At 43.0% G+C, this 144,179-nt stretch overlaps 1 protein-coding gene and 2 pseudogenes across 3 annotated transcripts; 2 read left to right on the forward strand and 1 right to left on the reverse strand.

The window, feature by feature from the left end:
* Positions 1–2,085: 2,085 nt before the first annotated feature.
* On the reverse strand, positions 2,086–110,920 carry VOPP1 (VOPP1 WW domain binding protein). 3 transcript variants are annotated; one of them, XM_078059946.1, is made up of 6 exons: positions 110,696–110,751; positions 74,382–74,621; positions 64,187–64,245; positions 34,949–35,026; positions 30,038–30,174; positions 2,086–4,685 (listed from the first exon to the last, which is right to left on the reverse strand). In XM_078059946.1, exons 2-6 carry the CDS (start codon positions 74,541–74,543, stop codon positions 4,495–4,497), a joined length of 627 nt encoding a protein of 208 aa, XP_077916072.1. In that variant the 5' UTR covers positions 74,544–74,621; positions 110,696–110,751; the 3' UTR covers positions 2,086–4,494. The 3 variants fall into 3 exon arrangements, with proteins under 3 accessions (XP_077916072.1, XP_077916073.1, XP_077916074.1); XM_078059948.1 differs by lacking the exon at positions 2,086–4,685 and adding an exon at positions 7,347–8,293 and having other exon boundaries at positions 110,696–110,758; XM_078059947.1 differs by lacking the exon at positions 74,382–74,621 and having other exon boundaries at positions 110,696–110,920.
* On the forward strand, positions 63,248–63,398 carry LOC118525376 (U4 spliceosomal RNA; annotated as a pseudogene).
* A 130-nt stretch (positions 110,921–111,050) lies between the features above and the next one.
* On the forward strand, positions 111,051–113,099 carry LOC118527858 (dynactin subunit 6 pseudogene; annotated as a pseudogene).
* The last annotated feature ends 31,080 nt before the right edge of the window (positions 113,100–144,179 follow it).

Consider the following 144,179-nt stretch of genomic DNA (forward strand, 5'->3'; position numbering starts at 1 on the left):
CCACTTATTATCTACCTTTATGTGATCAGGGTCTGAAAGATGGGAACTACACGGAGGATGTATTCAAGGATCTTCTTCCCTACACCCCGGGTCTCATCTGCAGACAGATGGGCAAAGGATTAGGTGAGAGTTCATTTTCTCTCCCACTGTGCTTCAATTTCTCTTGCTCAAGAAACTGTGGAATGAGGGAGAACAGAGGATTTTAACTATTTGTTGACTCTCCACAATGTGCCGGGTACAAGCCTGGTGTAAAGTTGAGGAAACAGACTTGAGATCATTCGAGTGATTGAAACTTAAGTCATTTGTCTGAAGACACACGGCTAACAAAGAGTAGACTCAGGACTGGAGCAAGGCTGTCCATCTTCAGAGCCCAGAGTCTCGCCATGATACCACAATGGGTAGTTATGCCCCTGTGGCTTGTCCTCACGTCTACTTTGGGCTGTCATCTTTGGCATTCAGAGTGTTAGCAGTTGAGAACTCAAACTATTAGGGATCATTTCGGCTGAGAGATGGTTGGCCAGTTGGGTGGAAAGGCTGGTGTAGTGCAAGTCAGGAGAAAGCTCGGCTGAGCTTCTTTCCTCTGGTGCCAGAGAAAACCTCCACATCTGTGGTGCTGGTGACTGGGTCATGATTTCTCACAGGTCCTTGGGTTTCCACTTTGCAGGGCTCTCTCTACAATGCTGCATCCAGGGGCTGTGGGAAAGGGACAGCAGCCCAGCTCATGAATGTTTTAATTGACTGACACATTAGAAAATACTTGTTTTAATCGACTGATACATTAGAAGATGCTTAACTCACTTTTTAAAAATTAAATAATGATACCACTTAGCCCACCCCCCGACACCTTACAGTGCAGAGCGTCCCCTCTGTGAGAAAGCAGGCTGCGGGGCTGTTAGTTCCCGCAGTTGGCTGTCCCCCTTACCTGGGGGCCAGGGGCAGAGAACACGGCACACCCACAGGTCAACGTTACCCTGGCATAGGCCCCTTGCCCATGGCTGCCCTCTGCACCTGCTGGCCTCCCTGTGGAGTTTTTGTAAAGCTCTCACCTCCCCGGCCACCTTCTCTGAACATTGCCGCTTCAGTCTTCTCTATCAATCAACCCTACCTGCCATCTTCTATTTCAGAATTACTCAGAATTTCTCTCCTTGTACCTTTTTTTTGCCTTGAGAGCCATTATAGATTTCTTAAAGTTCAGTGAAATTTGGGAGGAACAGATAAAAGTGAGCACTCAGTCACTGTTTGCCATCTCAAGTCATGACCTTTGACTTGTAAGTCAGGCTGCTTCCAATTTGCTGGGGCAAGTCGATAACCTGGTGGGGTGTCCTGTAAATTAGGTAAGGTGTGTAAATTAGCCCTGCCTTCACCAGAGGGAGCTGCTTAACCTCCTCTGGCTTATTTCCTGTCCTGTTTTAAAATCAAATGCTTCTTTATAAATACTATCTCACTTAGGGATTCATCTAAAATGCAGCCTACAGCAGCTTTCTCCTTCAATAGATCTGTGAGAGAAATATGGTTTCTGACCCAGTAGAGCTGTATTTTTTCTTTCTTTCTCTCCTCTCCTTTCCCCTCCCCTCCCCACTCCCTTCCCCTCCTTCCTTTCTTTCTTTTTATTAAGTAGGCTCTACGCCCAGCGTGGAGCCCAACACAGGGCTTGGACTCACGACCCTAAGATCAAGACCTGAGCCGGGATCAAGAGTCGGATGGACGCTTAACTGACTGAGCCACCCAGGCACCTGAAGAGCTGCATTTTTAAAACCAAGGCTCACCTACCTATGGAAAGCAGATCCAGGCCCCCTGGATAACTAATGTCAGTGTTACCTGTGAGTTTATCTAAATAATGTTTCTTTCTACTTGCCTCAGATTATTTTTTCCTTAGCCAGATTTTTAAAATGTGTTGAGGCACCAAACGTTCCTTACATTCTTTGACGGCCTCTAATTTCTGGAGCTCCTGAGGCTGAGTGCACCACACAGCCTCCCCCGTGTCACCCCCACCTGGCCGAACCCATGACCCACTGTGTGCCCTTCCTCCTTAAAACCCTTATCTCTACCCTCTTCCCCACTTCCCAACAAAACAATCGGAGCATGTGCCCAAATTTATTTTTTATTTTGCACACATAGGAAATGGGACCCTATGAAAAGAGAACAAAAAAAGAGGAATGAGCCAAATGTTGCAGAGAAAAAACATGCACAGCTCTGCTCCCAGTTTACTCCTAACCACTGACTCTGTAAGACTTCCAACACACCAGGAGCTGGACTCACTCCAGGAGGGGGACACAGGCCAGTCAGCACAGACGGAATGAGAACGGTCAGGAAATGTCACAAGTGGGATTTCTACACACAGTATCCGCGCTCACTGTAGAAGCGTTCTCACCCAGGTTCAAGGGAAACCAAAATTTATCTTCACAAACATGGAATACGAAATTGTTGAGCACTACCTAAATCGTTCAGTCTCTGAGATCATTTGCTATCAAAAAGATAAATAAAATTTAGTCACGGATATCTGGGTGCTTTTTCAACTGCACCCTGATCCAATTCCAGGGGCAGCTCTTACTGTGCTTCGTTATTAAAAAAAAAAAAAAAAAGTGAAGGGAGAAATTTCAGTCAAAAATGCAGAACGAATGACCTGGAAGAAGAGGAACCTTCTGGACCCATGTAGTTGTCCTTGGCTGTAAACAGCCAATGTTGTGCTTTGTTGTCTCGTTTGGATCAAGGACCAGAGTGCGGGGAGTTACTGCCGTCAGGGGCAGGAGCTGGAGGTCACACGAGGGTAGCTGAAGACTCCAGCCGCACCAGCTGCGTTTGAAAACTGTGTTTCCGAGGGTTTGTGTTTGGCTCCCAGCATTTCCTGTGGAATTCCCTGGGAGGCCTGCAGATTCTCCATCTTTGCAGGAAGGTAAGTCTGAGCAGGTGCTGCAGTCCTGTCCTGATTTCTCACCCTTACCCTACACAGACGTCCCGGAAGCAAAGGGACACCCAGACTCCTGGTCTCGGGGAATGAAAACTCCAGCGAGACGTTCTGATGCTCAGGTTCAATGAGTAACAATTTCTCAAGAGGCTCCAATTAGCTTTTACAGAAATAAGCCCCCCCCCCACCCTATCCCACTACTACACACACAGGGATCTACCCATCTCGGCTACGCTGCTTTGTCTTCCTATACACAACCGGTCAGATCTCAATCTGGGTTCAAATGCACCACCAGCGTTATTTGCTGCAGAGGAACAGACCTTCCTTATAACCCCGTGACTACTTGTTAGATCCCAGGGTGACACATGTTTCTTAGCCAGGGTTTGCATTTCTAACCACATCTTTGATTCTAATTTTGATTACGTTGTCAGTGAATCCTATTCAGTACTTTTTGAAGAGATCTTCCTGCAGTCCTGGGATTTTGCATTCCTTTTTTTCAGCAAGCTTTTCCTCTTCAGAGCCCGACACACACACACACACACACACACACACACACCTGCTGAGATCAAACCACTGGCCTGGCCTGCTGGCCCTCAAAACCGCTGGCCGGACCCTGCCGGCACACCTCTCCCCAAGGGGCTGATGTGACTTCCCAGCCAGATGTGCCTCTCCGCTTTGAAAGTGTCCATCACCACCACCACCGGGGCTGCCATCGGGACGGGCATGGAGATCTCTGATCAGGCACCAAGGCCAGACAGCCGCTGATGTTCAGAGAAGACACTCTTGAGTCTGACTTTCAAGGACAGGACTCTACATGAGCTTCCACAAACTCACTAAAAAGTGGGGGAAACATTTTATTTTTGCCAAGTCAGACCAAGAGTTCATAAAATGCAGTGTCCCAGTGTGATGCAGGAAATCAATTTCCCATAAATTTAAGTAACTTTCCTTAGTGATTTTCAGGTAACTGTAGACATCCAACCTGACCTACCCTGGATCCTCATCTCCTCGATGATGTACACAGTCCTCTCCCAGCCCTGGCTTTGAAGAAGGGATGCCGCTCTCATCTCTAGGAAGCGAACGGACATAGAAAGTGCTATGAGGCTTCTCCCACACCAGAGTCTAACAGCTTCTTGAAGAGGAAGACTGACAGGATGAGGGGCTCCAAGAGTGGACCCCGCGGGCCCTCATTTCTGTGAGCTGACTGCTGTGTGCTTGGGAGGAAGCTGCCTAGGCCAGAACAAACCCCTCCTTGTGCTCCCCCTGCACACATGGGCCCCGCCGTGGCTCCTTCTCCTTAGTCTCTCTCCCGAGGATCTCAGGTGTCAACCCTTGGGGACTGTCCACACGCTGCCAGAGCTCAGATTACGTCAGAAACAGAAGCAACAGAGGAGACACAGGATAAATTCAAATACTGGTCCTCCACAGAAAACTTGAAAGGGAGCTGTGCTTGCTTTGAAGATATCAAGGAGGAACTTGCCCTTCGTGGCTCAGAAGACAATTCCTGGAAGCGACCATCGATGGGGACAGAGAGGTGGGGTGAAAGCGCCCCTCCCTGTTCCCCTGTGAGGTCGCACAGGCCGTGCCCCCTGCTACTTGGCCTTCACCACCTGTTCATATGGGGGCGGGGGTGTATTGCAGTAAGAGGGGGGCGGAGGGTAGGCTGTGCTTCCCTGGGGTGAGCTGGGTTGGACCTGGAAAGCCATCGCCATGGGATTTCCGGCAGGATTCATCCCCGGTCCTCCAGGGTCGGTGTAATATGGCAGTCCCGGCTGCTGGGCTCCTGAAAAGACAGATGAGCAGATGTGAACACAGCAGAAAAAAGGCACTGCCCATCACCCCCGGTCGTCCCCTCAGCTGACATGGACCGAGGGCCAAATGCCCAGACACGGTGGGGCACCCGGGACATGGGAACGAGCCAGAGCCACACGTGAGTCCCCAGCCTCATGCAGCCCGTGCTCTGGGGTGCGGACGGCTGAAAGGGCACCCACAAACTCCCCTGGGTGGCTAAGCGACAGGACGGACATTAACAGGATCGGGTGCAGTAGGCGGTGGGGCTCCCATGTCGCTAACCCAAAGCCTGAATGATAAACCAAGGAGGCTCTGCAAAGAGCTGGGGAAGTGCGTGCTGAAAAAATTACCAACAGAGAAGGCCGTGTCCACTTTCAAGTGAAGAAAACCAGGGCCACGGTAAGGTAAGCCAATTTGAAGCTCCCTACTGATTTCCTGACTCTTGCCAGAATTATCATTGGCAGCTCCACAAGCCCTTTGAGAACACAGTTTGCTGAAGTCCATTCCTGAAGTCTGGCCTCCATTTCCATCCGCTGGGTTAACATTTTATCAGGGTGGCGGATACCGGTCATCCAGGTGAGCCCAAGTTCACAGACAGGGAGACCATGGGAGCAAATGCCAGAGGATGGGTTGATGCACCTATGGAATCTCTACTTGTCTTTGGCACTGCTGGAGGAGATCTTTTCTCCCTGCTTCAGGCCAGCGTGCAGGACGTGGGAGGGGGCACCCAGAAGACAAAGAAGGTGACAAGCTGGCCACCCCTTCCCACCATCGAGTTGTAACTCTCATTTTAATGGGCAGGAATATTTGAGCTGCTATTTTCGAGTCTATGTTTTAGATTTGCTTACTCTGATCATGTGGATAAGGCTAGAGAGTACTGAATATATACATAAATAATCGACAAAAACAAAACTGTGAGCTTTGGGTGTGTCTCGGGCTAAGTTAATTTTGTTGGTAGACTCAGGTCTATTGGAGTTAGGCCTCATTTAACCCAGAAAGCTACTCGGAGTGTCAGAGAAATCATCCCTGTATTGGTTAGGGCTTTTTTTTTTTTTTTTTTCCTTTTTTCAAATGTCTCTTGCCACAGTTTAACTGAATAAAGGTCAGTTTACTAAGAAAGATGCCCATCAACCTGCGTAAGATGTTGCAGACCTGGCCTGTGTCAGATCTTGGAAATCTACATGTGAAAGGAGAGAATGTAAGACAGAAACCGAAGGCCAGAAATGCATTCCAGGGTGTCAGGAGGAGAGCAATCAGTCACAAATGCCACCTTTATCAATCCCTGCCTCATCTCACACCTGTATGGCCCGGCAGGCAGCACCTGCTCCTATCTGTGCATCTTTCCACTGCCTTGGGATGCATTTGCTTACAAGCCCAGGACCAGCCACGACCATGAGTTTCCCAAGGGCAGAGATTACAATTTATTTATCTCTGGATCCCTGTATATTTTATATAAACAAAAAGTTACTTAAAGATTAAAAAAAAACAAACAGGCAATTGTAATAGTTTGGAAAAGACTGACTATGAGAGGAATCCCTGACTATGAGAGAAGGAGAGAATGAGAGGTATTCAGGGGGAATAACCCAAAGGCCTTGGGGACCAATTCAATGTGAAATGCTTGAGGACAGAGAAGAGGTCTGACTTGAAGAGACCCTGGTTTCTGGTCTTGAGAAAAGGGCCCAACAAGAAAGAGAGGGAATATAAGGAAAGAGGGGGTATGGGGAAAGAGAGAGGGTTGCAGGGGAAGAGTGGGGTGCAAGGGAAAGAGGGGATGCAGGGAAAGAGGGGGTACAGGGGAAAGAGGGGGTGCAGGGGAAAGAGAGGGTACAGGGGAAAGAGGGGGTGCAGGGGAAAGAGGGGGTGCAGGGGAAGAGGGATGCAGGGGAAAGAGGGGGTGCAGGGTAAGTGCAGGGCCAATGAAAGCTCCATGGTGGGCCTGCTGGAGCTGAGGCAGCCTCAGGACTCTCCTATAAAAGTGGGGACAAAAACATGGGTGTGGTTAAAACCAGGCAGGAAGTGTGCAGGGAATGAGAAAAGTCGGCTGAGGAGAGAACTGTAGGAAAGACCAACATTCAAGACAGGAAAAAAACACCAAGCGTGTAAGGTTGTAGAGAAGAATGCAAAGGAGACTGGAGAGAAATACTGAAACACAGTGAAGTAGGGGTTGTGTTATGGCAGCAAAGGGAAAGGAGAATTTTTAAGGAAGAAGTGATTGGTCCTCTACAATGCCAAACAGAGGACAAGATAAGAAGAGCAGATTTTCAACGGATATGGTTTTTCATATCATCAGTAGTTTCAGTACAGTGGTAAGCACCAACAGCAGTGCCCAAAATTCTATACAGGGGAAGGAAAGAGAAGACCAGATGAGGGGACAGGTGATAGCTAAAAGGGATGCAGGAAGAAAGATGTGGTTTTAAGGATGGGAAATGCTCGACATTGTGTATAGGGTGTAGGAACACATATTAAGGAAAGAGAAAGGATTTCTAGGGAAGAATATCAGCTCAGTGAGGGCAGGGACCTCATAAGTCTGCTTCAACGTTTGCATCCCGCTGCCCAGCCAAGAGCCTGGTGCACCAGAGGACACCAATTCGTTCTGCTGAATGCACGGAGTCAGCAGCCAGGAGGAGGAGCACGGGGAACCCACAGTTGTGTGGGAAGGAGGACCAGGGCACTCATAGCAGACAGCCTCTATATGGAGTGAACTGGGGTGGGAGGTTATGTGAGCAGATTCCAAAATGCTCACAGAAGAGATGGCCGTAGATGGTAGCAAAACAGTGACAACGAGTGACAGAGCCCACTGGTATGGGATTCACTATGATGGGGATTTATGAACAACAGTGGAAGCCAGACACCAAAGGGATGCCAGCACCATTTCCTTCCCCTTTGGGGGGTAGAACATGGGAGAAGAGAGCTAGCCCTTCAGGACTGAAGGGTCGTGGCAGATGGTCCAGTTAGAGAAAGAAAACATACAGAGGATTCTGTGAAGAAGCTGGAGTTACAGGAAGACTGTTTCTACACTAGACAAAGAGGAAAGGATCTGGAGAAATGAGTAAAACAACGGCAGCCACACAACTCTCTCTTCTGTTTCCTCAAGTATTAAGTAAGTGTCTGTAATGCCAATCTGCAGGACACGGGTATACACACGTATTTTATGGGTGTGGTATGGGGACAGTAAGGGGATGGGAATGCGATTAGACAGAATTGTATACATATCCTTTTTTTTTTTTAAAGATTTATTTGAGAGAGAGCAAGCACGAGCGGGAGGGGCAGAGGGAGAGAGAGAGAGAGAATCTCAAGCAGACTCTGCACTGAGTGCAGAACCCAACACTGGGCTCGATCGTGTGACCCTGAGATCACGACCTGAGCCGAAACCAAGAGTCGGACACTTAACCGGCTGCGCCACCCAGGCGCCCCTCGAATTGTATACATATTCTTGAAGACGCTGAGGCTCAGGAAGATGAAGTAACTTGTCAAGGGCACACAGCTGGTATTTGGAAGCACCAGGATTGGAACACAGGAGTGGAGTGGAGAGCCCAGGCTCTTTCCAGTATGACAGGTGTTTCTCACAATAGGGCGATGAGCTTGGAGAAGAAGTTCAGGCTAGAAAGGGATGGGAAAACCAGAGAAGAGTGGTGACACAATGGGCCTACATTCTGAGCTCCAACCAAAAATGAAGGGCTTGGCTAAGAACTGTCATAACACAGACTTCCCACCTTGGCTGCCTCTTATCCCTAGCACATGATCTTATCTCCAGAGAACTGAAGTCATTTCATTCTTTGATTCTGTCATCTCTTTTCTCATTGAGAGTCTTAGCATGACTTGAGAAGGAACTCTAGATTCCGCAAAGGTGAGTAAGAATATCTTCAAGATTCTCTGTCAGCTGATAACAGCTACTCCTAAGTAGAACTATTCCACCTATGCTGAAGGATGGTCTGGCGGCCAAGCTTTCTTAACAATGACCCTGCCACCACTCAACTACGCTGACTGGCCAGTAACCTGTGAATGGATGAGCTGGGGCCAGTCTTTTCTTGAGATGCAGAAGAATCCGGCTGGTAGCAGAGAATGGAGTGGAAATGCAGGGAGAGGTGGAGACAACCTGAAGAAGACTGTGGCCCAAGAGAGATGGAAAGGTTACCAGCCCCGTGATGTCCCAATTCCCAAGAGCTTCCATGTGTCTTTATAATTAGCCCCCACTTGGAGTTAGCTCTAATGAGTTTCAGTGTTCTTTTCACTCTACTGACTGCCTGTGTTCTCAGGTAAATCAGACCCCATATCCTGCCTTCGACATCCATCTCCTCTAGCTGCTTGACATCCATCTCCTCCTAGGCTGCTCCTCAAGGTGTAGGCAGGTCTCTTAAACACACTGCAGCAGACACACAGCTCACCCTTTTCCCCCATGACTCAGACTTCCTCTATTTATTCCCACTCTTGGTTGGGGTCACTCATTTCACCAGTTCACTCATGGGACTATAAGCTAAGTTCCCTTATGAGGGATAACACACTGTCCATAATCAGGTTCTTAGCTGCTTCAGTCTTGTTTCTTATTGCCCTGCCTTATTCTTTGCCTCCCAACAAGAACCTAGTTGTTTGTATCCTGCTCACCTCTCCCCTGACCCTCACCAGAGAGCGTTTCCTATGTGTTCCACATGTAGACCACTCCTCCATCTCCCTACACCACCTCCTCCTGGCTCCTTGTCTGGCTAATTCCCATTTATCTTTCAAGTTTCAGATCAGAATCACCAAGTCCAGGAAGCTACATCTCACTGCCTACCACTCCCTTCCTCGCTGGATTAGGTACCCTGTCTTCCTGGCATCCAGAACAGTATAATTTTCTGAGCTTTCTGCACACGAAGACAGGATCATTCATCTTGGAACCCTCAGAGTCCAGAACAGCACGTGGTATGTGATATTCCATAAATACATGAGATGAATGACTGAAGAGGGATGAGTGGTGATGTTGCTTTGGATTCTCCCTCTGCTATACTGTGCTGGGCACACTTGGCAGTTTCCCGAGGCACACCGATTTCTGACACGACAGGAAGAACAGGCTGCCCCAGCCCAGCAAGCTTGCACCAACCCTGCCTGTCCCTCCTGAGGACAGAGGCATTCAAAGATGACCTCAACTCCCTATCACAGATGACAGCAGGGTGGGCTGTGGTCTTTGCACCAGAGACGTGCCTCGGGCTGTGTCTATAACATCCGTGCATCACGGCCACTCACACTGGAGAATAATGAGACGCACTGGCAAATGTGTCCAATTTAACTGGCATTTTTATGTTAACAGTCACAACTCATGGATATTGCTGGGAATTAGAAGGATAGGACTGAAATATTGAAGATGGAGAGGCACTTGGAATATTAAAGAAACAGAACAGATGGGAGGTGGATAAATTACGTAGTTGCCAGAATATGAGCCCTTAGGTGAAAACACTTGGCAAACACAGGGATGGAACATGCTGGAAAGACTGTGGTGTAGGTGGAAGGTCAGCAGAAACAGAGGATGGACCCTCACAGAGCACCTGGCCAGGTGGAGGCACCAGCTCACACAGAGACATTTGCTAGATCTCTGCTCATTTGGCTAAAAGACTAAGTCTTGACAAGACACTGACCTGGTTGACCAGTCGGCCTCCCATAGAGAAGAGAAACTGAGGAGGTGGACTCAGTTCTGACTCGTTTAGGGAAGTGGCAGACAGAACACTACTTCCCCTGTGTGAAAACCACAGGGAGAAGGCCAGGCAAGAACAGGTCTGTGTCCACAGGCTTGAGAGAGAGAATTTCAAAAATGTTCCCCAAAATGTATACACGATTCTAGGGCACATAACTCTGGAATCCAAAGCATATTAAAATCGAAATCTCAACTCCATAATCACAAATAAGCATGATGATAACACTTTCAAAGGTTGCAAACCAAGCCAGTGTGACTGATCCTAAAGAACAAAATTGAAAAGTGAACCTATCACCAGAATGGAACCAGGTAAAATAAAATCCAATGGAGCTAAGGGTTGACACAAAACTGAACAAAAAAGAACCTTTTCAAAAATGTATGCATGGAGGATAAAGAAGATTCAGAAAGGAAACAAATGGCCAAGAGAAAAACATTCAATCTGATTCTCTTGTTAAAAAGAATGGTTTGAAATGGAAACGGAGATTAAAATGAGGGAAAATAAAACTCTAAGATAAGTAAGAACAGGCCGGGTTTGGGGAGAGCAATCAGATGGCCTGACTCTTGACAAAGTACCACTGTGTAGAAAGTGAGGAAGAAAACCAGCATTTAAGCCCTGCATTAATACTATGAGATGCACATCATTTATTCCCGTTTTGTAGATGCAAAAGCTGAAGGCCAAAAATTGTACATAATTTGCCCAGGAGGATCTTCTTCTACTGGACAATATTTGGATCTGTAAGACACAAGGAGTCCACCCTGCAGCAAGCAGGGTGAAGTAGCTAAGAGTGAGCTGGGGTGGGCAGCGTACACAGATGGAAGGAAGGAGCTTGAGTCCCGGTACGCTGCGAAGTAAGCCACAGAGTTAAACCAGGAGCCTCCCTCTTTGTGACTTTTTATCACAAGAGATAACTCTTAAAAACTGGGGTGTCAGTTGCTGCCAAAAATGCCAGAACAAATTCTTGCAGAGAACATTTTCATGATTGACAGACAAGTCTCCCCGCCCTTCATTACTTGCCCCTTTCTTTCTTCTGAACTGTATTTTTTCATTTTGCTAAATTGTCTCAGCTACTAAAAATATTTTTCAGTTCATTCTCTAGGATTTTTTTAGGTATGTAATGATATATTGTTTACAATTAGAAATAGTTTTATTTCTCCTTCCTAATGGTAAAATGTTATCTTTCATGTTAATACTTTAGCCAGAAGTTCTAGAACAATGTTAAATATTGATGATAGTAAATATTCTAATTTTTTAATGGGGATACTTTTACTGTTGCACTAAAGATGATGTTGGCAGCAGGCCCAGAGTATAAATTTACTTCATCCTTACTGAACATCAAAAGGCACAGCTGGTCATATTGGGGGTATATCACTGAGGACTTGATCCTTGCCTTCCAGGACCCGCAAGGAACATACACTCTAAGTCTTTATTATATTAAGAAAAAGCCTTACAATACCAGTTACATTACTAGTTTACAGTACACTAATGGCTTTGAAAGGGTTGTGATAAGGGATTTATACTGAATTTTATCAAATTTTATCAACAGCTTTTTCAGCATCTACTGAGATACTCATTTTTTGTTTTGTTTTGCATTTTTTATTGTGGTGAAATATACATAACCTAAAATTTGCCACCTCGACCATTTTTAAGTTTACAATACAGTGGTATTAAATATACTCACACTGTTGTGCAATCATCACCACGATAGGTCCCCATAACTCTTTTCATCTTGTAAAAGTGAAACTCTATATCCATTAAACAATGACTCCCCATCATCCCCTTCCCTAGCCCTGGGCAACCACCAGTGTACTTTCTGTCTTTATGCTTCTGACTACTCTAAGTGCCTCATATAAGTGGAATCATACAATATTTGTCTTTTTGTGGCTGACTTATTTCACTTAGGATAGTATCTTCAAAGTTCGCCCATGTTGTAGTACATCATAACTCCTTCCTTTCTAAATTAATATCCCATTGTGTATGTGTGTACATGCCACATTTTGTTTATCCATTCATCTGTCAGTGGACACTTGCGTTACTTCTATGTATCAGTAATTGTGAATAACGCTGCTACGAACTTGGGTACACAAATTTATCTTCGAAACTGCTTTCAATTCTTCCGGGTATATACCCAAGAAGTGAAATTGCTGGATCATGTATGATGGTAATTATATTTTTAACTTTCAGGAATCGACATCCTGTTCCCATAGTGGCTGTACTATTTCACATTCCCACCAACAGTGCAAAAGGGTTCCAACTTCTCCACGTTCTTTCCAACACTTGTTTTCTGCTTTTTGACTACCTATCTTAGTGGGTATGAGGTGGTTATCTTGTAGCCTTGATTTGCATTTCCCTAATGATTAGTGATCTTGAGCATGTATTCATGTGCTTGTTGGCCATTTGTGTATCTTCTTTGGAGAAATGTCTATTAAAGTCCATTGCCTATTTTTGAATAGGGTTATTTGATTTTTTTTTTTTTTGGCTGTTTTATGAGTTCTCTATATATTCTAGATATTAATTGCTTATTAAATATGATTTGCAAATGTTTTCTCCTATTGGGGGTATAGCCTTTTTACTCTATTGATAGTGTCTTTTGATACATAAAATACTGAAATTTTCATGAAGTCCAACTTGCGTTTTTTTTTTTTTTCTTTTATTACTCAGACCTTTGGTGTCATATCCAAGAAATCGCCAAATCCATTGTTGTGATACTTTTGCCTTTGTTTTCTTCTTCTTCTTCTTTTTTTAAAGATTTTATTTATTCATTTGAGAGAGAGGGACAGAGAGAACACACAAGCAGGGGGAGAGGCAGAGGGAGAGGGAGAAGCAGGCTCCCCACTGAGCCAGCTGGGAGCCCGATGTGGGGCTTGATCCCAGGACTCGGAGATCACGACCTGAGCTGAAGGCAGACGCCCAACCATCTGAGCCACCCAGGCTCCCCTGTCCTTGTTTTCTTCTAAGAGTTTTATTGTTTTAGGTCCTATATTTAGGTCCTTGATCCATTTACTTTTATTTAAAAATAAACTTATTTTTTAAGATTTTTTTTTTTTTAAGTAGGCTCCACACCTAGCATGGTGCCCAACATGGGGCTTGAACTCATGATCCTGAGATCAAGACCTAAGCTGAGATCAAAAGTTGGATGTCTAACTGACTGAGCCACCCAGGCACCCTTTAGAGATTTTATTTTCAAGTAATCTCTACATCCAATGTGGGGCTTGACCTTACAACCCCGAGATCAAGAGTCGCATGCCCTACCAACTGAGCCAGCCAGGCACCCCAAGTCCTTGATCCATTTTAAGTTAATTTTTGTACACAGTGTTAGGTAAGGGTCCAACTCCATTCTTTTGCATAGGGATTTCCAGTTTTCCCAGCGTAATTTGTTGACCAGACCATCCTTTGCCCATTGAATGGCCTTTGGCACTCCTGCTGAAAGTAATTTGATCAAATATGCATGGATTTATTATGGGGCTCTCTATTCTTTTCCATTGGTTTGCTTATCTGTCTTTATGCCAATACCACATTGTTTTGATTAAGGTAGCTATTTAGTAAGTTCTGAAATCAGGAAGTGTGACTCCTCCAATTTTCGTTTACTTTTTCAAGACTGTTGGCTAATCAACGTCTTTTGAGATTCCATATGAATTTTAGGATGGGTTTTTCTATTTCTGTAAAAAACATCATTGGGACTTTGATAGGGTTTGCCTAGACTCTGTAGAATGCTTTGGGTAGTACTGACATTTTAACAATATTAAGTCTTCCAATCCATGGACATGAGATCAGTTTCCATTTATGTCCTTTAAAATTTCTTGCAGCAATGTTTATAGTTTCCACTGTAAAAGTCTTTCACCTCCTTGGTTAAATCACTAATTATTTTATGTTGTACTGCTACTGTTAAGTGGAATCGTTTTTTAATTTCCTTGTCAGATTGTTCACTGCTCATGTATAGAAATTTAACTGATTTTTCTGTTGATTGTTTCCTGATACTTTGCTGAATTCATTTACTGTATCTTTTTTTGGTCAAATATTTAGAATTTTCTACATATAAGATCATATCATCTGTAGTTTCCTTCCTTCCTTTCTTCTTTTTCCTCTCCTCTCCTTCCCTTTCCTTTCTCCGCCCCTCCCCCCCCAATCTCTCTCTCTTTCTTTCATCTTTGTCTGGTTTTGGCATCAGGGTAATGCTGGCCCTGTAGAATATATTTGGAAATTTCCCTACCTCTCCCATTTTTTGGAATAGTTGAAAAATAGGTATTAACTCTTCTTTAAATGTTCGGTAGAATTCACCTATGAATCCATCTGGTCCTCAACTTTTGTTTGTTGGGAGTTTTTTGATTACCAACTCAAATTCATTACTAGTAATTGGTCTGTTCAGATTTTCTATTTCTTCATGATTTAGTTTTGAAAAATTATACGTTTCTAGGAATTTATTCATTTCTTCCAGGTTGTCCAATTTGTTGGCATGATTTTTGTAGTATTCCCTTATAATCTTTCATATTTCTATAATGTCAGGTTTTACTTCTCTTTTGTTTCTGATTTTATTTATTTGGGTCCTTTCTCTTTTTTTCTTGATAAATATGGCTAAGGGCTTACCAATTTTATATTTTCAAAGAACCAGCTCTTGGTTTCATTGATTTTTTTCTATTGTTTTGATGACGTAGTTACCTCCTATTCCTAGTTTGCTGAGTGTGTTTGTGTTTTATTATAAAAGGGTGCTGAATTTCATCAAATGCTTTTTCTGCATCATCTGAGATTATTATGTGTTTTTTTTCCTTCATTCTGTTGATGTGGTTTATTACACTGATTTTTATTTGTTGAACAGTCTTTGTATTCAGGAATAAATCCCATTTGGTCACTGTGTATAATCCTTTAAAAATACTCCTGAATTCTGTTTGCTAGTATTTTGTTGAGGAGTTTTTCATCAATGTTCACCGAGGACAATGGTCACCTATAATTGTCTTGTAGTGTCTTTGTCTGACTTTGGTGTAGGGTTATTAATGTTGGCCTCATAGAATGCGTTAGGAAGAGTTGCTTCCTCTCCAATTTTTGGGAAAGCATGAGAAATGAAATCACCAGGTTCAGGGCTTTATTTTGTTGGAAATTTTCTTTTTCTTTTTTTTTAAGATTTTATTTATTTCTTTGACAGAGAGAGAGAGATCACAAGTAGGCAGAGTGGCAGGCAGAGGGAGAAACAGGCTCCCTGCTGAGCAGGGAGCCCAATGCGGTACTCGATCCCAGAGCCCTGGGATCATGACCTGAGCTGAAGGCAGATGCTTAACCAACTGAGCCACCCAGGTATCCCTACAATAATACTTTCTTTAAAACATTTATTTATTTGAGAGAGAGAAAGAGAGAGTGCCCGTGTGCGAGCAGGAGGGGCAGAGGAAGAGGGGGAGAGAGAGAATCCTTAAGCAGACTCCCCACTGAGCACGGGAGCCCAACATGGGGCTGGACCTCAGGACCCTGAGATCATGACCTAAGCCGAGGTTGGATGCTTAACCGACTGAGCCACCCAGGTGCCCCTATAATAATACTTTTTATATTGCCAAGGCATCTACCTTTACTGAGATGTTTATTTCTCCATATGGCTTCGAGTTACTGTCTAGTGTCCTTCATCTCATCCTGCCAGACTCCCTTGAGCATTTCCAGCAGGGCAAGTCTACTGGTTGCAAAGTCCTTCAGCTTTTGTTTATCTGGGAATGTCTTAGTTTCTTCCTCACTTTTGAAGGAAAGTTTTGCCTAGAGTATTCTTGGTTGACAGATTTTTTTATTTTAGCACTCTGAATATGTCAGCCCACTGTCAGCCCACTTGGTTGACAGATTTTTTTATTTTAGCACTCTGAATATGTCAGCCCTCCATAGTTTCTGATGAGAAATCTGCTTATGTTCTCACTGAGGGATGATCCCTGTGGTTTTCAAGATTCTCTCTTGGTCTCTGGCTTTTGGGAAAGATTGACTATAATGTGTCTTGGTGTGGCTCTTTGCATTCCTCTTACTTGGAGTTTGTTGAGCTTCTTGGATGTTTATATTCATGTCTTTCATCAAATTTTGGAAGTTTTCAACCATTATTTCTTCAAATATTCTCTGTGCCTTCTGTCTTTCTGACACTTCCATGATGCAAATGTTGGTCTGCTTGATGCTGCCCTACAAGCCCCTTAGGCTCTATTCACTTTTCTTCAATCTTTTTTGTGTTCCTCAGACTTGATCAATTCTATTGTCTTGTCTTCAGTTTGCTGATTCTCTCTTCTGCTTGTTCAGATCTGCCTTTGAATCCATGTGGTGAATTTTCCATTTCACTTATTGTACCTTTTAGTTCCAGAATTTCTTGTTGGCATCTTTTTAGGTTATCTCTTTAATATTTCCACTTGTTAATACATCGCTTTCTTTACCTTCTCCACATATACCTGTAGTTCTCTGAGTATCTTTAAAACAAATGTTTTAAAGATTTGTTTAGCAGATGTGGCATTAGGTCTTTTTCATGAACAGTCTGTTGATTTAATTTTTTCTTTGAATGGGCCATACTTTCTTATTTCTTTGTATGATTTGTGATTTTTTTTGCTGAACACTGGACATTTGAATCTAATAATGTGGTAACTCTGAAAATCACATCCTCTTCTTTCCCCAGAGTCTGCTGTCTTTGTTACTATTTTTATTTTTTAAAATTAATTGTTGTAGGCTGTCTCTGTGCTGAGAATCAGCCTGAGATATAAACTTAACAGTCTTCTCCCTGGGATGTGCAGTCACGTTCTAATTTTTTGTATATGCAGTTGTTTTTGAACATCTTAGCCTTTAATGTCTGGCTCTAAAAGGAGAAAAAGTGAAAAATGGAGGGACAGGGAGAAGGGCACTGGCCATTTAAATTCCCTGGAGGTCACTTCAGCTGGAGGAGGAAGGGCTTGGAACAGTGTGGGGAGGTGCCTCTTAAACCAGTACTAGCAAATAGCTATCAGAGTGCAGAGCCCCCATGTCTGGAGGGCAGGGTCCTTTTGCCCACCCTGCTCCTGCATGCCATGCACAAGCTCCTCAAGGAGTATGTGCTCAGCTGCCTATCAAGTGGCCTGCATTGAGGATGGGTAGCTGCTAGAGTGCTAAGAGTTGAAATTGACCAAATTAACTGCAATTTAACCTCCTAGTCTTCCCCGAAAGTTACAAGCTTTCAACAGACTGAAAAATTCCAAGATAACAGTTAAAATCCATGTATAACTTTTGATTCTCTCACAACTTAACTAGTAATAGCCAACTGCGGACTGGAAACCTTATATGTATTACATATATATATATATATCTATATATATATAGCATTCTTACAATAAAGTAAGCTAGAGAAAATGTTATTAAGAATATTGTAAAGAAGAAAAAACACACTTACAGAACCGTATGGTATTAATTGAAAAAAAAAAAAAAACAACCCACACATAAATGGACCTGCACAGTTCAAACCTGTATTGTTCAAGGGTCTACCTGTGTAGTTACATCAGACAGTTTCTGCAATTTTTGTCTAGGTGAGGAGAGAAATTCCTGGTGCTTCCTAGTCCAACTTCTTCCCGGAATTCTCTGCCAATCATGCTTTTTGATCTAACTTACAATGTTAACAGCTTGCCTAATATTAGACTATCCTTGCTCTCTTAGGAAGATCAATGCTTGGTTATGGTGGTTTACTTCTTTGACACATTGTTTAATTCAGCTTTCTAGGACTTTTGTATTTATGCTCATTAAACACATTTCAGTATAAGTTAATTCTGTTGTTTCCAAGTTATACCTTCATAAAGCAAATTATGTAGATTTCTATATTTTTTTCCATAATTTTCTATACATTGTAGTAATACATACACTGTTAAAATGCACAGGTTCTTAAAAGTTTTAAAGATACCTTATGAATTTACAGCCATTTTAGAAGTTAATTCTTTGAAAAGTTCTTCAAACTCTTGCTAGGTCCACTGAAATTTTCAAGGTTCTGATGCATCTTTGGTAATGTACACTTTCCTATCTTACCAAGGCTTTCCATTTCATGAATACTTCCTTATAATCTTTAATCTTCTCTGTTTTAATTTATGATTTTATTTTTTCCCTGTTCTACGGATTAGATACATCAAGGGTAGGACTTGCAATGACATTTACTTTTATTGCTTTTGTACTGAGTACTAACTTATAAATTTGCAATCTATTCTTCTGCTTTGTGCAATTAATTTATATTTTTATTATTTGCTTCTTACTGCTTTCTGTGAGTTTATTAGTTTCTGAACCTCTTTTAAGGAGAGGTCAGTTCATTTGCTTCCATATTTTAAACTTTTAGCAAAGAATAAGGCTATGAATGTACCTCTAGAAGTCAACTTACATACACTGCATATATTTTTGTATTAACATTCATACTGATTCCTATATTCACGTGTGTATTCAACAAATATTGAATCCTTACCATGTGCCAGCACTGTTCCAGGCATTTAGGACACAGCAATGACAAAAACAAAATCTCAGTCTTTATGATGCTTGCAGCGAAGAGAGACAATAAGCAAGGTAATAATAAAAAATACAGTACATTGATATTAAGTGTTAAAAATGAAAATAAAGCAGGGATGTTGGAAAAAAGCAAAGAAGGGAGGAGGAAAGGGAATGCAATTTTCCACTGTGTAACCAGGGAGGGTCTCATGAGAAGGTGAAAGACCTAAAAGAAATGAAGAAATCCACCCTGAGTGTATGGGGGAAGGTAATGGAGAAGCATGCCGTGTGTATATGGCAGGGAGGGTTTAGATGGAGAAAGAGCCTTTCAGGCAAAAGGAATCACAGTGCAAAAGACACCAACATAGCAGCCTGGAAGGTCTGAGGAAGAGCAAGAGGCCAGTGTGCAGTGGGAGTGGAATGAGCTGGGAAGACAGCAGCAGGAGAGGCAAGTGGGAACAGAAGAGCAGTAGGAGGGGGAGAGACAGGGAGGGGCCTTGTTGGCCACCGTAAAGACTTCTGACTGTGAGCAGGGTGTGTGGTCTCTAGAGAGCTGTGAGCCTTCCACTTAGGAAGCGCTGACCTCTCTTTGACAGCGTCTGCTTTGTAGGAAATGGACCAAAGCAGGGGAAGTGGGAAGCAAGAAGACTAGTCAGGAGGCTCCGGTGAGGATCTGAATAAAAGGTGGCAGATGGGAGAAAATGTCAAGATGGCTTTGGGCCCAAGCAGCTGGAAGCACAGAGCTGCCATTCGCTGAGATGGGAAGACTGGGTGGGCAGGCTTGGGGTGAGGAGCGGTAAATACCAGGCCCTCACTCCTACCCTTCATTTGCTCAACAAATGATTTAGGGAGTATTCTTTTATTTCCAAGTAGGAGCAGGTTATTTATTTGCTCATTTGCAGATTTCTTAAAACTCCAAGTTTAGAACCACTACTAGTAGCAGTTACTGGCACTTACGGAGCGTTGCCTCAGGCCTGGAGCTGAGCGCCGTCTGTGGATCATCTCAGATGCAGTCACCCCTAGCAAGTCTCTTATGAGCTCAGCCTCACAGCTGAGGAGCTTGAAGCTTAGGGAAACCGAGTCACATTCCCAAGATGTGCTAGAGGGGCATGAAGTTAGAAATGAAACCGCGATCACCCTAGCCCAGACCCTGAGGTATATGATTTCTGCTTTTGTAAACTTATTTAGATTTTCTTGGTAGTGTACAACTCGAAAAATTCTTTTAAATGCGCCAGTAACTTTTATACTTTGATCAGATTCATAGTAATGCATGGGCACTCCTCCAGTTCACACCATTCTTTCCCCTCATTTCTAAGTTTTCGTGTTATACACCTGAATTTATTCAATACATAACTCAAGTTACATCGTCACAATACAAAATTATTTTTATCAGCGTTAAAAAGACTTCTTTTTTATATGTGTATATATTCAGAAAATCACGGGTTATTTCTTGAAGGATAAACAAAAGACTGGGAATACTGGTAAGCTGAAAAGAAAAAGAAAACCAAGGAAGAAATGACTTTGTATACTTCCTCTTGCATTTATTACCCATTACAAAAAAAAGGGGCCTTTTTCTACTGCTTCTTTGGGAGGAGGAGGAGGGGAGGGAGTTAAAAGGATTATCTGTATTAGTAGGTACCTAATACCTTCATGCTGACCTGCCAGGGTTTATAGAGATTATATATGGAGTTGAAATACAGCTGAGACACACATAAACACTGGGGCCCCAATGTCTCACGAGAAAAGGCAGCCGCAAGCTTTGTGAGCAAGGTAAGTAGGAAATAAAACCCTTCCACCAAAAGTTTTCACTTTTTCTTTCCTGGCAGTATAAATCCGGAGTTGAGCGAAGAAAAGTTTTGCTCACTACTGACAATTTTTTACAACAGAAGCCAAAATAATTGTTCTAAGAATACAGCGGTATTCCAAGGAGCAAATCCTAGAGCACAAGGCAGAAAAAGAGCAACAGTGATCACATCCCAACAGAGATAAGGACTAAATTCTACTCTAGTCCTGCGGATCTCAAAGGTTCTCACACAGGCTTTAATGCTTAGCTCGAATGAGATCAGTTATTACCCCCAATGCCCACCCCTCCCTTTTTCTTGTTGTTGTTTCTTATCAAACATCTAGGCTCCTCTGTGTGGGTACTATTCTATATCCCCTGGGGATCTTGTTAAGATGCAGATGTTGATAGAGCATCTCCGTGGTGGCACGAGAGTCTGCACTTCTAACAAGCTCCCAGGGATGCACTTATGTCTCCGGCTCAAACTTTGAGTAGCAAGAACTAGACACTTTACAAGTGTCTATTGATCTTCATAACATTATTCCCCCTCTTAGAAGAGAAATCTGAGTCCTAAAGAGATTAGGTCCCTCGGTTCACTGGAACTCTTCCGTAAGTCCTGTCAACTCTAGGCCCAGATGGACCCCACACCTGTTCTGTTGCCACCAACCTCCCTGCCACCACCCTGGCCCAGACCACCACTGCCTCCTCCTGAGATGGCGACAGACAGTCTGGTTCCTCTTCTTCCATCTGTGATTCTCACGGAAAGTTCTCCCATGTAGCTATCAAATCACCTTTGATCATTCTCCGCTAAACACCCCCTAATGCACTCCTATTACTTTTCTGTTACATTCGTCAGCTGTCTCTCTCTAAAGCAGTATGTAATTGGATTTTTAACACAACTTGATGATATTTTAACACATTTAGAGCCACTGGAATATATATTGTAGGTAGTCTTCCACTTTCATATTCTGCTTTTATGTCTCCTCAATGTTTCTCATCTAGTCTGTTTTCTTGCCTTAAAAAATGTTTACTACTATCTTTGATGCTGATTTAGAATGCAGACATGTTACTTTTTTTGGGGGGGAGAGGCAGTGGGAGAGGGAGAGAATCATAAGCAGGCTCCACTCCCAGGGCAGAGTCCAACATGGGGCTTGACCTCACGACCCTGAGATCACGACCTGAGCCAAAATCAAGAGTCGGACGCTTAATCGACTGAGCCACCCAGGTGCCCCAACATGTTACTTTTAATTCCAAGAGTAGGTACTATAAAGATGCATAATAAGGTGTCAAACTCAATACTGGGGTTCCTTTTGTGGAAAACTAGCATTACCAACTTCCTTCTACCCCTTTGCCAGTCTTTAACTGAACCTGGGGACAAACATGTTCTTTCCCCTTTCCACCCCATCATGTGCTTCTCCAGTTTGTAGAAGCCTCATGAACAAAAAAGTGCTGGGCAGAAGTGCCCAAAGATGGCAAAGGCAATGTTGGAGCTGGCTTTCTTTTACTGAGGCTTCTGGTGACAGACGGGAGGCCAATTTGAGGGTGTGGAGCAGAACCCGATGACCAGTAGGATACTGTGACTTTCTATGATTTTTCTCTCTTGTTTGCCTATGATAACTCAAAGGGAACTAATAAAATACCCCTGGTTGGCTATATACCCACTGCTAAGCTTGCTTTGTTTTCAGCAATAATAATTACCTTCATGGGTGTCAAATGAGTAGCCAGCCTAGCTTCCTACCGGACAGCTTTTCCTCCACAGAGATGCAAGGGTTAAAATATTTTTTCCTTCAAATCTTTATCTAAATTCTATTTAGTTAACATATAGTGTAATATTGGTTTCAGGAGATTTTAGTGATTCATCACTTACATATAACACTCAGTGCTCATCATAACCAGTGCCCCCCTTAAAGCCCATCACCCATCTAGCCCATCCCCCCACCCACCTCCCTCCGTCAACCCTCAGTTTGTTCTCTGCCATTAAGAGTCTCTTATGGTTTGCTTCTCTCTCTCTCTTTTTTCTTTGCATGTATTCATTTGTTTTGTTTCTTAAATTCCACATATGAGTGAAATCATATGGTATCCATCTTTCTCTGACCTATTTCGCTTAGCATAATACACTGTAGCTTCATTCGCTTAGCATAATACACTGTAGCTTCATTCACATTGCATATGGCAAGACTGTATTCTTCTGATGGCTGAGTAATATTCCACTATGTATATATACCACATCTTCTTCATCCATTCATCAGTCGATGGACATCTGGGCTCTTTCCGTAGTTTGGCTATTGTTGATAATACTGCTATAAACATCAGGGTACACGTGCCCCTTCGAGTCTGTATTTTTGTATCCTTTGGGTAAATACCTAGTAGTGCAAATGTTGGGTCATGGGGTAGTTCTATTTTTAACTTTTCGAGGAACCTCCATACTGTTTTCCAGAGTGGCTGCATGAGTTTGCATTCCCACCAACAGTGTAAGAGAATTCCCCTTTCTCCGCATCCTCGCCAACACCTGTTGTTTCCTGACTTGTTAATCTTAGCCATTCTGACAGGTGTGAGGTGGTATCTCATTGTGGTTTTGATTTGTATTTCATAAGGGTTAAAATATTAATACACAACAAAGAGCAAGCAGAAAAACATTTTAAAGTATCTTCCCAAGACATTAAAAGTCTTCTAAAAAAAGATGAAATGTATCAGAGGACACTGAAAGTTTATAAAAGGTCAACTGAAAAGGTAAAAGGCAGATCAGGTGGAAAATGCATGTTGTGTATTATTTTTGCTGAAGTGCCACATGCAACCCGAATATGTAAGATGAGAGAATAAAAATTTCAAACTTCATAATTTTTAACTTCAGGATCTACAGCTTCCACATTTTTCTGTTAGATTAGAGGTCAGGAGTTACTACTGCTGTCATTCTGCTTCGCTGTCCTTCTTGAGGAGCCCAGAGGCAGGGGCCATCTGTTTAATCTCCACTGTATGCACTTGGCTAAGCTCGGCACTTGGCACACAGTGCATGTGCTTCAAACACATTGACAGGTGACAGAAGGAGACTGCGTGTGTACAAGACATCATTTGGGGACCTCTCTGCAACAAGGAGCCCTCTGTCTAGTCTGGCCCAAGTCTGCCCTTACTTCAGCTCTGAAAGGACTAATCACAGCCATTTTGAATACATTTAGGGAGAAAAGTTCATGATGACAGGCTTGGGAGGCAGTCTGGACAGATGAAGCAGCAGACATGAAAGGTAATCTAAGGGTCTTAAATGCAAATGAAGTGAGTGGGAACAGTCTGTCCGACTGGCTTTGCACTTAGGAACCACGTAAGGAGCACACTTCAGACACGTGTCATCTTCCCTCAAGTACGAGTGGTTTTTAAGAATGTGCACTGCGCAGAAAAGGGGATCAAACTCTGTCTCTGCTCTGTCATTGGCAGAGCAGAGAATAATAAGCAGAAGACTTACATGTGCTAGAAGTTTCTGTCCCCAATGATCAAAGATTATAGATGGGAACACTGCTGTCATTAAAGTAACAATATGAACTGCCTACCAACAGGGCAGGCTATAAAAAATGCCTTTCCTTTTGCATTGCACTCTGTGTGAAGTGTGTCATCTATCTGTAGTAGCTAAGGATATTAAATGTTTTTATGGGGGAAAAAAAACCCTCACATTTTCAAATGGCAGGAAAAAAATTAAACTCCCATTTTTATATGGTAGAACATTCTAGATGTATGTACTTTATATGAACTGAGTGATGCAAATCATACAAAATAGCAATTGAGTTGTCATAGAAAAGGAAAGATTGGAATCAAAGTCAGAAAGAATTATCAGAGTAAGAATGACAGAGTAAGACACAGAAGCAGAAAATCAGAAAGACAGACACATGGAACTTTCTGGAAAAAATATTTCTGGTTAGCAAGGAGGAACTCCATGCTGTGAGGCCATAATCTCAAAACCACACCTCCTCCCTCGCCCTAATTATTTAAAAAATAATAAAATTATTTTTTTAAATCAGTGTTAGTCACATTAATCAGTATTAAAGGAAACCATTTTAAAATAAAACAAACCACATTAACACCACAGATGTCATAATTGCTTATTCTCTCGCATCTCTCTCTGTGCGTTTGTGTGACTACACAGTCAGAATCCACACTCTAAGTAACACACCACCGACCGCCCTCCTCCCTAAACACAGCTTTATTCTTGTCTTGCCAGAGTTACGTGGCCTTGATCTTCACTATTAACTCTGGTGACCACATAATATCCCATAAAGAAGAGAGGCCATAATTGAATCTTCTTCTTGGTGGTCCCTTTAGCCCCCCCTTCCCTACATTCATCTCGTGCACACCAAGTTCACTTGAGACCACCACTCAGGGTTTCCTGAAATCCAGCCCCTGCTATCCTCCAGACCCACAGCCCTGCTTTAGCCAAGGTTTTTACGTTTTTTTTCCCATTGCTCTAAAAGTTCTTTTCTTCTTCCAGTTTTATGGAGGTGTAACTGACACAGAGCATTGTATAAGTTTAAGATATAAACATAATGATTTGATACATATATGTTTATATTGCAAAATGATCACTACAATAAGTTACTTAACATCCACCACCTTGCATGGTTGCATCTTTTTTTCTTTGTGATGAGAACTTTTAAGATCTACCCTCTTAGCAGCTTCCAAATAGCAATAAAGTATTGACTATAGTCACCATGCTGTGCATTACATCCCCAGACTGTATTTACCTTATTACTGGCAGTTTGTACATTTTAACCCTCTTCCCCAACCCCCTCTTTCTACAAGTTCTTAAATGGCAGCAGTGAGGATATCTTGGTCCTACCTCTCCTCCTGTATGAACACAGTGGAGGCTGCCAGTTAGCTCATGTTTTCTGAATGAAGGAAGGAAGTCCATCTTTCCTCTCTACCCAGGAGGACGTATCCATGGGCCCTGCCAGTTAGCATGATGTGGGAAGATTTTGGGGGGGCCTACAGCATTTAGGGAGCTCTGACTTTCTCCAGTTACATTTTGGCTACCTCCGTATATAAAGACGAACTAAAATGAGGAGTGCTTTTCTTAATCTGATTCCATTTTGCAGATAAAGTGCCTACCTAGACTCAGAAAGGACAGGGGCCCACTGTGATCTCAGAGACCTTAGGCCTCCTAACGCCCTGTCCAGGTGCCTCTTTTTGTTCCCCAAACCACAGCTTCTCCAACACCCCTCAGCTAGCTCAAGGCCCAAATGAGCTAATGGGAGGCCTTGGGCCTCAGCCTTTGTTTCTTTTGGGAGCCCTACCTTTGAACTTCAATTGCATACCTAGTTTGTCAGTCTCTTCCCCCGGGTCTTGCTCCAACCTGTATCAGCCCCCTAAAACCACGATGCTGCCAGTCCTCCCTGTGTCCCAGTTAGGAGCCATCTCTACAATGTGTAGATCTGCTTTTCTTCACTCAGCCACACTGGACTGGGATGCTGGTCCCAGGTGGAACACCGCTGTGTGCCCCTTTGCAAACCAGGATACGAGCCGCTACCCTCCCCCTGTCCTCCTGTGCACGAGTATGGGTTCTCTAAGACCTTCCGCTTTTTCTTCTTCACGAATAAGCAAAGCTCACCAGAATCCACTTCCCCTCCCCCAGGCCAACAGAAGAGAAATGGAGCCACCCCAGCAAATCCACAAACACGTGTGTTTTCCTGAGCACTGAGCAGTCTATTCCTGGGCGTAATATTTATCCTGTGAACCTACCACGTAATGTTAGTTCACTGAGTTTCTCTTCCTACGCTGCCGAGACCCGCATGGCCTTCTCCCACTGCACATCCCCAGAGGCACAGTGCCCTGAGCATTACAGGATCTCAACAAAGTGCTGCAGAGGGGATGAAGCCCACCGACAGCATGAGATGGGTGTCTCCACCGGAATCACTAAAAAGCCAACAGGCCCCCCCCTTTTTTTTTATGACTAGTTCTAAAGAATCAAATCAAAGGACTTACATTGCTTCCAAGCTCAGCGCTGTGACCAAATGACACAGACCTTGATCTTGTAGTGCAATTACGGAAACTGCCCAACCCCCACGGAACACGAGCAAACCCTCTTCTCGTTCGATGCTCTGCTATATTTTGGGATTGGCGACTGCATACTGCTACAACATATGTAAGAAAGATGGTGATGACTCACTGCAGACAGGTAGGAGCACCCAAATCAGTGTCTCTCGACAGGTGGTGAATGACGCAGCTCCAGTGTGGATGCATCATGGGAGGTCTTGGAGGAAAACGAATGGCCCCCACTTCTCTGAATGCCTCCACCCACAAGGTAGCATGGGGTCAAACCACACTCCCCGAGACGCTTAAGAGCCTGTGCTTCATCCCCAACAGCTGCTCCCCGGCGTTTCTGGTCTTTCTCCGCTGTCTACAAAGGGACAATTTTGTACTGGGGACCCTCCTACATTTATGCCACCTTCAGTAGTGTCCTGTGGGGGGGGGAGGGTTGTGGTCACAGGACAGACAACAGCTGCTTGGAGCTCTGCAGCTCCAGAGACCTGGGGGGCGTGTTAAAGGCTGGTGGGAAAGGAAGACCACAGGGGCCTCTCTGCCCACCTCCTGGCCCCTCACTGCTCCCCCGCTCACCCCCACTTAGACGTTCATTCCCATCTACCCATACTGCAGAGAGCCTCCCACATACATGGCTTCCCCGCATCCTGACCTCTTCTGCCACAGGTCTCACTGTGGTTGGTGACTAGACAGTCATTTGTGCAATCACACAGGCTCTCACACACAGTTGTGCAAACCACGCAATGCAAAGCGGGTGGCTGAGGGCTGGGACCCAGGCTCGCTGCGGTGTCCCATGTCCCTGCGGCCCAGCAGCTGTGCAGTACACATGGGCTGAGTGAGCACTTCAAGCCGGCCAGGGCTCCAGGCTCTGAGGGCGGCCACAGTAAACCCTGACCCCAGGCTGACCAGCGCATCAGCTGCCTGCTGCCTGAGATGTAAATCCTACTGAAGCAGGGCTCAGTGCGGGGACCAAAGTATACACAAGGGATTAAAACTCACCACAATCAGTGCTGTTAAAGCACTTGGCAAAGCACCCAGGAGAGAAAGGCAATGAAGGGCCTGGGACAATTCCACTAAGGGGGCATTTTCCAGGCAGACAGAGGGCATGTGCAGGATCTCACGAGACGGCAGGGCTTGAGAGAGCTGGTGGCTCACACAGGGCACTGAGCAGAAGGCCATGGGGGGAGGGAGGAGGTTGTAAAGGCTTCTGAGTCCTTGGCTAAGGAGTGTGGACTTGCAGGGAGCAAAGTGAGCCAGCAGAGAACCTTAAAGCCAAAGAATAACATGACCTACGTGCTTTTTATTTTTTTTATAAAGAACTTTCTGGTGGCACTGTGGTAGGCAAAGAGCTAGAAGATATCAGTGACTGGGAAACTTTCAGCAGCCATTGCTCAGGGGTAAGGGTCTGAAATAAGACCTGGTAGGATCTGATACCTATTTACTGGGTGTGGTTGGTAACGGGACTGAGGACCCCAGGCAGGGTGCACCGAGATGCAGAAAAGAGGCAGGATGAGGAAAGATGACACGTGGGGGACACAGAGCGTTCTCATTTGGAAATACTGAGACCACACAGACATTCAAGGGGAATTACGTGGCAGGCAGCTGGGAGCTCCACCTGCTCACCGCATTCACCCTGATAGGAAAGGGACGGCAGACCTGACACTTGGCCAGCACCATGGACAAAGGACATGTGGCATCTTGCGTCTGTGGCCACGTGGGACATGGACTGCTTTTCCCTGCACTACAGATTGACATAGTGATAACAGAAAGAAGAAGAGGAAATTTGTAAGTGTTTGGCCCATTTCTCTGATTTACTGTTTTGTTCTTGGAAAAGAAAAAAAAAATCAAAGGACTGACTCAAATTAATCCAGATGAAATCTAATTTTGCGCCCTCCCCAATTTTAACTGAAAATCTGCACCTCACCCTATGCTAGAGAGTACATTTGAAGCTATTCAGATATTTCCAAATACAAAAGAATAAAATTCATGTACATGTGAAAAGTCATACTATCCTGATTGAAAGTTTAAGTACAGCAACCTCTAAACTGTTACGGAAAATCCATATTCAGATCTTTTAGTAACATTTAGAAAAATAATAAAGATTATTCTTTTAAAAAAACTGGGGAGTATCTGGTGTAAAAGAACTAATCAACAAATGTCCATCTCCACTCCCTTTGCATCTTGAGAACAGCACGTCCTCCATGCGAACAGGAGAGACAAAACTTTTTACACTAAATTCCCCTAATTCTTTTTTTTTTTAAAAAAAAAACCACTTTTTTGAGTTATCCCTGACATACAAAAAGCTGAACGTATTTAATGTATACAATGTGGTGAGTTTAGAGATAAATATATATGGTGAAGTCATCACCACAATATATGCCATAAATCTATTCATTACCTCCAAATTTATTATGATGATGATAAGAACACTTAATGTAAGATCTAACCTCTTCACAAAATTTTAAGTTAACAGTGCTGTTAACTATAAACCCTACACTGTATAGCACATCTCTAGGATGTAAAAACCATGGCAGGAACTGCTCCTAGAATTCTGTCTACTTGTGGTGTGCAATCAATAGAGAAAACCCCTGCCCTCCGCTCCCCAGGGGGCAACTGTGACAGACAGCAGGAGAGCAGGGTGCACGGGAGTGATGGCCTCAGCACACAGCGGCCGAAGGACAGGAACTCGAATGAGCAATGCCTAACCACCCTTCTATCCCTTCCTCCGCAGGAGGTTCCCTCAAAGGGAAGGAAAACATCTCACATATAACGTCAAAAATAGGGAACCAGCCTGTGTCCCAAGGGAAGCTTGAATTCACCCACCAGAGTCCCTGAGGGTTTTTAGATAGTTAAAGCAATTTTGTAAGAATTAAGAAACCACTACTTTTTTCTGACTCTGTGGCATCACTTTGGGTAATGTTCCCTAACTAGGCCAAATGTAACTTGTACAGAAATGTCTCTAGCCGCACTGTTTATAAGTATTCAGAATACTAGTAAATTGCATAAATACTTGTTGAATGAATGAATAAAAAACAAAACAAATGATCAGCAATGACAGAATATCTGAGCAAATCACCATTTAAAGTGGCATAATTAATATTTAGTCCAGATGCATTATAAATAACAGGGACACTATTGTTTGTACATAAAAATTTATACATGGAATGATTTTTAAGGAAAAAGAGCAAACGATATGCATATATGAACTGCATAAATATGCATAAAAGGCACACCACTATTTAGGGAAGAATACGAGGTCACAGAAATACAATCCAATAGATGCTGCACTTTTCATCAGCACAAATGCATGGTAAGGTTGATCCTCAGAACTTAAATGAATAAACATGGCCTGAATTTTTTTCTTCTAACACACGTGGTAGCAGGGACCTTTTCAAACGCTTGCAGGGGACACAAACACTGCAGAGAGGAGAGACAAGGACAGAGGGGCGGGCTGACCTGGCGCAGGGTTCGGGGGCTGCCTGGTGTAGGACACGTTGAACGCAGGCTCCTCGATCAGCGGCGGGGGGTACATGCGCCTCCGGATAAAGAAGCCGGCTCCGCAGCAGAAGAGCACGCCCATCATCAGGAGGAACCTGAGCAAGAGCACAGTGGTGAGGTGGTGCTCAGGGCAGACAGTGGCTGGGCCCGGGCTCAAAGGCCCTAGGACTCCGGGGTCCGCGCACAGGGACTCGCGATGCAGGGTCACAGGGGCTCAGCACCCGGCTTCTCAGGCTGGCCTTCCCCTGACATTTCTGCCAGGACATTCTTGGGTGGATGACACCTGGGAGACTTCTGGGACGCCCCTGAACAGGACTCACTCACACTGAGAAGCTAAGTGAGCTTTCTGTCTCAAAACGCTCCAAATGGTTAGCTGCCTTCAAAGGGTTGGTGCAATCCCTTCCTGTCCATGGCCCTGACCTCAACTCAAAAATTTTAGTCAAAACGGGAGATGCCTTTTCAATCTCGTCTGGACGCAAGCCGCGGCTGATCCAGCTTTGCCTCACGGTCCATGTCCCCCACTTCCCATTCTTCACCGGGAAAGCAACAAGGATAAGCACTTTTATCCTTCCTAGCAGTTTTCTCTCCATTATTACATGAATATTGACAAAGAAATTTTAAATGGTGGCCTTCTTAGAGCACACCACCTTAATTATAGAAAACCTACAGGACTAGAGGAAATACAGTCAATAAAAAAGCTGCCGATGTGAAATCTCTAAGTATGGCTGCCATTCTCCTACCGTGACCTTAAAGTCTAACAAACAGCAGAGCTGACTGCTTTAATGACAGGATCTTTGTCCAACTCATCTAAGACTTCTCAGAGACTGTCATGTTGCTGGCATTTAATAAATGACAGACAAATGGATAAACGGCTTCTTCCCACCTCACATTTGCGCTGTACTTTGTCTTTCTAGAAACTAGGGAAGTCATTCTGAGAAGAGCCAAGCTGTCTGTCCTGCACACACATAGCTGGGAAACTCTGACATTACTATGGGACTCATGGAATCTTCCAGAACCTCACCCAATATACCCACACTATGTGGGCAGCTTACTGCCTTGTGAAAGATGAACATGGAGCAGAGACGCTGCATCATGGTTAAAGGCATCTGACCACACATAAATGAAATTTAGGAAAAAAGCAGACAATAAAGATTTTAAGAATATTAATATGATGCTAAGTGTAAGTCCATCAGTCAGTCAGTCAGTATTTACTGGACAACCTTGGAACATGGAGTAGGAAGAAAGATCAGAGGCACAAGACAGGAAATGATTCAGGAAAGGGCTGAAATTGTGGCTTTCTGACCTGTCTTCTAATTCATTATTCATTCAACAATTTTTAAGCAGCTGCTCTGCTCCCAGCACCATGTTGTGCATTATAGAGAGTAAGGTGAGTCCCTCCCCACCAGTTAAACCTGAGTTCTGGTAGAGGAGGGAAACAGCAAAACATAAAGTTACAAAATCAGTGATTTACAACTCTGGTAAGTGCTATGAAAGAAAAACGAAGGTGCAATCATAGGGGTGTGTGTGTGTGTGTGTGTGTGTGTGTGTGTGTGTATGTTACATACGTAAAATTGACCGTCTCCACCATTTTTAAGCATACAAGTCAGTGCAACAAGAGGTTTTAAACAAGGGTATGTGTTATAGTGAGGCAATCGGAAAAACTTCTTTCCCTTCAACATCCGAGCTGAGTTCTGAAGGATGGAAAGAACGAGGCAAGCTGGAGAGGAGGAAAGGCACGTTCTGGGGGGAAAGAAGAGCAACTGCGCCCCAGCAGGGAGCTGGGTGAGCAAGAGGCCCCAGGGAATGGCTGTGGGCTGCAGTCTTGGGGAGCTAAGAAATCCCTACTGCGCAGGGGCCTGGCATCTCAGCTCTGGGATGCTGGAATCACAAAGGGGATTGTTTCAGCTCTTAAAACTAATTTCCCTCGGGGGGACTCAATTATAATCTTACATTCAACAGTGGGTCCAACTGTAAGTATCTGAGCAGGAATATAAAGCAGAGAGGCTGACTGTATATAAGGGTTTACCTTTTCAAATAACACTACCACTCACTCCCAAGAGACTCACCCCCAGGCTCCCTGGATTGGAAAATGCAGAAGCCATCTGAGATATGGGTCTGTTCCAGGAGATAAGCTGAAATGTGGATTACACTATCAAATGGAATTCTTCTTCTCCTAGCCAAGTAAGAACGATATTGCACCTCAGACTAGACTGATGGCAAGTAAGTACAAGGCAGGGACAGAACAAAGTCACACGGCAGGAGACCAACGGCCAGCCTCGGGATCAATCATCATCAGATTCATTCCTCACTGAAATATGGGTCTGAAAGAACTTATTTTAAGAGAGAAACTGGTAAGGGACAGGGAAATGAGCTTATAGGAACAAGGAAAGAGAGAAGCAGGACCTCAGGGAAAAGGAGTGGTGGAGTAAGAAAAGCAGTTCTTTGAAGTACTAGAGATTGATTGCTGAGCAGGTTTGGGGAGCTTTCCAGGGATTAAGAGAGGAAGTTTCTGCCTTTTCTATCATCAAAAGTAAGCTGGTTTGTTCAATTCAATTTGTTTTTTCCAATCTCTTTCTGCCCTCCCCCCAGCACGTGGTTCTCTCCCTGAACTACTACGCAGACCCAGGTGCATCCAGATCTCCTGAGTGGGAGCCCCCAGGAGCAGGGCTCATGCACGGTGCTAACCCTGCCAGGTTTTACTCCTTTCTAGTGTGCTTCCCAGCTCTAGCAAGGGTGCTACTGGTCTAGTTTTTCTAATCCCAGTGATTTCATTCAGACTGTGCTGGTTAAAGATTACTCAAGATTTTAGAACTGGCAGGGACTTTTGAAAGCATTTTCCTCCAAAACCTTTGTTCTATGGTGAGGAGACAGACTTCCTCAAAAACAAGGTGGGACCCAGGTTGGAGGGCAGCCCTTCCTTCCCTCCACGGCCAGCTCCGTATTCGCATCCCCTGTCCCTCTCCCCCAAACACCTGCCCCCCACATGAATTTCCTGCCACTCTCTCATCACATTGGCTCTTCTTATGTCTCTGTCCCATCAATGTGCTGGTCCCTTTGCACAGAACACCCTCTCTGAGACCCGGTCAGAAGCTTTGCAAGCTTTCCCCAACTTCTCTGGCATCAGAGGCTCCATTTTGTGTTTCCAGAACACTGGTTTAAAACTCTCCACACACTGGGGCACCTGGGTGGCTCAGTCAGTTAAGCATTTGCCTTCAGCTCAGGTCGTGATCTTGGTCCTAGGACAGAGCCCCGCATCGGGCTCCCTGCTTAGCAGGGAGTCTGCTTCTCCCTCTCCCTCTGCTCCTCCCCTCTGCTCATGCTCTCTTTCTCAAATAAATAAATAAAAAATCTTTAAAAAGAAATAAAACTTTCCACATATAATTACCTACCTAGACATCTGTCTCTTTTAGGAGCCTGACTACTGTAACTGCCTCTCCATGGGGCCCTGGTGCATTCCAGACACTTAAGGTTTACCAAGAGAAGGAATGCATTGAGCAGAAAGAACCCAGGCATCCTTTGACTTCAGCTGGGGCACCTCAGAATTATACCTCAAGGTGTTCTCTGGCTATATCCCCACTTTAGAACCTGTTGTCAGAATATCAACACTAAGAGCTTGGCCACATGTTCTGGCATCTGGCACCCCTCATTTGATGGCAACCTGGCATAACTTCCTAACTATTTCAGGATTCTTGCCCCAGACGGTCCTGTCTCCTTCTACTACACAACGCCCCATGGAGGAAAATGCTGAGGGCAAGTATGCATGAAGCTAGGCAAAGCTCTGAAAGGGCACCCCCCCCCCCCGGTCCTTCTGTCCCCTGCTTTGGTACTAGTCCACTCCACCTTAAAGTGCACCCAGAGATGTTTACATTTAGAAAATCTTAGGCTAAAAAAAATTTACCTTCTATTACAGAGTTTTAGGCACCAACATGGCACTTGGTTCAGTAGGGCTTGCCAGAAGCAGTGACATCAAGACAGGGGATGTCCAAGCCAGCTCTGAGGGAGGCCAGGCCAGGGCCAGATGTGACAGGTGAGCTGAGCCCCCAAATGCCCGATGCCCCATCAAGGAGGTAGGGACAGTGATAGGAAAGCAACCTCTCCTATCAAAGATAACGTGACATGTGGAATCCCCACATACTGGTGTTTTCCCTGATCAAATGCTCTTTTGGTTTCAGGCAAACCCTCTCCTGCCCATGCCCTGCCAACCCTGAGATCTGAAGCAGTATCTCTCATCTACAGAGTCAAGTACATTTTCAGACATACCCCCAAACGGGCATCCCCTGAGGAGGGCAATGCATGGGGGGTTCCCGTTAATGGAAACTGCACCCCTATCCTTCTGGGATGCTCTGTCAGCAATACTCCCTCACTCCCTCTCAAGGCAGAATTTTACAGACTTCAGACAGCTCCCGGTCTCCCTCAGCAGAGCTGGAAGATCATCAGCAGGCTGTCTGTCCTGAAAGTTAAGATTCGGCTGACACAGCGTGAATGGGAACGGCCTTCAGGCAGCAGAAACGTTGTACCAAGATTCGCGAACTCCGAGTCCTTCAGACAGTCAGCCTCAGTTCCATCCCGGCAACTGGCGAAGCAGCTGCTGAAGGACAACACTGTCATCCCGCCCACCTTCCAAAAGATTAACTCCTCTTTCCCGGCCGCAGCCTGTGAAGATGGGAACGAGCTTTCTGCAAACTCTGCGAGCAGAAGTGCTTGTCACGAAGCCAAGCTGAACATAACTGTTTTCTTGACCGAGGCTGTCCCTGAGACCGAGAGCTCAGGTGAAGGTGATGTGATAATACGGAGTGTGGCAGAGCCCCTGGGGGAGGGGGTATGGGGGGGAGAGCAAAGCATTCGAGACCAGGAAGAGTTGTGACCTACCAAAAATACCACAGCCTCTGTATGGAGAGGGCCCTCACGCAGCACCTGGAACCACAGCAGTCCTCGTAGGGGCGGCATCTGCGGGAGAGAGGGGGCAGCACAGGCGGGTCAGTGTCCGGCTGGGAAGGAATACCGAGCCAGTCATGAGGTCCAGGCTGATTTCAGGGCAAAGGACGGGACTGGCACCGTCGCATCACAAACTGGCGGGACTGACTGCTGTCAGTCCGGACGCCCAAACGGGAAGTACTGAGATGGACGCAGTGAGCGTCATTCGAAGTGCCGTGTCTCCTATACATCTCCTCGTGCTGGATCACAGGGGCTTCCCTCTGGTGAGGCCTGTGGCCAAAGGCCAGCACGAAACCCATCAGCTCTGCAGCTGGAAGGAAGCTCAACCACAGACCCGCGTCCATGCGCCCTAGATCCTGCTCAGCGCCCGATCCCTGATGAAGGTCACGAGATGGCCCTACCACATGGAAGTCCAGTGAGGTTAAAAGTAGAGGTTACGAAGTCAGACGACATAGGAGGGGTAGTCCTGGGCTTGCCACTTAATGGCTGTGGGGCTTCTGACAAGTTACTCAACCTCTGTGAGCCTCAGTTGCCCGTAACTGATTTTTGCAGTTTCCCAGTAAAGTGGGTGGGAGGCCAGGCCCCCTTCGCAGGGCTGCTTTAAGTTTTAAGGCCATCCTTATACAGTCTGCTGACGGGACTGTCCTTGCTGCCCCTGCCCCTCCGCAGTGCCTGAGGCTGGGGGCCCTGCAGGGCACAGGCCATGCTCAGGGGCTGTTCCTCCCCTGGAATTGCTGCCCATTCAAGGCCCTCAGGACTCAGTGCGGACTCTAAAGAGTCACATTAGCTTCCTTTAATACTCCACCCCCGGGCGCCTGGGTGGCTCAGATGGTTAAGCGTCTGCCTTCGGCTCAGGTCATGATCCCAGGGTCCTGGGATCGAGTCCCACATTGGGCTCCTGGCTCAGCGGGGAGCCTGCTTCTCCCTCTGGCCCTCTCCCCTCTCATGCTGTTTCTCTCTCGCTCGCTCTCTAAAAAATAAATAAATAAAATCTTTAAAAAAAAAAAAATACTCCACCCCCCAACCTTTTTTTGGAAAAGAGAGACTACCATGAAAGCTGAAGCCCCTTGGTTCTGCACGTTGGTATTTATAGACACTTTCACTACAGTGACTTCAGTCCAAGCGGTAGTAGGTGGGGAAAGGGAGCAAGGTGGGTTGTTTCTCAATAACACTACATGATCATATAGTTGTGATCTAGGTTCTGGCCAGTTTTCTTCTCTTAAAAATTTAAGTAGGAAACATTCCATGTGTATGGAGTAAGAGAGTGCTAAATGTGATTTTTTTTTTTTTAAAGCAAAAACACAGCTTACTCTAGCTGAAATAGTTGCCAGTTCAGAAATATTTTTTTTTTCCTTTTGGAATAAAATAATACTTCAAATAAAAAAAATAGCTGGGAGAAATACACAGTTTGATCCAGGATCTTGGACACTGAATGTGTAGGCCAATTCCAGTACAAATTGGCTTGTTGTATGAAGAAAAATGTGTAGAAGATAGCTCCCTAGGAAATATAAGTGAAGACCAGTTGAGATGGAGAGTTTTGAGTTCAGTGAAACTCAGCAAAGCTGAGCTCCAATGCCGTTTCTCCTTGGTTGGCTCCCAGGGCTTGTGTCTGTGTTTTTAAACACCCAGCACCCGACTGCTGCTAAATCCTCTATCATTTCAAGGACAAACTGAGCTGACAGACTCCTGCTGAACCACCACCACCACCACCACCACCAGAACCACGCACACACACATTCTCCACATGATACATGTTTTCACATCCAGTCCTCCCACAGCCCACAAACATGAACTTGTACGTACTAGGTAGAACTCATTATGATTCCTATGGGATGCTCCCATAAGTTGGTGACAGAAGGTAATCTGTTTAACTTGCTTTAATCAACCAACAAACAGCAGAGCACCGAAGTGTGTGCTTAAAAATGCTGCTGGTCAAAAAACTAATGATGTAATGTATGGTGATTAATATGACATAATAAAATAAAAAATAAAAAAAAAAAAAATGCTGCTGGTCGAACAAAGAAGAAAAGAGACAAACAAAAAACAGACTCTTAACTACAGAGAACAAACGGGTGGTTGCCAGCGGGGAGGTAGGCAGGGGGATGGGGGGATAGGTGATGGAGATTTCGAGTACACTTATCACGATGAGCACTGAGTAATGTGTAGAATTGTTGAATCATTATATTGTACACCTGAGACTAATATAACACCGTATATGAATTCTACTTGAATTAAACAATTTAAAAAACGCTGCTGGTTCTTACAACCTATGCACCCATCAAAAAGCCACCAAGGTGCTACTAGGAACTTGCTGGATCCTGGGGGGTGGAGCAATGAAAAGCCAGATAGAAGTCCCTGCCATGGAGGAGCTTTCTTTCTAGAAGAGAAAGACAAACAAACAAGAAAAATATGAACTGTGTTGGACAGCAATACATCCTACTCTGGTGAAAACGAAAGCAGAAGCTGGAAGGCTGAAAGCGAGGGAGACGGAGTGGTAGGTAATACAAATTCAAACAGGGTGTTCAGGGATGACTCACTGAGAAGGTGACACCTGAGCGGAGACCATGCAGAAATCCAGCCTGGCAATGACCTGGCCTGGCACAAGGCCCTCAGCGTTGGTGGAGGAGTGCTGGCCCTCCGGTCCTAGTGCACACACACCGTGGTTGCATTGTCGGAAATAACGGTTAAGCACAGAATGTGAGGGGAAATGAAATGCCCAGTTCAGGGGGCTGGGGGAATCTGGTCCAGGGCTGGACCAGCAAGGACCCACTACCACCCAAACAGCACACTCTGCTCATTGATGCACAGCACTGTCCACAGCAACTCCTTGGTGCCCTCCTCCTCAAGAATCTCAACGGTCTTGGGTGACCAGTGTATGTGTGTGCATGTGTGTGTGTGTGCGTGTGCATGTTTGTGCACATCTGTGTGGAAGAAGGGGGGAGCACTCAAGGGAGAAAAAGGACTTCCTGCTTTTAGGGTAGGTGGTGTTCAAACAATTAATGGTAAACAAAGGAGATTAAACTATTTTCTATCATGAATCTGTAAAGAGAAGAATCCTCAGCAATTATGTCAGATTCATGATAACTGTGATGCTGTGATGGGCAGGATTCAAAGATGGCCCCAATATCCCCACCCCTTAGAGAACATGGCCTGCATGATCCTCTCCCCTTGAATGTGGAGGATCCCATGAATATGATGGAATGGCCATGCCCACAAGTATGGAATGCTACATGAGGTGGTATGTAACATTAAGACTCTCCTGCTGGCTTTAAGAAGGAGCTGCTGTGTGGTAAGAGGGCCATGTGGCTCGGACTGGGGGTGGTCTCCAGGAGCTGGGTGCAACCCCCAACCGGCCAGCAAGGGAACGGGGACTTCAGCCTGACAACCACAGGAACTGGATTCTGCCAGCAACCTGCCTGAACTTGCAGGAGAACCCCAAGCCCCAGATGAGGACACAACCCGGCCAACTCCTGATTTTAGCTTCGTGAGAACCAGAGCAAAGGACCCCCTAGTGGCTGTTGTGCCTAGACTTGTGATCTATAAGAATTATAAGATAATAAATATATATAGTTTCAATCTGCTAACTTTGTAGTAACTTATTATGTAGCAATAGAATACTAATACAAATAAGAACAAAGCTTACAGGTTATGAGAGCACTTCTTACATTCTAGGTACCAGGTCAGGTGCTTTACCACTATCTCATTTAGCACTCAGAGCATCCACACACAAGGGAAGTATTATTAGCCTCATGTTTGAAGGAAGCTCAGAAAACAAGGCATTAGGGATATCATGCCTCCTTTCAGTCCAGGGCACTGTCTGCTAAAGCCAAGAATGGACCCGGCCAGCATTTCGAGAAAGTGTTTGGCACAGATGCTGCCTCTCGGGTAATACTGAGTCTTCCGTTACCAAAGGGTAACTCCTTTGTCCCCACTTGGTTTGCCTACTCTTCCTTGGCCCTGCTTTTACAAGCTGCTATGGACCGAGCCATTACAGCGATCGTATGTGGTGACTATACTCATTAAGAGTGACTCCATAACCATTTAGCTCATGTGAATGAACCAAGTGGAAGAGACAAAGAGAAGGAAGGCAGTGAAGGGATGCCTTAGAACCAGCAAGAGGCTGAGAAGATGTAGAAGGTGAAGGTGAAGTTTAATGTGGTGAGAGCCATTTCCAGAGGGCAAATCAAGCCCTGAGGAAGTGGGAGGGAAAGGAGGGATATTCAGCAAGACTACAGAAACTCAGACAATGTGAACCAAGCACTGAATCCTCAGGCAAATGGCAGCGGGTCCCTGGGACAGAGCCTACAGAGAGAAATTCAGCAACCACTCTTTAATAATGCCTGTAGGGGTTCTTGCTTTAACTTGGAACTGTATATTGACCAGAGATTCCCCAAAATGCCTATACCGCCCTATATCAGTAACTCTCTACAACTGGCAGATAACTTAATCATAAAAGATAGAAATAATGCAGTAAGATGTGATATTAGGTAAGAGTACGATGTTCATTTGGAAAGAATTACCAGTGCTACACAATATTATTCATCAGAACAGTGTTTTTCAACTACTGTGACCCACTAGTGGATTGTGAAATCAAGTTAGTAGGTTGTGATATCCATTTTATAAAGGTAAAGATTGATTTAAAAAAATCAGAGGGCATCACATAAAAGAACCGTTCTGTGAAACTGATCTTTGGCTCACATAAACACCCATACAGATATGTGTGTGCTAGGTCGCAACACAGAGGGTATTTCTTCAAAGCTTCTGCTGCGTAAGCCCCCAAAGTGGACCAGCTCAAGTTTCTGTTGTGTCTAGATGAGCTTCTTTCGTCCTCCTGGTAGGTTGAGGGCAGCTTTCAGGTCCAACTAGAAGGTTACTTCCTGCTGTTAATGGTGCTGGGCTAAAACCTGTTTTTAGGTCCCCCATGACCTCTGCCTGGGTGACACTGGTCAAATGGCTGTTGCATTTTTATTCCTAATTCTACTGAAAGATGCCTTGCAACAATCAAATTCTAGAAGATGCAACTCTCATGAAGGCCCTCTCAAGTGGGAATGCCCCCTGCTCACCCGCCTACTTATGAGCACCCCCTGAAGGAGGGCAGGAGGTGGCTGTGGCAGGCTGGAGGACAGAGATGGCAGATACCTACCTGCAGCTTATGAGAAATGAGACTGTTCGTCTCTCCATTGCTCTACAGCCACCATGAGGTTTCCCTTGTCCCTCCCTCTGGGCTTTGCCCCTAACTATAACGAGAGCTGCCTCGGGCACAGTTCAGAGCTGAAGGTATACTCAGGGAGTCCATCCAATTCTGGTAAACGTAAACTTGGTTAAAAAAAAAAAAAAAAAAAGGAAAGCAGGTATAGGGATAAACATTTGGTGAATGGATCATCTTTCAAGAGCTGAATTTGATAAAATGCTTCCCCTTCACAGCTATACTTACAAGCAAGCATTTGCTACTTCGAAACCTAAGCCCCTGCGGCATCCTATTTCCCAGGTTAGAAAAAAAACGCGTAAGACATGAACCTCTATAAGCCTCTTGTCTCAAATTCTACACACACACACACACACACACACACACACACACACACACACACACTCCCCTCAGCCTGAGAATCGAGATAGAAGGATAATGATTTTGAGTTCCTAATTCAAATTACTCTCTGTTGGCAAGATTCAACATCTAAGTGCTCTAGCTCTTTTCAGGATCCAAATTTGGAACACTAGCAGTAAATATTTGTTGTCAACTGATTATCTGCTTTCTTTCCTCAAAACAGAGCAAGCTTTATGCTCCCTTGTTTAGCTGAAGACCCATTCACTCCAAGCGTACTTGTTGGCTCATCGGCAATCCTGGACTGGCTCCCAGTGTGGATGCCGATGAGTGCCAACCTCTTGAAGGAGCACGTCATTACCCATGGGGTGACACTATTACCCCCTTTCTTTCTGCTACTTTTCCCCCAGTGAACCTGCTGGCAAATGGGAGCCCTCAGAACACACCTACTGGCATTCCAAACAGCTGTGATGACAAAAGGAAAGTTAGGTGTAACACTGAGCTGAATTAAAAGTAGTAAACATCAGCAGGCAGGCCAGCACATTAAATAAGCCATCGTCTGACACATCAGGTCTAGTGCTCCCAGGGCCTAAGCCTGAAATGGCACTGGTGTTCCGAAAGACAGCTAAAGGCTAACTAGGCTGGACGCAGAAAAAAATCAGGGTGGAGACAACAGAATGGAATTTTCCTTCTTGTTCTACTCTGTGTGCCACCTCTCAGACTTGCAGTAGAAAGGAACAAACATTACTTTTAAGTAAATCCACTCCTCAACATAACTAATTTTAAGTCCAGGACTCTAAAACACACACGACTGCTTCAAAGATGTAAAAACAGCATGTACATCAGGAGCACTGGGTTCCTGGAATTGCTTCCTGTTAGCCAGGTATTCTTCACTGTATCCCAGGATCCGAACACAAATTTCTGATGAGGCCAGAGAAGGGGGTGTTAATTTGTAATTAAGTACATTACAGAGACAGAATGAGACTGTCCAGCCTCTCTTGTCCAGTAAGTGATAGGTGCTGAGGTCCTGAGGATACATAATGTAAAAGGAAGCATGAGACTGGAGTTAGAAATGTGTCATAGCAGCGATGAAATGCAAATATGACAGGATGGCGCCCTTGGGAGTTTCAGGAGTCTGCGAAGTAAGCACACGTCACACGTCCAGGAGGGAAGTGGGTCTGGCCACTGGACACATGTTTTCTTAGCTGTTGAGTCTGAATCTCAAGAGCAGAAAAGGATCACATCCCGGAGTAGGGAATGCTCAATACTAATGAAGTCACAAAATCTCTGTAGGAAAGAAAAATGACCAGATGTTGATATGTTAACTCTTCCATGTGGCATAAAATGGTCATTAATACTTAAACTGATTCATGGAAAATCATCTCAGCCATCTGGTAGAACCACTAAAACTATCAGTTAAGTATTCAGGGTGGAGGTCTAGAGATGGAATTTGTGGGGTCTGTTCATTTTTTTAGTGTTCAATAGAGAACAGGGCATGGTTAACAAATGACAACTTTAGAGTTTTAAGTAACTTCCCATCAACATCATGTCATTTAAAATGCCGATCTAGCCCATTACCTGCTGGATTAAGTCTCAGTGAACCATTCCCTTCCTTTAAGTCTCTGCCAGTACAACTCATTTTCCTCATCCAACCTCAAGCTTCTTAGTATGACAGGTGATCTGGGCTCCTGAATCATATACTTCATGTTGCTTCTTACACTACTTTTATTATCATCTGTTTGCTCCCACGGAGCAAAGCACACAGCGGATGCCCGAAGAAGACTTACTGAGTCAGAATCAGGGAATGCATTCAGCATTATCAGGAACCTGTGAGAAACTGGACTCCTTAGAAAAACGAAACACAGCCCCACAAGGTTTGGAGAGAACTCCAAGGGGTCAGCTTGGTCCTCAGCATACCCAATGCCCCTGGGGTATCTCCTTGGCCCATCTCTTCAAGAGCTCTGTGCCTTACTCGTATGGAGGACGCTGGCCTCTGACCATAGGCCGCGATGGACTTTCCTTTCCACTTCCTCACACAGAGGCTGCCCACTCCCTACTGCAGGATCCTGAAAGTACATGCCTTTCATGGTTTCAGGGCATTCCTCCTCATGTAGAATCCATGACTGGCCCTCACCGGTCCAATTCCCGCCTCACAGTGCCATCACAGAAGGAGTGGCCCTGTCAATGTCTGAAAGAATTCTCATGGCTTCCAGAGTCTTCTCTTCTCCAGGAAAGTGTTAAGTATAGTTTTCATACAGTCTCCGTTTCCTATCCTCAGGAAGAATGTCCACTCACTCTCATTTTTACACTTACTGCAGCCTTAGGCAGTATTAACATGTTTAGCAACCATAGAACACAGCTGAATCATAATGACAGTCCATCAGCTAAAACTTCCAGGCTTTTTTCAGTCAGTAAGTTAGGTCTTCCCATCCTGTACTGTAGCGCTACGGTGCCTAAGTACAGGATCTAAGAGTTACCTATAATTAAATTTCACGTCTGAACTCTGGTCCATTGTTTCAGTCAGTCAGGAGCTTCTGGAACCTCATTCCGTCCCTCCAAGCATTCACTATTCCTTCTAGTTTTCTGTCACTTAAATGGAAGAATCCGAGTCAAGTGTTCTTGGGACCCAGGAATGCCCATCACTACCCAGCCCATTCTGCTCCTCCTGTCCGCATCGACCCCGCAACAGATGACGTGGCACAGCAGCAGCCAATAATGCCACAGTAAGGTCAGGTGGATGGAGAATGAGGCTTGGGCCTGCCCATGAAGTGCACTCTTTCCACACCTTAATGCTGAAATCTAGAACCAGAGATCTTCCCAAAGTCCAACAGGCTGCCTGGAATAAGAAAATCAAAGGAAGAGAAAAAAAGAAACCCACCCTGCTAAGTAAGTGATTCGTGGCCTGGCCGCATAGAATGTTGGGGGGTGGGCAGGGGCGTGCACGAAAATTGAGCACCATGCAGGAGGAGTGGGAGCATGAGCATGCTCGCAGGTGCAGTACCAACCCGCCACTAAGTGGTCTTCCAATCAGCTGTCCTAGACACCAATCAGATTGGTTCACTGCCTGGATAAAAAGAAAGCGGTATTTGAATTACATACTCACTTAGAAAGGAAAGAAGGAAAAATGGATCCAAGACCTACCTCCTCTCCCTACAACCTGTGAGTATGATCGCTACAGCATGACTTCCACACTGTCACTCAAATCAGTGACAAAGTATTGAGGATGGAGTGAATGGTGAACTCCATTAGACACCTTCCTTCCATTTTGGTATTTTATTAATCATCATTTTATAAGTACAGCTCTTGTACCAGTTACAAATCCACCTAACTGGCCTATTTATTTCGATCAGAATTCCCTTACTGTTGAGCTATTGTGTAAGAGGCTATTAAATGTCCCCATGAAACTCAGGCACACTGTCAAGTCACAGATCTCCCAGTCTTACGGTCTCTTTGAAAAAATTAGCCCAACCTCACAGGACATCAGAGGGGCAAACCCTAACTGGTTGTAAACGATCACAAAATAACCCTTTAAAAATCTCTTCTAGATGATTCTCCCGAAGCCTCCACTTTCCCATATGCCCTTTTTTTAAAATTTATTTTATTATGTTAGTCACCATACATTACATCAGTTTTAGATGTAGTTTTAGATGTAGTGTTCCATGATTCATTGTTTGCGTATAGTATAACACCCAGTACTCCATGCAGAACATGCCCTCCTTAATCCCCATCACTGGGCTAACCCATCCCCCCACCCCCCATATGCCCTTTTAAAATCTCAGTTTGCTTCTTAAGTATATAGACATCCTGACTATCCCTGCCTCTTCCCTCCTAAACAAGGTCATATGTGATCTTTGTGACATTTCAGGTTTCCCACTAACCCCTGAAGCAACAGTTCCAAACACATATCAGTGAGTCACAGCCATCTCTTGCCCAAAATTGAGTCTATCATCCTAAAATCTACTACTCATCACCAATTCTACCTTCCTATAGCAAGCTTTTTTATTATTTTATTATTTTCTTTTTTTTATTATGTTATGTTAGTCACCATACAATACATCATTAGTTTTTGATGTAGTGTTCCACGATCCATTGTTTGCATATAACACCCAGTGCTCCATGCAGAACGTGCCCTCCTTAATACCCATCACCAGGCTAACCCATCCTCCCACCCCCCTCCCCTCTAGAACCCTCAGTTTGTTTCTCAGAGTCCATCATCTCTCATGGTTCGTCTCCTCCTCCTCCGATCTGCCCCCCTTCATTTTTTCCTTCCTACTATCTTCTTCTTTTTTTTTAATGTATTTTTCATTTTCATTTTCATTATGAAATTTTTCATTATTTCAATTCATTAATGAAATTTTTCATTTTCAGCCTTATGAAGGCATAACATGGCAGATCATATCTGCATTTAATATGTGCAGTTTGGTGTTTGGACAATCATCACAACCAAAATAATAGACATATTCTGGTCAGTTTCAATACTGAACATCTGTGAGAAAAAGACTTTTTATTTTAAAGGACGTTCATCTCTCCAATCACAGGTTTTAAACCTTTTATCTGGCTGTCAAGTCAAAAACTTCAGACTTGAGGATGAATTGATGGTTCACTCTGTCCACCTCAGCTGACTATTGGTATGTCAGTCTCTTTTCCTTCCTGATGTGATGTATTCTCCCTGACAGGCAGAGCTGTGCCCATCTGATGAGACAAGGCCCTGTTGTGATGATCTTTTAACTGTGATCTGGCTGACATACCTCATGGCAAAGTCAAACACCTCTGGGCCTTAAAGAGGAGACCACAGTGACTCTGATGAAAACCAACCTTCAGACTTTGAGGGTCTGCCCTGTGAATTTCTTCTCCAGAGACATATCTACATCACAAATTTAGATAAACTAGAACTGGTTGTACTTAGGGTGGCATATGGGATTTACCCAGAGAATTTTTACCTTTACTTTTACTATGGGAGAAAATACTCTCAGTGCTTATCCTAAGTTCTAAAATTAACAGATAAAATGGGTTGCAAAGGGCTCATTCCCTGGCCTCTGGGCCATGAACCACTGCTCTCTCACAGCAGCCGCACCCAGAGTTGAGCAGGTAAAAGGCACCACGAGGCTTTAGCTACTGCTGACCTTTGCTAACTCCAAGTTTGGAGACTCTAACCTCGTGTTTCTGGGATAGAGATTTCTCCTTTTTTCTCCTCTCAGCAAACTGCTGATCACTTAAAATCAGTTCTGTTCAACTCTATCCTGAAAAACAAAGGATTTATTCCCTGTAGTGCTGGGTTAGCTCTCAGATCGAGAAACTAAATTCTGGCCAGAATAATGAGTTACTATGGAAAAATGAAAAACAGAAGTTCTCCTACGATCTTACAGAATTTAAATGTGATAATAAATTTCATCTTACTGAGATACACAGGCACGGAAAATAAAAATGGAATGATATGAATTTGCCAATAAAATCTTGAAAACAGACAGATTCTAGTACCCATTAGCTCAAAAATCACGAAAGTTAGAGTCAGGCTGACACCTGGCTTACTTTCTCAGCTTTACTTTTACTTGAGTTGGTTAACTATGATTTACATGCTCAGAACTCTTAAATCTACTCTCTGCCTCTGGACTTCCTCCTGAGCTGCAAAAACAAAGCTTCCGGGATGTTCAGCAAGAACTTCAAACTCAACATGCACAAAGCTGACATCCTCCACTCCTTCTTCTGCTAAATTCCTCCCTAAACCTGCTCTCTTCATGGTCTCTCTCACTGTCTGCCCAACTAGAAATCTCTGGAGTATCTGAGTCCCTTTTCCCCACATCTTCTGTGAAATACTATTTAAGCCCACCACTGTGTTCTTTAGCTCCATCTTCACTGAGTCAGAGCTTCCATATTTTGCCCTAACTACGGCAACAACCTCCTCACTTTCTGTCTCTACCTCTTACCCCCGTACTGTCCTGACAGCTTTCTGAAAGACCCAGCTGATGCACCATGCAGAAGGAAGTCTCAACCACTCAGACCCCTTCTCAATGAGCCTCACCTTCTTCTTCCATCTTATCTCCTGACACCTGCCAGGCACCCTAAACTCTAGCCTTGTGGTTCCCCAAATATATGATGCATCTTCATACTTCCATGCCTTACACCTTCACTATAGCCTCTGAAACTGCTCCTCACCCTTCAAAGGTCAGTTCTGTGAAGTCTTCCCTCATGCCATCCCCTCATTCTCCCCCATACACCGTGATCTTCCCTTTGCTGGATCTCCATTTCTACAGCTCTCATCGTGTTCACTGCTAATAGCATCTGTCCTCCACACAGGACCCTGAGCTTAAGAGCAATCCTATCTCATTCCTTTAAGTACTGCCCAGGGGCCTACCATGGCTCCTGGCACATCATAAGTGGTTTTGCCTTAAGCAGAAGTGACAGTGCAGCAGAAAGGAGACTCCTTCAAACATAAGAGCACAGTAACTAACATGAACTCAGAGTACGAAGGGCACGTCGATTACAACGTTACACCCAGTGCTAGTGAGGATGGTTGGAAACAAGTGTCTTCTATACTCTTGGCTGATTGTATCATGATCACTTTCGGGAGGTTAGTCCCGCAGTGTTCATTAAAATTATAAAATAAGCATAACCTTTGCTAACACAATTCTATTTTTGCAAAATTATCCCATGACAAACATAAGTTCTGGCATATAAACATACAGTAGGTAAAAAGATGTTCATTGAGTAGTGGGGCACACTAAAATCCTTTCTCCAAACTCCTGGGACCAGATACATGGAGAACTCAGAACCGTTTGGATTCATGAATGATAAGATAGGCAATACCACGTATTATATGATGCAACCGAGCAGAATCTGCATTGAAATATACAAAACATCTGCTAAAATAATCAAACAAGGAGGCCATTAGACTGAGGTGGCATCAGAACCTATGTAAGCAAACCAAAATCTAAGCTGGAGTCAATTCCTATAAATGCCTCCAGGTTAAGAACAACCACTCACAGTCAGCTACGGTTTCCCAAATAATGCAACCACTTAAACCACAGCCAATTCAATAATTTCCTTGCTTTGCTTCTCTATAAAATCCTTGCCCCAGGCTCCTGTTGGTGGAGTGCTCCTAACTACTTCCATTATGAGACTGCCCAGTTTGAATTGATGTTTACTCAAATAAACTTAAGAATTCTAATATGCCTCAGTTAATCTTTTAACACACCATACTAAATGGAATTTTAAAAAGAATAGCCTTATGTCTATTCAAATCCATTTTTGCTACCAAATGAATTATTTAAAAATTTGTTTACATGGAACATTCTCTAGGATAGCTCATATGTTAGGCCACAAAACAAATCTCCATAAATTGAAGAATAGTGAAATCATATAGTGCATTTCTTCTGACCACAACGGTATGAACTAGAAATCGATTACAAGAAAAAATAATGGAAAAAAACACAAACACGTGGAGAATAAACAGCATACTATTAAACAACCAGTGGGTCAATGAAGAGATCAAAGAGGAAATAAAAAATACATGGAGACAAATAAAAATGAAAATACAATGGTCCATAATCTCTGGGATGCAGTGAAAGCAATTCTGAGAGGAATTTATAGTGATACAGGCCTCCCTCAAGAAATAAGGAATTTTTTCCTTATTTTAACCTCACATCTAAAGACACTAGGGAAAAAAAAAAAGGAACAAAGCCCAAAGTCAGTAGAAGGAAGGAAATAATAAAGATCAGAGAATAAATCAATGAACTAGAAACTAAAAAGAACAACAGAAAAGATCAATGAAACCAAAAATGGGTTCTTTTGAAAAGATAAACAACATTGATACACCTTTAGCAAGATTCCTCAAGAAAAAAAAGAGAGAGGACCCAAATAAATAAAATCAGAAATGAAAGCAAAGTAACAACTGACACCACAGAAATGCAAAGCTTTATAGAAGACTACTACGAAAAATTATATGCCAACAAAGTGGACAGCCTAGAAGAAGGATAAATTCCTAGAAACATACAATCTTCCAAAACTGACATTTCAAAGAAATAGAAAATCTCAACAGACCAATACTGGTAATGAAATTGAATCAACAATCTAAAAGCTCCAACAAACAGAAGTCCAGGACCAGACGGATTCGCAGGTAAACTCTATAACACATTTTATTCTCCTCAAGCTAGTCCAAAAAAATAAGAGGAAGGAAAGCTTCCAAATATATTCTACAAGGTCACCATTACCCTGACACCAAAACCAGACAAGGGCACTGCAAAATAAGAAAACTACAGGCCAATATTCCTGATGAACATAGATGTAAAAACTCTCAACAAAATATTAGCAAACCACACTCATTAAAAGGATCATTCACCATGATCAAGTGGGATTTATTCTGGGGATGCAAGGATGATTCAACATTTGCAAATGAATCTATGTGATATCCCACATTAACAAAATGAAGGATAAAAATCATATGATCATCTCAATACATGTAGAAAAAGCATTTGACAAAATTCAAGATTTGTTCATGATAAAAACTCTCAACAAAGTGGGTTTAGAGGGAACATATCTCAACATAATAAAGGCCATATATGAAAAATCCACAACTAACATCATACTCCATGGTGAAAAACTGAGAGCTTTTCCTCTAAGATCAGGAAGAAGACAAGGATACCCACTCTTACCACTTTTATTCAACACAGCACTGGAAATCCTAGCCACAGCAATCAGACGGGAAAAAGAAATAAAAGGCATCCAAATCAATAAGGAATAGGTAAAGAAGTTATATGTAGATATACAGAAAACCCTAATGACTCCACCCCCCCCAAAAAAACTATTAGAATTAATAAATAAATTCAGTAAAGTTGAAGGATACAAAATTAATACAGAGATATGTTGCATTTCTATATGCTGATAATGAAGTAGCAGAAAGAGAAATGAAGAAAAAAATTTCATTTACAATTGCACCAAAAAGAATAAAATATCTAGGAATAAACTTAACCAAGGAAGTGAAAGACCTGTACTCTGAAAACTATAAAACACTGATGAAATAAATTAAAGACAACACACAAAAATGAAAAGTACATACAATGCTCATGAATTAGAAGAATTAATAGTGAATGTCTGTACTGCGCAAAGCAATCTACAGAGTCAATGCAATCCCTATCAAAATACCAATAATATTTTTCATAGAACTAGAATATATAATCCTAAAATTTGTATGGAAACAAAAAAGACACACAAAAAATCGCCAAAATAATCACCTTTGGGGGTTAGGATTCAACATATGAATTTGGGGGTGGGTGGGGAAGGACGCAAACATTCAGACCACAGCAGGAGTCTAGAGATCTTAAGGGTAGATAACCAGGGAAATATTTCTCCCTGCTCTGAGGACAAGAAAATGCCTCTACCTTACACCAAGAATCATCCTTGATAAAGCCAACAATAAAAACAGAGAAAGAAGAAAAATTCTTCCTTAGAGTATCAGTCCCTAGACCAGACCAGACACCTCCTCTCCCAAGGCTGCTAAGCAAAGGCCATGCTCAGCTAGCTCCATCATGGCAGAACCGCAAGGGCCCCGTAAAGGGGCACGCAGAGGAACGCACAGTGAAGGGAGTGCACCTGCTCCCTACCCCCACCAGTCCTTCCCACTCTGCACACCCTCAAGTTCCCAGTGCTGCTGGGAAGAGAGCGGGGCACATGGAGTCCAGGGGCACATGGAGTCCAGCCGACGTGGCAGAGAGGCAGCTCTCCAAAAGGCTTAGGATCTGACAACAGAGTAGGGAGGTGTGGTGCACGCCAGCACCTCCTACTTCTCAGAGGTGGCCTTGTGTTTCAGAGCCCCTGGAACTGAATCCTTCATATAGGGCCTTTTTCATATATGGATTGTTCATACATGGCCTTTATTATGTTGAGATATGTTCCCTCTAAACCCACTTTGTTGAGAGTTTTTATCATGAACAAATCTTGATCAGTTCCAGGGGCTCTGAAACACAAGGCCAGGCAGGGAAGGCAGCCCAGCCAGGCCTGGCTCTGCAAAGCCTGTTTTCTGGGCTGTTGATCTGACATTGGCAAATAACACTCCATCCACTCACACCAGTAATTATTCACAACAGAGAAATGGACCCAGAGAGACACAATAAACCAGGGTAATGTGAGTGCTTTACAAGAAGCTTCAACACTCCAGTGGGAGACTCGGGACTAGGGCCTGAAAATGGCCTGGTCAAAATCAATAGGAAGGGAAGAGCAGTACTGGAAGGAACGGCCTCTACCCGAGCTGCCCAGAGCTGGGCACATACTGCTGCTCAATAAGCCGTGGCCCGTGAACTCCTGGACAGCAGGTCCCGGCTCCCTCACCTTTACTTCCCACGGTCCCTCTCCTCACTCCCTCCTCCTTTGGTGGTGGTGTGGAAATAGCAGGTACTCAACAAATGTTAGCAGAATTAACGCATGACCCTGATGGTGTCTTCTTTCATTATCTGTCATGTATCCTATCTTCCTTTTGCATTTGACCAAAACACTTTCCATCCATATGTTCCATTCCATTCTCTTCTTTGAGCTAGGCATGGTGTGGACTCCTTTGAGTCTCGGTGGGGCTGACTTCCGAGAAATTTCCCCACATTCTCTCCTTCAGTGGTACTTGGATCTGGACCCAAAGCTAAAATAAGTGAGTAAATGGAACATCTAGAATTCGGACGCTCTGCATCCCTGTTCTAGCCACGTGGCAGCCACAGATGCGACCAGTTATGCAAAAGGCCCTTGAAGAAGATACAGGCCCCAGTGAATGGCTTAACCTCCCCTGTTGCCAGTTATTTCATTTGTAAAACTAGGTAGGAATGATTTTAAGGTTTCCTTAGTTTTCTAAGAAAATATAGATAAATCAAGGACCACCTTTGGGGTCAAACCTTTCCCACCTGCCAGCTCTGCAGAGGGCCACTAGGCTATCTCACTTCAAAATCACTGGTGTCTAGGTTAAGAAGACACAACCCACTTCTAACCTATCCTCAATTTTCTGGAAAGAATTACTAGATTCATTTCTATTCATAAAGAACAGGAAATATGCACACCTAAATCACAAGCTTTCTCTGGCTTGTTTAAAATCACATGAAAAAAGTCATTGTCCGAATTAACATCCATTGTACCTGACTGTCGCAAAGCTTCAGCTCAGCACCTAGGACGATGCCTTAGGAACCTCAAAATGTGAAACAGTGAGTGGTCACAGGCTTCTAGATCCATCCCACTGTCTGACCGTGTGATTCACATCTTCTTCCTACTGTTGTGTCAATACTAAGACCTGCGGAAGAAAGATGACTCATTCCTTTGAAAGAAAATATTCGGTGGTTTTGTATTTGGCAGGAAGGGTGGATCCCTAATAAGCTATAATCCAGCCCACATCTGCAGGCTTGTTTCCGCTACAATTCATAAGCCTACTTGGTCATTCATCTTTTATTGCCTATGCTCTACATTATTTTGCACAGACAGCCAGAGGGTGTCACTGAATAAGCAGGATGAGACCTTGCAAGACTACTTAGCATAGGAAACTAGGACCCAGAAAGCTTAGGAGATTTGCCCATGATCACACAGCGACCGAATGGCAGAGGAGGACTAGAGAAGGTCTTGACTTCCAGTCCCTAAAACATCTTCCATCACTAAAGATTGGCGGTGACTCACTCTTGCCTTCTCCAAGGCTACAAATGTGCACCGAAAGCCTCCTGTGTCAGGCCCTGTGTTAGCACAGGGACACGAAAGTCAGCAAGACAGAACTCACGTCCTCAACAGACTCCCAGTCTAGGGAGGCGACAGTGAGTCTGATGATGGTTCAAACATGGTACCAAAGGACCAGAGAAGGATAGATGCCCCTCAGCTGAAACAGAGATAAAGGATGAGAGGCCACTATCAAAAGCTTTCTGGAGGAGATCATACATATAACAAGCTTAGAAAGGGCACTGCACAGAGTGAGCACTCAATCCATGTCAGCTGTTGTCATTTTTAGTCTCTGAATTATAATTAATTCCCCTGATGTCGTGGAGGGCCCTGCCTCAGCTGCAGTCTGGGAAAACTCAGGGACACACTCTGCTCTGTCTTGATCTGAGGGAGACATGGAAATGTGGGTGGATCTTGGTGACCACTGTAGAGCGAGCCAGGGCCCTCCAATGTGAGGTTCCTCCACCACTGTCAACTTTGGAGAAGGCCTTAAGGTCCCTGGCCCCACACTTGGAAACTCACCCATCTATGTGCCCATCATAGACTCGGCACTGGAACACTTTCCACTGGCGTCTGCTTCCCAAGCTGCCTCCCACCTCCGCCCTTGAAGATACATGTCCATTCATGGATGGCGGCTGTGGGCAAGAGAGCTGCTGGGACCAGCCTCAGGCTGCAAATCTTAGCAGAAAGGATGACATTTCTTGTAGAGAGGGGAGACACTGCTCCTGATCTGTGAGCACCCCTCCCACCAACCTCCGCCCAGGAAGGGGTCAGTTATGGCCATGGCGCTACCCACTCAGGCACAAAGTGCACCCTGTGCCAACCTCTGGATCCCGGAGCCAGGCTGGGAAGGGCCCTTCTGAGAATCACCAAGAGCATGCCCCACGGTGAGCCAAACTCATCCAGTCCTCCCGTCCCTCTGGGGCGGCAATCCTTGTATGTTAAGTCAGGGGTCCCACCTGGTCATCTATGGACACAGACCCCCGGCCCTCTCCAGGCCATAATGCAAGTACGTATTAGTGACAGGATACACACATTATGAACATGCACAGCAGTATCTACCCTGACTGCGACTGAATACAGAAGTTATTACCACATCTACTTTATAACAGGAGAATGAAGGCCCAGAGGCCAAGTGATCTGCCGAGTTGCTCAGTGGGTGAGAGCAGGTGAGCCCAGAACTACCTCTCCTGCATTGCCTGGCTGCCCTTTGCACACTCAGGAGCACTGGGTGCACTACCTGAGACAGAAGAGCAGTTCCCAGGCACCTGACAAGGCACAAGGAACTCAGCACTGCCTGCAGCTACCTGGGCATATAAAGGGAGCTCCAGGACGTGAGGCTGCCTTTAGATTAATGCCACCTTTCACTGCAGTACTTTCTAGACACTAAACAAACAGGGAAGAAAGAGTGCTCCTTCAGATCTACGTGGCCCTGTGCCTGCCACTGCCCCAGGACGTGCTCCTTGGCAAGGTCCTTCTCTTATCTTCTCATCTCGTGCCTCCCGCGGCTCACATCGAGTTCTAAGCTATGTGGACAAAGAGGGTTGAATGCACAAGTCCTTGGTAGAAGACCAATTCAAGCAGAGGGAGAATGAAAGTGAAGGAACTCGATTTGGTGAGGCCACGTGACCACCTAGCTATTTTTAATTCATACTGTTGCTAGGAGGAGATACAAGGAAGCTCTGAACCAAAGTACAAAAAAGGCACGTTTTAATTAAAGGCTTTTGAAAGGGCAGTCTGTAGATAAGAAAGAAAGGTAGTAGAATGAAGGGTAGGGTGAAAGGAAAAAAAATTTGAAACGTGCTTTTCCTCTGTTTGGATTTTAAAGGGACTTTTTCTTCAAAAATAAGAATATTTTATTTGTACATACATGTATGCAGGCTTCCAGCTCAACAGAGGTTAAAAAAAAAACAACAAATGAAAGAAATAAAAAAATTGACTGAAGGGAGAGGGCAGTGAGAGAAAGATAATTTAGCATAAAGAAATCTAAACAGGCGATGGTAATTTTGTACATCTAGGTAGCTACAGTGGAAGCCCAATTATCTTAAAAAATGACCCTCTATTAGCTCAGTACCTTTAATGCTGAAATAAAATTCAGGAACATGCAGAAAAGCAGGAAAAGTAGGAGGACCATATGGGATTTCTGGTGAGACAAATGAAATTAGATTTCAAATATAAGAGTAAAATCTCTAAAACAAGTTTGCAAACTAGATGTTCTCTCCCTAATGCATTCCACGGTAAATTATAGGCATGAAACAGAGGTATCATTTGGAATATATTTTCTGCAGGGGAAAAAACCCTGTCACAGGGTAAGAGGACGCCATCTTGAGTCAACATATCTTCACGAAATTATCTATCTTGAAGACTCTCATATAAAGCACTTTACCCAGAAGAAATGAAAGGCAGAATACACCAGAAGTGTATTTTTCAAGTGAGATCTGTTAACTCATGGGTTTTAAATTTAATGTTAAAGGTGCTTCAAAAATAACGGCTCAGTCACACCTTATTATACTGCAGCTTCCAGGAGCACGAGCGCCTTCCCTGTCCTACACCAGTGTCTCCCAGCAACAAACACATTGGCAGACACTCCACAAGTGTCTGGGGACAGAACGAATGAAGCGCAGCTGTCTCAGTCCCTCGAGATGCTGCACACATGTCCAAATTCTCCAGTGGAGAGAATCAATCACATCCTAGGTCATAAATCAGGTCTCAGCTGGTACCAAAAGATTGGGATCATTCCCTGCCTATTTTCAGACCACAATGCTTTGAAACTAGAACTCAATCACAAGAGGAAAGTCAGAAAGAACTCAAATACATGGAGGCTAAAGAGCATCCTACTAAAGAATGAATGGGTCAACCAGGAAATTAAAGAAGAATTTAAAAAATTCATGGAAACCAATGAAAATGAAAACACAACTATTCAAAATCTTTGGGATGCAGCAAAGGCAGTCCTAAGAGGAAAGTATATAGCAATACAAGCCCTTCTCAAGAAACAAGAAAGGTCTCAAATACACAACCTAACCCTACACCTAAAGGCGCTGGAGAAAGAACAGCAAATAAAGCCTAAACCCAGCAGGAGAAGAGAAATAATAAAGATCAGAGCAGAAATCAATGAAATAGAAACTAAAAGAACAGTAGAACAGATCAACGAAACTAGGAGCTGGTTCTTTGAAAGAATTAACAAGATTGATAAACCCCTGGCCAGACTTATCAAAAAGAAAAGAGAAATGACCCAAATCAACAAAATCATGAATGAAAGAGGAGAGATCACAACCAACACCAAAGAAATACAAATAATTATAAGAACATATTATGAGCAAGTATATGCCAGCAAATTAGATAATCTGGAAGAAATGGATGCATTCCTAGAGATGTATCAACTACCAAAACTGAACCAGGAAGGAATAGAAAACCTGAACAGACCTATAACCACTAAGGAAATTGAAGCAGTCATCAGAAATCTCCCAAAACACAAAAGCCCAGGGCCAGATGGCTTCCCAGGGGAATTCTACCAAACATTTCAAGAAGAATTAATACCTATTCTTCTGAAAATGTTCCAAAAAATAGAAATGGAAGGAAAACTTCCAAACTCATTTTATGAGGCCAGCATTACCTTGATCCCAAAACCAGACAAAGACCCCATCAAAAAGGAGAATTACAGACCAATATCCCTGATGAACATGGATGCAAAAATTGTCACCAAAATACTAGCCAATAGGATACAACAGTACATTAAAAGGATTATTCACCACGACCAAGTGGGATTTATCCCTGGGCTGCAAGGTTGGTTCAACATCCACAAATCAATCAACGTGATACAATACATTAACAAAAGAAATAATAAGAATCATATGAGCCTCTCAATAGATGCAGAAAAAGCATTTGACAAAGTATAGCATCCTTTCTTGATCAAAACTCTTCAGAGTATAGGCATAGAGGGTACATACCTCAATATCATAAAAGCCATCTATGAAAAACCTACAGCGAATAACATTCTCAATGGGGAAAAACTGAGAGCTTTCCCCGTAAGGTCAGGAACACGGCAGGGATGTCCGCTATCACCACTGCTATTCAACATAGTATTAGAAGTCCTAGCCACAGCAATCAGACAACAAAAAGAAATCAAAGGCATCCAAATCGGCAAAGAAGAAGTCAAACTCTCACTCTTTGCAGATGATATGATACTTTATGTGGAAAACTCAAAAGACTCCACCCCAAAACTGCTAGAACTCATACAGGAATTCAGTAAAGTGGCAGGATATAAAATCAATGCACAGAAGTCAGTGGCATTCCTATACACCAACAATAAGACAGAAGAAAGAGAAATTAAGGAGTTGATCCCATTTACAATTGCACCCAAAACCATAAGATACCTAGGAATAAATCTAACCAAAGAGGCAAAGAATCTACTCAGAAAACTGTAAAATACTCATGAAAGAAACTGAGGAAGACACAAAGAAATGGAAAAACGTTCCATGCTCATGGATTGGAAGAACAAATATTGTGAAGATGTCAATGCTACCTAGAGCAATCTACACATTCAATGCAATCCCCATCAAAATACCATCCACTTTCTTCAAAGAAATGGAACAAATAATCCTAAAATTTGTATGGAACCAGAAAAGACCCCGCATAGCCAGAGGAATGTTGAAAAAGAAAAGCAAAGCTGGCGGCATCACAATTCCGGACTTCCAGCTCTATTACAAAGCTGTCATCATCAAGACAGTATGGTACTGGCACAAAAACAGACACATAGATCAATGGAACAGAATAGAGAGCCCAGAAATGGACCCTCAACTCTATGGTCAACTAATCTTTGACAAAGCAGGAAAGAATGTCCAATGGAAAAAAGACAGTCTCTTCAACAAATGGTGTTGGGAAAATTGGACAGCCACATGCAGAAGAATGAAACTGGACCATTTCCTTACACCACACACAAAAATAGACTCCAAATGGTTGAAAGACCTCAATGTTGAGACAGGAGTCCATCAACATCCTAAAGGAGAACACAGGCAGCAACCTCTTCGACCTCAGCCGCAGCAACTTCTTCCTAGAAACATCGCCAAAGGCAAGGGAAGCAAGGGCAAAAATGAACTATTGGGACTTCATCAAGATAAAAAGCTTTTGCAAAGCAAAGGAAACAGTCAACAAAACCAAAAGACAACCGACAGAGTGGGAGAAGATATTTGCAAATGACATATCAGATAAAGGGCTAGTATCCAAAATCTATAAAGAACTTATCAAACTCAACACCCAAGGAACAAAGAATCCAATCAAGAAATGGGCAGAAGACATGAACAGACATTTTTCCAAAGAAGACATCCAAATGGCCAACAGACACATGAAAAAGTGCTCAATATCGCTCGGCATCAGGGAAATCCAAATCAAAACCTCAATGAATAAATAAGTAAATAAGAAAATAAAAAAAAAAAAAAAAAAAAAAAAACCTCAATGAGATACCACCTCACACCAGTCAGAATGGCTAAAATTAACAAGTCAGAAAATGACAGATGTTGGCGGGGATGGGGAGAAAGGGGAACCCTCCGACACTGTTGGTGGGAATGCAAGCTGGTGCAGCCACTCTGGAAAACAGTATGGAGGTTCCTCAAAAAGTTGAAAATAGAGCTACCGTATGATCCAGCAATTGCACTACTGGGTATTTACCCCAAAGATACAAAAGTAGGGATCCGAAAGGGTATGTGCACCCCGATGTTTATAGCAGCAATGTCCACAATAGCCAAACTGTGGAAAGAGCCAAGATGTCCATCGACAGATGAATGGATAAAGAAGATGTGGTATATATATATACAATGGAATATTATGCAGCCGTCAAAAGGAATGAGATCTTGCCATTTGCAACGACGTGGATGGAACTGGAGGGTGTTATGCTGAGCGAAATAAGTCAAACAGAGAAAGACATGTATCATATGACCTCACTGATATGAGGAATTCTTAATCTCAGGAAACAAACTGAGGGTTGCTGGAGTGGGGGGTGGGGTGGGAGGGATGGGGTGACTGGGTGATGGACACTGGGGAGGGTATGTGCTCTGGTAAGCGCTCTGAATTGTGCAAGACTGTTGAATCTCAGATCTGTACCTCTGAAACAAATAATGCAATATATGTAAAGAAAGAAAAAAAGAAGAAGAAGAATGTAGCAGGAGGGGAAGCCTGAAGGGGGGGAAATCGGAGGGGGAGAAGAACCATGAGAGACGATGGACTCTGAAAAACAAACTCAGGGTTCTAGAGGGGAGGGGGGTGGGAGGATGGGTTAGCCTGGTGATGGGTATTGAGGAGGGCACGTTCTGCATGGAGCACTGGGTGTTATGCACAAACAATGAATCATGGAACACTATATCTAAAACTAATGATGTAATGTATGGGGATTAACATAACAATAAAAAAATTAAAAAAAAAAATTCTCCAGTGGAGAGACCACATGGCACTGGCCTGGATGCTCGATCCTGACACCCAGGCTCCCAGGGAGGGTGAGCTCAAGCCGGATCCAAGTCACCTTTACCTGTACCACCACCTGTGCCAGCCCCGGGGAAACCATGACAGAGCTGGCTTTGGGGAACAAGAGTTGCTCCCCGTGTCTTCCACAGACCCCAGTGCTTCTAGTTAGGGCTGTGATCTTTCTGGGCCTATCATCGGGCCTGCAGCAAATCCATCCTCGAGCAGCATAAGCTTGGATGGAGTAGAATACATCTAAGCCACTTCTCCTCGCTCCTCACTCATCCCCAACTGGATGGACAGCAGGGAGGAGAACCTTCATGTGGAAATACCTCACGGGGCAGCGGAGTGGAAAGCTCAGCTTGTAGAACCAACCCCGTGTGCACACAGACGAGAAGCAAACGGGCCGTGGGGGTGTATATGTTTGCGTACGATTTCAGTGCTGACCACGCACAGGCCCCATGCTACACACCCCAGTCAACACTCACGTTCACATTGCATGAAGAAGCTAACTGAGAATCAGGTCAAAAGGCCAGTAAAGAATGGAGTGCAGCGGCTGTAATGTGCGGAACTAGATAAAGGCAGTGACTTCACCTCGCTGTGAATATACTATAGGCCGCTGAATGAACTGTTCACTTGAAAATGGTGACTTTTGCTATGTGAATTTCACCTCAATTAAAAAGAAAGTCATAGAGCAAATACTTGAACTCTGATCTTCGGGACCCTGGAGGCTTAAAGTCTATGATTAAGGAAAAGGTGCCAGAGGGGCACCTGGGTGGCTCAGTCGGTGAAGTGTCTGCCTTCGGCTCAGGTCATGATCCCGGGGTCCTGGGATCGAACCCCGCATTGGGCTCCCTGCTCAACGGGGAGCCTGCTTCTCCCACCCCTGCTCATGCTCGTTCTCCGTCTCTCCCAAATAAATAAATAAAATCTTTAAAAAGAAAAAAAAGAAAAAGAAAAGGTGGCAGAACATGGGAAATAAAAAGGGGGAGAACCAAGCGGGTAGGAAATCAACTGTGCAAACATGACAGTAAACACCCAATGCCACACACCGTGTCAAGCTGCGGGGTTAAGTAGATGTACAGGCCCATCCTGGAAGCACCCACAGGACATACAGCACCGTGTGAAGACTATCCAAGATGCAACACCAGAGCCAAAATGAGGAAGGAGGAATGAATTCTGAAGGGAAGCTTTCCTGCCAGCGAAGAACCTGCCAGCCAGAGAACTAGGAAGGATGCAGGGCCGCCTGCAGAAGTCAGCGTGGGCCCTACCGTAGGGACTGAAGAAAAAGGCACCCACTCAGCATTCAGGGATGTCCGCTGGGTGCCAGGCCATCTTAGGCACTGGGAATTCAAATACTCCAAAGTCATGGTCCTGGTCCTCATGGGACTCACAATAAAGAAAGAAGATAAAACCAGACAAATATCTTGGAAATCTACTGTTAAAGGTGGCTAAAAATTTGGACTTTGTTCCTGATGTTTTTAAGCAGTAAAGTGACTTGAAAATTTCAGTAACTTAGAAAGAAGTGAGAATTTGATGAGAGAAAGGAATGAAAGAAGACCCATTAGAAAGCCATCTGCATATTCAATGCAATCCCTATCAAAACTCCAACGGCACTTTTCGCAGAAATAGAAAAAACAATCCTAAAATTTGCAAGGAACAAGAGACCAGGAGTAGCCAAAGCAATCCTGAGGAAGAACAAAACTGGATGTATCACACTTCCTGATTTCAAACTACACCATAAAGATACAGTAATGAAAACAGTACGGTACTAGCAGAAAAACAGACATATTGACCAAAAGGACAGAATAGAGAGCCCAGACACAAGCCCTCCCGTTTATAGTCAATTAATATTTCACAAGGGAGCCAAGACTCAGTGGGGAAAGAATGGTCCCTTCAACAAATGGTGCTGGGAAAACCAAAGAAATGCTTGCAGGACAATGAAATTGGATCTCTACCTCACACCACTCACAAAAATTAACTTGGAATGGATCCACGACTCCCAATACCTGATAAACTAAAAATCCTAGAAGAAAATATAGGGAAGAAGCTCCTCGACGTTTGTCCCGGCAATGATTTTTTTGGATCTGACACCAAAAGCACAAACAACAAAAGCAAACATCAACAGAAAGGGTGACACTACATCAAACTAAAAAGCTACTCTAAGCAAAAGGGACAATCAACAAAATAAAAAGGCAACCTATGGAAGGGGAGAAAATATGGGTAAACCACTTATCAGATAAGGGGTTAATATCCAAAATACACAAGGAACTCATACAACTCAACAGGGGAAAATAACAATAATAATAATAATAATAATCTGATTAAAATGGGCAGAGGAACTGAATAGACAGTTTTCCAAAGAAAACAAACAAATGGCCAACAAGTACATGAAAAAGTGCTCAACATCACTCATCATCAGGGAAATGCAAATCAAACCACACAGAGGTATCACCTCATACATGTTAAAATGGCTATCACCAAAAAGGTAAGAGACAACAAGTGTCAGTCAGGGTATGGAGACAGGGGAACCCGGAACCCTGTGCACAGGTGGAATTGTAAACTGGTATAGCCACTACGGAAAGCAGTATGCAGAGTCCTCAAAAAATTAAGAATAAAATTACAATGATCTAGCAATCCCACTTGTAGCTAAACATGCAAAGGAAATGAAAAGAGGATCTTGAAGAGATATCTGCACTCCCGTGTTCACTGAAGCATTATTCACAACAGCTATGATACTGAAGCAACCAAAATGTCCATCAACAGATGAACAGATAAAAAAGATGTAATATACACATAAAATGAAATATTAACCACCCACAAGAAAGAGGGAAATTTTGCCATTTGTAACAACATGGATGTACCTCGAGGGCATTATGGTAAGCGAAATAAGTCAGAAAAAGATACTCTATGATCTCACTTATATGTGGAATCCAAAAAAGCCAAATTCAAGAGAGTAGAATGGTGGCTGCCAGAGCCTGGGGGTGGGGGAAATGAGGAGATACGGGTCAAAGAGTAAAAATTTCCAGTTATAAGATGAGTAAGTTCTGGGGATGTCAGGTACAGCATGGTTATTATAGTTAACAATACTGTATTATATACTTTAAAGTTGCTAAACAGAGTCAATCTAAGTATTCTCACCACAAAAAAAAAAAAAGAAATGGTAATTATGGGATATAATGGAGGTGTTAGCTAAAGCTATGGTGGTGATTATTTTGCAATATATATCAAATCAACACGCTGTACATCTTAAATTTACACAACCTTATACATCAATTATATCTCAATAAAGCTGGATAAAACAAAGTGTATGCAATGGTTCACAAGAGCATTAACACAGGTGTGGATTCAGGTGAAGCAGTGGGAACAAGAGAGAGAGCAGAGGTCAGATCAGGAAGACTAGTGTGTATGGTTGGGGTTTTCAAGTGGCTGTGGGGTAAATGACATTGATTCGTGTAAGGGGCACAGGACAATGCCTAGACTATAGTAAATTATCAACGTTACTATTATTACTTTTTATATTAGCTTCAGCACTCAAATAATAGAGTGACTTTACTTTCTAATTTTTAGAACCCCCCCCTCACCAGTGGTAAAGAGAGGTGAGAGGAAACCAAACCAGTAGACAAACCACACTAAAGACAAGAACAGGGCTTGTCTCTGTGTTCTCTGTCGATACAAAAACCTTTCCCAAATATGGAAGGAATAAGTAAATGAATAAAGGAACAAACAAACAAGTAAACACAAGAAGAGCAATGACCTTCAACTCCCAAACTCTAAAAGACCAGGAAATGGGAGCACCTGGGTGGCTCAGTGGGTTAGGCGACCAGCTCTTGGTATTGGCTCAGGTCATGATCTCAGGGTCCTGGGACTGAGGCTGCCTCAGGCTTCACGCTCAGCAGGGAGTCTGCTTGGGATTCTCTCTCTCTCTCTCCCTCTGCTCACGTGCTCACCTGCGTGCATGCTCTCTCTCAAATAAATAAATAAATATTTTTAAAAACCACCAGAAAATGATTCATCAGCTGATCTACAAAACAATTTGAGAAAGATCTGTTTTCAGGGGCGCCTGGGTGGCTCAGCCGTTAAGCATCCGACTCTTGATTTTGGCTCAGGTCGTGAGATCGAGCCTCGTGTCAGGCTCTGTGCTGGGCGTGGAGGCTGCTTAGGATTCTCTCCCTCTCCCTCTCCCTCTCTCCTCCTCCCCCCCCACCCCCTTGTGGCACACACTCTCTCTAAAAAAAGAACTAAAGTTTACCAAGGAATATACATTGTTCTAAGAACCAGAATATTTTATCTTCATGCTATCCCATAACCATGTTTCTTCAAGCTGAAAACTCTGTAATTAAAGTCCTTGTGCTGCTTTATTTTCCAAGTGGGTTTTGTCTTTTTGCAGCTCCAGCGGCTTCTGCCAGGACCCCTCCAATGTGAGGCATCGAGGACCCCTGCTTGTCGGTACGTCCCCATTCACAGGCAGGCAACCTTTCTCCTCCTATAGTGGTCTCTTTCAGATCAGAAATTCCACAAGAATGGCAGGTAATAAAAATGTACGTCTTGGCCAATTAAGAAGTAACATTCTTAGCTTTGCACAGTGGCAGTATCATAGCCAATGAGGTTTATCCAAGGCGCGATTATTGCTAAGAAATAACATTCTTTGCTACTATTATGTATTTCCTGTCCAATCTCCCTATATGCTAAAATATACAGTGCTTCTGCTCTAATACAATTATATACATTACCGAAAGATCTCATGTTTTACAAAATTTACTACCAAAAAGAACAGTTTCAGAAAAAATTGGTTTGGGGCATTCCTCTCAAAACCTGTGGAGCTTCAAAACACACAAAAAAAATAACTGATAACCTGGAGAGTTAATCTGACCACCTAGGCAGGCGGCTGAGCGTAGCCAGTGACTAATTCAGCCAATATTAAAAATAAATAAATAAAATAAAAACAACAGAGGTAAGCTACAATAATGCTTTAATTAGAGTAATACTGGCAGACGCCCAGGCACAGGAAGAAGCATAACCTGCTCTGAGCCAAGAGCCATGAAAGGCTGACTGTCCCTGACCAGGGAGGGGGCCCAGGGCCAGGTAATCCTTCTGATCACTGTCAACACACACATACGCACACACACACTCACAGCAACTGACTTTTTTCCTATCCAACTCAAGTTCAGAATTCTACTCCCCCTACACTCATCCCCTTTGCCTAGGAAAATATGTATACACCAACACAACTCTGGCCCTTTTGACCAATTACGTATGAGTGGACATGTCTCCCAGAACAAAGCACCTGGTATTTCATGCTGTCCTCAGAGTAAGTGATCTGAGCCGACTAAAGTGTCCTTAGAGAGGTTGCCTGCACATTCGTGAGCAGAGGCAGGTGAAACCAAGGGTGAAGGCCTCCACAAACTGAGTTTTCCCCATCCTATAACCAGTCCTATTACCTATGAAAGAAATAATTCCCAGAGAAAGACGTGACCACAGAATCAAACCAACAGAAAAATGCAAATACTTACATATAATATGTTGGATAGAGTCCTTCAAAATACCAGCAATGTTTTTTGGCCTCTGTGCACTGAAAATAGAAGAAAAACTGTCAGTGGAAAGTCATCTGCATATTGTTAAGAAGATCCGACAAAAAGGCACAAGGATGGATGAATTGATATACCTTGAAGTGTGGAAAGCAGAGGGTTAGGGGAGACAAAGAATCAGAGGGAGACCCATCCCCACGATGACTTTTTTCTTTTTTTTTAAGATTTAATTTATTTATTTGAGAGAGAGAGAGCAAAAGAGAGCGCACAAGCAGGGGGAGGGGCAGAGGGAGAGGGAGAATCAGACTCCCCGCTGAGCAGGGAGCCCCACACGGGGCTCGATCCCAGGACCCTGAGATCATGACCTGAGCCGACAGCAGAGGTAAGAAAACAGGAAAACATCAATTTCCCTATAATTTTTCTAGTCTTTTATATCCCTAAAAATATGGGCATGACCAGTTCATTAAAAAGGTAAAGACAACCCATTTTTTTAAATTCATATGGTCCCGTATTTCAAATATCTAAAATATGCTAAAAATAAAATAGGACAAATATTTCCATTTTCCCCAACTGTCATTTCTGAAAGGTATTTCCCACAGTTTTAACATTTCTAGATCTTTATATTTCACAGTATTCCAAAAGCCATATTCAAATCATGGATCTCCCGGTGGGGATGTACATCTGCCGGGCTTTGTAAATCAGGATTCATTTGCCAGCATCCATGGCGCCCCCTGCCCTCGTTCCCAGGAAGGAGAAATGGACGAGGAGGACAAGGAAAGATAACAGAGCCTCCCCAGTGCTTTCCAAGGAAGTCTGACACTGGACATGGAGGGCAGAGCAGGTGTAATGCGACCCTGGTGGACTGGACTACCTCACACACCTCCAACAACCGAGAGCACGTGCACCAAGTGCTGAGTGAGAGCTCCAAGGGGAAACGCTCTCATGGACCTGCACAAGATTTCTCTAAAATTCTTCAGCTGGTGCTATCATTTTTTTTAATTCACAACTTCCCACATTCATGATCCAGTTCATTGGACCCTATGTATAAACAATAGCTTCAAAATATTATAGTGCAAAGCTACCGGCAGGAAAACAAGGAAAGGCATAATGAAAACTAAGCTTTCTTTGGGGAAGGCAGGGGCTGTCTCACCCAACCCCCACCCCGGGGCATCCTACCTCCGCCTTTTCCAGCCCTAGCAGATGTATAGCAATGCCCTCCTGCAACAGTCTTCCTGACGGTTATAAGGAAGTTTCAGAAACAGACCCCAAGTGTAAAGCAGAGTGTCGAGGGAAAGGTGAGTGCAAATATTATGTGTTATACTGGCTAAATCAGATGGGTTATGAAAAGAGCGTGAAACACTGGGTTTTTAAAAATGTGCTTCAGGACATTCAGAAGCACACTCAGGCAGTCTGAAGTGACCCAGTTTTATTAATGGAAAATGAATTTAATTTAGACTACGTTAGTTCCTGCCCAGTTCAAGAAATGAAGTTCAGACAACCAAAGAAATCAATTTATTTTGGCAAGGAAGAGCAATTTCAGGTCTCTGCCCTAAATTACAATTCATTTCACTGGAGTCCTCTATGATAAGCTGAGAAACCAGGTCATTCTTCCAGGTAGCATGCTAAATGTTTCTTCTTTATTCTCCATCCCTACTGGAGATCGGCACACTTTTCTTTGAACTTGACACCCAACTCTCCCCAGACTGTCCTTTGACTACAGGATGGCAGAAAGAAAAGCCAATCAAGACGGAGGATCCTGCTCCCAGATCTGCCATGACCAGGCGGACCGACTCTGGGAAAGGCAGCGCTCCCTGACCTCAACACTCAGCTGCCTGCATGGTGGTGGTATGGGACATACAGAGAGGCGTGTATGGGATCGATGGGAATCCATGTATGTATGTATGTAGGAGCTTCAGAACTACAACAGGGTATATAAAAGCACTGAATCATTACGTACAGTACAACTCCCAGACACTCTCGTGGGGAGCCTGCTTCTCTCTCTCCCTCTGACACTCCCCGCCCCCTGCTTGTGCTCTCTCACACCCGCTCTCTCTCTCTCAAATAAATAAAATCTTTAAAAAAAAAAAAAAAAAGAAAATTTTATGGTCACGTTTCCTGAAACAGAAAACACCTTGAGAACTGAGCTACCTACCACTAAAACATAGTTTCATTTTATCGTTACTTGAAATTAGTTTAAGCTTTTGAAATTTGCAACTATCCAGGCAACTTCTCATCATTTTTGGTAGCTGGACTTTTACAACAGCTTTCTTAGTAAGGAATGTTAACACTGTAATAACACACATATTATACTTCACTAAAGGTAAAATGGGGTATTATTCCATTTTATAGCTGGATAACAGGAAGAACACAGAGTCACATATTTCATTACTCAACTGAAAACACTGAACGAGGACTAAGAAGTCCTGGGAATTTTCACTGTTGAGCCTTTCCTTCGCTAAATGCTTGTTAACTGAACCCCAGGTGTCAAAATCAGCTTGCACACCAATCCAAGAGCCTGACAGTAAGACTGAAGATTAGGTTCCATAGGACAGGAGGTGGAGAGGAAAATCCCTACTACAAACCACCCAGGGTTGAGAGCCAGGTTCTGCCGAGTGGAAGTCTACCGGCAAACCCTATAAATTCCAATCCCCAAATCTAGCATAAGCACTAGGATTCAGGGCAGAGCCAGAGAGCTGGAACTCCGGATATGTGGTCAAAATGGGAGTTTGTGAGGGATGCGTAAGGGGGAGGGGGGGTTTCCAGAGCATTCCCAAACAGTGGTGAGCTCTCACAAGTGACCTCATGAGCAAGCAGAGGGGTGGATATAGGAAGAGGCAGAAGAAAGGCACTGTGCTAGGGTCCCCTGGAAAAACACCCAAGTCAAGAGGAATGGATGGATCCGTCCCACAGAAGAAAGACGAATCAAAACCTAGAGAGCTGGGTTCTCATGCTGAGAACTTACCAGCCATGATGCCAGTCAGTCTGGACCTCAGCCTTCTTATTTTTAAAACAGGACAGACTCCCTTCCATGCTGAATTTATAAGATGGCTTTATAAATTAACTGAGACTGAACGCATCAAATGCCTGGCCAGATCAGGGTATAGTTCACTGAATCTCACACCCAGCCAACAATTCTATCTCTAAATGTGTGTCCTGAATCAAGCTTTCCTAATTCTCTGCAACAAATGACTTCCAAGACTCATTTTACTGTGATTACCTATCATCTAAAGAGAAGCAATGCTTCCAAGCCTCTTGAGAACAAAGATTCTATGTATATAATCCATTACATTTGCATGGCAAGTTTTCTAAAATCACCCTAAAATAAACAAGCCCCTCTCTAAAAAAAAAAATTTCTAAGTATATAAACTAAGGAAAAAAAAAATCTTTTCAGGGTCATGTCCACCCTAAAAGTAGGCCTACCCATTCTACCATAGTTACTGCCATGATGCTATCATGGGTTCTTAAGGATTGGCCATCTACTGAAACAGAAAATATATTTGTTAGGAAAGGTCAGGTCAGCTGCTCTCTGTTACTGATGGGGCATCCTCAACAGCCAGGGTGCTCTAGGGTTCTGGGTAAACAGTACGCTCTCAGTGCACTTGTAACTAATACTCCTTCCATGTGTACAATGAAAGTAATAATAAGCATAACCATCTATTTCTCAAAGAGATCATAAAGAAGAGCAACAATTTATAAACTATTAACAAAGTAGAATATATGCAGGATTGTGAGAAACCACGTCGTGTAAGGAGCAATTCAATCGAGGGTAATCTAAGAGTTAGCCTGGAAAGGCTTGTAGGACATCTGTAGTCAGGGAAGAATCCCAGTGATCTATTATTCAAGGACTAGGATATTTATAAATGTAGTTGAGCTCTCCTAAATATAGTCATCCATATTTAGCCAGGATCTAAATAAGCCCAAGGAACAAATCCTTGCTAATCCCCAACAGTAATATAAATTATTCTTTGTCCATCTGTGCTGAACATAGGAAGCCCCAGACACCACCATTTAATAAAAGGGCACATCCTTTTCCTGATCCAAGGTAAAAGAAAGGTTGCACCACAATAACAAACAGGTGACTCTGAGAGAACCGAAGCTGTCTGTGACTTTGGGACACACCCGAGTGAACAGTTAAGGGATGAAAGGATTCAAAACACTATGGATTTTATTAAAATTCCACCCTTTCTCCTTCCGTTCAAAGGGCGGTGGAGCAGGATCTTTAAATGAGTAGCAAACTGGTAACCTAGTGCTTCACTAACAGAACGAATCCCACCAACACCTGGAAAGCAAGGATCCTTTTTTTTTTTTTTTTTATACTTATTTCACAAGTGTGTCCTGGGCAAATAAGTTCACAACTTGCTTCAAAATGGGAGGAAGGCCCTAGGAGGATCAATTTGATGAGTCTCTTTGTCAAAGGGGAAAGATGCCCTGCTGCGCCCCGGTGCTGCCTTCTCATTCACCAAAGGCTGAACTTGAGACACCCCCCCCGGGATCCAGGCTGCAGTCAGTTCCAGCCCAAGTAGAGTGGGCACTGCCCCTCAGCACAGACTCTGAACAAAGGGAGCCTCCTGGATGCTGGCAGTGTTGGTGCTCAGGACCAGGGACAGAGGCAGAGGGCAGGGAGAGTCCCTGTTGAAGTCAGAGCAAGAATTTATGGAGGCAGTAACATATATTGCATTATTTGTTTCAGCGGTACAGGTCTGTGATTCATCAGTCTTACACAATTCACAGCGCTCACCATAGCACACACCCTCCCCAATGTCCATCACCCAGGTAATGATAGCAAGGTCTCTGAATTTCAAATAATATATAGGAGTAAACATGCTGGAGTAAAACAGGAGTAAAAATTCCTATACTGGAATTTTAATCAACTTCCTAAGTGCTAATTACTTAATCCTTTGGCATATGGACATTTTCTTTTTCAGAACATCTCATCTCCAAGGAACGTTGATTTTTTTAGAAATAAGAGTATGAGGCTTCTCACAAGCATCATTTATTAAAGGAAAGAAAGCTGAGAAACTCTTTAAACAATAGAAATAAAAGATCCTCTACTGTCTTACATTAGAAGTCAATCAGCCATTCCTATATTGCCAGCAAATAATCATTAGAGATGTAGCACTGTCTAAAGATTCTAGGGGCACGTAGACAAGACACAAATCAGGCCCAGCTGCATATCCCTGGGAAAATTCTGCAGACTCTCATAACTTATTCTGAATACAGTCTCCTTGTTAGCTTTATCTGCTCAACAGAAGAATGGTAGGGGAGCTTCATCAAGGTCCTTAATGCAAGTAGGAAAAAATCCTCATCTCCAGGAAATGAAAATTAATCAATAACCAAAATTAAAAGGCAGACAATAGAAGAAACTATTCAAATATAATAAAGTTAATATCTTTAAGCAATAAAGAGCTTATATAATTCAATAAGAAAAAGATAAAAATCCCAATAGGAAAAAAAATAGAAGTAACAGATATGACAATTCTTCAAAGAAGAAACACAAAAGGTCAATAAAGCTATTTAAGAGATAAAATCCACTAGTAATAAAATAAATGTAAATTATAATGGTACAGTTTTCACTACCAAATTTTTAAAAAGAAAAAAAAACAACCTAGTATCAACTGTTGATGAGGGCATGAGGGAAAAGACATATCACGTAATAGCTTTGGAAATATTATGTCTCAGGAAGACAATTTTTCAGTACATATCAAAAAACCTTGAAATGCGCTACCCAGAGCAACCTACACATTCAATGCAATCCCTATCAAAATACCATCAACATTTTTTACAGGGCTGGAACAAACAATCTTAAAATTTGTATGGAACCAGAAAAGACCCTGAATAGCCAGAGGAATGTTGAAAAAGAAAAGCAAAGCTGGCGGCATCACAATTCCAGACTTCCAGCTCTACTACAAAGCTGTCATCATCAAGACAGTATGGTACTGGCACAAAAACAGACACATAGATCAATGGAACAGAATAGAGAGCCCAGAAATGGACCCTCAACTCTATGGTCAACTAATCTTTGACAAATTAGGAAAGAATATCCAATAGAAAAAAGTCTCTTCAATAAATGGTGCTGGGAAAATTGGACAGCTACATACAGAAGAATAAAACTCGACCATTCTCTTACACCATGCACAAAGATAAACTTATAATGGATGAAAGACCTAAATGGGAGACAGGAATCCATTAAAATCCTAGAGGAGAACATAGGCAGTAACCTCTTCGACATCAGCCACAGCCACTTCTTTCAAGACACATCTCCAAAGGCAAGGGAAACAAAAGCAAAAATGAACTTTTGGGACTTCATCAAGATAAAAAGCTTCTGCACGGCAAAGAAAACAGTCAACAAAACACAGAGGCAACCCATGGAATAGGAGAAGATATTTGCAAATGACACTACAGATAAAGAGCTGATATCCAAGATCTATAAAGAACCCAAAAAAAACAAATAATCAATGTCAAGAAATGGGCACAAGACATGAACAGATAATTCTCCAAAGACATACAAATGGCCAAAAGACATGAAAAAATGCTCCACATCACTTGTCATCAGAGATATATAAATCAAAACTACAATGAGATACCACCTCACACCAGTTAGAATGGCTAAAATTAACAAGATAGGAAACAACAAATGTTGATGAGGATGAGGAGAAAGGGCAACCCTCTTACACTGTTGGTGGGAATGCAAGCTGGTACAGCCACTCTGGAAAATAGTACGGAGTTTCCTCGAGACATTAAAAATAGAGCTACCCTATGACCCAGCAATTGCACTACTGGGTATTTACCCCAAAGATACAGATGTAGTGAAAAGAAGGGGCACCTGCACCTCAATGTTCATAGCAGCAATGTCCACAATAGCCAAACTGTGGAAGGAGCCGAGATGTCTTTCAACAGATGAATGGATAAAGAAGGTGTGGTTCATATATACAATGGAATATTATGCAGCATTCAGAAAGGATGAATACCTACCATTTACATCGACAGGCATGGAACTGGAGGGTATTATGCTAAGTGAAATAAGTCAATCAGAGAAAGACAATTATCATATGGTTTCACTCATATGTGTAATGTAAGGAATAGGGCAGAGGACTATAGGGGAAGGGAGGGAAAACTGAATGGGAAGAAATCAGAGAGGGAGAGAAACCATGAGAGACTCTTGACTCTGGGAAATAAACAGGGTTGCAGAGGGGAGGTGGGTGAGGGGATGGGGTAGCTGGGTGATGGGCATTAAGGAGGGCACATGATGTGATGAGCACTGGGTATAATACGCAACTGATGAATCATTGAACACTACATCTGAAACTAATGATGTACTATGTGTAGGCTAAGTGAATTTAAATCAAAAAAATAAAAACCCTGAAATGCACCTAACTTAAGGTTTGGTTAACAAAATTATAATACATCCAAAAGATGTATTAGTAGGCATATACCATCAAATTCTAGAAAAATATACAATTGTATGGGAGCCCATTGCTAAGAAAAATAAAGCCAATAAAATAGCATAACTGGGATAGCATACAGTTGGTATACATCACAGTAGAGAGGAAATAATATGTATAGATATATGCCAAAGTAATGACAATAAGTTACATTTTTGGTGGCATTAGAGAGGATTTTTTTCATTATTCATTTTGGTAATCAAATTTCCAAGTTTTCTTATGGAACATTTTGTTTCTAAATTTCTGTTAAATTTTACTTTAAAAAGCAGATCACTGGGGCACCTGGGTGGCTCAGTCAGTTGAATGTCTGCCTTTAGCTCAGGTCAGGATCCCAGGGTCCTGGGATCAAGCCCCTCATCGGGCTCCCTGCTCAGCGGGGAGCCTACTTCTCCCTTTCCTCCCTGCTCATACTCTCTCTCTCTCAAATAAAGAAATAAAATCATAAATAAATAAATAAATAGATAGATAGATAGATAGATAGATAGATAGATAGATGATAGATATCAGATCACTTACAGCCTAATAAAGAAGTGGACAGTGGGCATAAAGAGACATTTAAAATGAGGAAATATAATTGGTTAACAAAAGTGAACATTATTCTACTACAAATTAAATAAAAATGAACAAAGTTTGTGAAAAATAATATACAAAGCTAGAAAGGGTGTATTGAAACAAATACTCATACAGTCAGCAATTAAAACTGTATTTATAAAAAGTTTAACATCATGAAAAATGTTCATTTTATGCAGTCATTTTAAAAACACGTTATATACATTTAATTTTAACAATGTAAAAAATATGTATTTTTTAGGAAAAATAGGACAATACAAGTCTAAATTTATAGTGTTATTTTGGGACAGTGTGCTTTCTTTTGGGTTACTTTGCAAAAATCTCTTTACCTGAGCCTTAAATTCTTCTAACAATATTCAGAAGCTGTTGCAAAGGGCACCTGAGTCCTAAATTAGTTTAAAAGAGGGGTCCACTGAAAGACTCGAGACCCTTAGGCACACAGGCATTCCTAGTCATGCCATTTGAACACAAGAGTTCTGAAAAACATGTTATTTTTTAAAAACAGTTATCAACATAAAGTTTAATTTATGAGACAGTCATGGGATCCAAGTTCTAGCTCAACATGAGGTTTAATGTATATACCATTATGTTGGAAAACTTACACTCCTATGTTTCTCCATTACTCTCCATGACTCACAACACTTCTGACACCAGATGTGTGGGGGCTTTCCCCGCATCACCAAGTAACTCGGTGATACCAGCTGGGTGTCCTACAATTTAACTCAGTTCTGACACTGTGTACCAGGAGACAGCATTAGATCACACAGGTCAAGGGTTCAGTCCCACAAGAGTGCCCCTTCCCACCTTTCCCCTTGTCACTTGGGCTTCTGAACTACTGGCTATGGATCAGAGGTTCCCACAACCCCCTCCTTGGGTTCCATTAATTTGCTAATATGGCCCATAGAACATTTTACTCACTAGATTGCTGGTTTATTATAAAAAGATATAACTCAGGAAGAGCCAGATGGAAAAGATGCACAGGGCAAGATAAAAGGAAGGGGTGTGAAGCTTCCATGCCCTCTCTGAACACAGCACTCTCCCCAAATTTCTATGTGTTCACCAACCCAGAAGTTCCCTGAACCCAGTCCTTTTGGGTTTTTATGGAGTCTTCATCACGTAGGCATTAGTGATTAAATCATCAACCACTGGTAATCATTTAACCCCCAGCCCCTTTCCCCTCCTGGGGAATCAGGGGAAGGCCTGAAAATTCCATCATATGGTTGGTTCTCCAGTCAACCAGCCTCCTCATCCTTAGATGCTTTCCGAAAGTCAAGTCATTAATATGTAACAACAGGTGCCTTTACTGGGATGAAAACCAAATACGTATTTCTTAGTATAAATCATGGTATCATAACCATAAAAGTCACCCACCCATTTTCAATGCACAGTTTGGTGAGTTTTTAGAAATTTATATACCTTGTGCATTCAACACCACAACCCAGTTTTAGAACTTTTCCATCACCCCAAAATGTTCTCTTTTCTTTCTGTAGTCGATTCTAGCTCCTACCCCAGCCCCAGGCCACAGTGATCAGTCCTTTAGCTTTGTCTTCCCTTTTCCACAAGGTTCAATTACATGAAATCATAAACTTATAGCCTTTTATGTCTAGATTCTGTCCCTCTAGTTGTTAACTAGATCAGCAGTTCACTCACTGCTAGTGCTGAATACTATTCCATTGAATGAATGCACCACATTTTGTTTATCCATTCATCTGGGCTGTTTCTTTGTTTGGGCTATTGTGAACAAGGTGCTATGAATATTTGCATGCAGATCTTTCTGGGGACATATGTCTTGATTTCTTGGGCACATACCCAGGAGTGGACGTGCCAGGCCATCTGGTGACTCAATGTTTAGCTTCTCGAGGAATCTCCACACTGTCTTCCTCGGCAGCGAAACTATCTTCCATTCCCACCTGCCGTGCGTCAGGGCTCCAGTTCCTCCACAGCCTCACCCACAGTTGCTATTACCTGGCTTTTTGAGCTCAACCATCTGATACTCTCCTGGTATCCTGTTGTGGTTTTAGTTGGCACTTCCCTAATGACTAATGAGGCAGAGCATCTTTTCACTCTGGCTCCGTTTCTGCAATGCCTATTCTCCTCCGGGTACTCTTCGTATGAAATCTCACTGAACAGCCTAACAACCCTGGGAGTGAGGCGGTGTGTGTACTTACAAGCAAGTACATGAAGGTCTCAGATAGGTGACTTCCCCTGCCAAGGTGACACAGGAAATGAGCAGAAAGTTGGGGTCTGGATAAGGTCTGCCGGTTTCTAACATCTGGGCATTTTTTTCTGGCGGTGTGCAGATGCTGCAATTTTCTGTCACAATAATTCATAATCCCAGTCCTTGTTATGTCTGTCACATCTCTCTCAGGGAGCCGGAATGAAATTTATTTCAGGCATTACTTCATTGCCTAGAAGAAAACTAAAATGATGACTGAAACCACATGAAAGACCCCGCTTCCAGGGCGCCTGGGTGGCTCAGTCGGTTTTAAGCGACTGCCTTCGGCTCAGGTCCTGATCCCAGGGTCCTGGGATGGAGCCCCACGTCCGGCTCCCTGCTCAGCGGAGAGCCTGCTTCTCCCTCTCCCTCTGCCTGCCACTCGGCCTACTTGTGCTCACTCTCTCTATCTCTCTGTCAAATAAATAAATAAAATCTTTAAAAAGAAAGACCCCACTTCCATCCTCCCCAAAATAAACTTTCCAAGTCATTAGAAATTAGACCTTAGAACACCCCTCAAGTCTCAGCACTATCACTGACTGCATCTCCAAGAGTAAAATAAAAGACACGAGCACTTAGCAGCGTGGCCAAGACTCGGCCAACCCGCCACGAACCCCCACAAACCCAAGGAGCCCAAAGCCTGTCCAGGGGCCAAACCAACCACCGTCACGCTCAGGAAGTGTTCTTAGCTGCTAAAAAGACACAGAGGTGGTACTCGCTAGCACAGCACAAAGGGAATACACAAGCTGCAGCCAAAAAAGTTTATGTGACAAATTTTCCAAATGCCACAAAACATCATTCATTCAAAAAACTGATGACTGGGAGATTTAATTAGAACGGTCTGAAAGCAGTGATAACAGATGGAAATAGTAGAGCTACTGTTACTTGCTGGCAACAAATGAATATAATCAACCTTAGTCATGGGCCCAATTCTAAAAAAAACATGGAGTAGAGATGAAACCTTTGGATACTCTCCCTCAGGGCCTAACCCAGGAAGGGCCCCCCTTTCAACGTGACTGCAGAGGACAAGAGCTACGTCATGAGAAAGTCAACAGCTCGGCTCGGCAACGACCTGATCTATAACGTGGGCACCCTGCTTGGATGCCATACATCACAGGAAGTGACTGAGCATAGTGAAATTCAGTCATTTCCAACCACATCACACAGTGCCCCCCAGATGGATAACACACATACACTTAAAAAGGCCACTCTTCTCCAGTTGGGCCTAAATCTTTACCAGCAGATCCAAAACTTAACCACCAGACTGATGAGAAAATACCAACTTCTTATCTTTTGTTGACAGAAATGCCTAGAAAGGTTAATAAGCACAGCAGCTTCAAGGGCAAAATGCCAAAAAGTAAATAAGGGCTTCCTAACTTAGGCTGTGTCCTAGCCTCCCTGTGTGACTTATACTTTAGACGGAAAGTATGCTGGATTCTCTGATAGCATATAAAGTGCTCAAAGTCTGGATTCTAACTGTAAGGAGCACAGGAGCCTAAAAAGAGCTGAGATTTGGCTAAGCACAATGAGAGGCTGAACGACCGTGGGGTCGCCCACATTCAAAAGGCGGTCCAACTTACGCCTCATCTCATGCCAAGCACCTCCAGCCCATTCTTTGTCCCCAGAAAGTCCCACACCGTTGTTCCCTGGGTCTTCAAGTTACCAGGGCAGCCCCACATTAACCCCCCAGCACCCACTGCAATTTCACCGAACAGCTGCTCACCCTTCAGGTCTCAACTGCAATATGAATTTCTTCCTAAGTCTGGATGTAGAAGGAGAACCCTGCGGACCACCCCCAATACAGTCTGACCCTACCATTTATACATTCTGGACTTCTCCTTTGTAATTACATAGAGTTTTAGTAATTGGGTGTTAACTGGGGCTCACCACCCCTTCTTCTCCTAAACACAAAGGCAGGCACGTATCAGCGTAACTCAGGTTTGGTTCCCCAGTGCTACTACACTGCTTTGCACATACCGGGTACTTAACACGTGTGTTTAAAGAATGAAAGGCAATACGCCCCCGACACAGTCCCCGGGTATGTGCTCTGAGGGACCTGCCTTACGCACCTCTAACCTGCAGCTACACTCAACTCCTGCTGAGCGTTTTTACCTCATCCTCTTGATGCTCTGTTTTTGGGTACGTGTAACCGTCCCAGAATTTTCCTCCTTACCTTTTCTCCTGTTGAGTATGTGGGGTGGGGGTGGGGGATGAATGAAAATAGGAAGGAGAATGGCGGAATTCTGGTCTACAAGGAAAACAATTCTTTGTTTTAAATGTTGCAGACAGCAATGGCATTCCATCCAAAACACCACATTTCTGGAAGAATATCAGAAAATTTTTCATCGCTCTGTCTCCTAACTCTGTCAGCTATCATTTCTAATAGCTGTCACTGTGTCCTGTTTTTTATTTATTTTTTATTTTTAAAGATTTTATTTATTTATTTGACAGAGAGAGAGACAGCGAGAGAGGGAACACAAGCAGGGGGAGTGGCAGAGGGAGAAGCAGGCTTCCCGCTGAGCAGGGAGCCCGATGCGGGGCTCGATCCCAGGACCCCAGGATCATGACCTGAGCCAAAGGCAACCGCCTAACTGACTGAGTCACCCAGGAGCCCCTGTGTCCTGTTTTTTAAAATCTATGATGGAGGGGCGCCTGGGGGGCTCGGTCGTTAAGCGTCTCCCTTCAGCTCAGGTCATGATCCCAGGGTGCTGGGATCGAGCCTCCCATCGGACTCCCCACTCGGCAGAAAGCCTGCTTCTCCCACTCCCACTCCCCCCTGCTTGTGTTCCCTCTCTCGCTGTGTCTCTCTCTGTCAAATAAATAAATAAAATCTTTAAAATAAATAAATAAATAAAATCTATGATGGATATCATTTTGTGTGGGGATTTTTTTGGGGGGGTCAGTCGGGGATGGAGAAAGAAAAGGAACATGACGCAGTAGCATAGTGAAAAAGCAAATGCAAGCAGATGGCAAAAAGCATTCTACAAACATGTGGCAGACAGACATTCTTTGGTGTTTTCTAGTTCAAATATCTAAATTCCACTGGTCTGTCTTGGCTTCATTTCTCATGTATAATTTTCTAAACCCTTGTCTTGGCAAGTGCGCGGTCCTGTGATGGTCACCAGCAGCACGTGCCAGGTCTCAATCACCATGGTGAGCAGCTGTGTCTGGGAAGCTGGGGCTGCCTACAGCTTTACCCTGGTCGGAGGCATCTCTGTCTCCATCCTTCGGAGCCCGATATTCAACACCTCCACTGACTGGGCTTCTGCTTTTGAGCTCACTCTGCAGTTACCCCATTTCTGACCTAACGAACCCCACACTTCTCCATAGTAGCTCTCTTGCACACTTCTCCACGGTAGCTCTCTTGCACACTTCTCCACGGTAGCTCTCTTGCACACTTCTCCATGGTAGCTCTCTTGCACACTTCTCCACGGTAGCTCTCTTGCACGTGTCTTGACCACAACAAAATGCCAGGATACAATGCTGTGCAGGGCTCTGTCACAAGCCAGGGGCCTTTTTCCAGTGGCCCCCTGGCATCTTGACCATGTGCCTGCAGGACTGTGAGACTCAGACACCCAGAACGGAGAGCCCCCACCCATCCCCCCACTCTCAGGCTCCCTGTTTCCAAGAACAGCGCTGCCATCCACCACAGCACAGTCAGCCGAAGCCTGCGCCCACTCCGCCTCTTCTTTTCACTCCACCCCACGTGCTCCTCAAGCTCTGTCCCTCCCCAGCACCTCTCTCCTTGGTGGCAATCGAGGCCAGGAGGCGAGTGGAAAGAGCGTGTAAGCTTGCCTGTGGGGGAGGAAGCAGAGGAGGATGCAGGAGGAGACCAGTGGAGACAGGAGAGCAGAGCTCCAAGCTGGGCAGACATCCTCGACCCTCCACGCCTCAGAGGTCCTGGCTGAGCGGCTGACACCGTCCTCGCTCCCTCCCTTCTCATGAGACTTGATCACACTCAGATGGCTACACAGCACTCTGCTCAAGACAACCCAAGAGAACCTAGCACAGCACATCAAGTCCTTGCTTTGACATCTCCAGTGGCTCCCCATTCATGACAGTGTCTTTCATTTTTTTTTCTTGAGGTCACAAACCCCTTTCTTCTGAATACAATTTTATCCTATACAGGGCTCCCTCACACAAACACACAAAAGTGGGGGCGCTCCTACGGCACAAGCTTCTGTTCGAACCCTGAAAATGCCTCACTGGCAGATTAAACTCGAGACTCACAGGGAAGGTCCTGCCTCAGCCTGGCCATGCCCCCTCATTCACTAGTGCCTCCTGTCTCTGCTCCCTCCTCAGCCACCTTCCATCCACCCGCCTCCAGGGGGCAAGCGCCTGACCGATGGCAAGTCTAGATCCTCTCTCTCTCCGCCTGCAATGCTCTTCCCTGGAGTTTCCATTATGTGGGGCTTGGAAGAAAACTTCCTGAACTTCCAGAAAATGAGATGTTACTTATTCTCCTTGGGGCTATGACTGAGATTTAATAAAACAATAAGCACTTAGGCATTCAAGGGTTTTCATGTGCATTATCTTCTTTTTTTTTTTAAGGTTTTATTTATTTGACAGAGAGAGACACAGCGAGAGAGGGAATACAAGCAGGGGGAGTGGGAGAGGGAGAAGCAGGCTTCCTGATGAACAGGGAACCTGATGCGGGGCTCGATCCCAGGACCCCAGGATCACGACCTGAGCCGAAGGCAGATGCTTAACGACTGAGCCACCCAGGCGCCCTGTTGTGCTTTATCTTCTTATTTGGTCCTAAAATGTTGCATGAATGGGCAGGCTGCTCAGCCAGGAGGCATGGTTAGCCCTGTGCATGCTGTCCCATGATTCGATCAGAAAGGGGCTGCCCCTTTGTGGCCACCATCCTGCAGCTGGTCTGAGGCCGTCTCCAAGAGCCTTCGTTCTTTCCCTGGTGACAGTGCACTTTTCACACTCTTGCCCACCCACCTGCGCAGTGTCTAGCCTCTTCTCCCACAGACCAGGCCTCTGAAGTTTAAGGCCCCTGCCTCGTTCACCCTATTAGCTCCAGTTTCTGGGCCAGGGTAGGGGTTCAGGAAATGCTCGCCTCTTCTTCGTCTGCCTGCTCAAAAGTTTTAATTCGCTTTGACTAAACAGACGGTAGTTTGGAAACTGGCCCTGCTTGCTTTCCAGTTAAGACCCAGCCAGGCAAGATTTCACGTAGCGAGGACAGAGAACTTAGAAAGCGCCTCATATGCTGTGGGAGGGGCTGAGGGAGTCAGAGACGGATAAAATGCCATACTGTCTCTGAAAGTTTTCATGAGGGTAAAAAGATAAAGAATGATGGGAATCATATGACACGTGGCAGAGGAAAAAGGTTGGAAAAACAAAGCACTGGTAGTCGAGGAACATGGAGATGAACGATAACAGGGGCAGGGCATCGGCCACAGGGAAAGGGCGTGCGCTACCCACCTGGATTAATGCAGGCGCCCAGCTTCACTCTCAGCAGGACAGGAAATTCACTATAACTACCCCGAATGTTACAGAAAGTGAAAAGAATGAAATTCAGACGGTGTGAAATCCACGGCTCCTGCAGCAGAACTGCCTGGTGATGTCTAAGAAATCTGGAAGGTCCAACAGAAACTCCAGTCAGAAGCTTCTGGAGGGAAGGGGTTGGCAGTGCACTGAACGCAGATGGTTAATCAAGAATTTTTCAACTGACCCTGTCTAATTGTCTAACCGGGCAGGACTGTAAGAACCCTCCTCCAGACCAGGCGGGACCTCCATGGAAAGAAAGGCTGCTCCTAATTGGCTCTGATACTCTCTTCTCTGCTCTGACAGCTTCTTCTGGTTTCCTCAGGCCAAACCCACATGCTTTTCATCCTGAGCACTCAGAGTGCTCGGCTGTGTCACGGAAGATGGCGCCAAGCATCTCACTCAATCCCTCCCCTCAGTAAGTCTGATGGGCACGTTAGCTCACATGTTATACCCAGGGCTGTTTTTACTAAGAGAAAATCTACATGAGCCAAACCCAGTAGGAACAGCTTTAGGCATTTTTTTTTTCTTTTTAAGGATTTATTATTTGAGAGAGAAAGAGAGAGGGAGAGAGAGCGTGCGAGCAAGGGGAGGGGCAGAGGGAGAGAAACCCTCAAGCAGACTCCCTGCTGAGTGTGAAACCCAACGTGGGACTCAATCCCAGGACCCTGAGATCATGACCTGAGCCCAAATCAAGAGGTGCATAACCAACTGAGGCACCCAGATACCCCACAGCTATCAGACTTTTGGGCAAGTGGAGGCACGTAAGTCAGACAACGTAACTCCGCATTTGAGTTTTCAGGAAGATAACATACAACACCCCCTACGATGCTCTCCTTTCTGAAGCCCAAGCTTTGAGCCAGGCTCCAATTCAACCATCAGCTAACCAACCACCTGAACATGTGAGAATATCCTGTGTTCAGTTCAGCACTGCACTGGCTGGCCCACAGCTACTTGCCATTGATTAGGTCACACGGATGAAACCAATTACAGAATGATCATCAATAAAGTGCTGGGAATACCCTCATCCATTAAAATATAGACAATAATATCTACCTCACTGACGGTATTATAAGGATTCAGTGAGGATACAATGTTTTGTAAAAGCACAAAAAAATGGGGCTGTCCCTGCTTGCCCAAGCCAGTAAGAAACAATCATCTCCCAACAGCTCCCACTTCTTCCCACTTCAAACTATGCCAAAGCATTTAAAGGAAAATCCAATTCTCAAACCACCCGCAAAAGTTCACTCTCCTAAAATCCACTCAGTAAGCACTAGCAAGTGTTGCAGGCTTTACCAGGTCCTAGGTGGAGGCCTGGATACATCTGAGCAGTGATCTGCCCACGTCCTTCATCGCTCTGCTTAGCTCCTCTCCACAAGCCGATGAGGAGGCGAGAGGGCCCCACATGGGAAACTGCAGCTCACAGTGAGCCGGACCCAAACATGAGCTCCAGCCTAACTCAGTCACCGCGCACTGCCTTCTGCCCCCCCCCCAGCTGCCCTCACACCTCCCAGGCTTCAAGACACCTCTCTTCTTCAGCTGCCAGGGTGGAGACTTTTACTGCTAATCTAGAGATTCCGTCTCCAGGACCTGCTCACTGTAAAAGTGTTTCCAGAACATGAACTATTGAAAAGTCTATTACTACAAACCAGAATGGGTAGGTGCTATTCACAAATGCTATCTCTTAACGCAATCTGCACTTGGGACAGGAACCTGCTTCCTACTTGGAAGTATCTTCTCTAACCAAGCTACACTGGTCCTTCCGTCTGTCTCCAAGCTCAAGCAAAACTTAGTCATGATCCATCCAGCCTCCAAAGTAATACAAAGATGCAAAGAATAAGTTCAACACCCTGAAATGGACAATATATTTGGGTCTTTTTCTTTCCTTTTTTTTTTAAGAGAGAGAGCACACATGCAGCGGGGGAGGTGGGGGGGGTGGGGGGGTTAAGCGTGCTCCACACCTAGCACGGAGCCCAAAACAGGAACACAGTGCCCAGTCTCACGACCCTGAGATCACGACCTGGGCCAAAATCAAGAGTTGGATACTCAATTGACTGAGCCACCCAGGTGCCCCTATTTTGGTCCTTTTCTAACTAATGTTCAAGTATTTTCTCAAAATCTGAGTATGAGCTTTTCCTACCGAGCTGCACCCAAACCACATACAATTAATCATACTACCATCCGAATCCTCACAATTCCGCAGCCAGCTGAAAATCACTTAAACGATGACCTTTCGTGGTTTAATGACATACATAATAATCCACTAATGCAAACCTGCAGAAGAGCAAGAGATAGACACTTGTCCAAAAGTTTCACAGGGCACTGTGTGTAACAGCAAAAAGCTAGAAACTACCTAAATGTCCATCAAAAGAGAGCTGATTAAGTGAGTCGTCATCAGTCACATAAAGGAGCACTCTAATTCTAAGGGGAATGCAGTGGGTTTGTACACATTGATATGGAAATATCTCTAAGAAATATCTCTTAAGAAAAAAAGAAGAAACAAGATGCAGAACACTGCGTCTAATATGATCTGTGTACTTTTAACAAAGTATCTGAGTACATAAATCAGAAAATAAAAATTCAGAGGGCTGCAAAAGAGACTAGTCGTAGCTCCCTGTGCAGAGAGGGTCTAGGGTTGGGGAGGTAATAGGGAGAAGAGAAGCCCTCACCTTCTGCCTAATACCTTTTTTAACCATATACACACATTCATTTTGTTTAAAAAATTAAAACCATCAAATCAATTATCTATAAAGAGCAAGATCAACATAGACGAAATCCCCAGATAAGAATGCCATTTCAACTGGTATTCACCCCTTTACAACAAAGCTTCAAACAAACTGAATTCAGTTTCTCCCTATTCCTCTCTCTCCACCCATCCTTAAAACAAAACTAATGAGCTGTGAAATGGCCAAAAGGAAGACAAAGGCTCTGAGGGATTCACAACTGGATAATCAGCTCCTTCGTGGGTGAGACCCACTGCTTACAGCGGACCCTGCTGTGGGGAGAGTTCATGTTCTCCCACAACAGACTGTGAGGTCTTGAAGGACAGAAGTCCCGGTATTCTGCCTTCTGGCCACCGTCCTGGGACAGCAACAGCCTCAGGCAGGCTCAAGAAATGGTTGCTGAACCAACTATATGGATAAATGGATAAGGATAAATGGATAAGCATGATTATACACATACATACGTATATACATATATCACACAAAATTGCGCGCGCACAAACACACACACACAGTCCCCCACGTGATGGAAAAGCTACTGAAAAGGGTTTTTTTGCGGGGGAGTGATGAAAATGTTCTTAAACTGACTGTAGTGATTCTTGCACAACTCTGTGATTATATTAAAAACCACTGAATTGTACACTTTAAATAAGTGAATTACATGTATGTGAATTATATGTCAATAAAGATACTATGTTTTCAGAGGCAAAGGATTTGAATAGACATTTCTCAAAGAAGATACACAAACGGCCAATAAGCACATGAAAGGATGCTCAGCAGCATTAGTATTAGGGAGAAGCAGGTCAAAACCACAGTGAGATAGCACTCCACACTCCCTAGGATGGCTATGCTAAAAAAGACAGACAATAACATGTGTAGACAAGGATGTGAGAAATCAGAACCCTCATACACTGCTGGTGAGAATATAAAAGAGTATAGCCGCTCTAAAAAAATGTCTGGCTGTTCCTCAAAGACTAAACAGAGTTACTCTATGACTCAGCAATTTCACTCCTAGGTATTAATATACTCAAGAGAAATTACAACATACCCAAATGTTTGTAGCAGCATTATTCATAATAGCCAAAAGTGGAATAAACTCAAATGTACTGGAATGAAGTAAGATACATGTTGTAACAGGGAAGAAGCCAGAGACCAATCACAAGAGACCACGTGTTGCATGATTCAATTTATACAACTTGACCAGAATGAGTAAATTTATAGAGACAGAAAGCAGATTAGTGGTTGCTTAGGGCTAGGTGAGGGGCCTACCCTCACCTAGAATGGGGAGTGACTGCTAACGGGTATGGGTTTCTTTTAGGACATGAACAATATTCTAAATTTAGATCATGGTGATGACTGCACAACGCTATGAATACTAAAATATATTGAACTGTACATTTTAAATGTGCAAAGTGTATGGTATGTGAATTACATCTCAATAAAGCTGTTTTTAAAAATACAAGAAAAATTTGCATGTATGAATTTGTGTTGGTTTGGAAAATACAATTTTAGAAAGATGACAGCTGAGTGAAAGGGAACAAGGGGAGGAAAATATGATCAAACGGGAATAAAATAAATACACAAGATGGCGTGGAGTTGTCAGTTTGGGGCAGTGGGGGGGGGGGGATGGCCGCCCTCAGCTCTCAGAGGCCAACACACAGACAGAAACATTACCAGCCACAGTATTGCAGGGGCCATCAGATGGAAAAAAAAATTTCAGAGAAGAGACAGTCCTTCTCAAGAGAATAGTCTTTCTCATATTGGAATGTGATGAAAATTTTCCTCTGGGTCTTCCCAAGGAGAACAGTCGTGATCGGCACGGGAGAATGGGGGTTCTGGGAGAATCTCCCCAGAAGGTAACTGGGACTGAAAGATATAATTGGATATTTAACTCTGGAAATTTTTGTTGAGTTCTGCAGAGCTGGTGGAGACCTTGGGAACTCCACCAAACATTCGAAATAAACTAAGCTAATGAAAACATGAGGCCAGCTTGAACTCAAGGAAAAACAAAAAAGTTGTACAATAAAAGAAGTAAAGTATTAGTATTCTGCATGGCAAGAGTCGCAACATTTAAACAGTCATAATAATGAGGATACTGAGTATGGATTTACCTGAATACCGTGTGTGTGTGTGTGTGTGTGTGTGTGTGTGTATGTCTGTGTGTGTGTTGATTTAACCAAACACACCGAGAGAGGAGGAAAGATGGAACAGATAACAGCTAACACCACTGAATCAAGAGCTAGATATATGTGTATTGTTTTAAAATTTGAAGGCAAATATTAAAAGAACCAGCTAAAAAGGCTGAAAACAGTTGCCTTTGAGAAGCAGACCATAATAGAAGTATGATGGAGTTATTATTTTTAGTCTTAAACTCTGGCCCTATTAACCTTTCCAATTTATATTACTCTATTACTTTCTTAAAAATAAAAACATAATTTAGAAAAACAGAATCAACTTGTTGCTTACAGCAAAAACCACTTACAGTCAACATTACCCATGATCACTACTTCTATCAAAGAAGGTACCAGGTGAGACCAGGTTGGGAGAGCAATACTATCACCAGGAGGGGCATCCCTCTGGACCATCCCAGCCCCTGGTGCTGCGATGGGGCCGGCCCGCGGCTCCCGGACAGTGTCCCAGCACTCCCCAACACAGAGCAGCATACAACCAACACATGCCACGCCTGAGCACAGTCCAAGTGCCCCAGCTGGGGCGGGAGAAGTGTACTCTTTCCTGCCCCACCGCCACCCCTTCTGGCTGGCGTGCATCACTGAATTCACCCAGAGATAAACACAGGTATGATCATACTCTGGTATGACTGAAAAAGATAAAACAGACACGACTGCAGTTGGGAGTCCCAGCTTGTGAGTCACACTGGTTACATTTCCCACAGAGCTCAGGGATGCATAAAGTGTGCCCAAGTACCACCTGCCCCTGTTCTGTCCCCAAGGCTCCTGAGAAGCCACCATTCACACTGGTTTTGGGTGCTATGCCTTCTAAGCCAGCAGACCTATCACTTGGCAGGGGGTTAAGGCTCTTGCGTTCAAAAGTTAACCCACAAATGAATATGTAAGTATCCCCAGGGCGTTCATCAAGCTGAGAATGGTTGTACAAAGTGAACACCTAATGAAAAGGGAAAGGTGATGGCAGGAAGCAGGAAGTTCTGGCAAAACGGAATTATGCCTGAAGTCAATATGGGGTCCTGGAGTGGATCCTGGAACAGAAAAATTGGGGAAAATGGTGAAATTCAAACAAAGGCTGAAGTTCAATTAAGGGTAATATATCAATGTAGGTCTCTTCTTTTTGAAAACATACCATGGCACTGTAAGATGTTAAATCAGTGGAAACTGGGTAAGAGAACACACAGGAACTCTGTATCAGCTTTGCAAGTTTTCTATGAATCCAAAATTATTCCAAAACTAAAAATGTTTATTTTGGGGGTACATATTGTACCCAAAACAAATATACAACAACAAAAACCTGAAGCAGACGCTCTGGCTTTGAAATACAGAGAGCAAAGGTAGCAGCCGGGGAGAAGAGGCTGCAGCAGGAGTGAAGGGCCAGGTCAGCCAGGGCCTTGCAGGCCACCTTTGTAAGGACTACAGTCTTTTTCCAGAGGCTGACAGAAAGTCACTCAATTCCTGGAAGCTACTGTTGGGCACTCTCCTCAGCATGCCTCCAGGACATGGGGAGATGGGCAGCCTTCAGCGTAGAGGAATGAACCAGCAGGAGCAGAGATGACTCAGCGTGTGAGCAGAGAAGTGAGGGAAGAGTCAGCTCTCTGGACCCACATTATGCCAACTGCCCAATGTGGCAGAGGGCCAGGCAATTCGTCATCCCTCTGACCTGGATGTTTAGCAGCCCCAGGTCAGCTGTAAGGTTGTGAAAGGTGCCAGCACAGCTCTAGGAATATCGCAGTGGGTTGGGTATGACTCCATGGCACTCCACTAGGCACACCTAATGCCTACGAACATCCAGGTCAGACCCCACCACATCTCTGAGGCTGGGGAGTAATAGCAAGGTGACCTCTGAGGCTCTCTCTAACGAGGATGCCGTATAAAAGCACTGACACTGGGCAGGGCATTTGGCTGATTTTATAACGAAATTCTGTTCTTCTCTGACGTTTAGGAATTCCTTAATACAGGAATCTGTAATTTAAACTTAAGTCTCTATATACCAATAAATCTTGCCCGCTTCTTGGGAGTTACAGAATCATGCAAACTGGAGAAAGAGTAGGGAAAAACCTTGACAGAGACCTCTGTATACAGAGAACTGAATGTGCCAAGCCCTTACTAGAAACTGAGCTGAGAATGGTCATCTCCACTAGCCACCCATGGGTGTGTTCTGTTTGGCCCACAGTAGTTTTAAGACAGGGAAACCTGTTTACAAAAAAATCTCCATTTCCAACCTGTGAAAAATCCAAAAACCTGTCAACGTCAGCTAGCTCTGAGTGGTGCCTCCCCGCCACACCTTTCCCATGATGAGACCTTTGCTAACTATCTACACTTCCTCCCTATCACTGCCTACTAGATGGAGCTGGTCGGCCACACAAGTTCATTTACCTCCTGGGCCCTGTGTCCTCCACACACACAATCTCATCCTTCCACACAAGCACACCAGCAGTTTCACAGTGACTGCTTCATTTCCTTGTCAGTATTTCTCAAACCTTTTCACCAAAGTAACCCTGACAGTACCCAAGAGCATGGAGACAAGATTCTGGGAATGGAAGCAAGTAAATGGAGATGTGGTCTTCAATCACACTCCTCAGTGGAATTCAAACTTTTTTTTTTATTATGTTATTTTAGTCACCATACAGTATATCATTAGTTTTTGATGTAGTGTTCCAAGACTCACTGTTTGCGTATAATACCCAGTGCTCATTGCAATACATGCCCTCCTTAATACTCATCACCAGGCTAACCCATCCCCCCACCCCCCTCCCCTCTAAAACCCTCACTTTGTTTCCTGGAGTCCATAATCTCTCATAGTTCATCTCCCTCTCTGATTTCCCCCCCTTCCTTTTTCCCTTCCTTCTCCTAATGTCCTCCATGCTATTCCTTATGTTCCACAAATAAGTGAAACCATATGATAATTGACTTTCTCTGCTTGACTTATTTCACTTAGCATAATCTCCTCCAGTTTGGGATGGTGTTGAAAGTATATAGAGAGCAATCTATACTTTCAACGCCATCCCGATCAAAATACCAATGGCATTTTTCAAAGAGCTGTAACAAACAATCCTAAAATTTGTATGGCACCAGAAAAGACCCCAAATCGCCAAGGAAATGTTGAAAACAAAAAACAAACCTGGGGGTATCACGTTGCCTGTCTGTCCCTCAGGACTTCGGAATACCTAGGAGGGTGCCTACCATGCCTCCCTGCTCATTTTCTCAAAATACAGGCTTTAAAATGTATCTTTGTCATCCCTCACAGTGACCTACAGTAGTTCCATTTGCAGCAAACCTAATATTTTGCATTCAGATATCACACACGCTCCCAAACAGACTGGCATCTCTGTGCTGGTTGGCTAATAATATATATTATGTGGGTGATCAAGTTTGCTATTGGTAATTATAAAGCTCTCTTTCATGTGTACTCTCTCTAATGGGCTTTAATCATCTTTACTTTTATCAGCCTTGTGCTGGAATTTACTATATTCCTCTTGGCCCGAGACTGCATATAGAAATCTGAGAAACATAGTCCATAATTACCAGCACCCTTATCATGATAGATTTCTAATCTATGAAGCTTTGATAATCTATGATAATACATGAAAGACAGGGGAAAGATGGCAAACATTATGGGTTCTGTAATAGGTACTTCACGATGATGAAATCCCAGCATCTCCAATACCCAACAAAATCTACAGTCTTTGGGGAAGGAGGGATCTTGTTGGATCACCATTTGTGTCTAGGAACAGCCGGGGGTGATCACAGTGGGACTGGCCACCTGGAGATACGGGGGTTGGGACAGACCCACCTGTGAGGCATGACAGCTAGGAGGTGAAGGGACAAGGGGAAGGTCACATGAAGTCCTGCCTAGCAGGGAGAACACCACATCCAAGAGATCTGCCAGCAGATAATGGATAGTCCAGGCATGTGGAGACCAGGTATTCCTGGTCTAACAAGGAAGACAGGATCAGTTCATCATAAATGATTCCCAAGCGCTAGAGACAACCAGGCTGCTAAGCAAAGGCCCATTTATGCAGACAGTCACAGGACAAGAAGCTTAGCAAGTGGCCCAAGTCCCCTAACCATTCGTTCTTCACTCAGGGCAGGTGACCCTTAAGGTCAGGCACACATACTCCTTTTGGAACAGTAGACTGATGACAGACGCATATGGCCTATGCCTTAATTTCTACTAAAATGCCCAAATCTGTGGCTCATCTGGACAAAAGCTGAGGAAAGCAATGACCCTCAAACATCACTTTTGCAAGTGGGCCTGAAGCAGAACACCATGTTATTAGGGACTTTTTCCCTTTTTTCCATCCTCAGAAACAGGGTCTGCTCCCTATTCTCCATCTTCCCTACGGTGACTGTTAGAAGAAGGGCCACACTGGCTGACACTCCGGGCACTGAGTGTAAACTTACCCTGGGAGCAAAAGCAAAAGAAGGAAGCATCTGCTGATGCGTATTGTTTTATCTACTTCCTTTACCCCAAACACTACCCTCTAAACAGACCATCTCCATATCCAACTGTATGAACACTTTATACCTTTTTTCCAGAAAAGAGAGTGTGGAAGTTTTCTATTAAAGAAAAAAAAAAAAATCCCTCTTAAAAAAAAAAAATCCTATGTATTAAAAAGCCTATACTCCACTCCTTTCTGAAGAAAAAAACATACTGCTCTCAAATGAAGAAAAGGCTCATTTTTACCTTGTTCCCATCACAGTCGCTGCAGAGACTGACTGCCCTGACCAAGAATATAGTCCCTGGACCATCCACATCAAGACCAGGCAACTCTCAAGAGCACGGATGCCTCAGAGCCACATGGCCAGGCTCAAGGAGCCTGAACCACTGAGTAGCACGTATTACTTCCCAGAAAATGCCCTTGCTTGGGAGAGGACACAGCATTTCATTTGCTACAGTAACCCAAGAATTCCTGGCAGGCAGAACTCCATTTCCTGGCATTGCATAAGTCAGTCACGAGAACCAAAGGTCCAACATCAGCTGAGACAGCCCATCTACCAGGCACGGGAACCTGGGCAAGGGGGTAGACTTGTCAGCCTCTCTCTGAGACAGAAAATCTGCCAACACCCAGTAAACACAAGGAAGTGCTAAGATTTTAAACCTCTGTATCTCATAGGGATATCTCATAGTTTTTGTCCAAATAAGCAAAGGTATAATATTTGACCCTGTGGTCATGTACACTGCTAGAAGTATAAATTTGGATTAAAAAAAAAAAAACTTTCTGAAAGTCAGTCTAGCAAGACAAATCAGATCAGGCAAATTTTTAAATCTGTCAATAAATAGACTCTGGTCTGGTTATTCCATTTCTAGAAATCTATCCTTTAAAAAAAATCCCAAATGCACAAAGATGTTGATCTTGGTATTCTTAAAATAGAGGAAAATAGGCAACAAGCTAAATATTCAACATCAGAACTGATGAGTCAATCAATAGCCGTATCATAAAAGATTACATGGCCACTAAAATGTTTAGGAGTATTTGTTAACGGAACGGCAGTGCTCATGAGAGAAGAATGCAAAGCGGCATACACACGTTACAACTACTATGTGAAAAATGCAAAAAAAAACAAAAAATGGCCGGACAGAAAACCTTATGCAATGCTAAGTTGCTAAGAATGGTGAATTAGGAGTACTTGTTCTTGTTTCTTTGTGTATTTCTCTCTTTCCCAATGATTTCACAATTAGAACGCAACGTTTTAACTTTCGTAATGAATAAAGCAATGTTTCAACCATGAATTTTGAAAATCAGAGACTGCTTTGGCTTGAGGGATCGGACGAGCTTCCTGGAGAAGGTCGTATTTGAAATGAGAACTGGCAGACAGAGGGAGAGGGCATTCTCAGAGGAGGGCACAGCACAAGCGAAAGCAAGTGGGTAGGTTCCAGTATGAAAACACAGCACTCTGGCTTGGCTGGTAAATTACCAACAGAAAACACACATGCCCTCCTCCTCCCCCAGAGCAGACTCTACCCCTCAGTCAGGGCAGCGTTTCTTCAGACTTCTTTTCAGCAAGGTCCTCCTTGGTGAATGCTGGCTGGGGCTACCATCAAGATTAGCCGGAGCTTACAGGATGCAACCAACTAGCTGCCATGCTTGCTGTAGTCTGGCCACTTCTACAGTTGATGTAAGTTTTCGTTAGATCAAAGTAATGCCCTAGCATATTACGATATGAAACTTTAGAAACCAGTGTTTACAGTAAGCACACCCTTCTGAATATCTGTGCTGGTGAAAATTTCCTACTGTTTAGTGCCAACTCTGAATCTGAGCACTCCTCGAGGCATATCCCAAAGGTCAATTGTCCCATCCAAGCGAAATGTCTAAATGCACAAAAACAGAGAGAGAAAGGAGGTCTTATTCCTTTCTCCTAAGGGAAACATGGAGTGGTGAGGAAGTCAGGTAGGCAGAGAAAGAGGGTCTGTGTTTCTCTTTGCACACAGTAGGAGGGTAAAGAGGAAAACACTGAAGGAAAAAAGGAGAGTTAAAGCAGAAAAACAGTAAAACACGGGTGTTGAAATGACAATGGGTGGAGAGGTGGGGGGACCGTGTTAGGAGCCAGATTAGGGACCAGTGAAAGGGGAGGAAAGGAAGTAGTGGGGCCCATTACTGTCAAGGTCTGTGCCCTCTGCTGGTTTTTACTATGCACTATATGGGGAAGGCAGTCCTTTAAAGAGCTAGGTAAGATGACCAATACAGGCACCTTCTGGACTTAGAAACACCACCGAGAGAAGGAACACAAGTCAGGTGATGCCTCCTCCCAAGCAGCCTAAATGGACTTTTTAAAAAGCTGTTCCCGTCACACTGACTCTGGGGATGGGGTTAGCAAAGATTTTCTCATTACCATCTGAAATTAAGTGGCTGTCCCTATCAAAAAACACATGACTCGGGCGCCTGGGTGGCTCAGTTGGTTAAGCGACTGCCTTCGGCTCAGGTCATGATCCTGGAGTCCCTGGATTGAGTCCCGCATCGGGCTCCCTGCTCGGCAGGGAGCCTGCTTCTCCCTATGACCCTCACCCCTCTCATGTGCTCTCTCTCTCTCTCTCATTCTCTCTGTCTCAAATAAATAAATAAAATCTTTAAAAAAAAAAAAACAAAAAAAAAAACAAAAAAAAAAACACATGACTCATTTTTTTTTTTTTAAAGATTTTATTTATTTATTTGAGAGAGAGAGAATGAGAGACAGAGAGCATGAGAGGGAAGAGGGCACAGGGAGAAGCAGACCCCCTGCTGAGCAGGGAGCCCGATGTGGGACTCGATCCCGGGACTCCAGGATCATGACCTGAGCCGAAGGCAGTTGCTTAACCAACTGAGCCACCCAGGCGCCCAACACATGACTCATTTTAAGGACAGCAACCACCATTTATTGGATATCTATTATTTGGCAGACCTCTCCATGCACACAGGATCTCTAAGCTCATGTACCCTGCGATACAAGCATGATTTCCCTCCCCAGTGTTACAAATGAAGTCCAGGAAAGCTGTGACATGCCCAAAAAGAAAATGCTGGAATCAATTTAAAACAGATCTGTCTGGCTCCAAAGCTGCCCTTTTCCTACCACATTACACCCAAAAAAGGGAGATCTCAGGTCATGTAGACCAACGTCCCTCCTAAAGCAGGAGTCTAATCTACCAGATCAATGACACAGGGTATTCACAGACTGAAGCAAGAATGCAGCCAAGGGAGCCCGATTCTCCCAGGAGACCTCCCAGTGCCTGAGTCGCTCAACTCTGCCAAATCCAGAAAGGCGACAGAACACCATGGAGACAAGACACAGGATTTCCTAGACTCTACCCTTGAACCCAAAGGAGAAAGTATTCACACTGCTGGCTGCAGACTTCAACAGCTGCTCACACACTTTAGAAAAGACAGGCAACCAAGATCTGTGCCTTGCGCTATTCTAATCCAAGTCAGGGTGGAGCGTTTTGTCTGGGTTTTAATGCTGTTGCTACAGCAAAATGACAAATGCTTGACAACGTAATTACAACTGCCAATCTTCCTAAAATAAAGTAAACTTGGGAGCATTCAGGGAGCAACAGTATAGGTACAGAACTTAAATACTTCATAACCTCGCTCCTAATATTTGTGTCCCCCGACCAGGAGGCACTGTTAGAAAAGACCTGCAGTTCATCTGTTATATTGCCTATTTTTAAAATTTAGATTCAAGAATCTGTTTTTTCAAAAAGGAAGGGTTTGGGGGACAGTTTTAAATGTAATTCCTAACAATCAGTTCCACCGCATTGCAGAATTCAATGGGGATGTATTTTCATTTCTACTTTTGCACCACTTGGGAGGAGGAGTCAGAATGTGCTAACGGAATTTTCACAAATACAAATCTCTGTAAGGGGCCCGCTTCCAAAGTGAGGAAAAGAAAAGACTAGCCAGGGACACGTAGGGTGTTTACCTATGATACAGACCCTAAGACAGGGTTACTAGTCTGGTTGTAAGCTCCAATTCATCTACTACAAAACAGATAATATTTAGATTAGAGATCTAGGTCTAACAATTGTGGGTTTGGTTTAAATGTTTCCCTTAAGGAAACCAATGAAACAAAGTAGGGGCAGAGGCAGATTACTTCCCTCAATCCTACGTAAGTCTCTCTGCGCCTGTTCTCCACCCTACCCGCCCCCCCACACACTCCTGCGTAGACGTGTACCTGTGCACCCACACCTGCGTTCACATTCCTCCCAGGCCGAGCAGCCGGGCATCATGCCCGTCCAGACCCACACCTGCGTTCACATTCCTCCCAGGCCGAGCAGCCGGGCATCGCCCCCTCCAGACCCTGGAGCTCACAGCAGGGCCGTTCCCAGGTCTGCCCTGTTTGTCACCACAGACTACACACTGTGCAACTCGGGGAGTGCCATTCAGAGAGACGACGCCGTGACAGGCACATCCTAGAGGGATGCATCTTGGCAACCCTGGATGCTACTCCCCCTGTTCAAAATTTATAATCTTGGGTCTCTTTCCCTCCCACCTTTTGCCATTTCCAAAATGCAAAAGCTTAGCCCGGAATGTGATCAAGGGTAAAAAGGAGAGGCAGAGAGAACCACCCATACAAAGGTACTTCTCCTTACCTATTTCCTGCTGATAAGATAGGCTCCAAAACCTGTAAAGTGATCAGTTAATTCTCGAAAGAAACATACACAAACGTGCAATGCCTGCTACCTCACCACTGGACACAGCACCTGGCGAGGGCAAGAGCATGGAGTCACAGAGGCTTGGGACAGGAGAGCTCAACCACACAGCATCTAAGGAGATAACAGGGCACTGAAGGGCACCGTGACTTAAGATTGGCTGGAATTTTAGGTCCATTAATGTTTTCAGTTAGGAAGTGACAGGTTGCATTCGAGTTTCAAAAGATCACGCAGGTAGAAGGAGGAGGACTATACACAGGCAGAATAACCTGGAATGAGGCAGGTATAGAGAAACGAGAGGCCTGGGGGAGGAGCATTCTCCAAATTGGAAGGACAAAGAATCAATAGGACTCAGAGACTGTAGAGGATGCAACAAGGGTGGGGCTGGAATGGCCCTAGGTTTCTGGGGCAGCAACCTGGGTGAGTGGTATGGCCACTGAGATAGAAACAGGGGACACGTGGGAGAAAGGATAAGCTGTTTCAGGTACAGGATCTGAGACGTCAGCTGTCCTGGCAGAGATTTCTGTTACGCAACTGGATTAACAGAGGCTGGAGCTCAGCAGGGTATTCCTGGGATAGAGACATAGATTTTGGCGACATGAGCATAAACACGATCACTGAAGATTTAGCCGTGGAGGAGATTCCCCAGGACCTTTCAGAGAATGAGGAGGGTAGAAAGTCCTCAACCAAACCGCGGAGACACCAACATCTAAGGTACAAAGGAGTGGTCTGGGAAGGTAATGGAGGAGGGGATGCTCTGCTGTGTGCGGGAAAAGAGAAAAGCAGGTGCAAGGTTATCTTCCTGAAGAGATGCTCCTTCCAAGTTAAACTGTGACATTAAAGCACGCTTCTAAGCCAAAAGACAAATCCATCTGAAACTTAAGTTCCACAGAGACATACGCGTTTTAAAAGTCTCTTAAAAAACTATCCATCTGTCTGCAGACTTTGGAGAAGTACCAGAAAAGAAAAAGAAGGAAAGCTGTAAAACATGGGAGCTGGGACGGGAGGGCAGGAGGGGACAGGGAGAGTAGGGGGCTGTGTTGACACACCCAGCTGCCACGATGAACTGCATCCCACCCATCAGCACTGCTGCTCCCTCCCTTCTCCCCAACCCAAACACCAGCCCTTGAAGGCTAATACTGCATAGACATTGTGACAGTCCCTAACCTTTAGTGCCTCACACACAAAAACTGGAAAAAAGCAACTCCTACTACCTCCTTTTACTGCCCACAGGATCTCTGATAAATCCCGTAACTTCTTGACTTTGGTTTATGCATCTGTAAAGTGGAGTGACAAGACTCACAGAGTTACTGTGGGGAACACAGGTAAGGTATACAACTAGAACAATACCAGGTGCCAGGTAAGATCCAGCTCTAATTGGTGGGTCTAGATGGCCCTTCTTCTAAGCTTCAAAGTACCAAAAGCTCTTTAGGTACAGGCTTGTCCTAGTTTCTGTGCCCTTCACCTCATTAATTATAGTAAGAGTGGTCAATTGTCTTCATGTGAGCAGCATGCCCTTGGCTAAGAATATAATTCCTTATGAAAAGTTTTAAAAAAGAAAACCAAACCCCATTCACATAATTTCTTACAAAGACCTTTCAAGAACTATAATCCTAAGGAAATAAAGAATACTTACACCAGATTATTCCAATGAGGTCTACTAATGAAAATAAAATAGAGAAAAAAAATGTAAATTTTAAAATACTCAAAATAGTTCATGAACCAAAACTGACTTTTTGTTTTCTTTCATACGTATTCTAATTTCCTAGTAGATTTTCCCTTCCTAGTAATTTGTACATGGCAATGAGAAAATGGATTTGTGTGCCAGGAGCCTCTCCGTTTACCTGTGCGGGGACCAAGCACTCACACTCATGAAGCAGAATGCCACCGCATTCACCGAGCACCTCTGCAGGCTCTGTCTGGAGTCATCAGCTGCCAGACAGTCTGCCAAGCCCCTTCGGACCTCCCATCATGAACAGGCTGGGCCCCTGACTGCAACCCAGCGGAAGATGATAATTTGCACAGGACTCAAAGGCCACCAAGACAACCCAATGAGGCATACTGTTTTTTGAGCCACCATTCAGTTCTTAAGCTTACTTATCTGCTTCTGGATACCATGAGCCAAAATTACCATCTTCTAGATTTTCATTTCCTTTTTACAATAAAGACACATCACTTGGGAAAACAAGACTGAATTTCAGTCTCTAACAACCCAAAAGCCCAAAACATGAGCCATCCAGCAGGAACCTTTTCCAGGCCAGGCCCCAACGAACCTGCATGGAAGAAAATGCTATCATGAGATAAACTTATAAACATGAGGCAGAGGTGAAGCACGGTATTTAAGAACAAAGACTCTGAGGTCAAACTGATGGGGGAGAATACTGGCTTTAGCTAGAAAATCTTGGTTAAGCTTCTTAATCACTTGTACTTCATTTGGCTCATTTGAAAAATGGGCTGAACTTGTAGCTTGTTGAGAGGAAATGTCAAGTGCTTAAAACGGTGCTTGCAGGACGTCAGCAAGATGGTGGAAGAGCAGGTGCCCAGCTCACATGCCCCAACACAAACAACCACTTGGCAGCCATCCACGGACAAAAGTCTCTTTGTAGGACTTTTGGGATCTAAGCAGGAAGCTGCAAAACCCAATGAAGCCTAAGACCAAGAAGCATCTCTCGGAGAAGGCAGGCCCATGCCCCAGTGGTATGCTCACTGGCAGGGATCCCAGCTACAGACTGAAAGCAGCCCTGTCCCCATGGACTTGGCTCCAGCCCAGCCTGACCATGGTCCTGAAACCAGCTACAACTACCAGAGGACCCCAGAGGAGCCACATCCACCCATGGCCCTTTTATCACACCTGCCAACCTCAGACCTGACTGTACCTCAAACCCCACTAGAAGGAGGTCTACAGACACTCCTACTGGCCCAGGGACCCAGAAACACCCCTCTTTTCCCCTGGCGGCGGGTCCGTTGACCTCACTCCTAGCTGTGGAATCTGTGGCAGCCCTCCGACTCAGTTCTAGGACTGATCTCTGTGGCCTGAGGGCAATACTGTGCGCTCATGGAACTGGAGGAGACATGCCTATATGGGCCCCCCAAGGGCAGGTCTGCCAACCTCAGTCCCAACTGCAGATCCTGAAGAAGCCTGTGACCCTACTCCAACCCTGCTCTAGAAGGCAGTGCTGCCCACCCAGAAACCTGGTACAAGTATCTCAGGATATAGCGGGAGCCACACCCAACCACATCCTCCCTGGTGAGAGGCTCACCAACTGCAGACCTGAAAATGGCCCCATGACCAGCCTCCAGACCTACTCAACTATAGTTCCAGAGTCAGCCCTGTCCACCCGGGATAGAGGCAGGATCCATAACCACCCACGCCCCTGTCACAGGCCTGCCAATGTTGGACCCAACTGCAGACCCAGTAGCAGCCAGGTTACCCTGCTCAACTGCAATCCTGAAGGCAATCCCATCAGTACGGGGACATAGATTTTGGAAGGAAAAAAAAAAAAGACCCAACTATATGCTGCATACAAGAGACTCACTTAAGCTTTGAAGGCACACATAGGCTCAAAGTAAAGGGATGGAAAAAGATATTTCATGCAAATGGTAACCAAAAGAGAGCAGGGGTGGCTATACTTACACAGACAAAAGATACTTTAAATCATAAACTGTCAAAAGAGACAAAGACGGTCATCATATAAAGATAAAAGGGTCAATTCAACATGAAGCTATAACAACTATAAATATGCCTGCACCCAACATCAAAGCATGTAAATATATAAAGCTAACACTGATAGATCTGAAGGAGAAAATAGATAGCAATATAATAATACTCAGATAGCAATACAATACTACTCTCTATAATGGATAGATCACGGAGAGAGTATCAATAAAGAAACAGCAGAACTGAACAACACTATAAATCATATGGACCTAACAGGCCTATACAGTACTTCCCACCAACAGCAGAAGAACAGACATTCTTCTCAAGTGCAGATGGAACATTCTGCAAGATAGATTCATGTTATTTCACAAAACAAGTCTCAACAAATTCAAGCAGAGAAAAATCATTTCAAGGTTAGATTTATCTTTTCTTAAAGATTTTATTTATTTGTTTGACACAAAGAGAGAGAGAGAGAGAGCACAAGCAGGGGGAACTGCAGAGGAAGAGGGAGAAGCAGGCTCCTCATGGAGCAGGGAGCCTGATGTGGGACTCGATCCCAGGACCCCAGGATCATGACCTGAGCCGAAGGCAGACGCTTAACCGACTGAGCCACCCAGGTGCCCCAAGGTTAGATTTAAATGTAAGACCTGAAACTGTAAAATTCCGAGAAGAAAATATAGGGGGAAAGCTCCTTGATATTGGTCTTGGCAATTATTTTTTTTAATATGACAATAAGAGCACAGGCAACAAAAGCAAAAAGAAACAAGTGGGACTGTATTTTACTTAAAAAACTTCTGCACAGCAAAGAATCAATAAAATGAAAAGGCAACCTATGGAATGGCAAAAAAATATTTGCAAACCATATTATCTAATCTGTAAAATATACAAGGAATAATTCCATAGCAAAGAAACAAATAACCCAATTAAAAAATAGGCAAAGTATCTGAGTTGACATTTTTCCAAAGAACACATACTAACGGTCAACAAGTACATGAAAAGATGCTCAACATCACTAAAAGGACAGGAAATCAAAACCACAATGAGATGTCACCTCACACCTATTAGGATGGCTATTATCAAAAATACAAGAAATAACAACTGTTGGCGAGGGCGTGAAGAAAAGGGAACTGTTTTACACTGTTCGTGATAATATAAATTGGTGCACCTGTTACGGAAAACACTACAGAGGTTCCTCAAAAAATTAAAAATAGAACTACCATATCATCCAGCAACCTCACTTCTGGGTAGAAATCCAAAAGAAATAAAATCGCTATCTTGAAGAGATATCTGAACCCTCATGTTCATTGCATTACTCACAATAGCTAAGGAAACAACCTAAGTGTCAATGGGTGAATGGATTTTAAAAAAAAAAGCTTATATATAAAAAATACTATCATCTTTAAAAAAGAAAGAAATTCAGCCATTTTCACAACAAAAATGAACCTGGAGGACATTATACTAAGCGAAACAAGCCAGACACGTAAATACTACATTACTTCAATTACATATGGAATCTAAAAAAGTCAAACTCACAAAAGCAGAGAATAGAATAATAGTTACCAAGGATTGGGAGAGGGGGGAAAAATGGGGAAATACTGTTCAAAGGGTACAAAAATTCAGTTACGCATGATGTCTAAGGTCTGGACAGCTAATGTAGAGCATGTGGACCTCCTTGGGTTGATTTTGTTGGGGGCTCTCCGTGCCTCCTGAATCTGAATGTCTGTTTCCTTGTCTAGATTAGGAAAGTTTTCAGCTATTATTTCCTCAAATAAATTTTCTGCCCCAATTTCTCTCTTCTCTTTCTGGGATCACTGTAATGCCAATGTTATTAAGCTTGATGATGTTGCTGAGTTCCCTTAACCTAGTCTCATTTTTTATTATCCTTTTTTTCTTCTTGCTGTTCAGCTAGATTGCTTTCAATTACTCTGTCTTCCAGCTTGCTGATCTGTTTTTCTGCTTCCTCTAGTCTATGATTTATTCTCTCTAGTGTGTTTTTAATTTCAGTTACTGAGTTCTTCATCTCTGATTGGTTCTTAAAAAATAGAGGTAGAAAACATAAAAAAGAACAATCAGAGATGAAATTTCTATCAGGAATATTGCTTTATCTCCATTTCATTTAGTTCTTTTGCTGTAATTTTGTCCTGTTTTTTTCATTTGGGACATAGTCCTCTCCTTATTTTGTCTAACCCTCCGTGTTTGTTTCTATGTATTAGGAAAGTCATTTATGTCTCTTGATCTTAAAAGTAGTGGCCTTATGGAGAAGAGGTCCTATAGTGCTCGACAGTGCAGTGTTCCCGCTTCACCAGAACCTGGCACTTCAGGAGTGTCTCCTATGTGTGCTGCAGGCACCCTACTCCCGTGGTTGAGCCATGTTTGCCACCAGTCCACTTAGTTAGAACAGCTCTCTATGCTTGTTGTGGTCAGTGTTTGGTCACTGCACTGTTAAGGGGTCAGTCTGGGCCACACTGGGCTTGTAGTTCTGTCAGACCTGATGCCTGCCCTCAGCCCATTTGCCAGGGCTGCAGTCACACTTAACTGCAGAGTGCTCTCACTGAGCTGTTCCCTGAAGGGCTTTCATTGGTGGGCAGGGCCTGCAGCCAGACTAGGTGTCTGCCCCCAGTCCATCTCTTGGGGTTGCAGCGACTACAGGGCTCTCTCTTGGTGCTGCTCTCTGTGAAGTCTGTGTTGGTGTGTGGGGGAGGCAGTCAGATTGAATGTGTGACCCCAGCCAACTGCTGGGGCTGCAGTGGAACTGGTGTGTGGGGTTATCTTCTCTTCTCCCTGACAGGAGTCACTTTGGAGTGGTGTTGGCCACTGCTGGGACTGCTTGAAGAACGAGAAGCTTCTGGAGCGGCCTTGGAGAGACTCCTGCCTAGTGGGGCTGCTTGGAGAGGGAAGTCTGCAGAATGTGGGGGCAGGACACATGGTGTTAGTTAGCAAGATATATGCTGGACTTCTTGCAGGATGAGACATGGAGTTGCTTTGGAGGGACTCCTGCCAAGTGGGGCTAGTTGGATGGGGCAAGTCCATAGAACACGGGGGCAGGGCATGTTGTATTAGCAAGGTCTATGCAGATGCTTACTGGTACTGCTTGAAGGATGAGATCTGACCAGGCTGCTTTGGTGGGACTTCTTTCAGGTAGGGTAGGCTGGACAGGGCAAATTCAAAGGACAACACAAGGTAGGACACATGGTGTTAACAAGCTATATGGAGAGTGTTCAAGCTGGTTCTTGCAGGTGTCTGGGTATTTAGCCCAGGCAGGGGGCGGGTGTGAGAAATGGCTTCCGCCAGCTCTTTTATTCTTGGGAGAAAAGGCTCACTGACTATAAAAACTCACAAAGTTAAGCCCCTCCGGCTTTCAAAGCCAAATGCTACGGAGATTCATCTTCCCAGTGCAGGTGCCCTGTGTCGGGGTACCTGGTGTGGGATGTGTTCCTGTCCCTTCTCCGTGCTCCAGGCTCCATGGTACTCCTCCCATTTATGGTTCGTCTCACTGGTTAGTTTGGCTCCTGACTGGCCAGGACCCTGTCCTTCTTACCATTTTTCAATGTGGCTTCTCTACGATTAATTGTGGAGCGTCTGTTCTTCCAGCCTTTGGTTCATTTTCTGGGTTAGTTACACCAGTGTGGCTATTACTAGGTATATCTGTTGTAGAGGTGAACTTAGGATCCTCCTACTCTGCCATCTTCCCAGACTCCTTGGGAACCCCTTTAGTCTCACAGGAGTAGTATGACTCCTGTCCAGAAGGAAGTCTCCAAGGGCAGCCATTGCCCACAGACATGATCATGTGGCAGCCTGAGCAGCCACCACAGTGATGGCCCCTAACATCCAGCTCAGGTGACCAGTGTGCCCAGGTGTCGTAATTCTGAAGACCAATTCCTTTCCTTCAAGGAAGTGGAAAAAGCATCAAGTGCATCAAGTTACCTGTGGTCTCAATTCCGCTATTACAGAAACCTTCTCCCTATCTGTGATTTGTCCTCTTGGGCAACTCAGAAAAGTGGGAAACGAACCTCAACTTCCACAGGGGTGACCACCACGTATTTTTTTACTCTTTCTACCAAGAACTCAAAGCATGAAACAGACGTAAGACTTATATTAATAAATCCTCACGTCAGCCCGGTGCACTGAATTGTGGCACACACTCACTCATTCACTCACTCCACTGACCATCTCAGCAAGGCTTTGGACTGCACATGTCAGTTTCCCACAGAATAACCTTGTAATGTGGTAATGGACTGTAAAAAACTTCACTGACAGTGATTTAGCTCCAATATTTACCTTAAGCAGTATTTTTTTCAACCTTGTGTTAGGCAAAATAATGCCTCTTCCTCCCCCCAAAAGATGTCCACAAACTAATGTCTGGAATCTGTATGTCATCTTGGCAAAAAGACTTTGCAGATGTGATTAAGTTAAGGATCTTGATGGGGCGCCTGGGTGGCTCAGTCGTTAAGCCTCTGCCTTTGGCTCAGGTCACGATCCCGAGGTCATGGGATCGAGCCCCACGTTCGGCTCCCTGCTCGGCGGGAAGCCTGCTTCTCCCTCTCCAACTCCCCCTGCTTGTGTTCCCTCTCTCGCTGTGTCTCTCCCTGTCAAATAAATAAATAAAATCTTAAAAAAAAAAAAAAAAAGTTAAGGATCTAGAGATGGAGAGATTATCCTGGCTAACTTAGGTAGGCACCTTGTATTCCCAAGAGCCTTTGTAAGTGATAGAGGGAGACAGAAGTGAGAGAAACTTGAAGATGCTATTCTTTGAAGATGAAAGAAGGGACCAGCAGTCAAGGAATGGGGGCAGCCTTTAGAAACTGAAAAGGCAAGGAAACAGATTCTCCAGGAGAGCCTCCAGTAGGCATGCAACCCAGCAGCCCTGCAGACACCCTAACTTTAGTGAGTCCAATTTAAGACTTCTGACCTCCAAAACTTTAAGATAATAAGTTTGTGTTGTTTTAAGCCATTGAGTTTGAGCTAATTTGTGACAGCAGTAACAGAAAACTAATACAGACCTCATAGCAAGTTCTTTTTCCTTAGCACAATATCCTCACTCTCTTCTCCCAAAGGCTCACATTTATGGGGATCTGCCCCATAACCCTCATCTCACTTCCATATGACCAATTTTCTTCATTTTCCAATCCATGAACCCCCTTCTAATTTTATAGCTTCGGGACTGACCCTAAATCAGCCATCTTAACAATAACCTCCTAGAACTCTCATACTCCTGACATACTAGTATGGTCCCAGTGCCAATCCCAACTCTAGTAGCTACCTTCTCATTCCTCTGCTCCCTTGCCATTCAGAGGCAAGCCAGGACACTTGGCTGTATCCATAGGACTATGAGAAGTGTTCATTTAAATCTCACCCATCAATGCTCTGCGATGCACAGGTATATAGCATCTGAGTGGCCCTTCCCACAATGGCTCTCTCAGACCTTTGCCATTACTTAAATTTCGGATCCTTTCCAACTCACCTTCTTGGATTACTTTAACAACAACAACAACAAGATATCTCACCACAGTTGCCCCACTAAACCTAAAATATATCTGCACCTTCCCCCTGTTCACCTCCTCATTCCCCAACTCAAACCACATTCTCTTTCCTGAGGTAAGCCTCTATATCCAAGCTCCTGATCTCATTCCACTCCCCCCCCTTCCCCCACATCCGCTCAACTTTTTGGAACCAAGGTCCCCTAGGAGCTCAAGGTCTAATGGGTTCACAGACCACAAACAGGCAATTAAAATACCTGAGCCAGGAGGTCCTAGAAGCGGCTTGTCCAGGTTCGGCACTTAACTCATACTTGAGGGGACAAACAGCGTAGTCTTCCTAGGCCACCTGATCCTCTTCAGCGATGGTGGGAGTTCAAATGGAAAAGTAAGAGGGAAAGGAAACAAGCAGAGATCCTGTGGTGCCTTCAGGGACCTGCGGCAAACAGTTTAGTCTGGCTGGGCTGACTAAAGACTGTCATCTCATCATCTCATCAGAAACCCTGTGCATCTGTTAAAAAATAAAGATGCCTGGGGCCTGCCTAGAGACAATGTTCACAATCTGTTGATCCAGCCTACACAAAGACTTAGGTTTCAAGTGGGGGATTTTCCCAGGGCCTCCCTCAACACTGAGGCGTTTCTCTTTCTACAGGTGAATCTACTGAGTCAATGAGAGCTTAAGTAATTTACTCAAAGACTCCCAGCCAATACACAAAGAGATGAGATTCTCCAACACATGGTCATGTAATCATCTGTTATGGTCTGAATGTTCATGCCCCCTCAAAATTCATATGTTGAAACCCTACTGCCTGATGTGATGGTATTGGGAGCTGGGGCCTCTGGGAAGTGATTACCTCACAAGGCCCTCATGAATGGGATTAGTGCTCTTATAAAAGAGATCCCACAGAGACCCCTTACCCCTTCCACCAAGTGAGGACACAGCCAGAAGGTGCTTCACTATGAATCAGGAAGAGGGTCCTCACTAGGATTCAACCATGCTCACCCAAGCCCAAGCCTTGATCTTAGACTTCTCAGCCTCTGGAGCCATAAGAAATAAATTTCTGTTGTTTATACGAGTAGTTAGTATTTTGTGATAGCAGCCCAAATGGACTGAGACACCATCCAAACAGATGTCGGCAAGTTTCACAAGATGAGATGAAGAATGTAATGTGAAATATAATTAGAATAAATATATAGTCCTCAATTTCAGTTTTTAAAATTATAATAAATTATAATAAACATCTCTGCAACTGCTGTGAGGATTTGTGGGTTACCAGGAGCACATATTAAAAAGATTGAAGTGCCACTGAAAATTCAATGTGAAGCTCTTGGCTCATCTTATCTGCATAAGACAAGGTCCACACTAGGGCTGTAACAGAGCCAGTCAGTCACACCTATAGAACAGAGTGTCCTTATTGTTCAAGTAAGTCACACCGGGGAAGAGCTAGGAGGCAAGCCAAAGGCTTCATGAGAAAATATACTCACCACTGAACTCATTCCTTCTAAAGTAGTACACCAACAACCCAGCTAAGCACAGCAGCATCTCTGATGACAGGATCACAGGACAGTACAACACAAATACCACACAAATGGACAACAAAATGCCCTGGTAGATCTCACGAAGATGCAGTATGTCATAAAGCCTACGGAAGGGACAAAAGAATCTGGCAGCTAAGTCATTAGTAATGACCAAAGGAGAATGATATGAATAAAAAAGACCATGAGAAGCTACAGGTGGGAGTTGGGGATGAAGGGTTGATTACTAGAGCACATAATTCTGAAGAAAAAAAAGAAAAAAAACTTCACTATGATCATGTCTCTAACTTCCAATCTCAAGTGAAGACTATCCTATTATTCATCATAGATTTTTGTCAGAAAATTAATCTCTCCCCACCCCCAAAATTGATTCATAATTATAAAAAATACGTAGATAAAATTAGCTTATTTTTGTAACTTGGGCTTTGTTTTTTCCCCCCACTATTAACCACAAAATTTTGGTCCTTGTTTTAAGTGGATTCACTTTGACTTTTTCTAGGACCAATCATTTTCAGACAGTGAGAATTTCTTGAGCTTGACGGAGTTCCAGAGTTTTCAAAGGGCAGCTGTGAGGATAGTAAGATGATTCAAAACCACATCTTTGGAGAAAGAAGAGAATGAACCTTGAGAAGAACACAGTGGGGACTATAATAGCTGTATTCAAATACTGAAGGGTTGACACTGTGATTCTATTTCTTCTGAAAAGCCCAAGAATGCAGAACTAGAACCAGGTAAAAACAATGCAAACATGTCTCCTCAATATAACAGAAAACTTTAACAAATGAAATTGTCCAAAAAGTTGATGCATGGTTTTTGAGAGACAGTAAGTTTCCATCACTACAGGTGTTCAAACGGATTAGAGCTAAGTCCTAGCACAGGTGCTCCATTCTTCAGAGTCCACAGCCAATCAATGACCTTCCCCTCTCCTACTATAGATCTACTCAGCTCCTTCACCCATGGTCATTACCCACTAATCTGTTTACTCATTCAAATATTTACTGAGTCCTATACTGTGGCAGGTACTGTTCTAGGAGCTGGGGATATTTCAGGTAACAAAATGGAGCAAACCTCTGCCCCTATAATGTAAATTGCATCACATTTTAGAGGTAATAGATACAGAGAAGGGAGGGAATTGGTCTGAGCAAGGGGGCTGGGAGGGGAAGTGGGCTGGAAATTTTATACAGGGTGATCAAGATAGGCCTCAATGAGGGTGACATGTGGGAGGCCTCATCAAGAAGAGATGACAAACATGAGTTCTAGGAAAAGTACTTGTCATCCTATGGCTAGATCAAGTGACCACTAGCCTAATCCATGACTTTCTAGAGTCACGTGCCCCCAGCTGGCCTTTATAGCTGCACACAAGACAAAAGAGGTCAAGGGCCAATTAGAGCCCCAAGCTGGCCCTCCTCACATACCTGGAGCCAGGTTTTCCCTACTGCAGAGCACGTGCTTGCCCCTGGGCTCATTTATCACTGCCAACGCTCATCCATCAGCACCCAGCCCCCCACAGAGCCTCTAGAGATAACAAACTCCCTATCGTCTTCTTTTTCATTCAAATTGCATGTTGCTCAGATTCCAAAAGCTCTACGAAGTGGGAGGGTTGAAAAGGTTTATTTCAGAGAACTGGCACCCAAGAGCTGCCACAATTGCTGGCACTCCAGGGCACAAGAAACATTTGGCAAGAAACAAAAAACACTCTTAAACATGACTTGGTTCTAATTTCAAGACTCCCAGGCACCAAAATACATAGGACTTTAGAAAAATACTCAGTAATCCTCTTATTTTCCTTAGTTGCAAAAGACAATGTTCACCATAGCACATACCCTCCCCAATGTCTATCACCCAGTCACCCCATCCTAGAGGGGAGGGGGTTGGGGGGATGGGTTAGCCTGGTGATGGGTATTAAAGAGGGCACGTTCTGCATGGAGCACTGGCTGTTATACGCAAACAATGAATCATGGAACACTACATCAAAAACTAATGATGTCATGTATGGTGATTAACATAACATAATAAAATAAAATTTAAAAAAAGAAATGAATTGGATAATTGGAAGATTTTTCCATAAAACTGAAGTTATTCTATTAAAGTCTGTCCTTAAGTCAAAAAAAAAAAAAAAAAGACAATGTTCACCTTCCAAACCTCTCTCTCTAGGAGAAGACCTTTTCTTTAGAAAAACCCTAGCCTAAGAAGGGTTGTTCTTTTGTGGGAACAACTTTGAAACACACGGAGCAGCCTCACTTAAAGGTTTCCAGTTTGGGGTTCCAGGGGAGAAACAGAAAGATACTGATGCCAGACCCTCCAATACAGTAACCCAGTAGAATTCGTGCCCCGCCCCCCCCAGTGAATGGATGCAAGAGAACACCCACCACTTGCACTGGGGAACGTTATACATATTTCTAGGCTCATTTCAGAGCCCGTAGAACAAATACTACTAAGCCTATTATAAAAGTGTCAACAACCTGACCTCCAGAAAGAGCCTGCAATGACAATATCTGGAAAATGAGGTACTGTGATAAAAAGCCCCTGGGAGGCACATACCCTTAGGACGTAATTACTCCCCAGGTTCAACGAAAGCACAATCAGTTGAAACTTTTTTTTTTCTTCTGGTTTCTAAGGTGCTGTTGCAGCTCAGCGAAGGCCCCTGGGAATTACCTTACCAGGGCTACTAGGAGACAGCTTAGCACATTCAGTCTTCCTGGAGGCACTGTTCTCAGGGCAGAAGCACAGAACTTTAGAATTTTACTACCCAAAAAAGGCTTAAGGGGGGGGGGTTCCCAAGTCTGTGACCACATTCATGACCTAGGTGCCTGGGACCTAAGCTTCTGGCAAAGTGACAGGGGAGTCGGGAAGATCAAGTAAGAGACCCTCCTCAGCTTCTCATGCAATTCGTAGGAAGCTCTCGGTTAATAGAAAGGAAAGGTCACTTCAGTAATGAGCTCCCAAGAAGCCTCCCTGGGCAAGGGTTGGTGCTCTCAACAGCCTGTTCCTACTTAAAGCCCTGTCCAGGCTGCAGGGTGAGCACACAACCAAGTTTCCTAGGACAGCCCTGTTGATGGATGCTTGCTGTGCAAGCCCAGTTATTAAGAGCTCCCGATTTCATTCTCCTAAGTGTCGTAGTTTGGATGCTAAATTATATGGGTCCCCTAAGGAAGTGTGACTGAGTTCTAGAGCATATTTTGCAGGTTTACCTGTTTCATGGAACACATACCTCTCCAAGTCCACCACTGGTTTCAGGACATACTCTGGGCAAATTCTTTCCACGTCTCTGTAGACCCAGCAGTGGGAGAGCCAGGAGAACAGTAGGGTGAGGGGGAGCCCAGCTACCCCGGTTTGTAGCTCAAGTCCCTGGCATTTAACAGCAGTGAGACCGTGGACAAGTTCTTTCTAACAGCTTCCATTTGAAATCAAAATGGCGATAAAAGTAATTGCTAAGGGAATATTCGTAATCAGTTAATATTTGTAAAGTGCTTAGAGCAGTGCCCAAAACAGGGTAAGCACTCTATAAATGTTTGATAAGTAAAAAACAAATATGTAGTCTTTATGTCTAATAGGTAAGTGAATTTCTATAAAGGGATGGTGAGCTTCTAGTTCCCCTCCCTACTCAAGGACTTCTTGCTGACATAAATAAAACCTCCCTGCCCGATCCTGGGTGGTGCTGGCTGGGAACAGAGTGCTGCGGGCTTGGAATGGAGTAACCGCTGCTAGGAGGGTGCCCTTTTCCCAGACAGTATATAATCAACTACACTACAACCACAATTAAACCAGTTCAAGCAGAACAAAGAAACAGAGGCAACTCTCCTGGGTTGCAGTTGGCGGTCAGAGGTCACCAAATATCTCCGTCAGTACTTTTCTGTGCTTCACGTGAAGAGAACTCTGCCTCCTCACATATTTGGCAACTGTGATTCACACTTAATGTATGTGATTCAGGACTTCAAGAGCGTCAAAGGTGCTCTGACAACAACCAATTTTAGATGAAATTCAGAGCAACCAATTTAAGATGAAAACATCTCAGTATCTATCTCATGTATAAAATTCCATGTGTTGAATAAAAAAAAAAAAAAAAAAATCTCCTTAATTCTTCAGAGAGACACCTCTCCACCAGAGACGAAATAGGTGCTTAGGATAATCATCTTATAAAAGTGGGCTACACCACACCATCCTATTGAAAACACAAATTACCAATCATCTAGATACCTGACTTCGGGAAAACATCAGCTTAGTCATTTCCTTTTCACTGTTGTCACAGTTTTGCCTTTGAGATCGTTTCAACCTTTCAGACATGATTTGAACACTCTATTAAGAAGATAAATTCCTATGCAACAGCTTCTTTGGGAAGAACTGGGTCCCTGAAGCGGTCTCAGCTACCTAACAGGGCACAGCACCACACACACTAAAGACCTGGGAGAGGCAGGACAATGGAATGCTAGGTAATTTTATCAAGAGCTGATTTTAAAAGGTGGCTCGGAGGCGGGCATTGCATGCCTAAGTACGGATGCATTGGTTTTTAGCTAAACAGTCCTCTCAGACTCACTTCACCGTCGTTCTGTCTAGTGAGTCACAGAGGAGATGCGATTCCTAAGGTCTTCAAATTCTGAACAAATGCAAAGAATGCAAGTGAGGAGGCACCACACAAAAATATTAAATAAGAAGGCAGAGGGATATTAAGAGCAAAAACAGGGGCGCCTGGGTGGCTCAGTCGGTTAACCATCAGCCTTCATTCAGCTCAGTTCATGATCCCAGGCTCCTGGCATCCAGCCCCCCATCGGGCTCCCTGCTCAAAGGGAAGTCTGCTTCTCCCTCTCCCTTTGCCCCTTCCCCCGCTCGTGCGCTTGCGCCTCTCTCTCTCTCTCTCTCTCTCTCCTCCAAAGAAATAATCTTAAAAAAAAGAAAAGAAAAACAAAAAGTCGGCCTGGCGCAAGAAGCTTTTCCATCAACCTTATTTTCGAGTGCTAAGAAGACGTTCCCATCCAACATTTCCTAATAATTATTTTTTAATCAACTAAGAAAACCAAGTCATTTCCAGCACAGATACTCAACTATTAAAGAGTTTTACGGCCCTCTCAAATAGAAGACAGAAAGGAGTGTAAGTATTCATCACCCATTTACTCCGATTTCATGAATTTAATGCAAATTTCCTTCAAAATAATGAAGATGAGCAGGGAATCGGACAAACCCTAATTCAGACTCCACACCCCAAAATCCTACTAGCTCACATTTTAAAGGACCCGCTTTAGCAAAAAGGGGGAACTCCCCCCCCCACATCAGGGGGCGCAACTTTCCAGCCCCGGGCAGGGCGGGGTGGGCTGGAGGGAGGGCAGGAGCGTTGCGTCCAAGCCGGCGCTTCCACTCTCAATCGCTTCAACAAGTCCCCTCTCTAGGCTCCAGCAAATCACGCCCGCCACCCAAACTCTCCGTGGAATTTTTCTCTCGAAACCGAAGACCGTGCGCTTCATTTTCACACGCAGGACTGCTTCCTCCCGCTCACTGCTGCTACTTCCCTGGCATTCCGTGACATTTCCCACAACTACGAGTCCGCGCGTTCGCACCTCCACCCTCCAGCGGCCACCCCACTCCAACCTCAAACCGCACGCGGCCTGGATTCTGCGCCTGCGCCGCTCCCGGGACCACCGCCCCCCTCCCCCCCCCCGCGCGCACGACCCCCTCCCCACTCCCGTCCTCCTTGAGGGAACTTGGGGTACAACGCATAAAGGTCACTCCTCGGTCTCCCAGAGCCCGCCGCGAGAAGCGAGAGAAATAAGCAACCCCGGAGCGCGGGAGAAGGGGGGTGGGGAAGGGGAGGCGGTGTCGGGTGGGGATGGGAGGGGAGGGCAGAGGGGAACAGGGGGGAGGCCGGATGGGACCTTGTCACCAGGATCCCCACACAGTCAGCACCCGGACTGAGGTCCGCGAGGCTGGGGCTCTCCGCCGCTCGACCTTTCGGGTCCTCCCAGATGGTCTTTCGGGGGCGTCTCGGCCCTGCACCCCGCTCAGCCCCCGGCATTGTTCGCGCTCCGCTAGCGCATCTGAGAGGCGCCGGGGGAAGCGCGGCCCGGGCCTCGGCCCCTACCTCCACGAGCAGCCCGAGCAGCAGCGCCGCCACCCTCCGGGGCAGGCGGCTCATGGCTCCGGGTCGTCTCCGGGTGTGCCCTGCTATCGAGTCGCGGGCGCGGGTCAGCAGCACGTCCCCAGTGGCGCGGGCGACAGGGCGGGGGTTCGGACCCCGCGCCAGCCGGATTTGGGGGCGCGGGGCGGCCGGCGGTGGCGAACCTTAGACGCGCCGCGCTGCCCTCGCTGCGCTCCGCCCCGCGCTCCGCCCCCGACTCGCGCGCGCTCCCGGCACGCCCGCTTGGGCTCGCGCCCGCGGGCACCGGGATCCCCGCCCGGGCGGGTACACTGCCGCTGGGCGCCCGGGTCCGCAACGCCTCGGGGCGCCCGCGGGGAGCGGGGATAGGGGTTGCAGGGCCCGGCGAGCGGGAGAGGAGCTATCGGGTGTCTTCTTCTCCCTCGATGGAGACCGTCCTGTCACCCTCGAATAGACCCAGGAAGGTTTTGGAAAAGGAGCAAAGTCTTCGCGTGGTGAAGCTTGTTTCGGAGGGAGGTGGCTGTAGATCAACCTGTCGCTCCGTCTTGCATCCTGTGCTTCTGTGCTCTTCACTCTCCCTCCTATTCCTACAAACCGCGGGCGCCGGCAGCCGTGCCCCCTACCCGCGTGTGACAGAAAGGACCGCCAAAGGGAGAGGGAGACGGACTGTGAATAGAAGGCTCCTTACACCTCCCTTCTCACTAAGATGTCGGTGCTTTTCATGTCTGCATTCTTTTCCCCTGGTCCTGCCTGGACTCCACCGCAATAGGTCCCACGTTCAAGTCCACCCTCCCACTGCTGAGTCTGTGATGTCCTTCAACTCTGCTGAATCACCTTTCCACCTCCACTACCTAGCACCCACCATATTTATTTTTCACAACGTGGCTCAGATCTCAACTCATCAGTGCAGTTATTCAACAAGCATTTATTGAACTTGTAAGATGTACCAGACCCTGAGCCGGAGGGCCAGTATGTAGAGGTGGGCTTCTTGAAAACTTAATGCCGGAAGTTTAAAGGGATAGTCACTTACGTGACTATGACACATCCAGGGTGCTGAGTGGGGAGACCAAGGGGTCAAGGGTAATAAAGGAGCATAAAGGACATAAACGATGACTGGAGGTAGAGGAGGGAGTCGTGGAAATACGTATCACCTAACGCTAATCCCAGACACTTTCTAGCCTTCATCACATGTCCTCATCTGATGATTTTAAAATACGCACCACTCATGGTCCAAACCAGGGCGGAGAAGGCTCAAAAGAGTGTGAAGACTGCTCCTAGAGCAGTTGCGTGTGCAGAAAGTGAAATCCGGGGTGATGTAACTGTAGGACCTAGGACGGTGATCCACTCTAAAGCACGAATTATTGCAGAAGCTGGGCCGATCGTGATTGCTCAAGGTAACCTCATAGAAAAACAGGTGCTTATCATAAATGCTCACCCTGATAATATCACCCCTGAGGCTGAAGATCCAGAACAGAAACCTATGATCATTGGCTGGCTGTTATTCCCAAGCCATGAAAATGGGAGATAATAATGTTATCGAATCAAAAGCATATGGGGGCAGAAATGTAATATTGACAAGTGGGGCTTGCTGCAACCTGAATACGTTTGAAGTCATCCCTGAGAACACAGTGATCTATGATGCAGACTGCCTTCATCAGGTACAGACTGGGCGACCACAGCCCCAGACACTACTGTTGGATTTCCTCATGAAAATCTTGCCAAACTACCACCACTTAGAGAAGACTATGAAAGGAAGCTCAATTCCAGTTAAGAACTAAGAACAATATATGGCATCAAGATAACAGTTTGTCTTTGACCACTATCTTTTGAAAGGGCCACAGTGTTCCTGCGCTCTTAGCAGTTTACAGAATACATGTTGACTTTATTTTGTAAAATTGAGTCAGAGGAAGGTAATGGATTTTTCACTGTAACTGTCTTTTGTAATTTATATAAAATACATTATTTTCCTATATCCTTGCTCCTTTTCTGAGAATTTACAGGTTTAGTTTATTTTTCTTTTGTCATATAAAATGTTGGCCATGGATTTTAGTTGTATAAAGGACTCCCCATGATAAGAAAGGGCATATTGTTATTATATTCTAGCATATATTGTACTAAATAAAAATACTAATGATAAGACTTGCAGTGAACATAATTTTAATCGATTTTTCTATTTCTGTTAACTTTCCCAAAATAGATCTTTCCATTTTTATTGCATGATATCTATATTAAAGCTACTGTGTTTATCGTCTCCTTTTGCGGCTTTGGAGCTGTTTAAAATTTCAGGTGAAATTTCAGCAGCTCTTGAATTAATTTGACTTAATTTTGTTTCCAAAAAAATTTTTTAATTTTCATTTTAGTAAAACAGAAATAATTAGGGAAAGTTGTATTCAGTAGCATACAAAATCAGTAAGAATGATCTCTGATGAAAATGACAAGTAAATGAACATTGAGAGGATAATAAAACTAAAAGAAATCTTGATATATTTATAAACTGATGCCATGATTTTGGCACACTACTAGTGACTGTTGATGTTGTTGTAATTTATCTAATTACATAATGGCAACATATTTAGGATTTCATTATAATTCTAAATTTTAATAATTCAAGTGCGTACATTTGATGGAACATTTTAACTCTTGAATCAGTAGCTGTTGATTAATACTAAGACATTAAATACTAAAATACTTTCTCTTGAAATTAATTGATTAATTAAAATAAAATAATAAAATAATAAAATAAAATATGCACCACTGGACTGTACCTGTTAGAACCAGAACTTGCAAGAAAATCAGGCAGGATGACTGTGGGCTTCAGTGTCATGGTAAGGGCACCATCAGACAAGCCCATCAAGGGTCTCTGGACTCTCCTAACTTTGACTTACTCTTTACTATTAGGGCATTTTACTACTCTTTTAAGTGCAGAAGCTAACTTAGAGAAAACTAAGCTGCAAGCCTTGTTATAGGGCAGAGGTGCAAAAAATTTTTTCTCCAATGGCAATGTAAGTCCTATAAAAATACAAATGACCTCTGCTAGGGTCAGAACCTTAGCCAATTTTGTGTCTAATTTAGGAATCTCATCCCAAGAGCTGTCCGTTCCTCCCCTTTGCTTCTTCGGCTGCATACACACCAGTTGCCTGCCTTCTCCTTTGAAGCAGCTTCATATCCGACCAGTTCCTTCACTAAGAGAACCCTGACATGTGTATACTATGTACTGGCATGTATTGATATGCATGTGAATTACATTTCTATTCCATTTTGAACATTATGCTGATGCCTCTCTCCTGGTTCTGTATCTCCACTAAGAAGGTTGTTTTGCTGAGTTTAACTTCTTATAATTTATATAAATTTCCTTCAAAATACAGAGCTAAAACTTTGTGATGCTTGCTTCTCAGTCTGATATCTCTTTTGTGTGCCCTCTGCCTGGTCCTAGATGATGAGTGGCTGCTTGGCATGAGTGGGTAACAAGGTGAGGGCTGGCCTGCCAGGCTGTCTCCCTGAATACAAATCATAAGGGCACACAAAGGCTCTGAAAAAGTATCAGGAGGAAGAAAACTCTACTACAACAACTCTCAGGTAGGATATGACTTGGGGTTGGAGAAGAAATTCTCTGATCTGTTGTTTGGGGCAGGACTAGACATGCCCCAGGCCTGCTCACCTGCCTCTGATGAGGGAAGACCCAAGAACCTGGGCTTTTGTGTTGTGAAAGGAAGCAAATACAGGAGGGACTAGGCCTGACCTGTAGTCCCCTTGCAAATCTCAACTCTCCTCACATGGACTGTGCGTGAATGATGGACATGTATTTCATTTATTCCACAAATGTTTATCTACACCTTCTTTCAGCCAGGCACTCTTGTGGACATTGGGAATAATAGCAATAAAAAAAAAAAATAGACATAAAAGCTGCCCTCTAGATTGAAGTGTAGACTTTAATCCAGTGAGGGGCAAGGGATAATTAGAAATAAATAAATAAATGTGTGTATGTCAAATTATAAGTTCCACGAAGAAAAATAAATGACATGAAACATTTAGGAGGTATGGCAAGTATCACTGAAAAGAGGAGTGTCAGGCCAGGCCTCCATGGCGAATTGCCAGGAGCAGAGACCTAAAGAGAGGGAAGAGAACTGAATATGACTATTAATCAAAGGCCCTAAGGCAGGAGCAGCTGGGGCCTGGGGAGCTTTCAGACGGAATCGGTGGGACGAGGCCCTGTGGTCCTCTAGATGTGGTAGAACTTGAATTCAAAGACAAAATGGGACCCAGATTGGTAGTCCATTATAAGGATTTGAGGTTTAGTTCTGAAAGAAATGTGATGTTTGAGGATTTTGAGTTGGAAAGTAACATGATCTGGCCTGTGCTTTAAAAGGATCACCCCCTTTTCCGTGTTGAAAACAGACTGCAGCACAGTGGAGAAAGACTAAGGGAAGGGCAGAGACTAGAAGAACAGTGAGGAAACTGACACAATAGTCCAGGCAAGGGGTGTGATGACTTATAATAGGAATGGAAGCGGAGAGAAGTACTTGGATTCTGGCTATAGCTTGACCCTGATGATGGGTATAGCTGTTTTAATAAAAAAAAAGATGACAACAAATCTTTAGGGAGTTGTTCAGTACAACACATCTATAGGATACTGACTGAAAAGTTAACAGGGGTCAGATTTAGGAGTCCTGTTCTAGGTGAATTACAAGAAAGTTGTGACCCATTCATGTACACAAAATTATAAGCTCAGCCAACAGCTTAATAATAAAAATGAGGTATGTCTATCTAGACAAGATTGGAGAGGTTTATCTTAAATACCCTCCAAAATGTGTGTGTGAGGAGGGATGATGATGATGACAATGATTATGATGATGAGTGTGTATTAGAAAATTGACAAGGATGCTAAAAAGTTTTCTGGTGAATCCGTTAACAGCACAAATTTGTAAACCAGATGAAAAAAACAAAAACAAAAACCTTCTTATCTCCCATTTATTCTCCTAAAATCCATTGTCTTTTTTAAAGAAACCTCTTTGTTCTTCCCACAGAAGTTCTTTCCCCAACTCCCTTTCACCTATTAAGTATGTAAACCTCTAACATTAACCATTTAGTAAGCTAGCTACGCATTTTGTTATATAAGAATAAATCTTTTTTTTCTCATGTTAACCTGCTACTTCAGTTTAATTTGCTGGTCCTCAGTGAATTAAGCTAAGAAGGTAGAGGAAAAGTTTTACTTCCCTGACATGGCTGATGTAAGAGAACAAGTGAATGAAAAATTGACGAGACTGGATGAGAAATAGAATGGTTTGGAGATAAAGATTTAGTCAATAATCATAGATTTTAATAATCAGATTTTTAAAAACAAAACAGTGGTGGTAACTTTGACACCCCATAGATTGGCTTTGCAAAACTGACCCTACAGTTCTTTAAAAAAAAAAAAAAAGAATTTCCTACTAGATGTGAACAGATCACAATTCCACATGGTATGCCTTTTCTTTATATTTTTTGTGTCTATTTTTATTTTTTAAAGTTTATTTTAATTCCAGTATAGTTAACATACAGTGTTCTATTAGTTTCAGGTGTACAATACAGTAATTTAACAATATAGTAACTTAACAATTCTCCACATTATTCAGTGCTCATCATGAAAAATCTACTCTTTAATCCTTATTACCCATTTCACACATTCCCCCCCACCCACTTCCCCTCTGGTAACATCAGTTTGCTTTCTATAGTTAAGAGCCTGTTTCTTGGTTTGTCTTCTCTTTTTTTCTTATGCTCATTTGTTTTGTTTCTTAAATTCCACTTATGAGTGAGATCATATGGTATTTGTTTTTCTCTGACATATTTTGCTCAGCATTATATCCAGCTCTATCCATGTTGTTGTTGCAAATGGCAAGATTTCATTCTTTTTTGTGGCTGAATAATATTCCATTGTATATATGGAATATATATATATCCACTTCTTCTTTATCCATTCATCAATGGACACTTGGGCTGCTTCCATAATTTGGCTATTGTAAATAATGTTGCAGGGGCACTTGGGTGGCTCAGCCAGTTAAGTGTCTGCCTTCAGCTCAGGTTATACCAGGGTCCTGGGATCAAGCCCCAGGTCGGCTCCTGCTCAGCGGGGAGCCTACTTCTCCCTCTCCCTCTGCCTGCCGCTCCCCCTGCTTGTGTTCCCTCTCTCTCTTTCTCTCCCTCTCTGTCAAATAAATAAATAAAATCTTTAAAAAACAAACAAAAAAATAATGCTGCAGTAAACATAGGGATGCATGTACCCCTTTGAGTTAGTGTTTTTGTATTTTGGGGGTAAATACTCAGTGGTGAATTCCTGGATTTGGGGTAGTTCTAATTTTAATTTTTTTGAGGAACCTCCATACTGTTTTCTACAGTGGCTGCACCAATTTGCATTCCCACCTATTTCTTTACATCCTCACCAACACTTGTTGTTTCTTGTGTTGTTTATTGTAGCCATTCTGACAGGTGTGAGCTGATATCTCATCGCAGTTTTGATTTGCATTTCCTTTAAATTAAAGCAACATCATTTGTTAAATACTAAGGGCAAGGGAGGAAATTGCAGTAATTGGACATATATTATGCTATACCTACCTTTTGAATACAATATAGAATTTAATTTTTTAACAGGTGTGGAAAGTGGATAGCATTATGCCTTTTTCACAGATTAGTTACTCCCATTCAGAGACAAAAAGTAACCTTCCCAAACCTGTCAACTAGCATAAGGTGACACTAGGCCTGAACTTGATCTGGCTCCAAAGCCTATACATCCTTTTTACACTAAAGGAAAAGTTCCTTTAAGAGCAGTGTTTCAAACCACTCATTAAATCCTCAGTAACCGTAGAACTGCAGAGAAGCCCTTTTAATAAGAAAAACAAGCATCTTAGATTCTTACTTTGTTTCATTGTTTGAGGATGATCTTAAATTATCTTGATCCAATGAACCAAAAGGGAGAATTAAAGCCATACTTTTCACTTGATTTGTTTACTACTAACAGCTTTTCTTAAAAGCTACTCGAGTAATAACTAGAAGTAAGGTACATTAGGACTCTGGTTTTGCTTCATGAGTAAATGTCCTTGGATTCACGTTTGGCACCAAAGGCCTGACACATGCTTTACAATGACCAGACGAGCTGGTACCTCCGAGTACCAGGCAAGAACAGGTCATATCCCTAAAAAGGGGGGGAGGGCGGGTAACCCTGTTGGGACCCCTCTCACTCTTGAGAGTTTTTTCTGTATCTTCACTTAATAAACTTCTATTGCTTTACTCACTAAAAAAAAGAAAAAAGAAAGGACAGGTCATATCCCTGCTCCATTAGTAGTGCTTCCTGCCTAAATTTTATTGACGAGTTATGAGAGCAACCTCTTGCTCCCAGTGAGCTGCAGCAGAGTCTAGACTGATTTAGTCAGATGAGGTCTTCTAAGATGTTTCAAAAGACAAAGACCTAAGGGTTTAGTGGATGCCTCTCACTCTTTCATAGATTTGATCTAACACAAAATTGACACATCTTTTTGTAAACTTTACTTCCCTCATTGCCTGCCTCAAAACTAAGCTGTGTACTTGGAGTACATACATGTGTCAGATTCATTTTTGTGTCCCTAAAAATTGGTACAATGTCAAAGACAACAGTAAGCATTAAATAAATATTTAAGGAAGGAAGAATATGTTAGAGAAGTTACGGGAAGAAAGGTGGTTAGGAGTATCAAGTATGTGCTATAAATGTGAGTTTTAAAGTCCTGCTAAATCCCCTCCTGGAGATGTCTTTTTGCTAAATTTTGCAATCTTAGTGAAATGCCTACATTATTATTCTGAGTCAAAGTTTAAAGTGTTGGGGAAGTTTTAATTGTCAGAACCTTTGAAACAATTTAGCAAATAAAATCCACCTCAATAATCCACTAAAGGGCGCCTGGGTGGCTCAGTCGTTAAGCGTCTGCCTTCGGCTCAGGTCATGACCCCAGGGTCCTGGGATCGAGTCCCACATCGGGCTCCCTGCTCCACGGGAAGCCTGCTTCTCCCTCTCCCACTCCCCCTGCTTGTGTTCCTGCTCTCGCTGTGTCTCTCTCTGTCAAATAAATAAATAAAATCTTTAAAAAAAAAAAAATAATCCACTAAAAGTTGTGCTAAGCATAACCTAAGCTTAAGCCTAAGCATAGCCTTGCTTATTCCATTGTCCTCTAGAAATCCCCTTGACCACGTTTCAAAGCCCAGGTCTGCACAAAGGGTTGCTGGGTGAGCTGTGCACATTCAGCCAAGTGATCTTTGGCTGCTTGCCTTGATTTGATAGTTCCTGATTTATATCTGCTCTGTCCTGTCAGTTCCTTAATGCTATTTTCCTCCTGTCTCCCCCAAATAACCATAAAGTCACTATGTTGAGGGCCACTGATTTTCTGCTGAAGCAAACTCTCCTGATTAAGATCATATAACTTCAAGACACTGTCTATCTCTTAATGCCTTAGAGAAGAGACAAATGGTAGAGAATAGCTCTGAGAAAATTCAGACAACCCTTAGCCTTGTACATTTTGTTCTCATGTTATATAGTACACACTAGAAAGAGCCAATGCAAATGACTGCATGATTGAGGCATTAGTCAATGTCTAAGCAGGAAGAAGCTTAGTATAAAACAATAGGGAGAGTTGAGGACTATGGCCAAATTAAAAAGTAGGTGTCTAACAAAAAGGTTCATTCAATTACTTTTAGAACATTGAACTGGCTATATAAATCATATTTACAATTACTCCGGGCTATGTTCAGTTTGTGACCCTTGGTCTGTAATATAAAGTTCGGCCTAAATAAATCCTAACTATGAAGGGAAATTTGGAATATCTTCCTACCAAATTCACACCATACATCCCAATTCTTGACTCTTCAGGCACCGTTCAAGTCTTACCTTATCCAGTTTGTTTTAGGCCTAGCCTACCTGACACATTTGGCACTCAGCCATCATTAATTAAACAATTGAAAGAATTGCAAGTTCTCATTCTTAGGTTCCTAAAGCACTTGCCAAGTAAGTACACAATAATTTCGCCCCTAACTACAGATATTACTTTACTTCAGTGTTCATCAATCTTAAGCATTATATGAACCTTTTTAAAAAAAAAAAGTTCTCAGCATCCAGAATCTCTGTAGGGGTTGTGAGAGAATCCAAGAGATAATCCCACCATATCAGTTCTCCTCTGCTTCCATAAAAATAAATCCATACTTTTTAGAATAATGAAGATTATACTTTTTCGTCTCCCTTGTGCTAGGTATTTGCAGGTAACCCACGGGAAGAATTTTTTCAGGTTGCTCTAACAAAATACCACAGACTGGGTGGCTTTAACAATAGAAATATATTTCCACATAGTTTTGAGGACTAGAAATTCAAGATCAAGGTGTCAACGGGGTTGGTTTTCTCTGAGGATTCTCTCCTTAGTTTGCAGATAGCTGCCTTCTTAATTATTGCCTCTTCATGTGATTGACCTTTGTGCATGTGGCCCTGGTGTCCCTCTCTGTGTAAAAATTTCATCTTATGAGATCACCAGTCAGTTTGAATTCTAATGGCCCACACTAGTGGCCTCATTTAATTGAATCAACTCTTTAAAGGCCCTATCTCACACTCTGCTGCGGTATAGGTGTTGAGAACTTCAACATATGATTGGGGGGGGGTAAAATTCAGCTCATTATATCCCACCCATTGGCCCCCCAAAATTCATGTCTTTCTCACATGCAAAATACATTCACTTCCATCCCAACAGCCCCCCAAATCTTAACCCATTCCAGGATAAACGTTAAGTCTCAAATCTCATCTAAACATCATCTAACCCGGGTGTGGGTTAAGAGTGAAAATGTGATTCATCGTCAGGTAAAATTTCTTTCTAGCTGTAGACTTGAGAAACCAGACACCTTATCTGTTCCCAAAATACAATGGTGGGACAGGCATAGGATAGATAGTCCCATTCCAAAAGGGAGAAATAGGAGAGATGGGTGACAGGTTCTAAGCAAGTTCAAATCCTAGCAGGGCAAATTCTTTATATTTTAAGGCTTGAGAATAATTCTCTTTAGCTCAATGTTCTGTCCTCTGGGTAGTCCTGTCCTAATTTGGGTCCATTTCTGGGGGGCAGAATTGCCTCCTCAGCCCTGGGTTGCAACTCCTCAACTAAGGCCTTGGGTAGTGGCAATCCGGCCCACTGAAACCTAGGTGGTGGCCCCACCCTCTGGAACTGAAGAGGAGAAATATTTCCAGCATCAGAGTCATCCATCCATTTTCTTGAAGGATAATGCATGTTCACAGCCAGATAGTTATCCGTATTGCAAACAATGAGAGAGTGTGTTCTAGAGAGATCCCCAACAGTGGTCAATCACTCCATAAAGAAACTACAGGTGTGACTCATGGATTTAATTAGCCATCTCAGCAGTAGCCTGGGATAGAAATGGGGTTAAACCAGCAGAAACATTGCCATATTGAACTAAAGGGACAGAAATGAGATAAAATAAAAGAAGGCTGTTGGACTTCTGGAATTCTTCAGGATGGGACAATAGAGCTATCTGGCTATGAGCATGTAACTATATATCTAAGTTTGTCATTCATGATTTCTCCTTTCCACAAAACACTAGAACACATTCAGCCAAGTTCTCTGCCACACTTTATGATAAGGATCATCTTTCCTCCAGTGTCTAATAACATGTTCTTCCTTTCCATATGAAGCCTCCCTAGAAGGAACTTCAATGTCCATATTTCTACCAACAATCTTTTCAAGGCAATCCAGGGCTTATCTAACATACACCTCAAAACTCCTCCAGCCTTTATCCATTATTCAGTTCCAAAGCCACTTCCAAATTTTTAGGTTTGTTGTTCCAACAGCAGCACTATTTGCATTGGTTCACTAGGGCTGCTATAACAAAGTTATCACAGACTTTGTGGTTTAAACAACAGAAATTTATTTTCTAACAATTCTGGAGGCTGGAAGTCAGCCTCAGATCAGAGTGCTGGCAGGATTGGTTTTACTGAGGCCTCCCTCTTTGCTGCCTTTTCACATGGTTGTCTCTCTGTGCCCTGATGTCTCTTTGTGTGTCCAAATTCTCTCTTCTTCTTCTTTCCATTTAAATTCAATTAGCCAACATAACTAACATCATTAGTTTCAGATGTAGTGTTCAATGATTCATCATTTGGGTAATAACACCCAGTGCTCATCACATCACATGCTCTCCTACATATAAGTGAAACCATATGATAATTGTCTTTCTCTGATTGACTTATATCACTTAACATAATCCCCTCCTGTTCCATCCACATTGATGTAAATGGTAGGTATTCACCCTTTCTGATAGCTGAGTTATATTCCATTGTATATATGAACCACATCTTCTTTATCCATTTGTTGTTGAAGGACATCTGGGCTCCTTCCACAGTTTGGCTATTGTGGACATTGCTGCTATGAACATTGGGGTGCAGGTGCCCCTTCTTTTCACCACATCTGTGGCTTTGGGGTAAATACCCAGTAGTGTAATTGCTGGGTCGTAGGGTAGCTCTAATTTTAACTTCTTAAGGAACTTCCATACTGTTTTCCAGAGTGGCTGTACCTGCTTGCAAAACACGCTCTCTAAAGGCCAGGGAAACAAGCAAAGACGAACTACTGGCACCTCATCAGGATCAACAAAACTACAGGGCAACCCACAGAATGGGAGAAGATATTTGCAAATGACATATCAGAAAAAGGGCTGGTATCCAAGATCTACAAGTTCTTTCTTCTTATGAGACACCAACCAGATTGGATTCTAACGGCCTCATTTTAACCTAATCATCTCTTTAAGGGCTTTATTTCCAAATACGGTATTAATCTGAGGTACTCAAAGTTAGGGCTTGAACATATGAATTTCCACATGGGGGAAACACAAAGCCATAACACACACCAGTGGAATGTAAGCATCCAGGAATCTTCCTTCCCTGAAGCACCACGTTCTGGTGAAGAGGGGACATTGCACTACAGGGCACTACAGGACTTCTTCATAAGGCCACTGCTTAAGAGCCGGCGATGTAGCTGACTTTCCTAACACACAGAAACAGACACAGAGAGTCAGACAAAATGAGGAGACAGACGGATATGTCTCAAATAAACATTGGGTGTTACACACAACTGATTAATTGTTGAACACTCCATCTGAAACTAATGATGTACTATGTGTGGGCTAATTGAATTTAAATTAAAAAAAGAGTTTCCCAGATAAACAAAAGCTAAAGGAGTTCACCACCATTAAACCAGCCTTACAGTAAATGTTAAAGAGATTCTCTGAGTGGAAAGGAAAGACCATAAACAGGGGTAAAAAAAAAAAAAGTAGAAAGCACAAAAGCAGTAAAATTAAGTATATCTATAAAAAGAAATCAAGGGATTCACAAAATAAAAGGATGTAAAGTGTAACACCATATACCAAAAACGTGGCAGGGGGGGAAGGAGTAAAGAATGGGTTGAAATTTAGTGACCATCAACTTAATATAGATTGCCACATGCAAAAGATGTTACATACAAACCTAATGGAACTGCAAATCAAAAACTGGTACTAGATGTGCAAAAAGTAAAGTGAAAGGAATTCAAGTATATCACTAAAGAGCGCCGACAAACCATTAAAGGAGAGAGCAAGAAAAAGGAACAGAGAACTATAAAAACAAAAATAAAAGTAACAAAATGGCAATAAATACATACCTATCAATAGTTACTTTGAATGTAAATGGATTGAACACTCCAATCAAAGGAAATAGGATGATAGAATGGATAAAAACAAGACCCATCTATATGCTGCCTACAAAAGACTCATTTCAGACCTAGAGACACATGCAGACTGAAAGTGAAAGGAAGGAAAAGCATTTATCATGCAAATGGAAGTGGTAAGTAAACCAAAGTAGCAATACTTAGATTGTTCAACGTAGATTTTAAAACAAAGACTGTAACAAGAGACAAAGAAGGACACTATATAATCATAAAGGGAACAATCCAACAAGAAGATATCATTGTAAATATTTATGCACCCAACATGGGAGCACCCAAATACATAAAGCAGCTAAATAGCGCAAAGGAAGTAATTGAAAGTAATACAATGATAGTAGGGGACCATCACACCCCACTTACATCAATGGACAGAATATCCAAACAGAAAGTCAACAGGAAAACAGTGGCTTAGGTTTTTATTTTAATTTTTAAATTTTTTTTTCTGGAGAAAAGCTTTTATTTTATTATGTTCTAAAGTTATGCTTAAACGTTATTCAGTTGGGTCTCTTTTTATACATCAAGAAAAAGGATCCTTCGATGTAGTATGCAATGAGATAGTGGACATGTATGGAAAATGATTTTGGTCCTTACAGAGAATTATATACACAGAGGGGAAAGCACGGTGATTATCAGTGAATTCGTAGAAGTGCTGTGGCAAAAGTGCAGGCAGACATTCCTTCAATCTGCCTCCCTTTTATTTTTTTCTTTTTTTAAATTTAAATTCAATGAGCCAACACATACTACATCATTCGTTTGTGAGGTAGTGTTCAATATTTCATCAGTGGCCTATAATACCCAGTGATCATCACATCACATGCCCTCCTTAATGCCCATCACCCAGTTGTCCCATCCCCCCATCCCACCCACCTCCTTTCCATAACCCTCAGTTTGTTTCCTACAATCCAGAGTCTCTCATGATTTGTCTCCCTTTCTGATTTCTTCCCATTCAGTTTTCCCTTCCTTGCCCTATGATACTCTGCACTGTTTCTTATGTTCCACATGAGTGAAACCATATAATAATTGTCTTTCTGTGATTTATTTCACTTAGCATAATCCCCTCCAGTTCCATCCATGTTGATGCAAATTGTAGGTATTCATCCTTTCTGATGATGAGTAATATTCCATTGTATATATGAACCACATCTTCTTTATCCATTCATCTGTTGAAGGACAACTTGGCTCCTTCACAGTTTGGCTATTTGTGGACATTGCCGCTATGAACACTGGGGGGGGGGGGGTTCAGGTGCCCCTTATTTTCACTACATCTGTATCTTTGGCGTAAATACCCAGTAGTGCAATTGCTGGGTCATAGAGTAGCTCTATTTTTAACATCTTGAGGAAACTCCATACTGTTTTCCAGAGTAGCTGTACCAGCTTGCATTCCCACCAACAGTGTAAGAGGGTTCCCCTTTTTCCTCATCCTCGCCAACATTTGTTGTTTCCTATCATGTTAATTTTAGCCATTATAACTGGTGTAAAGTGGTAACTTATTGACGTTTTGATTTCTATTTCTCTGATGACAAGTGATGTGGAGCATTTTTTCATGTGTCTGTTGGCCATTTGTATGTCTTCTTTGGAGAAATGTCTGTGCATGTCTTCTGCCCATTTCTTGACTGGATTCTTTGTTTTTTGGGTGTTGAGTTGATAAGATCTTTATGGATCTTGGATACCAGCTCTTTATTTGATATGACATTTGCAACTACCTTCTCCCATTCCATAGGTTACCTTTTAGATTTGTTGACTGTTTCCTTTGCTGTGCAGAAGCTTTTTATCTTGATGAAGTACCAATAGTAAATTTTTGCTTTTCTTTCCTTTGCCTTTGGAGACATGTCTGGCAAGAAGTTGCTGTGGCCGAGGTTGAATATGTTGCTTCTTGTGTTCTGCTTGAGGATTTTGATGGATTCCTGTCCCCCATTTAGGTCTTTCATCCATTTGAGTTTGTCTTTGTGTATGGTGTAAGAAAATGGTCCAGTTTCATTCTTCTGCATGTAGCTGTCCAATTTTCCCAGCACCATTTATTGAAGAGACTGTCTTCTTTCCATTGGATATTCTTTCCTGCTTTGTCAAAGACTAGTTGACCATAGAGTTGAGGGTCCATTTCTAGGCTCTCTACCCTGTTCCATTGATTTATGTGTCTGTTTTTGTGCCAGTACTATGCTGTCTTGCTAATCAGAGCTTTGTAATAGAGTTTTGAATCAGGCATTGTGATGCCCCCAGCTTTGGTTCTCTTTTTCAACATTCCCCTAGTGATTTGGGGTCTTTTAGTATCTTGGTGAGTATTTTGGCATCCATGTTCATCAGGGAATTTGGTCTGTAATTCTCTTTTTTGATGGGGACTTTGTTTGGTTTTGGGATAAAGGCAATGCTGATTTCAGAGAATGAGTTTGGAAGTTTTCCCTCGTTTTCTATTTTTGAAACAACTTCAGAAGAATAGGTATTATTTCTTTTTTAAATGTTTGGTAGAGTTCCCCTGGGAAGCCATCTGGCCCTCGACTCTTGTTTTTTGGGAGGCTTTTGATTACTGCTTCAATTTCCTTGCTGGTTGTTGGTCTGTTCAGATTGTCTATTCCTTCCTGTTTCAGTCTTGGTAGTTTATAAGTTCCCAGGAGTGCATCCATTTCTTCCAGATTGCCAGATTTTTGGCTCATAGTATGTTCTTAAAATTATCTGTATTTCCTTGGTGTTGTCGTGATCTCTCCCTTTTAATTCTTGATTTTATTGACTTGGGTCCTTTCTCTTTTCTTTTGGATAATTTGGGCCAGAAGTTTATCAATCTTATTAATTCTTTCAAAGAACCAGTTTCTAGTTTTGTTGATCTGTTCTACTGTTCTTCTGGTTTCTATTTCATTGATTTTTGCTCCAATCTTTATTATTTATCTTCTCCTGCTTGGCTTAGGTTTTATTTGTTGTTTTTTCTCCAGGTCCTTTAGGTGTCATGTTAGCTTGCATATTTGAGACTTTTCTAATTTTTTGAGAGAGGCTTGTATTGCTATGTACTTCTCTCTTAGGACTGCCTTTGCTGTATCCCAAAGGTTTTGAACAGTTGTGTTTGCATTTTCATTGTTTTCCATGAATTTTTTTTAATTCTTCTTTAATTTCCTGGTTGACATATTCATTCTTTAGTAGGATGCTCTTTAACCTCCAAGTGTTTGAGTTCCTTCCAAATTTCCTCTTGTGATTGAGTTAAAGTTTCAAAGCATTTTGGTCTGAAATTATGCAGGGAATAATCCCAATTATAATCTAATTATAATACTGATCTTTTAATATCAGTCAAGACCTGATTTCTGACCCAATATGTGATCTATTCTAGAGGTTTCATGTGTACTTGAAAATAATATGTATTCTGTTGCTTTAGGATGGAATGCTCTGAATATATCTGTGAAGTCCATCTGGTCCAATATATCATTAAAAGCCCTTGTTTCCCTCTTGATCTTCTGCTTAGATGATCTGTCCATTGCTGTATGTGGGGAGGGAAGTCTCCTACTATTATTCTCTTATTATCAATGTGTTTCTCTAATTTGGTTTTTAATAGGTTTATATAATGGCTGCTTCCAAGTTAGGAGCATAAATTTTTTTAATTTTAGATCTTCTTGTGGAAAGACCCTTTAAGTATGATATAGTGTCCCTCTTCATCCCTTACTATAGTCTTTTGTTTAAAATCTAACTTCTCTGATATAAGGATTGCTACCTCAGCTTTGTTTTGAGGTACATTGGCATCATAAATGATTCTCCACCCCCTCATTTTCAGTCTCGAATTGTCTTTAGGTCTAAAATGAGTCTCTTGTAGACAGCATATGGATGGGTCTTGCTTTTCATCCAATCAGATACCCTGTGTCTTTTGATTGGAACCCTTAGCCTGTTTACATTCATAGTAACTATTGAAAGATATGAATTTAGTGCCATTTTATTATCTGTAAAGTCCTTGTTTCTATAGATTGTTTCTTTCTGGTCTATGTTACTTTTGGGCTCTCTTTTCACTTATAGAATCCCCTTTACTATATCTTGCAGGGATGGTTTAGTGATCACAAGTTCTTTAGTTTCTTTTTGTCCTGGAAGCTGTTTATCTCTGCTTCCATTCTGAATGACAGCCTTGCTGTATAAAGTATGCTTGGCTGCATGTTTTTCTCATTTAGTACCCTGAATATATCATGACAGCCCTTTCTGGCCTGCCAGGTCTCTGTGGATAGGTTTTTTGCCAGCCTAATGTTCCTCCCCCTGTAGGTTAAGAACCTCTTGTCCTGAGCTGCTTTTAGGATTTTCTCTATATCTCTGAAATTTGCAAGCTTCACTATTATATGTCAGGGTGTTGATCTATTTTTATTGATTTTAGGAGGGGTCCTCTTTACCTCTTGGACTTGAATGCCTGTTTCCTTCCCCAAATTAGGGAAGTTCTCAGCTATGGTTTGCTCAAATATACCTTCTGTCTCTCTCTTTCTTCTTCCTCAGGGACCCAAGTAATTCTAATATTGTTTAGCTTTATTGGTATCACTGATTTCTTGAGGACTCCCACCTTGGTCCATTAGTTGTTTTTCTGTTTTCCTCAGCTTTCTTCTTTTCCATCAATTTGTCTTCTATGTCACTTACTCTGTCTTCTGAACCAATTATCCTAGGTGTTAGAGCATCCAATTTATACTGCATCTCAGTTAAAGCATTTTTTATTTTGGCCTGATTAGGTTTTATTTCTGCTAAGAGATTCTCTAGGTTCTTTTAGCCTTTTTCAAACCCAGCTAGTAACTTTATAATTGTTATCCTGAATTCCAGCTCTGATATTTCACTTATATCCATATCGACTAGCTCTGTGGCAGAATATTACCTCTGGTTCTTTCTTTTGTTGTGATTTCCCCCTTCTAGTCATTTTGTCCAGAGAAGAATGGATGTAAGAGAATAAAATAAATAATATAAACCACGACTCAAGCGAAATACACACTAGACGAATCCTAAGAGGTCAGAAGGTAAAAAAGAAAAGAAAAAAGAAAGAAAGAAAAAAGGTGGGGAGAGAATATAATCTCCCAGCTGGACAAAACACGGTGATGCACTTGGTCCTGAGTGTATTTTGGTCTGTGTGTTAGAAGATACTAAATCCCAATATTGCAAAGAAAGCAAAACTTGAATATATACAAAAATAAAATTGAATAGAGTGAAAAGAAGCCAAAAATGAAGAATATATCTATAAAATATAAATGTAAAAAGTGAAAGTTAAAAAAAGGGACTTAAAAATGAAGAGTTGGTAAAATAAGAAACAAGTTGAAAAGGAAAAAAAAGAAAAAAGAAAAGGAAAATTTTGAACTGAAAGATAAATGAATCATGAGAAGAAACCTCAAATTCTATATACTATTTTCCCCTAGTGCTGGAGTTTTGCAGTTCTGTGTGCTCTGTAAACTTGGTGTTCCCTGTTCTTCCAGCTGGTCTTCTTGGGGAGGGGTCGGCTGCATTGATTCTCAGGTGTTTTTGTCTGGGCAGAGTTGCACCACCCCTTGCCAGGGGTTGAGGCTCAGTGTAAGGTGCTTCAGGTTGTTCTATGTGGCTTTTCTTCACTGAAGGCTTTCCTGGCCTCTTTAGAAGTTGAAAATAAAAACGGCCAGCCCCGATCTCCAGCTCTGGAGCTGAATGATCACAGTCCCGTCTTCAAGTAAATCCTCAGGGATAAGTGGTCTTCACTTTTGTGTGTGTGTCAAACTCTGCAGACCCCTATGGTTGGTGCCCACACTGATCCTCCCAGGGAAGGTGGAGGGTTGCGGAGTTTCTGTCCTTTGCAGGGCTCCTGCATGGAGAGCGGTTGCCGATTATGCTGTGGCTTGCAATTTATGGCAAACTGAGCTGAGGTATCCTTCCCAGGCTCACTGAACCTCATCAGTTTCCCCACTCCAATGCTTGGGAACTCTGCTGGCTCAGACACCCTGTTCTTTCTGTGACCCTGGGGATTCTGAGACCACACTGTCCCACCTAGGATTCTGCCCCACTTCACCACCTGAGTACTTTTCAGGCAGGGATGTCTCTCACTGGAGCAGATTTCTATAGGTTCTAATTTTGTGCTCCAGGGCTATATCACTTTCTGGTAGCCAGCTTATAGAAACTCCCTCCCCCACCATTTGTTTTCCAATATATCCCCTCAGATTCACTTCTCCACACCTCCTACCTTGCAAAAAGTGGTTGCTTTACTATTTATAAATTCCAGCAGTTCTTTCTTACATCTCAGGTTGAATTCACAGGTGTTCAGAAAGATTTGATCGTTATCTAGCTAAATTCTGGAGACCAGATAAAACTAGGTCCCCTACTCTTCCGCCATCTTGCCTCCCTCTCTCCTGATAGCATTTAGATATATGAAGACTCCTAAGATGTTTTATTCTACTTTTGGCCTCCAAAGTTCCATCAGGTTTTTTCTCTGGACACTCCAGTCACACTGGTCTCTCTGGAAAGCTCTGCCCAACATGTTCAATGTGGTATTTATCCCTGAATGAAATCTTGGATAACTACAGAGATGAGTCCTCCCAGAGTATTTGCCAAAGTGAACTGCCAATTTCTGCATCCCAAAACTCAGAGATAATTCTCTCCCCCACTATCATAGCCTTCTCTAAACCATGAATTACCACAGTGCTATGGGTGTGTCTTACTTTCCTTCTACAGATTTGACTCCAAGAATATTTATTGACTACCTGATGGTTAATTCCTATCCAAGGAGGAAAATCACTACCTTTTCATGGTGTTCAACAGGAAACCTTTCCCAATATTGACACCCTCCTTGAAGAACTGCTGACCACTTACTACAGAATAGTTTCTGCAAAAACAAAACAAAACATTTTAGTGTTTGGCTCTGCAAAGGTTTTGTTAGGAGAGAAAATGTCTTCCTCAATAACTTTGCCTTCAGGCTGCCTAAACTCCTCATCATAAATACAGCTAATAGTCTACCAGTTCCTACCATTTTCATAGAACTAGATGTTTCTAATAATTAGAATAATTAGCTATTAAATTCTGGACTAAGTAGAAAAATTGCAAGTGTATGTTTTCTAAGAATATGTGCTATGACGTTATTGCACTACTTCCAAACATGCAATATCCACAGATATTAATAGACTATTTTTTTAATTTAAATTTTAGTTAACATACAATGCAGTATTGGTTTCTGGAGTAGAATTCAGTGATTCATCACTTACATACAACACCCAGTGTTCATCCCAAGTGCCCTCTTTAATATCCATCACCCATCAAGCCCATCCCCCACCCATCCTTCCATCAACCCTCAGTTTGTCCCCTATTGTTAAGTTTCTTATAGCTTGTTTCCATTTCTCCCTTTTTTCTTCCCCCCTTCCCATATGTTCATCTATCTGTTTTCTTTCTTAAATTCCACATGAGGGGGATCATATGGTATTTGTCTTTCTCCGACTAACTTATTTCGCTTAGCATAATACACTAGCTCCAACCACATTGTTGCAAATAACAAGATTTCAATTTTTTGATGGCTGAGTAATATTCCATTATATATATAATTATGTCTGTAAATCTCACATCTTCTTTATCCATTCATCAGTTGATGGACATTGGGCTCTCTCCATAGTTTGACTATTATTGATAATGCTGCTATAAACATTGGGGTGCAAGTATCCCTTTGAATCAGTATTTTTGTATCCTTTGGGTAAACACCTAGTACTGCAATTGCTGGGTCATAGGGTAGTTCTATTTTTACCTTTTTGAGGACCTTCCAAACTGTTCTCCAGAGTGGCTGCACCAGTTTGCATTCCCACCAACAGTGTACCTTCACCAACACCTGTTGTTTCTTGTGTTGAGAATATTTTTTTAATTAAGGTTATAACTCTTACCCCCTCAGAAGATTTATTTTCTTATCAAAAACTATAGTTACTTGCAGATCTTTAGTGTGAAAAATAATTCCTAGAAAAGTATTAATCATTATTTCACATCAAATTAAAGGTTTAATTCAAGTTAATATATAAGAAAAATTTTAGTAAGGGACTTGTACCTTTGGGAAGATGAAATACTCCTTTTACCTCCTGTGGAATATCTGTGGAGCCTCTGTGGATGATTTCTTTCATTTTCAGATCTTTACCATTGATATGGTCATGATCCTCAAATCTTTATCTCAATCCACGGTATTTCTGAGCATGACACTAACATAGCCACATCCAGTGTCCTACTAGAGAATTTCATTTGGGTAATATATCTTCAAGCTCAGGTAAAACCCTGAACTTTATATCTTCTTTGTCAGCCCCTTTTCCTGTTTTCTCCACCTTGTAAAGGTTACCAGACCAAATCCTGAGAGCTTTCCATCTATTTCTCTGTCTCTTTCCTCTCAAGGTGCTTATTAATTATATTGCATAAGAGTCTTTTGAGTGTGCCCTTTACTCTATCTTACAAAAAAAATATATTCCTAGTTCAGGTCTTTACATCTTCTCTCAATATTTTCTGTGTTACTTGCTTTCAATCTGTTCTCCATGCTGCTGACAAAATAATCTTCCTAAAATACAGGGGGAAAAATCATCTCCTTCTTTGCTTAAAAACTCCTGAATTTCTTCCCATTGCTTTTTATTTTCTTTTAATAACATATTTTGACCTCGGCAAAATACCCTTAATATAACTTTACCATCTTAATCATTTTAAGTGTACAGTCTGGTGATATTATGTATGTTCATATGGTGAAACCATCATCACCATCCATCTCCAGAACGCTTTTCATCTTTCAAAACTGAACTGTATTCATTAAACAATGATTCCCCTTTTTCCTTCTCCTCCCAACACCTGGCAACTATGATTCTACTTTTTATCTCTATGCATCTAACTATTCTAGGTGTTTTGTACAAATGGAATCACAAAGTAATAATCTTTTTGTGACTGGCTTATTTCACTTGGTATAATGTCGTCAAGGTTTATCCATATTATACGTCAAAATTCAAAGCTAGATCATATTCTACTGTAGGTATAGAGCACATGTTGTTTATTTGTTTGTCAGTGGACCCTTGGGTTACTTCCACATTAGAGATATCATGAATAATGCTGTTATAAACATAATTGTACAGATATCTTTTTGAGAATCTGCTTTCAATTCTTTTAGATATATACCTAGAAGTAGAATTGCTAGATTATAGGGTAATTTTATATTTAATTTTTGGTGAAAATGGTAGATTGATTTCACAGAAGCTGTACCATTTTACATTACCAACAACTGAACAAAGATTCCAATTTCTCCACTTTCTTGCTAATAGCCACACTTGTTGTTTTCTATTTTTTCTCTCTCTTTTTTTTTAAAGATTTATTTATTTAAGAGAGAGAGAGTGCACGAGAAAGCAGGGGGAGGGACAGTGGGGAGGGAAAGAGGATCTCAAGCAGACTCCCCACTGAGTGTGGAATCCAACCTGGGACTCAATCTCATGACCCTGAAATCATAACCTGAGCCAAAACCAAGAGTCAGAGTTAACTGACTGAGCTGCCCAGGTGCCCCTCTATTTTTTCTTAATAATATTTATTGTACTAGGTGTGAGGTGATACCTCACTGTTGTTTTGATTTGCATTTCCCTCACAATTTGCATCTTCTAATGTGCTTATTAGGCATTTATATATCTTCCTAGAAGAAGTGTTTATTCCAGTACTTTGTCCATTTTTAATTAGGTTGTTTGTTTGGAGTTTTAGGAGTTCTCTATATATTCTGTATATTAATCCCTTATCAGATATATGATATTTTTTAAAAAATTTTTTATATGTAATTTTAAAAATATTTTATTTTATGTAAAGTCAATTAATTAACATATAATGTATTATTAGTTTCAGAGGTAGAGTTCAGTGATTCATCAGTTGTATATAACACCCAGTGCTCATTATATCATGTGCCCTCCTTAATACCCATCAACCAGTTACCCCTATTTATTTATTTTAGGGAGGGAGAGAGCACATGAGTTGGGGGAGGGCTAGAGGGAAAGGAAGAGAGAGGGAGAGGGAGAAAGTAGACTCCCCACTGAGCACAGAGCCCGATGCAGGGCTTGATCTCATGACCCTGAGATCACAACCTGAGCCAAAATTGAGAGTTGGACACACTTAACTGACTGAGCCACCCAAGTGCCCCTCAGATATGTAATTTATAAATATTTTCTCCCATTCAATAGAACAAGTCTATCTATAATAAACTTATGATCTCCATTGAAAGCAGCATCAATACATAGTTCCTTATCTGAAGAACCAGTAAAGATACTTCAAATGTGAAAACAGCAATATAGTAATACAAAGAATTTCAGAGTCAAGAAATTATGTCATTGTCAAAAGCTATAAGTATTTCTCCAGCAACTGGAAAAAAACATATCTGCAATCTAGCTGATAAAAAATTCAAAATAGCAATACTGAAGAAACTCGACAAGCTACAAGTAAACTCAGAAAGACAGTTAAATAAAATTCATAAGAAGGTACATGAACATGTCCTTTGAAGTTGTAAATCTTTTGTCTTTGAAACGTAAACGCCCCAGCAGGTAATCAAAACATTGCCCACAGAGGCTGAAGAAAATAAAAGTGGGGTAGAGGAAGACTCTTTAACAGACAGATCACTGTACCTTGTCAACTGCATTATCATGAACTCTTATAAAATCTTTAATTCTGGCCATTTTTAAGTCTTTCGTTAAACGTCTGTTGTTGCTGTTCTGATGCTTTGGCAAGAAAAACATTCTCTGCCAAACTGCTTCATCTTTTAGGAAATCCATAGAAAAGACTTTGGTGAGTACAGGTCTGATAACTAAGATCAATTTGCTTTCATGTGGAAGGGACAATGATGAGCTTTCCAATCCCCTCTCCCCCCACAGGTACCTGAATAGCACCCCCCATATGTCATGGATGGTATCTGGGGATCTAGCTCCGTTCTCCTGTTCCACATCGGTGAGAAGGGACCGTTATATTTATGACATAATTCTAAGATGTAAAGATTTGCCTCTCCTCCAGGGCACATTGCCGTCTTTGCTGGAACATCTGCAAGAGAAAGGATGTAAAATAAATCCATGGAAAATTCAAGGCACAGTCACTACCTTAAGGTTTTAGCTAGGCAAGACTCATATTATTCCAAAAGATGTGATTTATAAGATGCAAGCCTACCCAAACTCTAAGAATGTGAAAGAGGTACGAGCTTCTGTAGGGATTTGGGGGTTTTGGAGGACTTTTATTCCCCACCTGGCACAGTGTCTCCATACTTTATATCACCTGATTAAAAAATATATATATATATATCTGGGATGGGGGATCAGACAAGCAAGCCAACTTTGAGAAAGTAAAAATAATAGTAAAGCAGATTAAAGCTCTGTATTCTGTCAAGCAAGGCTCCTATTTGAGTTAGATATGTCTTTGACTCTAGAAGGCATGGGTTGGGCATGGTGGCAGGGACAACAGAAGGAGAGAATACCTTTAGGATTTTGGTGAAAATCCTACATACCACCGTAGAACAACAGTTTCTAGCAGTGTTCACAGCACTCCTCCAGATGGAGCCTCTCACTACAGAAAGCACTGTGATGAGAATTTCTATGCCTATCAAGGAGAGGATTGAAAATATGTCCACCGGGGCGCCTGGATGGCTCAGTTGGTTAAGCGACTGCCTTCAGCTCAGGTCATGATCCTGGAGTCCCGGGATCGAGTCCCGCATCGGGCTCCCTGCTCGGCAGGGAGCCTGCTTCTCCCTCTGACCCTCCCCCCTCTCATGTGCTCTCTCTCTCATTCTGTCTCAAATAAATAAATAAAATCTTTAAAAAAAAAAAAAAAAAAAAAAAGAAAATATGTCCACCAACCCATCCCTGCTATGGCTCAAACCCGTACTTTGAGTAAGTGGCATGCCCATTTTCAGCAGAGGAGCACCCTGTCCACCAGCCCCCTGTCTCTAGAAATACAGGCACTACCAGGCCCTGTGGAGTATATAGAACCTCCAGATGCCTCCGCACCTGTACCTAATGGTGGCCTCTGCAGCCTATAAAGAGTGGGGAGGGGAGAGTCCCACTGATACTTGGTATACTGTTGGATCTAGTCAAGGGAAGCTACTCACAAAGACTGCAATCACTCTTCAGCCCAATACTGACACCATCTGGATGGAAACAGGAAAAAACCATAGCAGTCAGTGGGTGGAAAGCAGCAGTCTGGCTCTTAACTCTTTGCACTGTAGTTGGGCTTGTCTAAAGAGATTAACCATATGGCTCAGACAATGGAAAGCTGAATGTTTGGATGATTATGAATAAACACTTATGGAGTCAAGATATGTGGAAAGATAGTTGGGTCTGTCTGCAGGAGCCCAAGGCAGCCTTCACTGTTTTCGTTGTACAAGCTTACAAGACATTGACATCTCTCGGCAATCAGAAAGCTGATGCCCTAGCTTGGGTATAAGCTTTAACTACTGGCCCTTCGATAGATACATCACTGGGTGCATAGAAAGAATGGCCACTGCAATACCCAGATGAAATGGCATTTTGCCAGGCATGCTGAACTGCCCTTGAAGTACATTGACTTGGTTAATGCAGTAACAGCCTGTCCTGGGAGTTCTAAACAATGTCCAAAGAAACTGCCAAAAACATCTGGAGCCATTCCCTGGAATTCCTAACCAGTAAGAGATTGCAATGCAGATTGATTGTCCTTTGAGTGAATGTTCTAAATATGCCCTGGTTTCTGTGGTCACTGCATCTGGCCTAACCCAAGCTTTCCCTTGCTGCCATACAATCCAGGCTGCCACCACTAGGGAATTAGAGAAACTGAGTACTATGTATGGATACCTTCATAAAATAGACAGTGATTGGGGGGGTCAATCTCAAAGGTATAATATGCAAGAATGGGCAAAAGAACATGACACTGAATGGAAGTTTTACCTCCCCTATAGCCCACAAATGGCAGGGTTAGTAGAAAATTAAAAAAAGGAATATTAAAGTAACAGATTAAATTACTAACAAGAAAAATGATCTTGGCTGGTGTCCTAAAGTACTGTCTCAGGTTTTAATACCTTTAGGTAATGAACCAGTAGGGCATATTGCTCCATATACCAGACGCCCCCCCCCCTATGAAATATCTAGCACAATAAAGAAGTAAAAATTGTGGGAAACAGCCTTTACCCTGACTCTCACTTAGGATCAACATGTTATGCTGTTGAGAATACCAAGCCCTAGGAATTATCTGGAAAATGAATTATCTGTTGAAATTTACAAGGGGACACTCCTCTGGGATGGGTAAGCTACTTTGCACCCTTGGGTGAAGGGAAACTGCTCAACCCCCTGCTTGGATCTCATCGCCCATCTGCAAGCTGGATTGTTGAAATACCCTATGCTTGAAATGGAAGAAACACCTTGAAAGAGGGGAGAACGTGGGCATCTCAGACTGGCATAGCCCATCCCCAGTTTATCTTCTCATGCTTGCCAATTTTCTCTAGCCTGGCCAGCATGTATGGTTTATACAATCAAGTCAAGTTTCTAAAGCTGCCAACCTCTCTCTCCTTAAGGCCAGATAGAAACGCTTTTTCACTGGTATGACCATTTGGCCACTATCTTTGTTCCTTCCACAGGCCAGGGGGATGTTATAGCACACATAGAAACCTACTAAACTCATTCAGCAAGCATTAAATAATAGCCAACAAATCCTGTTCTTACTGAACACTGAAAAGCCTCTGATGAGAAAAGCTGTCTTCCAAAATAAAATGGTCTTAGACATTATTACTGCCTCACAAGTAGGCACCTGTGCATTATCCAAACAGTGGTGTGGGCTAATACCTGGTACGTCTGCTAATATATCATCTTTATTAAACCACATGAGTTATCCTGAGTTATCCCTGAGTTATCCAACCCCCAGCCTAGGAGATTTAAAAAGTGTGTGGTTTGGATCCTGGGGCTCTGGATGGAAAAAGTTGTCACTAGTTTTGGGAATTGTTTTCTTAAGCTGTGTTTTCCCTTTCAAATGCCTGTACCATTGCTTAGCATCAGCCTCCAATGCAACCAGACAACAACCACAGATCCGCCTCCACGCTAGTGAAACGTCTTGCTGACCACTCAGAGCCCATTGCAGGAAAGGGAGCAGATGAGATTGTAAAAGCCAGTCATGAGGGGTGGCATTTTGGGGAACATCATCAAAAAGATGCGACCACCAAATGACCTGTAAGCCAGATCCAGGCTTCTCACTGCATCTATTGTCCTTAAATGTGGGTTCCATTTCCCTTTACCACTCCTAGAGGCTGCTCCAAGAACACAGCCTTGAAATGATGTCGTGTTGAAAATACCTGCACAGTGTATGTGACTGAGGTCAGGTAGGGCCTCTTTTTAACTTCTAATATTTGGTAGGCAGGTGTGGGCATTCTTTTTTCTTGTTGCCACTCAAGACAAGCCTTATATGTAAGTTCACTTTGCTTATTTATTTTTTTTTTAAAGATTTTATTTATTTATTTGAGAGAGAGAGAGCGAGAGAGAGCACATGAGAGGGGGGAGGGTCAGAGGGAGAAGCAGACTCCCTGCTGAGCAGGGAGCCTGATATGGGACTCGATCCCGGGACTCCAGGATCATGACCTGAGCCGAAGGCAGTCGCTTAACCAACTGAGCCACCCAGGCGCCCAGTTCACTTTGCTTATTGAAACTGCCACCTACCACCTGGAGTGGCCTGTCTCTTTCTTTGACCTCTTCCTGCCCTCTGCTCATGGTGGCCATTTTCATATTACAAATGGGAAGCTCTTGAAAGGTTCTCAAGAATAGGCCACATGTCACGTCCCAAATTAAATCTCAATAGATTTAGAAAGATGCTATCATGATATCTTTGACAATGATGGGGTGAGTTAGAAATAAATAACAACAACAACAAAAAACCCTGGAATGTTCATAAAATTTTGGAAATTAGACAAGAGACTTAAATAACCAAAGGATCAAAGAAGAAATCACAAGGGAAACTAGAATATACTTGGAGATAAATGAAAAGGAAAACAGAACATACCAAAACTTATGGGATGCAGCAGTTTTGCTGGCAAGGGGAACTTTATAGCCATAAGGCTTATATTAATAAATAAGAACTAACGATGAAATTATATGTTGGTTAATTGAATTTAAGTTAAAAAAATAAAATCTATGTAAAATAAATAAATAAGAAAGATTTCAAACTAATTACCACTTTATAATTTACTTTTTTTTAAGTTTTTTTTTTTTTCAAAGATTTTACTTATTTATTTGACAGAGAGAGAGCACAAGCAGGGTGAGTGGCGGGCAGAGGCAGAGGGAGAAGCAGGCTCCCCATAGAGCAGGGAGCCCGATGCGGGACTCGATCCCAGGACCCTGAGATCATGACCTGAGCCGAAGGCAGTTGCTTAACCAACTGAGCCACCCAGGCGCCCTTTTTTTTCTAAGTTTTAATTTAAATTGTAGATACTTAATATATACTGTAATATTGGTTTCAGGAGTAAAATTTAGTGATTCATCACTTATGTATAAAAACTAGTGTTCAGGGCGCCTGGGTGGCTCAGTTGGTTAAGCGACTGCCTTCGGCTCAGGTCATGATCCTGGAGTCCCTGGATCGAGTCCCCCATCGGGCTTCCTGCTCAGCAGGGAGTCTGCTTCTCCCTCTGACCCTCCTCCCTCTCATATGCTCTCTCTCTCTCTCATTCTCGCTCTCTCAAATAAATAAATAAAATCTTTAAAAAAAAAAAAAACTAGTGTTCATCACAAGTACCCTCCTTAATTCCCATAACCCATTTATTTTCTTCTACTTTTTAAAATTTAAATTCAATTTTCATATACTGTGTTATTATTTTCAGAGGTAGGATTTAGTTGCATATTGATGCTATAAACATTGGGGGTAGTTGAAAGATGCTTTTACACAGTATTGTTCCATTAAGTATATGGCATTTTCCTTTAGTTTCCACACATACATTAGAAAACACCTCTATCTTCATATGAGAAGGTGTTTGAAAACGCACCTATATCATGAGAGAACAGGTTAGTAGAAAGATTCTTCCTACACAGTGTTGTTTCACTGAGAATATAACATTTTCCTCATGTATCCACATAAACTTTTGAAAACCCATCTATTGTTATGAAAGAAGATGTGTTGAGAGATGCTTTGTAAACAATGTTCTTTCGTTGAGTTAATTATATGGAGTCCCACTTTCGAGCCCTGCATCAGGCTCCCTGCTCAGCCAGGAGTCTGCTTCTCCCTCTGCCCTTCACGAGGCTCATGTTCTTGCTCTCTCAAATAAATAAATAAAATCTTGGGAAAAAAAGAAAACAAAGATGTTTTTTTACAAAGTGTTTCATTGAGTTAATTATATGGCATTTTTAATGTTTCCATACGTATATTAGAAATCACTTCTATCTTAAGGAAAGAAAATCTTAGTTGAAAGATAGTTTCTACACAGTGTTGCTTTATAGATGTAAGATTATAACATTTTCTTTATGTCTCCACACCTACTTTAGAAAACACTTCTATCTTCATGTAAGATGTCTGAAAACACATCACTTCATGTAAAGAGATATTAGTTGAAAGATCTTCTTCACAGTGTTGTTTCACTGAGTATATTGCATTTTCCTTATTTTCCATAAATATATTTGAAAACCCTTCTATCTTCATGAAGGAAGATGTTAGTTGAGAGATGCTTTGTACACAATGTTCTTTCACTGAGTTAATTATATGACATTTTTTTCTTTCCATACATACATTAGAAAACACTTCTATTTTTTAACTTAATAAGTAACTTTAATTTTTTAATTTTTTATTTAAATTCAATTTAATTAACGTATACTGTATTATTAGTTTCAGAGGTAGAATTCAGTGACTCAACAGTCACATAGAACACCCAGTGCTTATTATTTCAAGTGCCCTCCTTAATGCCCATCACCCAACTACCCCATTTCCCCACCCACCTCCCCTCCAGCAACCCTGTTTGTTCCCTATAGTTAAGAGTCTCTACACTTTTCCTCCCTCTCTGTTTTCCTGTCATTTTATTTTTCATTCCCTTCCCCTATGTTCATCTGTTTGTTTCTTAAATTCCACATATGAGTGAAATCATATGGTATTTGTCTTTCTCTGACTGACTTATTTCACTTAGGGTAATATCCTCTAGTACCATCCACATCATTGCAAATGGCAAGATTTCATTTTTTCGATGGCTGCATAATATTCCACTATATACTTACATATAGATGGTATATATATGTATATAATATACTACATCTTTTTAAAATTTTTATTTCATTTTATTTAAATTCAATTAACATATAGCATTTACTTAGTTTCAGAGGTAGAGTTTAGTGATTCATCATTTGCATGTAACACCCAGTGCTCATTAGATCAACTGCCCTCCTTAATGCCCATCACCCTGTTACCCTATCCCCGCCACCTCCCCTCCAGCAACCCTATTTGTTTCCTTTAGTTTAGAGCCTCTTATGGTTTGTTTCCCTCTCTGATTTCGTCATATTTTATTTTTTCCCTCCCTTCCCTATGTTCCTGTTTTGTTTCTTAAATTCCACATATGAGTGAAATCATATGACATTTGTCTTTCTCCAGTTGACTTATTTCACTTAGACTAATACCCTCTACTTCCATCAACGTCATTGCAAATGGTAAGATTTCATTTTTTTTAATGGATGAGTAATAATCCATTATATATATATATATCTCACATCTTCTTTATCTATTCATCTGGTTGTTTAAAAATTTTATTTATTTATTTGACAGAGAGAGAGAGCACAGGCGGAGGAAGTGGCAGGCAGAGGGAGAGGGAGAAACAGGTTCCCCGCTGAGCAGGGATCCCCAACCAGGGCTTGATCCCAGAACTGTGGGATCATGACCTGAGCCAAAGGCAGACACAACTGACTGAGCCACCCAGGTGCCCCTATTAATTCGCCTGTTGATGGACACCTTGGCTCTTTCCACAGTTTAGCTATTGTAGACATTGCTGCTATAAACAGTAGGGTGCAGGTACCACTTCAAATCACTATGTTTGTATCCTTTGGGTAAATACCAGTAGTACAAGTGCTGGGTCATAGGGTAGCTCTATTTTTTTTCATTATGTTATGTTAATCACCATACATTACATCATTAGTTTTTAATGTAGTGTTCCATGATTCACTGTTTGCGTATAACACCCAGTGCTTTATTTATTTATTTATTTATTTATTTATTTATTTTATTATGTTATGTTAGTCACCATACAATACATCATTAGTTTTTGATGTAGTGATCCACGATCCATTGTTTTCGTATAACACCCAGTGCTCCATGCAGTACGTGCCCTCCTTAATACCCATCACCGGGCTAACCAATCCCCCCTCCCCCCTCCCCTCTAAAACCCTGTTTGTTTCTCAGGTCCATAGTCTCTCATGGTTCATCTCTCCCTCCAATCCCCCCCCCCATTTTTCCCTTCCTTCTCCTAATGTCCTCCATGCTATTCCTTATGTTCCACAAATAAGTGAAACCATATGATAACTGACTTTCTCTTCTTGACTTATTTCACTTAGCATAATCTCCTCCAGTCCCATCCATGTTGATGTAAAAGTTGGGTATTCATCTTTTCTGATGGCTGAGTAATATTCCATTGTATATATGGACCACATCTTCTTTATCCATTCATCTGTTGAAGGGCATCTCGGCTCTTTCCACAGTTTGGCTATTGCGGACATTGCTGCTATGAACATTGGGGTGCATATGGCCCTTCTTTTCACTACATCTGTGTCTTTGGGGTAAATACCCAGTAGTGCAATTGCTGGGTCATAGGGTAGCTCTCTTTTTAATTTTTTGAGGAACCTCCACACTGTTTTCCAAAGTGGCTGTACCAACTTGCATTCCCACCAACAGTGTAAGAGGGTTCCCCTTTCTCCACAACCTCTCCAACATTTGTTGTTTCTTTCCCTGTCCATTTTTGCCATTCTAACTGGTGTAAGGTGGTATCTCAGTGTGGTTTTGATTTGGATTTCCCTGATGGCTAATGATGATGAACATTTTTTCATGTGTCTGTTAGCCATTTGTATGTCTTCTTCAGAGAAGCTTCTGTTCATCTCTTCTGCCCACTTTTTGACTTGATTATTTGTTTTTTGGATGTTGAGTTTGAGAAGTTCTTTACAGATTTTGGATACCAACCCTTTAGCTGTAGTGTCATTTGCAAATATCTTCTCCCATTCTGTGGGCTGCCTCTTTGTTTTGTTGACTGTTTCCTTTGCTGTGCAGAAGCTTTTGATCTTGATGAAGTCCCAAAAGTTCATTTTTGCTTTTGTTTCACTAGCTTTTGGAGATGTATCTTGAAAGAAGTTGCTGTGGCCGATGTCAAAGAGGTTACTGCCTATGTTCTCCTCTAGGATTTTGATGGATTCCTGTCTCACATTGAGGTCTTTCATCCACTTTGAGTTTATCTTTGTGAATGGTGTTAGAGAATGGTCGAGTTTCATTCTTCTGCATATGGCTGTCCAATTTTCCCAGCACCATTTATTGAAGAGACTGTCTTTTTGCCATTGCATGTTTTTTCCTGCTTTGTCAAAGATTAGTTGATCATAGAGTTGAGGGTCCATATCTGGGTTCTCTATTCTGTTCCATTGGTCTGTATGTCTGTTTTTGTGCCAGTACCATGCTGTCTTGGTGATCACGGCTTTGTAATATAGCTTGAAATCGGGCAACGTGATGCCCCCAGCTTTGTTTTTCTTTTTCAACATCTCCTTGGCGATTCGGGGTCTTTTCTGATTCCATACAAATTTTAGGATTGTTTGTTCCAGCACTTTGAAAAATGTCATTGGAATTTTGATCGGGATGGCATTGAAGGTATAGATTGCTCTGGGTAGCATAGACATTTTAACAATGTTTATTCTTCCGATCCATGAGCATGGAATATTTTTCCATCTTTTTGTGTCTTCTTCAATTTCTTTCATGAGTGTTTTGTAGTTCCTAGAGTATAGATCCTTTACCTCTTTGGTTAGGTTTATTCCGAGGTATCTTATGGTTTTTGGTGCTATTGTAAATGGAATCGTTTCTTTAATTTCTCTTTCAACAGTTGCGTTGTTAGTGTATAAGAAAGCAACTGATTTCTGTGCATTGATTTTGTATCTTGCCACATTACTGAATTGCTGGATGAATTCTAGTAATTTGGGGGTGGAGTCTTTTGGGTTTTCCACATAAATATCATGTCATCTGCGAAAAGAGAGAGTTTGACTTCTTCTTTGCCAATTTGAATACCTTTTATTTCTTTTTGTTGTCTGATTGCTGTTGCTAGGACTTCTAGTACTATGTTGAACAACAGTGGTGAGAGTGGGCACCCTTGACGTGTTCCTGATCTTAAGGGAAAGGCTCTCAGCTTTTCCCCATTGAGGATGATATTCGCTGTGGGTTTTTCGTAGATGGATTTTATGAACTCGAGGAATGTTCCCTCTATGCCTATACTCTGGAGAGTTTTAATCAGGAAAGGATGTTGTATTTTGTCAAATGCTTTTTCTGCATCAATTGAGAGGACCATATGGTTCTTCTGCCTCCTCTTATTAATGTGTTCTATCACATTGATTGATTTGCGAATGTTGAACCACCCTTGCATCCCGGGGATAAATCCCACTTGGTCATGGTGGATGATCCTTTTAATGTATTGTTGGATCCTATTAGCTAGGATTTTGTTGAGGATTTTGGAATCCATATTCATCAGGGATATCGGTCTGAAATTCTCCTTTTTGATGGGGTCTTTGCCTGGTTTGGGGATTAAGGTAATGCTGGCCTCATAGAATGAGTTTGGAACTTTTCCTTCCGTTTCTCTTTTTGGAAACAGCTTCAGTAGAATAGGTATTATTTCT

The sequence above is a fragment of the Halichoerus grypus genome, chromosome 12 (assembly GCF_964656455.1).
Source record: "Halichoerus grypus chromosome 12, mHalGry1.hap1.1, whole genome shotgun sequence".
NCBI lineage: Eukaryota > Metazoa > Chordata > Mammalia > Carnivora > Phocidae > Halichoerus > Halichoerus grypus.

What these genes read in the sequence shown, in the direction of transcription:
- VOPP1 (XM_078059946.1), bottom strand. Translation starts at nt 74,543, where the DNA reads ATGAATTATTGTGACAGAAAATTGCAGCATCTGCACACCGCCAGAAAA. An exon ending in CTCTATCCAACATATTATAT is followed by an intron (nt 35,027 to 64,186) that starts GTAAGTATTTGC and finishes TCTCTCCCGCAG; the next exon opens with ATGCCGCCCCTACGAGGACT. An exon ending in CAGAGGCTGTGGTATTTTTG is followed by an intron (nt 30,175 to 34,948) that starts GTAGGTCACAAC and finishes GCTCTTGCTCAG; the next exon opens with GTTCCTCCTGATGATGGGCG.